Source organism: Haliotis cracherodii, unplaced genomic scaffold (assembly GCF_022045235.1).
Source record: "Haliotis cracherodii isolate W230 unplaced genomic scaffold, xgHalCrac1.p SCAF_14, whole genome shotgun sequence".
Taxonomy (NCBI): Eukaryota; Metazoa; Mollusca; class Gastropoda; order Lepetellida; family Haliotidae; genus Haliotis; species Haliotis cracherodii.
Window position 1 is genome coordinate 27,667,928 of NW_027266269.1, and position 117,602 is coordinate 27,785,529.

Sequence of the window (117,602 nt, forward strand, 5' to 3'; positions counted from 1 at the left end):
TCTTATCAAACCGTCACCAGTTATTGGAGTTGTCACGACTGCCTATAAATAATCCTTAAAATAGGGCACAAAATGCTCTTCATAGGGTAAATAATTTGTTTCGTAAGGTAAATTATGCCGTTCGTAGAAGGGACGTCATTGTTTATCGTGATATGGATGTACAGTAAACTACGTTTATAACGAACACGCTTATAACGAACCTACTTTTTTGTCCCGACTATTTGCTGTCGTTATGCTGTATATATGCTTATAACGAACTACAGTTATAACGAACTAAAATTAGTGGTCCCTTTGAGTTCGTTATAACCGTAGTTTACTGTATCAATGATTTGTCAGTAATGATAACACTGTATGTATACAAATGTATGAATATCGATACTAAATAAATTGTTCACTGTTTGAGAAATGTTTACATTTGTTGAGATGTCCATGAGGAAGACAATTTATAGATTTATTTATAGATGTCAACTTCTTTATTATGAGGGGCGGTCGGGTAGCCTGGTGGTTAAAGCGTTCGCTCGTCACACCGAAGACCCGGGTTCGATTCCCGACATGGGTACAATGTGTGAAGCCCATTTGTGGTGTCCCCCGCCGTGATATTGCTGGAATATTGCTAAAAGCGGCGTAAAACCATACTCACTCACTCTTTATTATGAGGAGCTACGATTAACATGGTTATGGTGGACAATGAGAAGGTAGAAAAATCAAATCTTAACATTTGATGGATCAGTCTTGTTCATATGTATCATAAACTTGATTAATTGCAAGTCTACAGAATAAGTTTATTAATACAAATCCAAAATAATTAATGTTATTATTAAGTGATATATCAATATACAGTGAACTACGGTTATAACGAACTCAAATGGACTACTAATTTTAGTTCGTTATAACCGTAGTTCGTTATAAGTACATATACAGCATAACCACAGCAAGTAGTCGGGACCAAAACGTAAGTTCGTTATATCCGTCAGTTAGTTATAAGCGTGTTCGTTATAACCGTAGTTTACTGTACAGTGACTCGATATATGCGTGACCCGTGAAGATCCAGGGTAGAATAGGTCTTCAGAAACACATGCTCGCCGTAAAAGGTGACTATGCTTGTCGTAAAAGGCGACAAACGGGATTGGGTGGTCAGGCTCGCCGACTTAGTGATGCATGTCATCGTATCCCAATTGAGTGGATCGATGCTCATGATGTTAATCGCTGGATTGTGTGGTCCAGACTCGATTATGTACAGACCGCTGTCATATAGGTGGAATATTGCTGAGTGCAGCGTTAAACAACAAACAAACAAACGATATATGGGTACAAAAATTCCAATTAATGGAACCTCTACTTAATAGGGTAATCGATGTAATTAATGGGGTACATAATGCTCTTCACGGAATAAATGATGTCTCCGATAGGGTAAATATCCATCGTAAAGAATAAATAATGCATGACTTACGGTAAATAATGACAGATATATGGTAAATAATGCTCTTCAAAGAAGCGTTATTGGCCTTCACAAGTTTAACTATAGCCTTCACAGAATCGTTAATAACTTTCAAAAGCTAAATGATGGCCGGCACAGAATCAATAAAGGCCTTCACAAGCTCAATAATAGCCTTCACAGAGTCAATAATGGCCGTCACAAGCTTAATAATGGCCGTCACAAGCTTAATAATGGCCTTCACCGAGTCAATAATGGCCTTCATAGAATCAATAAAGATAATCTAGTCACGTGTTTTCAACCTCTGACCTGGGCGTGCACAAGTCCTTTTCACATCCTGGTCTTTCTTGCTGCACGTAATGCACGTAGTTTTTCCCTGTTGTCGGCCATTGTCGCTGTGTTTCAGCTTGGTTCTCTAGATCTCGCTTTGAGGGCCCCAGTTTCAGTCGGGGCACCTGCTGGGATAAGGGAGGTTCTGTTGGAGGTAATTATGTCAACGTTGATCCGTTCCACACGGAATTAGTTCCATCCTCACCAATTTCTGCTAGTGTTAATGTATCGCGGACAAAATAATCCTTGTAAAAAATTCCATAGGAAAACTCCCCCAAGAGAAATATATATTACAAAAGGAAAAAATTTGCTGACAGGGGCAGGTGCTTTTTGACATTTAATTGTCAAAGAGTGTCTGCATCTGTATACTGTATACCGGGCTGGTCTCTTACTTACCTCACTCACTCACTCACTCACTCACTCATGCACCCACCCACTCACTCACTCACTCACTCATGCACCCACCCACTCACTCACTCACTCACTCACTCACCCACTCACTCATGCACCCACTCACTCATTCACTCCAGCTATATGACGGCGGTCTGTAAATAATCGAGTCTGGACCAGACAATCCAGTGATTAATATCATGAGCATCGATCCACGCAATTGGGATACGATAACATGCATCAACCAAGTCAGCGAGCCTGACCACCCAATCCCGTTAGTCGCAGGGATGACAAGCATGGTCATCTTTTACGGCAAGCATGGGTTGCTGAAGACCTATTCTACCCCGCTCTCTCACAACCTATCCATACTGAAAATGGGTGTCAGGCTCCTGGCTCGGTGACTTGGTTGTTTGTGTGTCTACATACTGCAACGGCGTTGGTCGCTGTTAATAACATCAATTACTGGTTTGTGTGGTCCAGGGGCGGTCGGGTAGCCTAGTGGTTAAAGCGTTCGATCGTCAAGCCAAAGACCCGGGTTCGACCCCCCACAATGTGTGAAGCCCATTTCTGATGTCCCCCGCTGTGATATTGCTGGAATATTGCTAAAAGCGGAGTAAAACCATACTCACTCACTCACTCATTGTGTGGTCCAGCCGCCGCTGGAATATTGCTGAGTTGATGAGGCGACCTTTTCCATTCTTCACGTAACCAAGATAACAATTCGTTCGTGAGTGTTGATTAACACCGCACTGGATGGGTACGTACGTACGTGCGTGCTTGCGTGCGTTCGTGAATTAGCTAATTTCAAGCCGTTTTGAACATTGTTTTGAATATTCCAGTTATATCACGGCGTGTCAGCTTAATGTGGGGGGAAAGCCCGAAGTGATGCAGGTTTCAGAGTCTACCACATTGATGAAACCATAAAAGGCGCAACCCTCGTGCGCGACAAACTGTGAAATCTAGACAGTATCTCAATTCATCAGTGAAAAATAAAGGAGCCCGGTCCTGGTGTGTCCAATTGATATATTCATCCCAATCCGAGCGTGCATGCCTGTGATCTCGGTCATAGGGATGCGAATGCATGTCCTCTGTGATCGGAGATGAGCCGGTTACGCACTGCCTGAGTAAAAACGTTAACGCCACTGGCGTTCCGCATGCCATTTCTGAGTGTGGTGGCAGTCACGAAGTGATGACGTCTTGCTGCATTCAAGTGAAACCTGTCTTCCTGTTGGGTAGCGGATCCAAACGTCTGGTATCAATTCCATGCCCTGCTGACAACTTTGGCTGACAACAAATAAGTTTAACCCAGTTTCAAGCATTGCTTATTCTTCTTTGACGATGAGTGGGCATAAGTGCATTCAGTTGTTGCAATTCTCAAATGCAAATGTAGTTGTGCTCTCTGATAATGACGTGCAAAGATTCTGGCACTGTACATCCAAACACAGGTTTCTAACAGGTGTCGACGTGCACATGACTGCATGCCACTGTCCGTTTATCATGAAATTGGCTTTGGGGGGTTACCCCAGCATTGTTGACAGGTATATTTGAATCTTTATTTGTTGGATGATGTTTTTATATCATTAAAACTTGATCCTTAGCAAACTTTGGGTAATGTATACAATACTTACTGACGAGATTGTTCGTTTTTGGACCGCCTCCGTGGTCTAGTGGTAGAGCGTCCGCCCGGAGAGCGGAAGGTCCGGGGTTCGATCCCAGGCCGCGTCATACCAAAAGACGTTAAAAGATGGTACTTGTTGTTACCCTGTCTGGCGCTAGGCATTAGGGGCTAAAACAAGGACTGGTCGGCTCGGAGTCAGTATACTGTGTCTGAGTGGGGCATTCATGTTAAACTGCAGCATGGTATCTCAGTGTGCTAGCACTATATATCGGCATCAGTCCGGACTAGTACAAGCAGCCACACACACATGTGCATGCACGTCGCTATATAAGTGCAATAATCTTGGACGCGACGTTAAACCCAATTTCACTTCACTTCACTTGTTCGTTTTTGTGGAGCAATCTAATTAAAATCAGATCTTGGTTCTACCTTCCACTAAACAAGGGACGGTCGGGTAGCCTAGTGGTTAAAGCGTTCTCTCGTCATGCTGAAGACCCGGGTTCGATTCCCGACATGGGTACATTGTTTGAAGGTATTGCTGGAATATTGCTAAAAGCGGCGTAAAACCATACTCACTCACTCACTCACTCCACTAAACGAAGATCTGAGGACTTACCATTAGAGGTCACGTCAATATCCGACCAATCAGAGCATCGCCTGTCAGATCAGGAAAGTAACAGTCGGAAAAGGTTAACACGGGATGTTCCGGACGACAGTTACGGACTGCACGACTGATTCCGTCAAAATAATCGCTTCAGTGGGATTAACATTTAAGACGTAAGAGACTTTCCATAGCCCGTGGGCTGTTGTCCAACAATCTCGACCATCTACAGTAAAGTACGGTTATAACGAACTCAAAAGGACTAATTTTAGTTCGTTATAACCGTAGTTCGTTATTAACATTTATCATCCAAATCTGGCTCCCACAGGTGATATCGCTTGGATTAGATCAAGCGATATCTACACTGTAGATATCGCTGCAATGAAATTACATCACAATGCTTTGCAGGCCATTGTGACGTCACTGGTTACCATGACGTCACAATCAAATGACATCACAAATGGCTCAGCTACTGAAGCTGTTGGCAGTACTTTTTACACTGAAGTCACTGCTAATTACTGTCTACTAATTTAAAAAGTTGGAAGAATGATGTTGGATGATCAATAAAATCTCACCCTCGTGTCTTTTGATATCAAATTTATCGACACTCGTTGATAAAAGTGGCAAAAATCCTCGGCAAGACTCGGAATCTTTCCACTTTTATCAACTCGTGTTGATATATTTGATATCAAAAGACACTCGTGTGAGATTCTCTATATATACAGCATAACTACAGCAAATAGTCGGGACCAAAAAAGTAAGTTCGTTATATCCGTCAGTTCGTTTTAACCGTGTTCGTTATAACCGTAGTTTACTGTATTAGATATTTCAGAATTTTCTTTTGTTCAGTTTTCAAATTTTGAATTTAGAACTATGTGAAAATAATTTTCAAAGCGTAGTCTGGAATGTCAGTTTGAAACTAGTGCCGTTTACCTCGAGAAAGCTGTTTTCTGATTGGCTAATATCGACTTCTTGTCATTCATTAGCGAAAGTTCTGGAAAGGTCGCTCTGGCATGATCTGGAATAGGGTGTCCTCAGATCTTTGTTTAGCCGTAGCGAGAACTAAGATCTGATTTTCAGGACATGGAAAATGAAGAAATGTCCTACTTTTTTTATGAATCTAAAAATGTGTCAGCATGACATTGCATGGATGACCTTATCCATGTCATGTTTACCAAATCCAATCAAAACAAATAACAAGGTGTCAATTTTGCACGTTAAAATGTCCGACAAAGTGTATTGAAAGAATAATCATAATTTACGAGCCGCCGCAATCCGTAATTATCCGAGTTACAAGTTGGTTATTTTTATGTTACCCTTAGTCTTTTTATTTTTAGAAATCATAGAAGAATGTTCAAGTGGAGACATCGATCCGGGGTGGAATAGGTCTTCAGCAACCCATGCTTGCCGTAAAAAGCGACTCTGCTTGTCATAAGAGGCGACGAACGGGATCAGGTGGTCAGACTCGCTGGCTTGGTTGATACATGTCATCGTTAGTATCCCAATTGCATAGATCGATGTTCATGATGTCAATCACTGGATTGTCTGGCCAATACTCGATTATTTACAGACCGCCGTCATACAGCTGGAATATTGCTGAGTGTAACAAACAGTTGGTATTTTATTGGAAAGTCACTTTAATTTTTTCTGTGACGTCATCTAATGAATGACGTCATGTGGCACGCTGTTCATATGACGCCACGTTGCTATGGGCCTCTTCACAACCAATGGCAATAGAGAAGCTACTGAAACGAACAAACCAGCCAGTCAGCATAATGAAGAAAAGTTTCCAAAGTTGAGTAAGAATTACGGAAAATTATTTCATCTACATCCGGGCTCCTCTAATATAAGGATAACGCTATTTTTCAGGGCATTATTATTTGCAACAGCCCGTGGTCTTCCATTAACTGCCCGACGAAGCTAAAATGGATAGAATTTGTTATCAAATAAAAATAAACAACAATATCGGTTTTGAAACATTTACTGCAATCAACACGGATCGAATGCCACTGATCCACCTTTATAAATATGGAAACGTCATAGAGCAAACCAGATGCCGTCACTATTGACGTCACCTAACAGCGGGGGTGATAATGGCTTAATGGTAAAATGACGACATTATCAAGTTATAGTGGCCCACTAATTTCTGATAACATGCGGGCGGTTTAATGATAATTCTATCCATTTTAGCTATAATGAGATATATTTTATTGCATAGAAGATAACATACCCTACATATATAGATATAGATATAGATATAGATAATGCCCTACATACGATATATGACGTACATAGGATATATATAGAGAATCCCACCCGTGTCTTTTGATATCAAATATATCAACACGAGTTGATAAAAGTGGAAAACTCCGAGGCTTCCACTTTCATCAGCGAGTGTTGATACATTTGATATCAAAAGACACGAGGGTGAAATTTTATTTATCATCTAACATTATTCAACATTTTCAGTTTGTAGACAGTAATAAGCAGTGTCTTAAGTGTAAAAAGTACTTCTTACAGCTTCAGTAGCAGAGCCATTAGTGACGTTATTTGATTGTGACGTTATAGTAACAATGACGTCACAATGGTCTGCAATGCATTGTGATGTAATTTCATTGCAGCGAAATCTACAATGTAGCTATTGCTTGTTCTCACCCAAGCAATATCTACTGTGGGGACCAGTTTTGGATGATAATATGCCCTACATAGGATATATCAGGCCCTACATAGGCCATATCACGCCCTACATAGAAGTATCGCACCCTACACAGGAGTTAATTTTCTAGTACCCTACACGAGATGTCGCGACCAACGTGGAATACAGAATGGACGTCGTGGGTCATTTACCTCTCCCACAGGAGGAAACGTGTTGCGTATAGGAGGAAAAATATGAGCTTGGAGACAGAATTGTTTTTCAGTTGCAGCCTCAAGTCGTACGAGTTTTTCTCTGAGAAGAAAAGATAAAAAGTAAAATTTATTTCAGGAAGCGAGCATGCTTAGCCAACAATTATGTTGGGGTAACACCTTGAATAAATTATTTTTTACATAATGCCTTAAAATGATATGTCATACGTGGCTTTTTTGCGTTTCGTTGGAAGGGGAGTACCAGTGTCACTAATCGGGGATGCCGTGAAGATCCGGGGTAGAATAGGTCTTCATCAACCCATGCTTGCCATAAAAGGCAACTATGTTTGTCGTGAGAGGCGACCAACAGGATCGGGTGGTCAGGCTCGCTGACGCGGTTGGTGCATGTCATCGTTTCCCAAATGCGAAGATCGATGCTCATGATATTAATCACTGGATTGTCTGGTCCAGACACGTTTATTTACAGACCGCCATCATATAGCTGGAATATTGCTGGGTTCGGCGTTAAACAAGAAAACAAACAAACTAGAGGATGCCCGCGCTCTTCACCTCGATACAACGCAGCCATTGAGTGGCCCCCATTTTGTCGCGAATATCGCTGCCCGAGCGCTCTACCGCAGTTACACTGCATGCACAACGACTGCGCTACCGAAATACAGCTGCAACACAGCTACCGACGGGCACTCTACCGCTACATCGTTACAGGTCTGAACAGACAGCGCCCGAGTGAGTGAGCGAGCCTAGCCAGTCAGCCCTCGAAAACTCTCAGCGCTCAGGAGAGATCGACGTCACAGCAAGACCGCCTCGAAGGCACGGTACAATGAAGGAGTTTTTCAAACGGGATAGTTGTGCCTAGTTCATGATATGGAGGGCCCGTACGCTCACCTGACGCTGTTCTTAACTCTGATGGTCAGCTGGTCAGTCGGTAAGTAGCACGCGCGCGTTCATGTGCAGCTCTTTCCAGCACACATCTCGCTGACCCCAATGAGGTAACGGACCAATATGGCGTAAGCTGGTAGGAATTTGGGTCAAATCTTTTTCAAGAAACGACGAGCATTTTTCGTCTTGTGTTTTTGTACTCGAATTTAAATATGCTAGAACATGATGTGGATGGTTTAAGGCGGCGAGGGGAGTGAGACTGGCTGGCACATTGGCGTTTCAGCTGTGGCGTAACACATTTATGTTGAGAAAAGTCTTGTTGTTTTTTGATTCGTTGGGCTCACCTTCAACTTGAGTGTGTTGGGATTCACAACGAATGCGAACCTTCTCACTGCCCGCGCTGTGCACTGTACACATTCAGGCGGGATATATCCCCGTTATACCCACCTGGACATAATTAATTCTGTCTTCGTTGTTTATGTTTTGTTTACCAATACCCGGTTTAGACAAGTGTATCGCAATCAACAATAACAAGGGTATTGTGATGATGAATAGTTATGTTTTTAGCTCTATGCATGTTTGACGTGTGGGTGCGGGTACAGTAGGGGGCGGGTACAGTGGGGAGTGTCGAGGGGTGTCGCTGCATCCTGTAACAACACATGATGCATCCACGCCAGTCTCGCACAGCCATGGTGCAGTCGCACACTGCACGGACCTGCCTCCATGCTCAGGCTCTGTTTACACTGCACATCCTCCACTGTGTCTCCTCAACTCGCGTCTGTTTATCTCCCTCTTCCTGTCTCTGGGAGCCGTGTCTCGCCTGTTTCGGGAGCCGTTTCTCTCCTGTCTCTGGGAGCCGTGTCTGGCCTGTTTCAGGAGCCGTGTCTCGCCTGTTTCGGGAGCCGTTTCTCGCCTGTTTCGGGAGCCGTGTCTCGCCTGTTTCGGGAGCCGTGTCTCGCCTGTTTCGGGAGCCGTGTCTCGCCTGTTTCGGGAGCCGTTTCTCTCCTGTTTCGGGAGCCGTGTCTGGCCTGTTTCGGGAGCCGTGTCTGGCCTGATTAGGGAGCCGTGTCTGGCCTGTTTCGGGATCCGTTTCTCGCCTGTTTCGGGAGCCGTGTCTGGCCTGTTTCGGGATCCGTTTCTCGCCTGTTTCGGGAGCCGTGTCTCGCCTGTTTCGGGAGCCGTTTCTCTCCTGTTTCGGGAGCCGTGTCTGGCCTGTTTTGGAGGCCGTTTCTCACCTCCCGATTCTGGAGCCGTGTCTCTCCTGTCTCTGAAGACCTTTATATTATTCTAGATAAAATTGATAAATAATTGCAAAACTATAATTTTCTTGAAATGGTCACAAACAAGTATAGTCGGTTGGGTAAACAATATACACATTCACCGTAACAGAGGGGGCACGGGTGGCCCAGTCGTCTAAGGCGCCGCGATTCGCTGTGGAGAGTCGCGTCCCTTAGGCAAGCCAGAAACCTATGATTGTGGGTTCGAATCCCGGTTCGCCCCGATTATGTTTCTAGGTTTGTCAGCACCATACCCGTGCTCGTGGGTTTCACCGAAGTGGTAAACGTCTTAGAGCTGCATCATTTCGGGCTTTCCTCCAACATTAAGCTGACACGCCGTGATATAACTGGAAAAATGTTAAAAGCGGCGTTAAACCCAACTCACTCACTCACTCACCGTAACAGGTACTAAAGCGAACAATTCCCAAACAAGGTTAACCGTTATTAATTATATATATCTTGTATACTATTTACAATACGGGTCTCATGCTGTTCCTGTGCCCGGGACTCTATTACTTTTGGTTTTAGTGAAATACATAAACAGGCATTAAAACTGACCTTTATATTTGTATGGTATTCCCTTAAACCATATAAACAAAACAAATTCCTGAAACGGTTTGTCCCTCCTGCCTAAGATTCCTCCATACAATGTCCCATATGTCTGTATATCTCACAAATCCTGTCTCTGAATACCTTCCAGTACTAGGGCACGGGTGGCCCAGCCGTCTGAGGCCTGCATCACTTCGGGCTTTCCACCCACATTAAGCTTGCACGCTGCGATGTAACTGGAATACTATTAAAAGCAGCGTTAAACCCAACTCACTCACACTCCATCTCCCAGTACTGTTGTCTTAGTCCTGTGTCCTTTAACTGCCCTTTAAGTGCCCTTCTCGCTACCGACCAGGAGATGTATTAAATGTCCCAAAATCGCCTGGCGCAAAATGTCTTGTTTAAATTTTCATATTCGGTATTCAGGTCTCCGTATGTTAATTGATGTCGTAAATGTACTTCATGACAGGCCCTCTCCACCTTAATCCTGGTCCCATCGTCTTGCTTTTTATCCTGCACAACATCAAACAATAAAATCGCAAATGAAAAAAAATTAAGACACCAACAAAACAACCATGGCCCACAACACCGGCCAAAGACGCTGTTTCATCTTTAACCGTCCTCCCACAACTTATCTGGCCGTGTATCCGTAGTATACTGGTATTGATCCTGTCGGTGTAGTGTGTGTTGTTGAGGATGTTGCAACACTACCATCATTACATAGCTCCCCTTGTTAGACTAACATCTGGTCTCTGTAATGATAACTTACAGAAAAATCAGTTGTTAAATTATCTTAATAAAAATAGAATAAATAGGAGCCCCGAGGCTCTCTTCAGACTTGCGGGGGCGATCGGGTAGCCTAGTGGTTAAAGCGTTCGATCGTCACGCCGAGGACCTGGGTTCGATTCCCGACATGGGTACATTGTGTGAAGCCCATTTCTGGTGTCCCCCTCCGTGATATTGCTGGAATATTGCTAAAAGCGGCGTAAAACCAAACTCACTCACTCAGTCTTCAGACTTGCCAGAGATTATAGACTTGCCAGAGATTATAGACTTGCATGGTCTGTGTTGGATATATTTGTATCAGGGTCTGTATGACTACTTCCCTTGCCCACATCATCCTGTAACTAAGGCTAGCGGAGGGAGAAGTCTGACAGTCGTTTGTTGTTGTTTAACGCCACACTCAGCAATATTCCAGCTATATGACGGCCCGCTGTTAATATCCGAGTCAGGACCAGACAATCCAGTGGTTGACATGAGCATCGATCCACGCAATTGGGATACAATGACATGCATCAACCACGTCAGCTCGCCGGATCACCCGATCCCGTTAGTCGCCTCTTCCGACAAGCATAGTCGCCTTTTATGACAAGCATGGGTTGCTGAAGACCTATTCTACCCCGGATCTTAAGCGCCCCAATTTGATGTGCCGAGGGAGATATTATATTATGCCATCGGAGTAACGTTGAAACCGGTAGATATGAAAATATTAAGGAGATGGGATATTGTGAATACATATATACATCGAATGATACTTCCTCCACACCTGATTGAGTAGAGGTGAGGTGAGACTGGGTTTAACGTGTCCAAGATTATTGCACTTATATAGCGACATGCATGCACGTGTATGCGCGTGTATGTGTGTATGTGTGTGGCTGCTTGTTCTAGTACGGACTGATGCCGACTTACAGTGCTAGCCCACTGAGATACCCTGTCGCAGTTTAACAGGCATACCCCACACAGTAACAGTATACTTCGAGCGGATGAGTCCTTGTCTTAGCCTTTTCATGCCGAGCGCCAGACAGAGTAACAACAAGTACCATCTTTTAACGTCTTTTGGTATGACGCGGCCTGGGATCGAACCCCGGACCTTCCGAACTCCGAGCGGAAGCTCTACCACTAGACCACGGAGTCGGTCCTCGCTCCTCGCTCCTGGGTGCGATACCAGTGTACTTGTCAGGAGTGTTACTTTCGACGATTTATGTACGACTATTTCAGTAAAAAAAGAAACGAAAATTTGTCGTTGCTGATGACGATGTTGTTATTGGCAAAATGGCGGGAATACAAAGCAGCCTATATGTTTGTACAAAAGTTTTCGACACGTGAAATCCGGGTAGAAAATTGATCTCCAGAGACCCATGACGTAAGAGGCGACTAACGGGTTTTGGTGGTCAGGCTCGCTGACTTGGTTCATGCATGTGATCGTATCCCAATTGCGATCGATGCTCATGTCAATCAATGGATTGTCTGGTCCAGGTTTGATTATTTACAGACCGCTGCCAGACAGCTTGAATACTGCTGAGTGCGTCTTTAAAAAAACAAACAAACAAACAAACAAACAAACAAACCACAAATGATTTCGAAAGATGGGGACAAGAAGCCTCTCTTTAGAAAGAAAAGTGTCCCATATTATGAAAAGATATATCATCTGGTTTGAAGCTCGTGAAGCGCTAGCATTACAGGCAATAAAACCACTAGTGCCTCCATGTTCAGTCAAGACGCGAGATGAGTTCAAAGAGCGGCATACGACTCTTGCGCAAAAGTTGTTTGATCAAGGTTACAGCATTCAAGTCCTCGGTATAGCTTTCACCATGTTTTATGGTAGACATGTGGAGGCCATTTCCAAATGTGACACATGCTAAGGATACAGTCAGAATCATACAATCGGCTGTGCTTGTAGCAGAGATTTCTTACGAATAAGGAAATGGACGGTCATGTGACACTTGTGCGTACAAGTTGAATGCTGTATACAAAACGAAACATGGATGCTGAGCTTGTAACATTCATGCTTGTGAGAGACGGGATCGGGTGGTCAGGCTCGCTGACTTGGTTGATGCATGTCTTCGTATCCCAATTGTGTGGATCGATGCTCGTGATATTAATCACTAGATTGTCTGATCCAGACTCGATTATTTAGGGACCGCCTTCATATAGCTGGAGTATTGCTGAGTGCGGCGTTAAACAACAAACCTACCAAACCAACCAACGATGCTAGTAATGTCAATCACTGGATTGTCTGGTTGAGACTTGATTATTTACAGACCGCAGTCTTATAGCTGGAATATTGCTGAGTGCGGCGTTAAGCAAGACACCAACCACACCAACCAACGATGCTAGTAATGTCAATCACTGGATTGTCTGGTTGAGACTCGAATATTTACAGACCGCCGTCATATAGCTGGAGTATTGCTGAGTGCGGCGTTAAACAACAAACAAACAAACAAATGAAACATTCTATACAGGTTGTGCAATTCGGAGTGTATCATGAGCATGTGTTTAGGAAACACCACAGGCAAGTCATTTATTCACCTGAAAAAACACGTGAAGATATAGTACAAGTGACAATGGAATTGTATCTGACATATCGGTAGCCTAGTGGTTAAAGCTTTCGCTCGTCATGCCGAAGATCCGATTTCGATTCCCCACATGGGTACAATGTGTAAAACGCATTTCTGGTGCCCCCCGCCGTGATATTGCTGTAATATTGCTAAAAGCGGCGTAAAACCATACTCACCGAAGGCGTGTGGTTTGCTTGCTGACACCAGTGCAAATAAGCGAAGATACATACGAACCGTATACACTAGTATAACACGTATGACTTCTTTATTTATGAGAAGTAAGTTTTCTATGCTGGTTCATGAGTTATATGGATACAGAAACAACGCTGGTAATTACAAACTACAAAACCCTTTCCATATTCACGAGAAATCTCTGCTAAACGGATTCGATTGTACGATTCTGATAACATTTTCTTTTATATATATATTTCTGGGTTCGAAATTCCTGCAATGACAAGATTAAATTAAGTTCCTGGTGCTCGAGGGGGCACGGGTGGCCCAGTCATCTGAAGTCGCGTAATTCGCTATGCAAAGTTATAAGTCTGAGTGGGGTATTCATGTTAAACTGCGGCATGGTAACTCAGTGAGCTAGCACTGTAAATCGGCATCAGTCCGGACTAGTACAAGTAGCCACACAAACACACACACGTACATGCACGTCGCTATATAAGTGCAATAATCTTGGACGCCACGTTAAACCCCATTTCACCTCATCTTTGCGATAAATGGGTACGAGAAGTCAATCTTTAGAAATGAAGCAGCGAAACGTGTCCCTGTGTGATAGGCAAATTAAGGTGCCCCTTGCACATACGAGGGCTTTCAAATGTCATCTCGTCTTACTGGTCAAAAGCTTTTGAAGATAACCTGTGAACTTCCAGGTTAGAATAGGTCTTCAGCAACCCATGCTTGTCGCAAAAGGCATTTCACGGGATCGGGTGCTGGGTTGATGCATGTCATCGTATCCCAATTGCTTGGATTGATGCCCATGGTATCAATCAATGGATTGTCTGGTCCAGACGAATGTATCAGTTTGTAAAAACGCAAGTATTTACATGTTTGTAGACCCGTGAAGATCCGGGGTAGAATAGGTCTTCGGCAACCCATGCTTGCCGTAAAAGGTGACTATGCTTGTCGTAAAAGGAGACTAACGGGACAGGCTCGCTGACTTGGTTGATGCATGACATCGATCCAAATTGCGTGGATCGATGTTCATGATGTCAATCACTGGATTGTCTGGTCCGGATTCGATTATTTAGAGACCGCCGTCATATAGCTGGAATATTGCTGAGTGCGGCGTTAAACAACAAACCAACCAACCAACATGTTTGTAATGAACACAAGTATATCAGTTTGTAAATACACACGAATGTATCAGTTTGTAGTAAACACAAGTATATATTAGTTTGTAATGACCACAAGTATATATAAATATATATATATAATGTTATAAACACGCATATTTCAGTATGTAATAAACACCAGTAAATATCGGTAATAAACATGCATATATATCAGTATCTTATAAACATGAGTATATATCAGTATTAAAAAAAACATGCGTATATATCAGTATGTAATAAACATGCGTAAAAATCAGTATGTAATAAACACCAGTATATATCAGTATGTAATAACACCAGTATATATCAGTATGTAATAAACACCAGTATATATCAGTATGTAATAACACCAGTATATATCAGTATGTAATAAACACCAGTATGTATCAGTATGTAATAAACATGCGTATATATCAGTTTGTAATAGACATGCGTATATATCAGTTTGGAAATAAACATGCGTATCTATCAGTTTGTAATAAACAAGTATATTTGCACTTCGTGGTCTCAACCATGTGATTTCTAGGAAATCAACATGACATCTCCCATTTTAGGGGTGACAGGTTGTAAAAATATTGACAGAAATGCTGAACGAATTAATTTCTCCAACAAACTTTATTAAATTGCAGGATTCTAAGTATTTTGAAGTTGTACTTGGCAGTCGGTTTGAAATAACTACCCAACAGTAGTACATATTACAAATGACACACACACACACACACACACACACTACCCCACTTCGTCCTGGCTTCGAGAGAGGCTGATCATTTTTGTAATCGATGATTATTTGGTCGACATGGTGGTTAGTGTGTGTTTACCTGTGTTGTGTGTGTTCTGAAATAGACTACATCATGTTTGATAAGCTTTTGTGTTGATATTGAACGTATACAAATTTAATGGGTTATCAGGGGCCTTTGTCATATGCATAGATACGTAGGATGTCGATAGATCGATGTTTTCGAACGCATGGTTTGTGTTCAAAGGCTTTATTAAAAAGAGGTATCAGTACGAAAAAAGATACCCCTTTTTAACATATCAGAATCAAGCATTCTTCAATGTCATGGTAGAATTTGGCTTGGCTACAAGTACATATCATTTGCAGGTGAACATTATTTTCTTCTTGTTTACCCACAACCTGCGGGACCGCCTCCGTGGTTTAGTGGTAGGGCGTCCGCCCGGAGAGCGGAAGGTCCGGTGTTCGATCCCCGGTCGCGTCATACCAAAAGACGTTCAATATTGTAACTTGTTGTGACCCTGTCTGGCGCTCGGCATTCAAGGGCTAATATAAGGACTGGTCGGCTCGGAGTCAGTATACTTTGTCTGAGTGGGGTAGTCATGTTAAACTGCGGCATGGTATCTCAGTGGGCTAGCACTATAAATCGGCATCACTCCTGACCAGTACAAGCACACACACACACACACACACACACACACACACACACACACACACACACACACACGCATGCATTCACATCGTTATATAAGAACAATAATCTTGGACACGACGTTAAACCCCATTTCACCTCACCTCACATACTCCGGATACAAGCATAATAACATTTCCTTAACACACATATATATGTACGTATGCCGTGATATTTCCTGAACAGATATATATGTACGTATGCCGTGATAATATTTCCTTAACAGATATATATGTACGTATTCCGTGATAACATTTCCTTAACACACATATATATGTACGTATGCCGTGATATTTCCTGAACAGATATATATGTACGTATGCCGTGATATTTCCTGAACAGATATATATGTACGCATGCCGTGATAATATTTCCTGAACAGATATATATGTACGTATGCCGTGATATTCCCTGAACAGATATATATGTACGTATGCCGTGATATTCCCTGAACAGATATATATGTACGTATGCCGTGATATTCCCTGAACAGATATATATGTACGTATGCCGTGATATTTCCTGAACAGATATATATGTACGTATGCCGTGATAATATTTCCTTAACAGATATATATGTACGTATGTCGTGATAATATTTCCCTAACAGATATATATGTACGTATGCCGTGATAATATCTCCTTAACACACATATATATGTACGTATGCCGTGATATTTCCTGAACAGATATATATGTACGTATGCCGTGATAATATTTCCTTAACAGATATATATGTACGTATGCCGTGATAATATTTCCTTAACAGATATATATGTACGTATGCCGTGATAATATTTCCTTAACAGATATATATATGTACGTAAGCCGTGATTTTATTTCCTTAACACATATAAATGTACATATTCCGTGATAATAACATTTCCTTGACACATAGACATTTACATTTACGGGACACCTTGCCTGTATGAAAATAGCAAGCAAACTATCGTTCATTTCCCGATCAACGTCAGTGTGATGCGTGATTACGTTGTCAATCGGGCGGAGAGACACGGCACTACTTCAGTCATTGTCTGAAACTAATGTCAAATAGGAACGGTTCAGTCATACGACAATTTCTTTTAGAATTGTGCACTCCTCTACGCATGCAAGAAGCGTCCGTTCGAGTCACACAGAAAATGCTCAATTTACTTAAAGAAATCACCGAGATCCAGGCTGTACAAGTCGTGTATTGCATCGGGAAATCCAACAACGCCACCTTGGGCGGTATTCCCCGTCATCATCAGCTCATCTAGACTCAATATGACTCAAACACACGCTCAAAGTTCACAGAACGTTCATATTTATACATTTTCAGCATCAACTGTCTGGATTTTTTCTTTTTAATTCAAACTTAACTGGGTGCAACTTCTGTAAGTTCAGGTGAATGACATTGCCGTAGGCATATTTTCGTGACTTTTTAAAGACCAAGGGACGCAATTCCGAATGGAATTTTTGGACGGATTACGTCACGACAACAGCAGCTCTCCGGGTTAATATAGTTTTATTTAATCAATGTTTGTGTTGAAATTGTCCTAAAACCAAAATCATAAGTCAAACTCAAGGGTTATTTCGGCTTTTTAGATCTGAAATAATTGATCATAGGATGTTTTTACAGACCAATAGAATTTGGGTATTTTCTCAAATGTTGCGATGGTCATGTTGGAATCTTGATAAGCAGTCGAGAGGCAACTAGGTAAGAAGAGAGTGAGTGAGTGAGTTGGGTTTAACGCGGCGTGTCAGCTTAATGTGGGAGGAAAACCCGAAGTGATGCAGGTGTCAGACCTTTACCACTTCGGTGAAACCCACGAGCACGGGTATGGTGCTGACAAACCTAGAAACATAATCGGGGCGAACCGGGATTCGAACCCACAATCATTCTGGCGTTCTCAATGGACGCAACTCTCCACAGCGAATCGCGGCGCCTTAGGCGAGTGGGCCCCCCCCCCCCCCTTCCGGGTAAGAAGAGAAGTTGTATGGGAGGGATAGTACATCCTAGTTTCAACAAGACTAGTGTGATAAGTTTACCTGAGCGCGTATTTATTGATAAGATGTGGTTTAAAGCACAAAGCACAAAGTTTCCCTTGGATAATAAATAGGACTCTTTCTTTACCCAATATTTTGTCATGTCTCATTTCCACGGACTAACATTGAACGCAACAAGAAAGGCGTCAGTTGTAGAAGTATTATGCGTTTACTGTGTACTCGAAGTGAGAAAGTAACCGGCAATTATTTGACTTCAATATGAACTGTGTGCACTGCCAGAGGCGCTTCGCGTCGCCTTCAGCAGGGAAGACCTGACAAACATTGCATTCTTTAAACTAGACATAAAACGGAAGAATAGTGTTTATAGTTAAGTTTGTGTATAGTTAAATCCCATTTAAGATTTTAGCAGATTTATTTGATCCAGGGAAAAAGTGTCATCTTTTGAATGAGACTTGATGGCCTACATTTGTGTTGGCAGTCCGCTCTAGGCGGTAACTGACGCCTTGAAGATTGCCTGCCGTTCATTGTAGAGTGTCTGATAGGGCAGAGAATACAACACCCGGCGGGGGTTAACAAATGTATATCATTGGTTAAAGATCGATAAAAAAATAGCACTGCTGGGTAATATATAAGGATGAAAAGGATTTCTTCTACCCATGCTTGAACAGCAGGATGGTAGGCTAGTAATAAAATGTGACTGCCTTGATTATCATCGTACCGCGACGGCTTGGATCGATGCACAAGCCACACCCCTTTAGTGTTGCTGGCCTCGACTCAATTATTTACAGGTCTGTCATGCTATTACCGGAATAGCATTCACGGTCGGCAATATCTTCTCCTGAAGTATTACCGATGCAGTACAATAAACATGTTCGTCCATTGCTTGTTATTTACGTCGCAAGAAGCCATATTCCAGCCATTTCATTGCATATAAACAATTGAGTCTGGACTGGACAATCCAGTGATTGATATTAAGAACAACGATCCGCGCAATACGTTGACGCACTATCAACTATCAACCACGTTACTGCGCCTCATCATTGATCACTTGACCCCGTTCCACCGAGCCGTCGTAGCGTAACGCTATCGTAACTACCGTACTTTAACAAAGACTTGTGACAGGTGTAACGCTGAGGTGATCGTAACTCCTGTATTTTGACATCGACTTAGGACAGTCGTAGCTCTAAAGTGATCGTAACACTTATACTTTAACATAGACTTACCACAAATGTAGCGCTAAGGTGATCGTAACACTTATACTTTAACATAGACTTACCACAAGTGTAGCGCTAAGGTGATCGTAACTAAGGTGATCGTACTTTCACTTACAACTGTTGTAGCGCTAAGGTGATCGTAACTCCCGTACTTTCACTTACGACTGTTGTAGCGCTAAGGTGATCGTAACACCCGTACTTTCACTTACGATTGTTGTAGCGCTAAGGTGATCGTAACTCCCGTACTTTCACTTACGACTGTTGTAGCGCTAAGGTGATCGTAACTCCCGTACTTTCACTTACGACTGTTGTAGCGCTAAGGTGATCGTAACTCCCGTACTTTCACTTACGACTGTTGTAGCGCTAAGGTGATCGTAACTCCCGTACTTTCACTTACGACTGTTGTAGCGCTAAGGTGATCGTAACACCCATAGTTTCACTTACAACTGTTGTAGCGCTAAGGTGATCGTAACTCCCGTACTTTCACTTACGACTGTTGTAGCGCTAAGGTGATCGTAACTCCCGTACTTTCACTTACGACTGTTGTAGCGCTAAGGTGATCGTAACACCCATAGTTTCACTTACAACTGTTGTAGCGCTAAGGTGATCGTAACTCCCATACTTTCACTTACGACTGTTGTAGCGCTAAGGTGATCGTAACACCCATACTTTCACTTACAACTGTTGTAGCGCTAAGGTGATCGTAACTCCCGTACTTTACTTACGACTGTTGTAGCGCTAAGGTGATCGTAACACCCATAGTTTCACTTACAACTGTTGTAGCGCTAAGGTGATCGTAACTCCCATACTTTCACTTACGACTGTTGTAGCGCTAAGGTGATCGTAACTCCCGTACTTTCACTTACGACTGTTGTAGCGCTAAGGTGATCGTAATTTCCCGTATTTTAACATAGATTTAGATTTAGCGCTACGATCGCCATGAAGAAACGGTTCCCAGGTACCATGCATAACATGCTTAGGAGAAATGCGCATTCGTGACCGATTCGTGTTATTCGGGGACAAGCCGAATTGCGACTCGTGCCCCTCTCGTGGCCATTTTTGCGACCCGTTTCCGTCAAAGCGCAAACGGTCATAGCTAAAACAACTGTCAACTCGATGGGCAATGATTCACATATATTTCCCCATATATTATTCATATTTCAGATGCAATTTAGAGCACATCGAGACATCGGGAATTATACAGTCTGATTGAACAAGTTGCAAGACATATGTCGTGTTTTTGACATTTGTATCATATTCCTTTGTCTGATGTTCATATTTAGTTTACGCATTTGACTTAAATTGTTGCAATTATGCTCTATTGAACATAGATGTTTCAATAGCGCTATTGCTTGGATACGAAAGATATTTTCTTTCTGCCTCTGAATTCGCATTGTTTGTGTATGCGAGATCCAGTTTTCGCCTATATACACTGTTTGCAGATTCGCGCTGTTTTGTTTAACGCCGCACTCATGCCATGCAGGGTTGCGTCCCTTGGTCGTACATGGATCCCATTTTCTTGGGTTCGAATCCCGGTTCGCCCCGATTTTATTTCTTGTTTTGTCGGTATATACCGTGTTTGTAGGTTTCTCCAAAGTTTGTTTGTTTGTTTGTTGTTTAACGCCGCACTCAGCAATAGTCCAGCTATATAACGGCGGTCTCTAAATACTCGAATCCGGACCAGACAATCCAGTGATTGACATCATGAACATCGATCCACGCAATTGACATCGCATCAACCAAGTCAGCGAGCCTGACCACCCGTTAGTCGCCTCCTACGACAAGCATAGTCGCCTTTTACGGCAAGCATGGGTTGCTGAAGACCTATTCTACCCCGGATGTTCACGTTTCGTTTGTATATGTGAGGTCCTGTTTTGCCTACCTGTTTCAAGGTTCGCACTGTTTGTTCATTTTATTATATTTATTCTTTCGTCTTTTTTTTTGCTACAACAAATTTGAATTACATTATTGCGAGATTCGTCGCGTTAGATATACAGTAAACTACGGTGATAACTAACACGCTTATAACGAACTGACGGATATAACGAACTTACTTTTTGGTCCCGACTACTTGCTGTAGTTATGCTGTATATGTACATATAACGAACTAAACATTAGTAGTCCCTTTTAGTTCGTTATAACCGTAGTTTACTGTAGTTGAAATTAATTGCTGTAGAATGTGTTGTCCTTTAAAATGTTCTTCTTGAAATATGTCGCTTCCAGGCTGCACTATAAGATTTTATTCAGAGCCTCATTTAATGTCAACATTCATTGGCTGTTCGTTTACATTAAATTGGCAAACATGCTCCAGTCAAAACGCCGCGAGTTAAAAAGGCACATTTGTATTTTTCCGATTGCCTGGTCCATACTCGGATTATTTACAGACCGCCGTCATATAGCTGGAATATTGCTGAGTGCGGCGTAAAACAAGAAACAAACAAAACACGTATATATTGACCTAATGTGTGGGTGGGGGGTGGGGGGTGGGGGGGGGGGGATATCCTTTTATTATATACTTTTGTGTGTTGAAATTTACATTATTCCATTACAAATGTAAAACATTGAAACGTAATTTCTCCTTACCTAACACCCAGGGACGCTACTTCTTGTATTTGCGACTTAAAAAGTAGTTTCTTAATGATTAAAAACAAAAAATTATAATATTATTGAAGGTCACGAAAATTCTGTATCATACATATTGATTTAATTACATACAAGATCAACTTAAAAAAAGCAAAAGAATACATGCTGGTCAAGTAACAAAAATTGCGCTTTGGAAACGAACAGACTCAATTGACAAGGTAAATGAAATTTACAGTTTATAAGGAAACATTTTCAAGAGAATAACAAACGGCATGAAGCGATATTAACTCCATAAATGACCACCTGTCATTATTTTGCCTTGTCAATGTGGCAAACAAACGTAAAAAGGTCATCAACAGAGACAATTTGAGGGGACGTAACTCTTGTAAGAAAATAGTTCCGTTGCAGTGTTATGTTTTCAGCAGTGAAATATCAAGTGTCATGTTCACTGCAGTGAAAATATCCCTTTTCTCAATTTCGGAAAAATCAGCCCTTCACTCTGAAATATGTAATAAATTATAAGAAGAAGTGGGCCTCAGTAATGATTTCTGGACGTTAAGATCGTTAACAGTGATCGACCTGGATCAAGCTGTGATTGTTGCTACTTCGATTCGTCTCGACACTGAAAATAAAACGGATGGTGTTGAGCTATCTGATGGACTTCTCTAGTCGAGGTCTGGTTCTCGTCATTGATGCCTTGTATGGAACTTTGTGTTTGTCTAATTAGACCGCCCCCGTGGTCTAGTGGATAGAGCGTCTGTCCGGAGAGCGAAAGGTCGGTGGCTCGCTCTCCGGCTGCGTCATGACTGCGACTCGTGCCCATCTCGTGGCCATTTTTGTGACCGGGTTCCGTCTTAGCGCAAACGGGCATACCTAAAACAATTGTCAATTCGTTGCGTAATGGTTCACATATATTTCCCCATATATTATATATATTTTAGATGCAATTTAAAGCACATCGGGACATGCGGAATTATACATAATGATTGAACACATTTAACTGTGTCTTGGGTATATTTTTAGATGCAAGACATATGTAAAATCAAAAATTATTTCTGAGGGATTCTTTGACGAAGAACTTGAAATCATACGCACATTCTGATTGGTTTGTCGTATTTTCGCACATAACATTCATCGGTAGGGGGACAAGTCTTCTTGCAGGTTACGGAAAGGGGCGAGTGGTGACGAATGACCAAACAACGTCAAGTGATGATATTTTGTTTTCTAGCCTTGCGCTCGGCAGTAAGGGGATAAACAAGGACTGGTCGGCACTGAGTCAGTATATTGTGTGGGGTGTCCATGATAAACTGCGGCATATATTTATTTCTACAAGCGGCGTGAAACCCTTGTGAATTTCTATGTCGAAATTGCCATTGGTATTTATCCTAATAGAATGGCCGCGGTGGTGCAGCCTCGTGGTTAAAACGTTTGCTCGTCACGCCGAAGCCCCGGGTTCTATTCCCTACGTGGGTAGAATGTGTGAAGCACATTTTGGGTGCCCCCCGGACCCGTGAAGATCCGGGGTAGAACAGGTCTTTAGCAAACCATTCTTGCCGTAAATGACGACTGTGCTTGTCGTAAAAGGCGACTAACGGGATCGGATGGTCAGACTCGCTGACTTGGTTGATGCATGTCATCTTACCCCAATTGCGTGGACCGATGCACATGATATCAATCACTGGATTGTCTGGTCCAGACTCGGCGTTAAACAACAAACAATAAAACTGGTTCCCCCGACGTGCTGTTGCTTGAATCTTGCTAAAAGCAGCGTAAAACCATACTCGCTCCCTCATAATAGAATGGCGATGAAGCACTGGATAAAAGAGGATGCGTTACAGCCTTCATCTTGCACGTGACGTGGAACTTCCGGTATGTGACAGGTGCCCACTGGCACTGATACGCGCCCTCTGCCTTGAAATAGATTTTGCTTAAAAGTGATAAGTTCGTTCGGGTTTTTTTTTAAAAAAAAGAACGCAAAGGTTTTGCTTTCCTTGGTTTAAGATGAAGGGTGGCAGCTGTGATGTTGACCCCGCCACGATAGAAAAGAAACTAACAAGCGACAGCACCGACTACGGCTGATGGAAGGGTCGGCCGATTTTTTCATAACATTATAAGATTGCAGTTGTAGAAAGAAGGCTACAGATAGGTTCAAAAGGAGTGTGAGAATAATTCGGAAGCTGTTATCACGTCCCACGTCTAGTTTTTGACGTCATAGTGTGCCGAAATTAATACCTCTGATGATTTTACCGTATCTGTCCTGCTATAAATATTTACGGCATACCGTAAAGCTTCTGGTTTTGTACCTCCAGCATGGCTGCCAAACGTTTACCGTAAAAATTACCGTAAATTTCTGCAGTGTAGATGTTGCTCTTGTGAGAGAGTTTGGACGTCGTTTTGAAGACTATTTCACTGAATCAGGGTATATCACCTCAGGGTACGACGGCCCATAGTGTTTTGTTTGTTTTAGTGGTTTGTTGTTTAACGCCGCACTCACATAATGAATATCCATAGGATATTACGTTCAATATTTTACTCTTGTTAATATTGTTATTATATATGATAATGATAATATTTGCTTGAAGCCTAAACATGCTTTTGGCACAGAAATTTCAAGCATTTTCCGACCCCCTCCCCTCCCCTCCCGTCGAATAGGAAACGGTCGGACCCTGAGTCTATGAGGAGCCGGAGGGGAGGGGCGGGGGTGGTTGGGGCCAACCCTTTTAACCCTATTAACCCTTTAACCCGAATAGAAGCATAGTTGTTTACAACGCTATTAACCTGGCGACATTGTCCCCGTGAATAACAGCACACGCATTTTGATATGTATGACACAGGGAAAAACCACCCGAGGGGAGACGTTTGAATATTTTTACGTAGCACGCTAGTTCTACCCTCTGCCTTTGTTTCTTTATCCTGAATGCCACGGTTTGAAATAGTCACGTGACTTGCGATGGTTCGTTCGTTTTGGCTTGAAGACATGGGTTATATAAGCGGTGGCATACGATCATATCGCCCTGTCTTAGTCCATTGTGTAGAAATATATAATATGTCCCTGTAAATGTGACCACAAAGAGACGGCTGGCATGTTTTCGTCTTCGGTTTATGTTGAACGACCGGTGCGTAAAATACAGGTGTTTTTGTAATTTGATTATACTTTTTTACTGCCTCGTAGTGAAAATCTACAGCAGCATTGTGATGCACTGCTGGTACTCAGACCACACTGCGACGTTGTTATTTTTTTTAAAATATAGTCAATTGTCTTTACGCTCTCTAAACATGAAGAATGCATGATTATCATTTCCATCTAGTCGTGGCAGAACTGCTTCAGAGTTTTATGATTAAGTTATATGTTGACAAGGTGAACATGATACGCCCTATTACACTCGTTTGGTGGTCTCAAATTGGAAGGGGGCACGGGTGGCCCAGTCGTCTAAGGCGCCGCGATTCGCTGTGCACAGTTGCGTCCCTTGGGCACGCCAGAAACCTATGATTGTGGGTTCGAATCCCGGTTCGCCCCGATTATATTTCTAGGTTTGTCAGCGCCATACCCGTGGGTTTCACCGAAGTGGTAATCGTCTGAGACCTGCATCACTTCGGGCTTTCCTCCCACATTAAGCTGACCCGCCGCGATATAACTGAAATACTGTTAAAAGCGACGTTAAACCCAACTCACTCACTCACTCAAATTGGAGCACTGGTGGCCCAGTCGTCTGAGGCGCCAAACTTTGCCGTGCAGGGTTACGTCCCTTGGTCGTGCAAGGATCCCATTTCCTTGGGTTCAAATCCCGGTTCGCCCCGATTTTATTTCTTGACATGTCAGCACTATATCGTGTTTTTGAATAGGGTAGAATAGGTCTTCAACAGCCCATGCTTGAATTTAATGGCGGCCGTTCTTGTCGTAAGAGGCGACTTACGGGATCGGTTGTCAGGCTCGCTGACTTGGTTGATGCATGTCATCGTATCCCAATTTTATGGATCGATGCTCGTGATGTCAATCAGTGGATTGTTTGGTCCAGACTCGATTATTTACAGACCGCCGTCATATGGCTGGAATATTGCCGAGTGCGACGTTAAACAAACAAACAAACAATAATATAATATAACACTGAAAGACTGCTTAAAGAGGCGATAAATCCTACTCACTAACTCACTCAAGAAATATGCTGGGCAAACAGTCCGTTGGTTTCAGCTGATGTGTAATTGAGCCATGTTTGCAAGCCACAATCAACAGCAGGGAATCGTAACGAGCCACGTAACAATCAATAATTTCAAGTGAAAGGCTTGAAAGAAAGACAAGTATTCTTTTGATGGATGTACATGCCCACACGCTCAACTGATTATCGACTGGTCACGCCTTGCCTGCGTCTGTTTTCATTATCTTGAGTAGCCCACCCGTCACACCTCCACACTACTCGATAACGACAAGCGAGATAAGATCGGACGCTGTGTACACGACAGCATACAACGGGCTTACGCCATATATGAAATTTGGGTTTAACGTCCTTGATTATTACTCTTATAGAGCGACGTGCATGCACGTGTGTGTGTGTGTGTGCGTGTGTGTGTGTTGCGTAGCTGCTTGTAATAGTCCAGACTAATCCCGATTTTATAATGCTAGCCTACTGAGATACCATATCGCATTTTTTTAACATGACTACCCCACTCATTCCCCACTCAAACCCAATCTCATTAAAATTGGATCTTAGTTCTCGCTACCGCTAAACAAAGATCTGAGGACATACCAATACGGGTCACGTCAGAACGACCTTGTGCGAACTTTGACCGACCAATGAAATGACTGACAAGAAATCGACATTAGCCAATGAGAAGGCAGCTTTCTCGAGCTTTACGAGTTTCAAACTGGCGACTACGCTTCCAAACATTTTGGCGTATTATCGATTAAAAATTTAAAACTGATAAAAAGAACATTCTGAAATGACTTATAGATGGCCTAGATTGTATGGATATAATCATAAAACCCGTAACTGTCATTCGCAATACCTTCTGTTAAATAGTTCGAGGTTGCGTGATTAGAAAACACATTCCGACTGTCACTTTCATGGTCTGGTAAGCGACGTTCTGATTGGTTGGATGAAAGGTCATTCTGACGTGACCCGTAATGTGATGTCCTCAGATCTTTGTTTAGATATGATTTTAATGAGATTGCACTCAGACACAGTATACTGACCCTGAGCAAACCAGTCCTTATTTTAGTCGGGGATCGAACCCCCTACCTTCCCCTCTCCGGGCAGACGCTCTACACAAGACCACGGAGGCGGTCCTATATATTGTAGACAGCTTGTATCCCACGATATACAATAAGGTGAGGTGAAATGGGGTTTAACGTCACGTCCAAGATTATTGCACTTATATTGTGCATGTACGTGTGTGTATGTGGCTGCTTGTACTAGTCCGGACTGATGCCGATTTATAGTGCTAGCTCACTGAGACACCATGCCGCAGTTGAACATGAATACCCCACTCAGACACAGTATACTGACTCCGAGCCGACCAGTCCTTGTTTTAGCCCCTTAATGCCGAACGCCAGACAGGGTAACAACAAGTATCCTCTTTTAGCGTCTTTTGGTATGACGCGGCTGGGGATCGAACCCCGGACCTTCCGCTCTCCGGGCGGACGCTCTACCACGAGACCACGGAGGCGGTCTTATACAATAAGGCATAAACTATGTACATATATATGGTATACTTGATACAAGATTATCTTATTATCCTCTCGTTCATCTTTACAGTCATTGAAATGCATACTCGAGGATCAAGGTCGACCCGTCCGGAAAGTGTGCCAATGTGCGCTGTATGATTTATAGTGCACTTCAAAGCAATCATAAAATATGAACGTCGATATTTCAACCGACTGAAGAAACGCTTAATGCTGGAAGTACTTGAGACCGCTTCAGTGATACGATGGTTTTCAGAGCCAGATCAACTGCTCGATAAATAGAACATTTGTACTTTCTGGTGAAATAAGACCGCCTCCCTGGTCTAGTAGTAGAGCGTCCGCCCGGAAAGAGGAAAGTTCCGGGATCGATCTACGGCCGCGTCATACCAAAAGACGTTAAAAGGTGGTACTTGTTGTTGCCCTGTCTGGCGCTCGGCATTAAGGGGCTAAAACAAGGACTGGTCGGCTCGGAGTCAGTATACTGTGCCTGAGTGGGGTATTCGTGTTAACTGAGGCATGGTATCTCAGTGTTCCAGCTTTATAAAATCGGCATCAGTCCGGACTAGTAAAAGCAGCCACACACACACACGCACGCACGCGCGTCGCTATATAAGTACAAAGGCGTTAAACCCCATTTCACCTCACTTCTGATGAAATAACACGTGATTAATCCACCAGGTAACCTGCAGTTTCACCCGAAGAGACAAATATCTTCTATTTGTTACATATCCCAACCTATTCCTTAATCACTCGTTCTAAATACTAATACTATATATGAGGGGCGGTCGGGTAGCCTAGTGGTTAAAGCGTTCGCTCGTCTCGCCGAAGACCCGGGTTCGATTCCCGACATGGGTACAATGTGTGAAGCCCATTTGTGGTGTCCCCCGCCGTGATATTGCTGGAATATTGCTAAAAGCGGCGTAAAACAATACTCACTCACTCACTAATACTATATATGGCTTTAATTGTGACGATAATGAAATTTAAATAGAGATTACAAATCGAAACATCCATCGATTCGTTTGTTTGTTGTTTAACCGCGCACGCAATATTTAAGCTATATGACGGCGGTCTGTAAATAATCGAGTCTGGACCAGACAATCCAGTGATTGACATCATGAGCAATTGATATACACATTTGGGATACGATGACATGCATCAACCAAGTCAGGGAGCCTGTTTCACCGAAGTGGTAAACGTCTGAGACCTGCATCACTTCGGGTTTTCCTCCCATATTAAGCTGACACGCCGTGATATAACTGGAATCCTCACTCACTCACTCTTTCGACGAATTAGGGGACAGTGAATACGTAGTTCGGTGATAAAGGCATCTTCCCGAGGCAAGGGAGTTAACTGACTATGAAAGTCCACCTGAAACTGGACTATTACAGTCAGTTAACTCCCTTGTCTCGGGAGGATGTGATAAAGGTGATCATGTGGTACTTTGAGTTTTTAAACATGTTATGATTTTAGCCAGTTTCCTTTTTTCTAACGGGTCGATCCGTAGCCGCTGTAGGGAGGCATAGAACAGCTGAAAAATAACGAAAAACGATGAACGGACCCTAGGATATGGGGAACGGACGTTGGGACTTGGGTATATGGGGAACGGACCCTAGGATATGGGGAACGGACGTTGGGACTTGGGTATATGGGGAACGGACCTGGATATATGGGAACGGACGTTGGGACCTGGGTATATGGGAAACGGACCTGGATATATGGGAACGGACGTTGGGACCTGGGGATATGGGGAACGGACTGGATATATGGGAACGGACGTTGGGACCTGGGGATATGGGGAACGGGCGTGGGTAAATGGGAACGGACGTCTGGACCTGGGTATATGGGGAACGGACCTGGATATATGGGAACGGACGTTGGGACCCGGGGATATTGGGAACGGACCTGGGGATATGGGGGTCCTGGGGATATAGGGAACGGGCGTGGGTAAATGGGAACGGACGTTGGGACATGGGGATATGGGGAACGGACCTGGGGATATGGGGAGCGGGCGTAGGTATATGGAAAACGGACCTGGGGATATGGAGAACGGACCTGGGGATATGGGGAACGGACCTGGGTATATGGGAAGCGGACGTAGGTATATGGAAAACGGACCTGGGGATATGGAGAACGGACGTAGGTATATGGAAAACGGACCTGGGGATATGGAAAACGGACCTAGGGGTGTGGAGAACGGACATGGGGAAGGTTGTTAATCAACAATAAAACAATAAATACAAGAAATGGATCTAAACTCTACACATGATTATGCTCAATGATAATCTCTAAGAAATGTATGTCATCAGATGAGTCACCCTCGAGTATCCAGGAAGTTATCTTCATGCCATTATCATATATATCCTACACAATATATATACACATATATATCCTATTTATCATGATGGAAAGGAGCTCTGACAGGTTGGATAATGCAGGATTTGAACATTGAAAACTAGGTGCTGTTGACAACTAATATGTAACTATATACAATCTCGTCAACATCGAAATGTTATTCATTGGTACCTTCATGTTGCCGGCGATTACTGTGTCTGAGGTTTCAAATGACTCGATAAATATTAACCGATTAATTTCAGATCTATTTGTGCTGCTGCATATCATGTGTATCAAGCGCGTTCCTGGAACAGATCAGCTGGCCCTGATTGGCTGAATGCGATGCGTTGAGTCAATAATTGTGTCGTTTGTGCAGGTTGAAATCGAAGTGAGATCCAGCCAATCATTGCTGTCGCTGAATCTTTGCTTACAGTGGGAGTATGAGGCGTGCGTGTGTGCTTGAGTGCGTGCGTTGCGTTTGCCTCAACATATATTAACATGCACGTGCACTGTACCAAATTTGGCGCGCTTGCTTTTGATCATTGCCTCGTTATCTCGAATGTCAAGACGTCTCGAAGTTACAACACGGTCCCCCGATGTTCGAGATAACAGGCTTCAGCCTTCGGCTCGTCCAAACCAGTTTCAAACGTAGTTTCCGACCATGATGCACCATAATGCACCATAATGCACCAGGGGCTGGTCACGTGACCCCTTTTGGAAACCATACCATGTGTTATGGATATATGGAAAAGATTTTGGAAATGTGCTCTCGACAGTACCACTAAAATAAATCACAACTGCCCAAATAATGACTTTTTAGCCATTTGCAGTTGAGAATTTTTCGGTGATTTTTAACCGACTATCAGTAGCCCCTCCTAGCCCCATGTCGCAACCCCCTAACAGTATAGCGTCTGCGGAAAGAGCAGACCCTCGGCAGTAATATCAATGCAGACCAGAAAATAAAATGCCGGCCGGTGGGAAGGTACAAAGATTTGAAACAAAGACCCCTCCCCGTGACGCGCATACATTTAACGTGGCCTCCGTGTGCGCTTAACGTTTTCACTAAGCTACACAATGTCATAAATTTGTGAAATCATGAGGGTATTACCTTTGTGCCTGCGTTCTGGATACTAGTAATTTGACCTATTTCAAGGGATCTGGGTAATTCCGACACGACTCCGACACCCACTCCCACTCGGGGGTTATTTAACGCCGCACTCATTTTCATGAGACGTCATAATTTGCTTGTTTGTTTGTTTGTTTGTTTGTTGTTTAATGTCGCACTCAGCAATATTCCAGCTATATGACGGTGGTCTGTAAATATTCGAGTCTGGACCAGACAATCCAGTGATTAATATCACGAGCATCGGTCCACGCAATTGGGATCGATGAAATGCATCAACCAGGTCAGCGAGCCTGACCACCCGATCCCGTTAGTCGCCTTTTGCGACAAGCATGGGTTGTTGAAGACCTATTGTAACCCGGATCTTCACGGGTCGTCTGAGGAGGAGATGGGTAGATGGAATTTTAAACAAAGAGAGGTTCGGGTTTGGGGTAACAAGATGATTCCAAATTTGGATTCTGTACTTTAAGTAATATAACGCACGCGTAATACTGGACATTCCTTACAAATAAAGACACATGTACTTGCATTGCCGATTTGCCGTCTCGAACACTGTTTGTAACGAACTTTAGCGTTATCCCCAACTAATCGCGCCAACGATAAATACAGACGTACAAAACCTGCTAGGTTATGACTCCTATATGCTTGATTCACTCCGTTGTTTTGTTCGAGTTTCAATCAACGGCGACGTACATCGTCAACGATGCCGCCGAGAGTCTGCAACGTAAAGAGAACCTTACATCGTGTTGTCATGGAAACGTAGTTGAGTGGGTGGGTAAGATATTTTAGAATCGGAAAAATCATACGACTTTATTTCTACATCTTGAAATTGGTGTGACTGATATATGGGTTTAAGCTGTGCCCGTGTCTGTATGGTAAGGCGCGTACACCAAAGAGACAGATTGTTGCCTTGCTGATTGATCCAACACGTCAGTGTATTTAATCATATTTTCGACTTTTAAGGACGAGGATTTGACATTTATGTTATAAAACGGCAGGTGTTACTGACGTCGTCTGCCCTGATGCATATACTGAAACTGATCCCGGCAACAATGTAACTGCATAACTTAATCGAAACCACGTGTTATTCAAGTTATTATGTGGTAAATGTTGGGATTGTTAATGTTAAATCCTCCATTGATTGCTAGTTTGGAATCACGCTATAAATCCACGTGAGATGTTACGGTTATTACCTTCCTGGTTAAATAGACGTCATCCAAAATAACATGTCTTTCAATTTGCAATTACATGAAAAAGACCTCGGCATGCAATGTATTTTTATTTTGCCCCTCGGTTTATGATGCATTCGCACATATGTTTCTCGCATGTTTCATTTCTTAAAAGAACTGTGAACATTCGGAGTAGAATAGGTCATCAGCAACCCATGCTTGCCGTAAGGCGACTATGCTTGCCGTAAGAGGCGACTAACGGGATCGGGTGGTCAGGCTCGCTGTGAATTGGTTGATTGTATCCCAATTGCGTGGATCGATGCTCATGATGTCAATCATTGAATTGTCTGGTCCAGACTCGATTATTTACAGACCGCCGTCATAACGCTGTGTGGCACTAAGCAACAAACAAACAAACAAACATACAACAATCATTTTTAAAAAGTCAATACATTTAGATAAGTGCAAGTGGTTTAATTAGCAGTCCTTGAGAAAATATCGTAAAACGTAAAATCTATTTCTATTTGACCGGGGCGTTCGGGTCTTGATGTTAAAGCGTTCGCTCGTCACGCCAAAGACCCGGGTTCTATTCCCGACATGAGTACAATGTGTGAAGCCCATTTCTGGTGTTCCCCGCCGTGATATTGCTGGAATATTGCTAAAAGCGGCATAAAACCATACTCACTCACTCACTCCATTTGACCATTTACAGTGGCTGTACGGCCCGCTTGCTGGCAGTCGTAGTAGCGTATTTTTATAATTATCCAAAACAATATGTCAGTTGCACTGAAAGGCTGCCATTAGTCCGGGCTGCTCTGGTTTCAGAATAAACGCGTTTATTTGCAAACAAGAGAAAAGTCCGGTCACGTGATATGCAAATGAGCTTGTGGCAGAGGTGTACTGCCAGGTCACAACCGCCGAGGTGTGAAAACATACAAAAGTATTCAGGTCGGCATGTACAGCTATCATGACGTCATAATGTTAAACACCTCATTTGCTTGTTACGTCACAATTAACTCTTTCGCGCTTCGAGTTGACATACAGTGGTTGTTATGACGGCGGTCTGTAAATAATCGTGTCTGCATCTGGTGATTTAGTGATTGACATCATGAGCATCGATCTAGGCAATTGGGAAACAATAACATGCATCAACCAAGTCAACGTGCCTGACCACCCGATCCCATAAGTAGCCTCTAACGACAAACATAGTCGCCTTTTTACACCAAACATGGGTTGCTGAAGACCAATTCTTACCCAGATCTCCACGGGTAGCCAAGTAAATGAGTTAGAGTTGAAGGTCCCTCTACTTCAGTTACATGGAGACTTGTCGGTCGATTCTGGGCGAATGTTGTCTCATAAAAAAAATACCTGAATGATATTTGCCTGTTAATCCACTATCCAGAATATATTAATTTGATACATGTCACTCCAATATTTGAATATAATCCAGTATATTTCGCCCGCGTTAGACGGACTTCTATCAACTGGTAGCAGATAGACCCTATATCGTACGCCAACACAGTTAGGAGTCTATTATCTGCCTGAGGTGATTCGAAACTCTATCTCGGCTGGTGTCGGGGCCCATCGTCGCACACTAGAGCAGGTTTGCCCGCTCGCCTACCGCTGTAACGCAGAACAAAACAGTCAAATCAGGTCACTGGAACAGCCAGCTCGCGCCGCCAGACCTCACGTGACCTCACGACCCCATGCGCCGCCAATGTTACGTGAGCGCTTGTCCCGCGGTGAACCCTGATCCTATCAATTGGCGGCCGCTAGGGGGCGTCGTAGTTTGACCCCGTCGAGAGGTTAAGTGCAAGAGGCTTTCAATTATTACTGCGAGAAGACGCTATTAGTCGGGAATAATGATAGCAAAGATGGCGGGTGACAGGATGGTGAGATAAGAAAGATCCCGGGGACGGAGGGGAGGGAAAGTAGCGCTAGGAACAAAAAGACAGAGCAGAAATTATCGTCGTCTGCTGATCCAACATGGCGGAGGGAGGAGGGATATTGCATTCTCGCTGTTTGTTGGAGGGCGGGTTAAAATATTATATGTGTCACGCTGGAGAAAACCCAATACGGTTGAGAATTTAAGATGTACTGGGAATGTGGGTTGTGAATGATAAGACTCTGATTTCCATTGATGAAATACTAAAAGTACACCAGACACAAGATGTTTTTACGTTTAACTCCTTACAGCAAAGCGGAGATAATTTGAAGAATAACAACTTCTTTATTTACTTAAAGGCGACGTTTCGGTATAGATCCTTATACCGTTGTCAAGAAAGGCTGGATGATGATGTTGTTGCTTTAAGTAGTTCAGGAGGTCGCCTTCAGCCTCAGCAATTTGGGCTAAAGCTGGATGATGAGTGAGTGAGTGAGGTTTTACGCCGCTTTTAGCAATATTCCAGCAATATCACAGCGGGGGACACCAGAAATGGGGAATCGAACCCAGGTCTTCGGCGTGACGAGCGAACGCTTTAACCACAAGGCTAACCCGGGTTCGATTCCCGACATGAGTACAATGTGTGAAGCCCATTTCTGGTGTCCTCCGCGGGGATATTGCTGGAATATTTGCTAAAAGCGGCGTAAGACAATACTCACTCCCAATTGAACAGGATTAAGTGAACACAGGTGGGGTGATTATCGCTTAATGAGTTCATAGTAGGCGGATTGGATGAAATAGCCTTGATCCCATCTACCACCTATCAACATCATAAACAGCCTCCCCCGACTATCAACACCATAAACAGCCTCACCCGACTATCAACACCATAAATAGCCTGTACCGACTATCAACACCATAAACAGCCTCACCCGACTATCAACACCATAAACAGCCTCACCCGACTATCAACACCATAAACAGCCTGTACCGACTATCAACACCATAAACAGCCTCACCCGACTATCAAAACTATAAACAGACTCACACGACGTTATCAAACACCTCAACCCCAGACAGGTGTGAAAATACACCTAGCCACGCGAGTTGTCTGAAAATACTTCTCCAGACAGACAGGCCGATGGTCTCAGATCTCACCTTATGCACAGCATTATGATAAACAGTTTTATATATATATATATATATATATATATATATATACCTTGTAGAATTATGGAGGCTATAATATACAGTATACACAATATATGTCTTCATATGAAGTAAAAATATCTATTTTTATTGTATAGTTCATTTCGAAAGACTAAGTTTTCTGAAGTTCAAAAAAAGTGATATTTTCATTATAGCGAACATAAAATTTGATATTTCACTGCTGTGAACTTAACGCTTTAACGGAATTATTGTCATTCAAGATTTACCTGCCCGCAAATTGTCTCCCGTTATCGCAAGTGGCCCGTACACGTTATTTCCACATGGACAAGGCAAAATCTTGACAGAGGGTCATTTATGGAGTTGACATTGCTTCATGCCGTTTGTTATTGTCTTGAAAATATTTCGTAATAAACTGTACATTTATCATTTAAACTTTACAACTCGTCAATCGAGACTCTTCGTTTCGCAAAGCGCCATTTTTATTACTTCACAAGCGTGTATTCCTTCGTTTCGGACAGCGGTCTCGTAGCTTTCGAGAATATTTTTTGTCGAAGTTGATTTTAGATATTATCACGTTCAAGCGTATGATAAAGAAGTTGCAACCTGGCGATTCTTCATATTATCCATCGTCTCTTTTTCTTAAAATAAAATAAAATAAAATTGGCTTCAAGAACTGAAATGGAGACGTAAGCTTAGTTGCTTTATTGTGAACCCGTGAAGTTCTAGGGAAGAGTTGAATTTCAGCAACCCATGCTTGTCTTAAGAGTCGTTTAACGGGATCAGGTGGTCAGGTTCGCTTACTTGGTTGATGAATGTCATCGATCCCAATTGCGCGGATCGATGCTCATGATGTCAATCACTGGATTGTCTGGTCCAGATTTGATTATGTACATATCGCCATCATATAGCTGGAATATTGCTGAGTGCGACATTAAACAACAAACAAACAAACTAATTTTATGACGTCTCATGAAATCTTCAGTCCATAAACAATTAATACAGTTACCCTTCAGTTGTTTGCGACAATGCGTTCATAGGGTCTACCCCATTTTGCAGACAGGTACATCCGATGGGACCAACAGATTTACCTCACAGTGCAATATAGATTTTCTTACAGTGTAGAGGAATGAGACTTGTGCAATGTATGCAAGGATCAAAGGTTAGGTGAGGTGAAATTGGGTTCAACGTCGCGTCCAAGATTATTGCACTTAAATAGCGACGTGCATGCACGTGTATGTGTGTGCTTGTACTAGTCCAGACTGATGCCGATTTATAGTGCTAGCTCACTGAGATACCATGTCGCAGTTGAACATGAATACCCCACTCAGACACAGCATACTGACTCCGAGACGACCAGTCCTTGTTTTAGCCTCTTAATGCCGAGCGCCAGACAGGGTAACAACAAGTACAATCTTTTAACGTCTTTTTGTATGACGCGCCCCGGGATCGAACCCCGGACCTTCCGCTCTCCGGGCGGACGCTCTACCACTAGACCACGGAGGCGGTCCAAGGATCAAAGGGATTATTATCTGTTCTAAATGAAAGATACACACACACCTCAAACCTGTTTCTTGGATAGGCATTTAGAAGTTGGAGTGCTAAGTAAGGATAAGAGTTTATGCATAACCAACCTCTTTATTACACTATTATTGTTAAAGTTATAACGAAGTTGTTCATCCATAAATTCTTATCCTTTCTCATCCTTACTTAAACTGCCTCGCTTGACAAGGGTATCAGGATCCTTCCCGTCGCCTTTACAGTAAGTAAAGAAGTTGTTATCTATAAAATGTCTCTACTTTGTCAGGAATGCCTATTAACATGCTCTTTATAACAATACCGAACTGACATCAAAGGGATGATTTAAATAAACTTTTTTTAATAATGAGAATACACTGTAGTAATAACTGACCAAAATTGAATAAACTCCTTTTCATTAGGACGAGGTGATATTACAAAGTTTGCTGTGTAATGATAGGGTCCAATCTTTGAGCTTGTATGATTAAATCCCATTATGCTTTACATTCTAAAGACTTTCTTAGGTAATATTAATCTGATGACTATGATGCCAACGCCCTATATAATAATTATGATTTCTTCCTATTCATGGGGCGGTCCGGTAGCCTAGTGGTTAAAGCGTTCGCTCGTCACGCCGAAGACACGGGTTCGATTCCCGACATGGGTACAATGTGTGAAACCCATTTCTGGTGTCACCTGCAGTGATATTGCTGGAATATTGCTAAACGCGGCGTAAAACCATACTCACTCACTCACTCTTCCTATTCCTATACAGCTCTACAATATGTAACAAATGGGATAACACCTTTTTCGTAAAGAACAGATTCTGGTACTTTGTTTTTATTGAATCCCATTCGGGATTCGAACCAACCGTCTCAGATTCAGGCACCTTATCGCCAGCACACATAGTTATCCTAAATATAACATTTGTTACATTTGACTACTTCCTAAATGGCATTGTGTATTCTTCTCTATAATATACTTACAATCATAATATCAATCTTTCTACTAGCTTTACACACATATTTATATCTATTACATTATAATCTATATTATATCCATCTTCCCATATATTTATGATTGTACATTACTCCCCAAGACTATTGTCATAGCGACTGATTTACAACACCCATTGTCTGAAGAACATTTAATTGCAAAGGCTCATTACCCTGGAGCCATGACATCTATATGCCTTGAAACATTTAATTGCTGTTATTGCTGACCTGGCACATGGTGTCTTTTGTATGTATATGTCTACATGTATAGAGTAAAACTGTATATACTGCAACCATCGTCTCCGACTTGTCACTTCCTACTGAGAACCATACGTCGCCTCTTGCATATACGAGTATGGAAATTATTCATTAATCAACGTCAGAGCGTCACATGTAGATATATACATACAAAAAACACCATGTGCCAGGTCAGCACATAGTGGTAGTGGTTGTTGTCTTGGTGCCCCGGAGCACCCAGCCTAACCCTAGCTAGGCTAAGGGTAAGACCTGTCTTTTCTCCTCCTCTCCTCTCTGGACCAAGGCTTATATGGCCATGGTCACCTGACATTTAGTAAGTAATAAATATAAATATAAACAGTAATTCATCAGCAGGATGGCAGACAGTCGATGTACACAAAGATGGGGATTAACAATTAGGATTAGCATCTTATAAATAACAGCAATTAAGTGTTTCAAGGCATATAGATGTCATGGCTCCAGGGTAATGAGCCTTTGTAATTAAATGTTCTTCAGACAATGGGTGTTGTAGATCAGTCGCTATGACACTATCATCAAGACTCTAGACAGTAAAAAGATCATAAAATATAATAAAAAGGAGCCCAGAGGAGACTACACAGAGCTCCAGATAAGCTGCGTATCTGCGTAAAATACGCATCAGAAATACGCAGTAAAATAAAATCCAAGCGTATCAAATACGCAACGAACATTACAGATACGCTACAAAAATAAAACTTGTGCGTATCATCAAAATATTGTGAAGTAACCCTGCGTATTCGATAACAAATCAGCAACTTATTTTGAAATTATAAACGGACATTCCGTCAACCTTGCCAAACTCCACGATGACAGTTACATCATGATCATTTGCCATCACACTTTCTTGTGGAAGTATCGTGGTATTTTTGAGTCCTAAAAAGCTCTCGAACCCACACGACACCAGTTTGCAGGGACTAGATGAATAGTGTTTTTAAATGTTTAACTTAAATACCCACAGGTGTAAAAACTAGTAGGTAACAGAAATTTGAATACCCAGATAGAATTAATGATACCCAATGATTTTAAAATGCCTGCGTAAAATACCCACAGCACCAAAAGCTTATCTGGAGCTTTGACTACAGAAGTAATATAGACTTGCCAAATATAATAGGCTTGCATTATCTGGTTTTCATGTCTTTGTTTCAGTGTCTGTTACTCCCCTCCATTATTTTCGGGGAACGAATTATGTTGAGGATAGCTCGGAATTAACTATACCGTTACAGATAATTAACAGTGGAAACAATGGAGTGACGTCATAGCTGTATTTATTTTTTCAACGCAATCCCACCCTCCACTTTACCCAGAAAATGAAATATTTGGCCTATCTTTTGATCTTTTCATTTTTCTAGTTCATCAAAGATCCAGCTCCCGGGCAAATAGAAACAATTTTTGCGGATATATGTAATTTTTTTTATTGTTTATTGAGACCCTGGGGCTCCGTAGACGTAATTTACACGCATGCGTCAACACCTTGTTGACGATCAATAACGCTCCCACAAAACTCTCATCAATCATTAACAGATTGCGTTTGAGTCAACCACATAGATTTAAGCAAAGTGGTTGGGGGAATGTGACGGTTGACTGGGCCCTGTACATGTATTTGGTGCTTTGGGCAATAGTAACCTCACTATCAGGGGGGTTCGAATCTCGGTTCGCCCCGATTGTCTTTCTAGGTTTGTCAGCACCATACCCGTGCTCGTGGGTTTCACCGAAGTGGTAAGCCTCTGAGACCTGCATCACTTCGGGTTTTCCTCCCACATTAAGCTGACACGCCGCGATATAACTGGAGTACGTTCAAAGCGGCGTCAACCTCAACAAACCCACTCGTGCGACGGGGCCACGGGGACTGTGCTTGTCGTCAGAGGCGACTAAAATCCAGACTTGATTATTTACAGACCGCCGGCATATAGCTGGAATATTGCTGAGTGCGACGATAAACAACAAACAAATAAAACAAATCGAGCAAGAATCGTATGACGAGCTTTAAAATTTTCGAAGAAAGAAATGCTCGATTGTACCAAAGGCTGGTGCTGCGGAATATTGCTCGACATATAGGGAAAGTTGACTATTGGAAATCCCTCTTGTCATCCAGTCTTGTGGAGAGTGTGTCACCACTCTGAATCTTTACGCATAGATCTAAATATGAAGGGGGCACGGGTGGCCGAGTCGTCTGACTGGCCGCGATTCGCTGTGCAGAGTTGCGTCCCTTGGACACGCCAGAAACCTATGATTGTGGTTTCGAATTCCGGTTCGCCCCGATTATGTTTCTAGGTTTGTCAGCACCATACCCGTGCTCGTTATGTTTCACCGATGTGGTAAACGTCTGAGACCCGCATCACTTCGGGCTTTCCTCCCACATTAAGCTGACACGCCATGATACATCTGTAGTACATTCAAGGCGGCGTCAAACTCAACAAACTCACTCGCGCGACAGCTTGGCCGCTTCGGACGCCCCACCATCTGCTGCAGGCGACGTAACACGACACATCTCGTATTGTCACCGAGGACGTAAAACACACAGGTACATGAGATGTTGATGCTGGCTGATAACGTCGGTACTCCCTCATTCGAGGTAATTTGGGTGACATCGAGGGTTCATCTATTTGTGATATGGTATTACATTTAATCGCCAACCCCACGTTATGTACACGTGCGCTGCTCCACTTGAAAGATTACGCCGTCACGTGATATAATCGGGACCTCTTAACTCGTGGAATACTGCAATTAAACCGCAACGTATACAAGGTAAATGCAACGTGGGACGGGATTTATTACCCAATACACTCCATTACAAAGGCCTTCATATTTTCTGAAGCCGACGCCATGAAATGGTAACTTTGAGGTCATAGGATAGGGTCGAACGTCACGACCTTAGTTTAGCAAGTATTGGTGACGCTATGCCGAGGCTAAGTGGCGGTTTATGACTGTCGGCGTGATATAATACTAGTGTTCCAGATCAAATGCAAACAAAGGAGGTGTTTTTGCTACAGAGTTAAAAAAGAAGTTTAAGTGCTTCGCCTTGGGATAACAACTGGTTTCTTCAGTAGCCGGGTATAAGCGTCATTACCTAACCTCTTAAAAGTGAAGCACGTTAATATATGTGAAGAGTTGAATGATACACGAGTCGTGCCCCAGTGGACTCGCGTCACGTTATCAGATTGAATGTCACTATTGTGTGACGGGTGTCTGTTTCATACAACGAATTTAAGACTAGTAGGTTCTCGGGTCATTCCCCGCTATCCGGAGATGCCGGAACAACGTTAATGATACAAAGCAGTATTTGTGGCTGGTGTGTTGTGGAGGTGTTGCTTGTAGTTGGTGTACTTGACGTTGTTGGTGAAGCTGACGTTACTGGTGTAGTTAGTGGAGTTGACGTTGTTGGTGTAGCTGGCGTTGCTGGTGTAGTTGGTGTACTTGACGTTGCTGGTGTAGTTACTGAAGTTGACGTTGTTGGTGTAGCTGGCGTTGCTGGTGGAAGTTAGTGGAGTTGACGTTGTTGGTGTAGCTGACGTTGCTGGTGTAGTTGGTGTACGTGACGTGGCTGGTGTAGTTAGTGGAGTTGACGCTGTTGGTGTAGCTGACGTTGCTGGTGTAGTTGGTGTACGTGACGTTGCTGGTGTAGTTAGTGGAGTTGACGTTGTTGGTGTAGCTGACGTTGCTGGTGTAGTTGGTGTACTTGACGTTGCTGGTGTAGTTAGTGGAGTTGACGTTGTTGGTGTAGTTGGTGTAACTGACGTTGTTGTAGTTGACGTTGCTTGCCGAGCTGACGTTGTTGGTGTAGTTGACGTTGTCGTAGCTGACGTTGTTGGTGTAGTTGGTGTAGTTGGCGCATGCAACGTCAAGCTGGGCGTTCCTCCTGCGTTTAAGTAGCGGTGATATGATCTGACCCCCAGCATGTTTCGTTTACCCATCAAACATGTAAAACCGTGCCCTGTTCAAATGTCATTAACCGGAATGTCCTTCTGCATATGTGTTAACAAATATCAGGAACGACATTTACGTCATAGACTTTCTCCATGTCTGCACTGGCGTAAAAATAACACGTGACACTGGAACCCTCCTCTTTGTATTGACATGTCTCGTTAAACAACAACACGGGAAATGAGGCACAACGATATCATTGGGCCTCTTTCTGATTTCGTCTTTCAATGAGATCCTTACAGTTTGAAATACAAAACCGTTAAGACTTGTGCAAGTCTATTTCACTCTGAGGAGTTAATGGCATGTTGTATATTTTCCAAACGCTGCGTGGAGTTTGAGCGATAAGCCAGTGCCCTTTATCATGGCGTCGACTGAACGGCGAGTCATGTCGTGTTTGCTCATTGTCAGAGTTCAGCGTTTTCCTAACCGCCTTTTTATCAGGGGAGTCCCATGGGCCTCGATTTGAGGTTATACGACGTCAGCTTATAATGAACCCGGATGTTTGTGTTAGATCTCGAGGTGAAGGTCGTATGTTATCAAATCACAGTGTAATCATGGGTTTCACATACCGTAACCATGAAGTGAAGGGAAGCGAACCCCAGTTTTAGTTTTTGTATGAACGCTTTATCCATTAGGCTACCATCTCCGCCCTAAGGTGATCAGCTGTGTACAGGACGCTTGAGGAACTGTAACCGAGTCAAGACATTGGCTGTATTCTCTTTGAAAGAGGGGCGGTCGGGTAGCCTTGTGGTTAAAGCGTTTGCTCGTCACGCCGGAAACCCGGGTTCGATTCCCGACATGGGTACAATGTGTGAAGCCCATTTTGGTGATATTGCTGGAATATTGCTAAAAGCGGCGTAAAACCATACGCACTCACTCTTTGAAAGGAGGATCCTTTTCACGTCCACAGTTTATTGAGGACATTAAGCATGGCACCGAGTATATTTTCCGAAGTAAATATCTTTTTTTTTTAAATATCGCAGGCCCCGCCAAGAATACCAAATGACCAACTCCTTACTCCACTCCAAACTTTAAAGAGACCCGTGAAGATCCGAATCAGAATAGGTACCCATGCTTTCCGTAAGAGGCGACTATGCTTTTCGTAAGAGGCGACTATGCTTTCCGTAAGAGGCGACTATGCTTTTAGTAAAAGGCGACAATGCTTTTCGTAAGTGGCGACTAACGGGATCGGGTGTTCAGGCTCGCTTTTGCGAAGATCGATGCTCATGACATCAATAACTGGATTGTCTGGTCCAGACTCGATTATTTACAGACCGCCGTCATATAGCTGTAGTATTGCTGAGTGCGGCGTTACACAACAATAAAAAAACAGTTCTAACCCGGATCTGTGATGACAGTACAGCTATACTATACATATGAATGAATATACATAGGATATCACGTTCAATATTTTACTCTTGTTAATATTGTTAATAATATTCATTTGAAGCCTAAACATGCTTTTGGCACAATTTTTGTGCAGACAAAAATTTCAAGCATTTTCTATTCCGCCCCTCAGAATAAAAATTAAACCTTATATTTCTGCTGCTGATATTAAACTTGAAAGTATATCTCCTTTCCGTCTGCTTTCTTCTCCTTGGCAATTGGTAAAGCCACAGGTGGATCTTACCTTATCTAAACTTAAGAAATCTGACACTAACCAACAACAATATCAACAAGAATATAATCAGTTAAGAAGCGAATATAACACTTACAAATCAATATTTACAGATGGATCCAAGGATGGAGGTGCTGTTGCCAGCGCAACCATCATTGGACCCAGAACTATATCAACCAGATTACCAGACATCTTCCCGAGGCAAGAGAGTTAACTGACTTTAAAAGTCCAGTTTCCACCTTTGCCGAACTAGGCTGGAATTCCTGGGCTCGATCGTAGCGCCACCAGTGGCTATTACGAATTATGTCCTTTCCATGCCTCTCCTATTGACCAATCAGATTCAACCTCTCGTATCGCTTGCATTTGCTTCAAACAAAACGGTGGCGCCCAGTCAAGACAATCTGATCGATAATCAAGATCTATATTGTAATAAAACGAGTCTTACATCGCGAAGTGCATCAAATCACGTGAGCACCTTGATTAAAAACATGAAAAGATTTGGAAAAGAGTTGACAACGAGTTGGCGGTGCACAAGCTTTGCAAATCCTGCAGTCGACCGACATCTGCATGACACTTTACGAATCGGACTCGTTAGTCCAGCCAAAATGTAACTCCATAATACCAGCCTAGTTCGGCAAGGGTGGAAACTGGACTTTTATAGTCAGTTAACTCACTTGCCTCGGGAAGATGATTACCAGATGACTCTTCAATTTTTACAGCTGAATCAAAGGCCATTTTAACTGCTCTAGAATATATAAATAAACAATCTAAACATAAGTAATTCGTTATTTTTTTCGTACTCTTTATCATGTCTTAAGGCAATAAAAAATACTTCGTGTCAACATCCAGTTTTACTTAACATCATTGAGTTACATAATAATCTTGCTACTGGCCAATACGACATCGTCTTTTGTTGGTCACCCAGTCAGGTCGGAATTGTTGGTTTTACAATGGCTGCTGCTGCAAAAGCAGCACTCAACAAATCTGTGACACCACTTCTTATACCATACAGTGATTATAAGCCTGTCATTAGATGTTACATCAGAGATCTTATGCAGAAGAAGTGGGACACCCAAGTGGGTATAAATAAATTACATGCAATAAAAGCAAATATCGGTTATACCTACTTGGGTTGTCAGTCCAGATTTGAAGAGGTCATTTTAAGGCGATGTCGTATTCGCCATTCTAGATATACTCATGAACATTTATTGAAAGGTGAAGATCCTCCATTCTGCATCCCTTGTGATGAGAGAATCACGGTCAAGCATGTCCTGCTTGACTGTGTTGATTTTTACATCACAAGGGATAAATATTTCAAGGTTAAATCTATGAAGGATCTTTTTAACACTATTAGTTTTCATTTAATTATTGACTTTTTAAAATAAATTGAATTAATTCATATATTTTGATTGTAATGTTTTGTAAATAAATAAATTCATTTTATAATTCAATTTGGCTAAATAAATAAATCACTAAGATTGTTAGTGGCTATATCTTTAAAGGGGGTTAAAGTAGTGTAAAATTATTGTCCCCCTGAGAGGGTATGTAAGACCGCGTCTTTCAAAGTTTGTTTATTTTTGCCACTTTTTTAATCGTAGTATATATGTTCCTTAAATCTGGCTAAAATTGTCATTAATCGCCAACAGCGGAAGGGGTGATGTTAATCCGTCTGGGGTCCATGCAGGTAGCAAAAGTACTGTAAGTCCCCATGGACCCTAGCATGGTGATCTACCTTCAACTGCTTGCGATCTATAGCCCATTTTTATATTGTACCGTTACTTATTTTGATATCTTTTTATGGTTGCATGCTAGTTTTAAAATATAAATCTGTGATACTCTAGTAATTTTACTGTCCATCGATGACAGGTTTATATTTAATTTACATATATGTATTAAAAATGTATAACTTTCCGTCACGATATATTGCCCATGTGACGTAAAGCATTAACTCACTCACTCACTCAAGCATTTTCTTGGACAAACCAACTCCCCTCCCGTCTCGAATATGAAATGGTCGGACCCTGAGTCTATGAGGAACCGGAGGGGGAGGGGCGGGGGTGGTTGGGGCCAACCCTTTTAACCCTATTAACCCTTTAACCCGAAGAGAAGCATAGTTGTTTACAACGCTATTAACCTGGCGACATTGTCCCCGTGAATAACAGCACACAAGTTTTAATATGTATGACACAGGGAAAAACCACCCGAGGGGAGACGTTTGAATATTTTTACGTAGCACGCTAGTTCTACACTTTGCCTTTGTTTCTTTATCCTGAATGCCACGGTTTGAAATAGTCACGTGACTTGCGATGGTTCGTTCGTTTTGGCTTGAAGACATGGGTTCTATAAGCGGTGGCATACGATCATATCGCCCTGTCTTAGTCCATTGTGTAGCGTGAGTCGTCAAACAACACACAAACAAAGAAACTAATCTAAACTTTGAAGAAGCCTCCTCAATTACGTCGCTATAGTCTGCACTTGATACCAGTTACTATGTCACTGTGTGGACGGTGGTGTCGCAGTGACGTCGCGATGCTCACCACGTTGGTTAGTTGTTGTTTAACGCCGCACTCAGCAATATTCCAGCTATATGAGGGCGGTCTGTAAATAATCAAGTCTGGACCAGACAATCCAGTGTTTGACATTATGAGCATCGATCAATGCAATTGGGATACAAAGACATGCATCAACCAAGTCAGCGAGTCTGACCACCCGATCCCGTTAGTCTCCTCTTACGACAAGCATAGTCGCCTTTTACGACAAGCAAGGGTTGCTGAAGACCTATTCTACCCCGGATCTTCACGGGTCGCGGGTGTGGAAACGGGTGGACCCATGTATCGAGTTTCGTACCTCGGGCTCAAGCAGTTTCCGTGGTCTAGTGGGAGAGCGTCTGCCAAGAGAGCGGAAAGTCAGTGGTTCGACCCCCGGTCGCGTCACACAAAAAGACGTTTCTAGATGGTACTTGTTGTTACCCTGTCTGGCACTCGGCATTAAATGGGTTAAACAAGGACTGGTCGGTACCTCAGTGTGTTAGCGCTGTAAAATCGGAATACGTCCGGACTATACGTTGCTATATTAGTGTTATAGTATTGAACTCGACGTTAAAGCTCATTTCACCTCACCTCCTATTGGTTCGAATCCAAGAATCGCCGTGGTCATGGGTGCTGGCCTATCAACACCACCACCCTGCTCGTGGCGAACTTTACTTCGGTCTTTCCACGGAGTTAAACGGAGTTAAACCCAACTCACTCACTCACTCATACTGTTCCCACTATATACTTGACAGTGATCTAATTGTGATGTACGCATGCGTGTAGTCGGCATGTAGTTGGTTGCTAGGTTAATTTGTTGTTTATTTGTTGTTTAACGCCACACTCAGCAATATTCCAGCTATATGACGGCGGTCTGTAAATAATCGAGTCCGGACCAGACAATCCAGTGATTGATATGATGAGCATGGATCCACACACATTGGATCGATGACATGCATCAACCAAGTCAGCGAGCCTGACCACCCGATCCCGTTAGTCGCCTTCTTACACCAAGCATAGTCGCCTCTTACGGCAAGCGTAGTCGCCTCTTACGGCAAGCATGGGTTGCTGAAGACCTATTCTACCCCGGATCTTCACGGGTGTCGGCATACAGACATGAGGACATGTTCGCCATAATGCCATGGTCACCTCTTGGCCACGTGATAAGCATTTAAATCTATTGGTCACTATTGGAAAACCCGTGGAGGATGCTGTTTGAACACCATCTTTTAGGTGATGCTGCTCTCAGTGTACCGATCGATGTTCTTCCTGTTCGCAATCTACCTCATGTGTCATGATCTGAGAATAGTTGTCGGCAAACTGCTCATGTCGCCTGTATCCTGGCCAGTGAATAACGATTCTGTTCTCTTCATTAGCTTCAGGACCGCCTCCGTGGTCTAATGGTAGAGCGTCCGCCAGGAGAGCGGAAGGTCCGGGGTTCGATCCCCAGCCGCGTCAAAAGACGTTAAAAGATGGTACTTGTTGTTACCCTGTCTGGCGCTCGGCATTAAGAGGCCAAAACAAGGACTAGTCGGCTCGGAGTCAGTATACTGTGTCTGAGTGGGGTATTCATGTTAAACTGCGGCATGGTATCTCAGTGAGCTAGCACTATAAATCGGCATCAGTCCGGACTAGTACAAGCAGCCACACAAACACACATACACACATACGCTATATAAGTGCAATAATCTTGGATGCGACGTTAAATCCAATTTCACCTCATCAGCTTCAGCTGAGCCTTTTGTTCTTTCACAAATAAGTATTTGTTTGTTTAACGCCACACCCAGCAATATTCAAGCTATATGCCGCTGGTCTATAAATAATCGAGTCTGGACCAGACAATCCAGTGATTGACGCCATGAACATCGATCTACGCAATTGGGATACGATGACATTCATCAGCCAAGTCAGCGAGCCTGACCACCCTGTTCCGTTAGTCGCCCCTCATGACAAGCATGGGTTCCTGAAGACCTACCTTTTCTCACCCGCAACTTCACAGGGAGACAAGCATGGCTTGCTGAAGACCTAGCCCGGGTAATCCTGGGCCTATTTATCAATCGATCCTCACCAATACCACATTTATCTTAATCTGATCTCACAAAATTAAAGCTTATTTTTGTGTATCTTTCCAACACATGAGTATGTGACCTTTGAAGTCTACAATGTCACAAAAGTACGGGGCAACAGTACGTTGGTTGGTTGGTTGGTTGTTTTACGCCGCACTCAGCAATATTCCAGGCGACTAACGGGATCGGGTGGTCAGGCTCGCTGACTTGGTTGGTGCATGTCATCGATCCCAATCGCGTGGATCGATCACTGGATTGTCTGGTCCAGACTCGATTATTTAGAGACCGCCGTCATATAGCTGGAATATTGCTGAGTGCGGCGTAACACAACAAACCAAACAATCGTGCTTCTCCCACCTGCAGTCGTATATCAGGGTGTGTTTTATGAAACACCGCAGGTGCAATAACAGGGTAATGTGCTTTAATGGCACTTTTAAAAGAAAAGTGTGAATAAAACCACAGTTTTTCACAACGTGAGTCATTAACACAGATGTCGTCGCAAATCAAAAAACATTTCCCATTTGTCATAATTTACTTTCATGTCCGTAAAACAGTTTAGTGTTTCTCTGCTTTGTTAAATTGTTTAGAATGTACGATTTCTTTCACATATTAAAAATAGTTTTTTGTCAGCATTCAAAATAGGATCCGGGCGGTAACGGGCGGTGGGGTAGCCTAGTGGTTAAAGCGGTCGCTTGTCACGCCGAAGGCCCGGGTTCAGTTCCCGTCATTGGTAAATGAGTGAAGCCCATTTCTGGTGTCCCCCGCCGTGATATTGTTGGAATATTGCTAGAAACAGTGTGAAACTACATTAACAAACTCAAATCATCAGTCATGCATTCAGAAAATCTGAAAATAATCGGCGGCGGATGCATGCCGCCTGTTAAGCCTCACTGGGTAGAATGTCGAGCTTGGAGACAGGGTTTATTTCATTCTGAAAAAGATATTGCTTCGAGTTGGACAAAGAAGAATGACTATCTGGCGGGAATGCATAGGTGTCCGGACAACAAATGTGTTGTGAAATAAGATAAATGTTTTTCTTAAAGCTGTGGCTGAACAATATTTTTTTCTTACAAAAAATCCCAGACTCGGCCCCGTAATAATGGTATTGGCGCCGACAAACCAATGGTAATTATCATGTCTGAGCTAGGATTCGACCCCACATTCGCCGTGTCCACGCAGCATATCTGCCCATTAGGATCATATAAGGTATTGTATTTTAGCGAGCGATCCGTTGGTCGACACTCGGAAAATACATCATTACCATGCAGAACGCTCTCAGCCCAGCGGTACAAACAACAAGTGCGGCCACGTCCGTGTCTTTAGCTCCACTGCGTAAACACTCGTCTTGACCACGGCTGTTTGTGGATTCAGGTCAAGTGGTCAACGCTTCTCCCACAGACGAAGTGTATTGGGGTCACTCCGTCTGGCCGCTATAAGGTCGCGACGACCTCAGTATGCAAGGTGAAGGTCGTCGGCTGAGAGTTCATGACCCCTACGGCCATTTGCGTGCGTTGAGGCATCCGTGATGATTTACGCTACGAGTCGCGTGCGAGGGGCGGGGAGAGTTGAAGGACTTTTATGGAAGGATTAAAAAAATACTTTGTAATGGTTGGATCAGTGTAAAACTACGTTGCGTCAAACCATCACCGAAGTTTCAGCATTGTCCTTTTTGGGATGGAAATAACACTGCAGATATCATTGGACCAATTGAAAATATATTAAGCCCGTTGGATGGCCACTTTTTCCCAACGACTGTTTTTTTATCAACAACTTTTCACCACCCACCATGGGCCAACATGTACATGTATGTGAAGAAAAAATTAGAATCAATATAGAATTATGTCTAGACACTCAGAAAGACTCTCCTACGGGGCTGTAAAATAAATTTGAAATTTTAGATCAATCCCCTGTATAGTGTCTGGTGCGACCATTTTAATTGAAGTTTTCTTTCAAAGTCTTAATATTGGAACTAATAAGACTTGAAATTGTACTCCGTATATTTACTTTGGGAACTTGATTTGAAGAGAAAATAATTAAATTGATTACGGATACCTCGACTGTAGCAATTATGGTGTCTAAGATTTTCATGACAAGTCCTGGATCAGCGTCAGCAATAATACTCATATTCAGTCTACGTTGTAGATAGCTGCATAAGATATCCGTATCCCTTCTTTTAATATCCCTTTTTTAATGTCGCTATTTGGGGATACGGGTCGTCACGGAAAGGTCCACTTATGTACGCTGTATGATTTACGGCGCACTTCTACTTCTCCGATTGGTTACAAATCATGCTTTAAACATCTCAATGCCAGTCTCCCCCCAAGGCACTTACCGTACCTCCAAATACGTATACTTTATTTAATCGAATGCGAATTTTGACTAGGAATCCATTCGGTGAAATACATTATAAGTATTTAGGAGTAAGTGTCAGAGAAGGTTTGGTTTGTTTCTTGTTTAACGACGCACTCAGCAATATTACAGCTGAATGACAGGTCTGTAAATAATCGAGACTGGACCAGACAATCCAGTGATTGACATAATGATTTTTCGGTTTGTTTGTTGTTAAACGCCGCACTCAGCAATGTCACAGGTATATGGTTACGGTCTGTAAATAATCCAGTCTGGACCAAACAGTCCAGTGATTGACATCATGAGCATTGGGATACGATGACATGCATCAAGCAAGTCAGCGAGCCTGACCACCCGATCCCGTTAGTCGCCTCTTACCACGAGCATGGGTTGCTGAAGACCTATTCTACCCCGGATCTTCACGGGTCGGCTGAGGAGGAGAAGGGTAAACGGATGTTTAAAACAAAGATGTAGCGTGGGTGTAAACACAACGAGCTGTTGTCAAAAAGGACGAAACTCAAAAGTGATTATTATCATGGCAAGTTTTGTTGTGGCCGTTTTGAACTTTTCACGTGACCGTTTTGACCTTTTGTTATGTGGCCGTTTTCTCTTGTTCCCATCATAACCTGTTTTTGTTTTCAATCTGTAATCTTCAGTCAACTTATCGATGAACTTATGTGCGATACCGACGATAACGGCTGCATCATAGGGAATTAATTAAATGTATTTGAAATGTCCATGACCAGTCACGTGACCCACACGTACGCCTGATATAATAACCTGTAAAAAAACCTCCAAAGTTATGTGAAATCGTGGTCATTATTCTCCGGTCTCCGTCGGTCACCTGATAAACGCTTAGATGCACTAAATATTGTTATTAGTTCACCAGCTGTATCAAGGCCGAGAAGACATAGAAATAACACTTGATCAAACGAGAAAGAACTTTATCAAATGATACCTTCTTGACAGGAAAATCTAATTGAGGACATCATGTTTGTTGCCACAGTCCGTTAATATTGCTTTAGGACATTATGGTGGACAGAGTGAGTGAGTGAGTGAGTTGGGTTTAACGCTGCTTTTAACAGTATTCCAGTTATATCACGGAGTGTCAGCTTTATGTGGGAGGAAAGCCCGAAGTGATGCAGGTCTCAGACGTTTACCACTTCGGTGAAACCCACGAGCACGGGTATGGTGCTGACAAACCTAAAAACATAATTGGGGCGAACCGGGATTCAAACCCACAATCATAGGTTTCTGGCATGTCCAGCTATGTTACCTTCAAGACTTGCAATTTATCTGATAAGATTATTTTATTTAACCGCCCACACTTCACACACACACGCACGAGCGCGCACTCACACGCATGCACGTATTATATGTTCGAGGTAACTAGAATTGGCCTGAAATGAGGACCTGGGTTATTTTCAAGCTCATCCCCATCTTCCTACGTTAGTATTACGAAGTGCGATACTTACCAGAATAGATATGTCCATGACTGATGTCACTATAAATAGAAATATTGATATACTGCAATTGGTAAGCACTTAAAGTCAATAAACCGATTGTTAAATCATTTTATGATCAGGGGCGGTCGGGTAGCCTAGTGGTTAAAGCGCTCGTCACGCAGACGACCCGGTTTCGATTCCCGACATGGGTACAATGTGTGAAGCCCATTTCTGGGGTCCCCCACTGTGATATTGCTGGAATATTGCTAAAAGCGGCGTAAAACCATACTCACTCACTCACTCATTTTACGATCAAGGGAAAGTTAGGCTCAGCTCAGACCTGGGTACCCACCCACAGTACTACCTGGACCTGTAATTAGTCAGGTGAAATGCTGTCAAAAAAATTACAATGGCTCAGTGTTTATTCGCATTTCTTTCTGATGATGCACACATTCCTTTTGACTTGAAAATGTTTGAGTAAAGACAAAGCTTCAGTCAACTTCAGTGTATGCATAATCTGATTGTTTGATAAATGTATCTAAAACGTTTTTGCCAGGGCTGCCGTAAAACAATTCCCAATCATACATTTTGTACCCATCTCTTGAGACCTGCAGCGGGTACCCGGATAAGGTTGGGTACCCGGATAAGGTTGGGTACCCGGATAAGGTTGGGTACCCGGATAAGGTTGGGTAACCAGGTAGTAAATTTGGACCTGCCCCAGCCCTACAATCTCATCCCATTTTTTCAAACAGATGTGATAACTTGTCATTCAACATCCTACTTCAATTCCTGACTTGATGCTTGGGTAGGTTATTGGCTTGAATACTTTATCATATATTTCAGTCGGGCGGTCAGGTAGCCTAGTGGTTAAAGCGTTCACTCGTCAAACCGAAGACCCGGGTTTGAATCCAGACATGGGTACGATGTGTGAAGCCCATTTCTGGTGTCCCCCGCCGTGATATTGCTGGAATATTGCTAAAAGCAGCGTAAAACCATACTCACTCACTCACCCACTCACTCACTCACTCATATACTTCAGTGTGAAAGACTCTGAGTTTTCTGAAGTTAAGAAAAATGAAATTTTCATTGCAGCGAACATAACACTTGATATTTCACAGTAGTGAACATAACACACGATATTTCACTGCAGTGAATATAACACTTTGATGGAACTATTGTCATTCAAGAGTTATCTCCCCTTAAATTGCCTCCCTTTGTCGTAAGCGTCAAGCTTGTACACAAACTGTTGACGTAGTTTTTACGTTTGAGCCACATTGACAAGGCAATGTAATGACAGATGGTCATTTATGGAGTTAATATCACGTTTGTTATTCTCTCAGAAATGTTTCAATATAAACTGTTAATTTCTCATTTAACTCGTCAATCAAGACTGTTCGTTTCACAAAGCGCCATTTTTGTTACTTGACCAGCGTGTATTCTTTCGCTTTCAGCAGGCGTCTCCTTGTTTTCAAGAATATTTTTTGTTAAAGTTGATTTTGTTTATAATCATATCGAAATGTATGACAAAGAATTTGCTTGACCCTAAATAATTTTTGATTCGTTTGTTTACATTTTTTAAGATTTTGCAAACACTTTTTTACTTTTGAACCGTCCCTGTCTGTAGGTGGGGAGTATTTACTTTTCAAGGTTTTACCTTTGTAATAAACTAATTAAATTTTCGGGAGAAAACTACAAAAAAAAGTATATAATAAATAGGATATTTCTTGTGTCTCGTGATATATCATATTTCTCTCATCTCATCTCTCATATGTATATCTCCTTCCCCTCCCCCCATCACTGGATGTAAGAAACATATTTCTCTTGACACATGAAATATCCTCTATGTATTAACTTCAGAAATAAAGGGAACAATAAAAACGTTTAAAAAAAACCAAAAACCCTTCAGAAATAAATGTGGAAATGCACAACTGCAGTAGTGATGGCGTGTGTAGATAAACAATTCTTTCATTGATATCAGCACTGGTGAACCCAGAATTGGGATTAAGACAAACAGAGTTATCTCCCTTGATTGGTTGTAATCAGTAGCTTGTATGGCAGTATTTAACATGCAAAATCGGCTCCAACATGAGATCACCAAGAAGATCACAACAATGAAATTGCCCCACAATGCCGTACAGTCCATTGCGATGTTATTGGTTACCCCCTTGAAGCTAAAGTTTAGAACTGTTCTTCAGCAAGCCATGCTTGTCGTAAGAGGCGACTGTGCTTGTCGTAAGAGGCGACTAACGGGATCAGGTGGTCAGGCTTGCTGACTTGGTTGATGCATGTCATCGTATCCAGTTGCGTGGATCGATGCTCATGATGTCAATCATTGCATTGTCTGGTCCAGGCTAAATTATTTACAGACCGCTGTCATATAGCTGGATTATTGCTGAGTGGGGCGTTAAACAACGAACAATCAAAACATAGGTTACTGTAACATCACTATCAAATGACATCACTGATCTCTCTGCCACTGAAGCTGGTTAGCTGTACTTTGTACACAAGAAAATGGTTATCACAAACTGAAAAAGTTGGAAGAATTGTTTTGGATGACAAACATAATCTCACCTGATTATCTTTTTAACTAAGCTGTCATACTGTGATATAACTGAACTAAGCTGTCATACTGTGATATAACTGAACTAAGCTGTCATACGGTGATATAACTGAACTAAGCTGTCATACTGTGATATAACTGAACTAAGCTGTCATACTGTGAAATAACTGAACTAAGCTGTCATACTGCGGTATAACTGAACTAAGCTGTCATACTGCGGTATAACTGAACTAAGCTGTCATACGGTGATATAACTGAACTAAGCTGTCATACTGCGGTATAACTGAACTAAGCTGTCATACTGTGATATAACTGAACTAAGCTGTCATACTGCGGTATAACTGAACTAAGCTGTCATACTGTGATATAACTGAACTAAGCTGTCATACTGTGATATAACTGAACTAAGCTGTCACACTTTGATATAATCGCACTGAGCAGTCACGCCGAGATTTAACTGAAATTCCATTCAAAGCGACATTTTAGTCCAGGACAGTCATTCAACATGTTTTTGTTGGTTAATTCCTGATTGAAGCAGCATATAATCTCTGTCAGTGGTGTAAACATTGTATTGATTTCCTCTTGTCTTCAAGATTGGTATGTCTAATATGTCTTGGGTATTTGGGTCTGCCAGATAAATAATTGACAGTTATTAGACTCGAAAGCCAGCAGTGACTGTGTCTGATTCTTATCCCCAGTTAATTTTGCTACAATTATATATGTGCAGACCTAAAAGATCTGATTTTAATGTGACTGGATCAGTATATTGCACTTTACGTAAAGGGACATGGGTGGCCCAGGTGTCTAAGCGCCATGATTCCCTGTGCAGAGTTGAGTCCCTTGGGCACACAAGAAACCTATGATTGTGGGATCGAATCCCGGTTTGCCCCGATTATGTTTCTAGGTTTGTCAGCACCATACCCGTGCTCGTGGGTTTCTGCGAAGCGGTAAACGTCTGAGACCTGCATCACTTCGGGCTTTCCTCCCACATTAAGCTGACACGCCGCGATATAAGTGGAATACTGTTAAAAGCGGCGTTAAACCCAACTCACTCACTCACACAATACATTACACGAGTAGATTAGACGACTAGTACATTAGACCAGAATGTTACCAACCCTCCCACAGATGCGTCCATTAGGCGTGTTGGAAACATCATTGTTGATTTGAATCTCAAATTTGGCCTGATCCTGGGTCTAGTTTTGTCAAGACCATAGCTAATGTTACGGTTTTCATGAAAGTGGCGTAAAACCATACTCGCTCACCCACCAATGAAGCTAACTCTTGTGTTTCCCTTCCAGCCTTTGAACGAACTAGTCGCCCCATCAATGGCTACGACACGCTGGACCGCGGCATCGCAGTAAAGGAATCCCCCGCCACACTGGTGGTTCTCAGGAAGCAGCCACTGACGATCAACTGTTCCGCCCTCGTGGAGAAGAAGTTCTACCCTGTTACTTACCACTGGAAGAAGGATGGAGTGAAGATAAAAAGTCGGGGGGAACACGCTCGTGTCCGCGTCTTTAGGAATGGGACCCTTCACTTCAATCAAATTATTCATCGTGATCGCAAAAACAACATTCGGACGGATGAGGGATTTTACGAGTGTTTTGTTTCTAATTCTGTAGGAACCATCATCGCAAGGCGGGTAAAGATCAGAGTTGCACGTAAGTGACTGTAACTGCCTCCATCAAGGATCTTCTTGGGTCGTGTGTTTGAAATTATTTAGAACCCAACAAGACAGTCAGGCAAGTGACCAAGAAATGTTGTCTACCCATCTTCTAAGTCACCTGCCTGCATTAATCGCATCTTGATTCAGCTGAAATAATGATAACCATTACATGAGAAGCTATGATGAGTTATAATAAAACCGAATACTAGGGCTTGGACGGGTAACTCTGGACGGGTAACTCTGGACGGGTAACTCTGGACGGGTAACTCTGGACGGGTAACTCGGGTTGGGTAACTCGGAACGGGTAACTCGGGATGGGTAACTTGGGTCGGGTAACTCGGGTCGGGTAACTCAGGACGGGTAACTCGGGACGGGTAACTCGGGTCGGGTAACTCGGGACGGGTAACTCGGGTCGGGTAACTCGGGACGGGTAACTCGGGTCGGGTAACTCGGGTCGGGTAACTCGGGTCGGGTAACTCAGGACGGCTAACTCGGGTCGGGTGGGTCCTGAGTAGGACTCGGTTACCCACAGGACTCATCCCAGCACTACTGAATACGTAAGTTAGCTTAACATTATCTGCCAGTCGGGCAGGTAGAGGAAAATTTCATTCAGCCTGACAGAAAAGTTACCAGCCACGGGCAGCTGGGCAAGCAGTTATTTCGGACACTGCTTGGGTCATACAATTGCAGATGCTCAAAAGCCTTAGCTTGTGATAAACTCCGGGGCCAAAGAAAGTATACACTTAAAAAATGGATTTGATGGAAAAAAAGTACAAACGTTATCAACACTTTATTTGGCTGAAAACAGTCACCGAAATGCTGCAAACTGGAGGTAAAAAACACAGCTATGATACCCTTATTAAATACATCACCATCAAATAACCATTTCTTCTTTGTCACTTTTAGCCACCATCAAACATGGGCGTTTGCTTTCTTTCGCCCGTCAGTTTTTATGGGAATTGTAATGTTACATTGACGAAAATCAGCCACTGACACCGAATCTTGAGAATATTCATTATCAGAACAAACGTCAGTTTTATGTAGGGCAACATCCTTAGTTGTTATGGTACTATTGAGTGGCCAACATCTTCCAGAGGCAAGAGAGTTAACTGACTTTAAAAGTCCAGTTTCCACCCTTGCCGAGCTAGGCTGGAATTCCAGGGCTCGATCTTAGCGCCAACACTGGCTATTACAAGTTATGTCCCTTCTATGCCTCTCCTATGAACCAATCAGATTCCACCTCTCGTATCACTTCATTTGCTTCAAACCAAACTGCGGCGCCCAAGTCAAGACAATCTGATCGATAAACAAGATATATATTGTGATAAAATGAGTCTTACATCGCGAAGTGCATCAAATCACGTGAGCACCTTCATTAAAAACATGAAAAGATGTAGAAATATTTTGTTGACAACGAGTTAACGGTGCACATGCTTTGCAAATCCCGCAATCGACCGAAACTGCATGACAGATTATGAACCGGATTTCAATTATGGAGTCCGATTTTGATTGGACTATGCATAGAATCGTTAGTCCAGCCAAAATGTAACTCCATAATACCAGCCTAGTTCGACAAGGATGGAAACTGGACTTTTATAGTCAGTTAACTCACTTGCCTCGGGAAGATGGGTGGCCGACAGAATCCATAGTTTTTGCGTCCTCCAAGGTACACAATGTACCTTATTCCAGCAAACCCATGCAGGAAACAAAACATAGCTGTCGCTCCAGTCACATCCTTGATTGTCTGGGATGTCGGGTCCTGCTGGGGAACCATGCAGGTAGCAAGGGTACTGTAAGTCCCCATGGTCCCCAGTATGGTAGTCTACCTTCAGTTGCTCGCGATCTATAGCCCGTTATTATTTTGTATAGTTATGTATAGTGCTATTCTTTTGTATGATTCCGTACTAATTTTATATCTTTTCCTGTGATAAACTAGTTATTTTACTGTCCTTCGTTGACAGGTTTTTATATCAGTTTCAATATATGTGTAATGTTTAATTATTGATAGTCACGATATGGCTGAAATATTGCCAATGTGACTTAAAATTTTAACTCGCTCACTCACTCACTCACTCACTCACTCACTCACTCACTCACTCACTCACTGGTGTGTCAGGGTTAAAAAAATCCAGTCCTAGACTTGTATTGATGAGTGGCGAGTACATGGAGAGAGCAAATAGAAGAAATGCTCGTCCTACCTCAAATCGTTTAAAATATGCAAAATAATTTCAAACGTAACGTATGTTTTCATCTCTCACACCATCAAAGGAATATAAACATGTCAGTCATATCATATTTAGACGACATACTTGGCAACTGTCTGTTACCGAAATAAACATGAAGTACGTTTGTCAAAGCTTTTAAAAAAAAAAAAAAAAATGTTTCTCTTGTAAGCGATTCGTTACTGACGCTCAAATGTCAAAGCGATAGTGAACAGCTGATTATTTATTTGTGAGAGTAATGGCTGACATATGGAAGTTTTTTATCGGAGTGTTGGGGTTAACGACAAAAAAACATGATTTAATTCACAAACAGGCCGAAAAAAGGAAAATTTCTCAAAAACTGTATGACTGTAAAAAATGACATCAAACTGTGCAAGACACATGGTTGAGAGAGTTTAAATGGGCAGAGATGAACGTAGATGGCGGAGACACCAAATTATTTTGTACTGTCTGCTGTAAATAATAACGGAGAAGATAAAACTTAATGGAATTTAACAGGGCAAGTGAAAAAATTGCAGGACGAGTAAAAACTATCATCTACTTGCCCTGCAGGACAATATGCTTTAAGAAATATTTCGAGCACTGGGAAGGGAGCCCGGGTAGCCTAGTGGTTAAAGCGTTAGACCCGGGTTCGATTCCTGACATGGGTACAATGTGCGAAGCCCATATTGGTGCTGTGATATTGCTGGAATATTGCTAAAAGCGACATAAAACCATACTCGCTCGCTCGCTCGCTCACCCACCCACCCACCCACACACACACACTCACTCACTCACTCACTCACTCACTCACTCACTCACTCACTCACTCACTCACTCACTCACTCTCACTCACTCACTCACTCACTCACTCACTCACTCACTCACTCACTCACTCACTCACTCACTCACTCGAGCCCTGGGTGTGTTATCTCCTTTCTGGTTAGATGGGTAAATACCCTGGACACATCGCCACCACAGCTTCGTTTTGGAAGTAATGTCCATCTTGCTTTTCACAGACTCTATCTGTACACGTTTTCTTCGGTCATGAGCTGGACATCAACGACCAGTAATAATTAATCTTTTAATTGACAGTTCTCATAGATGTAATTTCAAAATTTTGAGCAAGCCCTCAATACAATATGTCGAATCAAAAGACTGTTATCAATGAAACTAATATTCTCCTGGGAAGAATAGGGCCTAGTACCTCATGCCTCTCTCCCTGTGTTGGTTGGTTGGTTTGTTGTTTAACGCCGCACTCAGCAATATTCCAGCTATATGACGGCAGTCTGTAAATAATCAAGTCTGGACCAGACAATCCAGTGATATCATGAGGGTCAATCCACACAATTGTGATCGATGACGTGTATCAACCAAGTCAGCGAGCCAGACCACCCGATCCCGTTAGTTGCCTCTTACGACAAGCATAGCCACCTTTTACGGCAAGCATGGGTTGCTGAAGACCTATTCTACCTCGGATTCTTCACGGGTCTCCCTCCCTGTGGGGATTCCTGAGCAAAGTAGGCCGTCAATACCCCATGCATGTCTACTTATGGGGATTCAAGGGCAGAACATATCCCCAGTACCTCATGCTTGTCTCGCTGTGGAGATTCTAGGGCAGAACATATCCCCAGTACCTCATGCTTGTCTCTGTGGAGATTCTAGGGCAGCACATGTCCCCAGTACCTCATGCTTGTCTCCCTGTGGAGACTCTAGGGCAGAACATATCCCCAGTACTTCATGCTTGTCTCCCTGTGGAGATTCTAGGGCAGAACATATCCCCAGTACTTCATGCTTGTCTCCCTGTGGAGATTCTAGGGCAGCACATGTCCCCAATAACTCATGCTTGTCTCTGTGGAGATTCTAGGGCAGCACACGTCCCCAGTACCTGATGCTTGTCTCCCTGTGGAGATTCTAGGGCAGAACATATCCCCAGTACCTCATGCTTGTCTCCCTGTGGAGATTCAAGGGCAGAACATATCCCCAGTACCCCATGCTTGTCTCCCTGTGGAGATTCTAGGGCAGAACATATCCCCAGTACCTCATGCTTGTCTCCCTGTGGAGATTCTAGGGCAGCACATGTCCCCAGTACCTCATGCTTGTCTAGGGCAGAACGTATCCCAATGATCCGTGTTGGTCTTCATTCATTTGACACAATGATTATATATATCTTCCTTTTGTTTTAGGAATATCCAAAACTTTTACTTTGGAGCCACTCTCCCAGAGCGTCGACGTGAACACGACTGTGGTGTTCAACTGTTCCATACATGCTGTGACTGAGGCCCACTTTGTCTGGGAGCGAAACAGACAACCAATCACAGCCGACAACTCAAAGTAGGTGGCTCAATCGTAAAGAACACACGCGCAAGCAACGGAATCATAAATCACTGGTCAATAACATTGCAGGTATATCAATGGTCAAAAATATTGCAGATACATCACTGTCAATCCTATTGCAGGTATATCACTGTCAATCATATTGCAGGTACATCACTGTCAATCATATTGCAGGTAAATCACTGTCAATCATATTGCAGGTACATCACTGTCAATCATATTGCAGGTATATCACTGTAAATCATACAACAGGTAAATCACTGTTCAATCATATTGCAGGTATATCACTGGTCAATCATATTTAAGGTACATCACTGGTCAATCATATTGCAGGTACATCACTGTCAATCATATTGTAGGTACATCACAGTCAATTATATTGCAGGTACATCACTGTCAATCATATTGCAGGTACATCACTGTCAATCATATTGCAGGTATATCACTGTCAATCATACTACAGGTATATCACTGTCAATCATACTACAGGTATATCACTGTCAATCATACTACAGGTATATCACTGTCAATCATACTACAGGTATATCACTGTCAATCATACTACAGGTATATCACTGTCAATCATACTACAGGTATATCACTGTCAATCATACTACAGGTATATCACTGTCAATCCTATTGCAGGTACATCCTCTACCAGTCAGGGAAGCTTCAAGTCAACCATGCGAAGGCTACTGATGCTGGCAGCTACCGATGTCTCGTGGCTAACAAAGCGTTCTTTGACATTGATGGAGGCGCCACACATTTTCACTGGCGAAACAGCAGAGAGGCCATCTTGACTGTGAACGACGCGCCAAGCGAGGGTAAGTTCACAGAAAGTGTTTTGTGTGAGCCACAATGCCGCACTCAGCAATATTCCAGCTCTCATCTTCCCGAGACAAGGGAGTTAACTGACTTTAAAAGTCCAGTTTCCAGTCTTGCCGAAATTGGCTGGTATTATGGAGTTACATTTTAGCTGGACTAACGAGTCTATGCATAGTCCAATCCAAATCGTGTACAGAAATCGAATTCCGGTTCGCAAATTGTCATGCAGATTTCGATCGATTGCTGGATTTGCAAAGGATGTGCACTGCCAACTCATCAGCAGATATTTTCCAAATCTTTTCATGTTTTTAATCAAGGTGCTGTCATGATTTGATGCATTTAATGATGTAAGACCTGTTTTATCACAATATAGATCTTGATTATCGATCAGATTGTCCTGACTAGACGCCACCATTTTGTGTGAAGCAAACGCAGGTGATACGAGAGGTGGAATCTGATTGGTCCATAGGAGAGGCTTAGAAGAGACATAATTGGTAATAGCCACTGGTGGCGCTACGATCGAGCCCAGAAATTCCAGCCAAATTCGGCAAGGGTGGAAACTGGACTTTTATAGTCAGTTAACTCTCTTGCCTCGGGAAAATGTCCAGCTCTACGACGGCGGTCTGTAAATAATCGAGTCTTGACCAGACAATCCCAGATATCATGAGCATCAATCCATGCAATTGGGATCGATGACATGCATCAACCTAGTCAGCGAGCCTGACCATCCGATTCCGTTAATCACCTCTTCCGACAAGCATGGGTTGCTGAAGACCTATTCTACTCGAGATCTTCATGGGTCTGTTACCACAGAGTGACTTTGTTCTTATCGCGATATGCTGCACATGATTTCCAAACCATACACGCTAATCCTGCACGAGACAAATGGTGCATCTCGAGTCATCGATCTATGACGTATGTAATGCATTCATGAACATTGGTTCACACAACATAGCAGTATGTTCGTTTGTGCATCTAACCAATCTAATATCTCTTGAATATTAATTCTTCATATATAAACCAACATGTATGGTATTCACGTTTCTTTTGTCAGTGGGGGCAGTCGGGTAGCCTAGTGGTTAAAGCGTCCGCTCGTCACGTCGAAGACCTGGGTTCGATTCCCGACATGGGTACAATGTGTGAAGCCCATTTCTGGTGTCCCCCGCCGTGATATTGCTGGAATATTACTAAAAGCAGCGTAAAACCATACTCACTCACTCACTCACTCTTTTGTCAGTGAGTATATATGATTTATTTCTCTTTACATGATAATAATCTGTTTTATTTTCTGATTATATTTTATTTTTGATCCCAGTGACCAAACCGTTCCTCAGGATCCTTGCGGTGCCAGTGAACCAGACCTCTGTCCTTAATGGGGACTCGGCCACGATTGAGTGCATCGCCGATGGCAACCCATTACCAACAATAACATGGACCAGGGATGGTGAGGATGATTAATATGTTTTTAATGATGATTGCTACCTTAAAAGAAGGGTATCAATATGCCACTTTTGCTTTCCACCACTTAGCAATATTCCAGCTATATTCCTACATTGAAACACAGCTTCAAAACGTGTGGCGTCACCCTGGACATGTGACTTAGTTGATATGTGCCTCTGTTCAGCCAGTACCCAATATGTGGGGGTGGAGGTAAAAAACCCTCTAGCCCCCGTAGGCAGCTTGGATTGCATACTCCCAAGGGAGTTGAGAATGTTACCTAGAATGCAAACATTTCCTCTGGTTGGGGTACAAATAAACCGCATTTGAGCAGATACTAGTACCTGGAAACCTGCAGTATATAATAATAATAATAATAATAATAATTATAACAACATGTGGTCTATAAAGAATCAAACCAGGACCAGACAATCCAGTGATTGATATCATGAGCACCAATCTATCAACTGGGATATGATGACATGCATCAACCAAGTCAGCAAGTCTGACCACACGATTCTGTTGCTTTCCTTTTACGACAAGCATTAGTTGCTGAAGACCAATTCAAACCCAGATCTTCAAGTTGCAAGATAGTAAGCCTGGCTGGGCAGTTCAGATTCACTTGTATAAGGATTTCGGGTCTTGTCAGCCTCATAACTGCTTACCCCGTACAGACCCGCATAGAGAAAAGGCATTCAGCAACACATGCTTGCTGAAAGAGGCGACTATGCTTGTCGTAAGAGGCGACTAATGAGATAAGGTGGTCAGGCTCGGTGACTTGGTTGATTCATGTCATCGATCCCAATTGCATGGAACGATGCTCATGATATCAATCACTGGATTGTCTGGCTCAGACTTGAATATTTTCAGACCGCTGTGATATAGCTGGAATATTGCAGTGGTGATAGTGCAGTGTTTAACAACAAGCAATCAATCATCTCTTTGGGATTTCCTCCCACATTAAGCTGACAAGCCGTGATGTAATATAACAATCACTGCATATGTCCGGAGGGGGGTTCAGGGGTGCCCTTTGTCTGGCCTTGTTCTGTGTCTGTGCGGGCTTGCACAGCGTCTAGGCGTCTACTGAGACAGCTGTTTTGTTCCAGGCCAGGAAGTGCTGTTCGATGAGGTCGAGAAATGGTATGGAGGAAGTCTCCACTTCAGGAAAGTCTGGAAGAAGCACGCCGGTGTCTACAAGTGTCACATTACGCAGCCAGGCTCTGATAGAGTCTTTGAATACAACAACACTCTGCGTGTACTTGGTGAGTATCATGTCACGCAGCCAGGCTCTGATAGAGTCTTTGAATACAACAACACTCTACGTGTACTTGGTGAGTATCATGTCACGCAGCCAGGCTCTGATAGAGTCTTTGAATACAACAACACTCTGCGTGTACTTGGTGAGTATCATGTCACGCAGCCAGGCTCTGATAGAGTCTTTGAATACAACAACACTCTACGTGTACTTGGTGAGTATCATGTCACGCAGCCAGGCTCTGATAGAGTCTTTGAATACAACAACACTCTACGTGTACTTGGTGAGTATCATGTCACACAGCCAGGCTCTGATAGAGTCTTTGAATACAACAACACTCTGCGTGTACTTGGTGAGTATCATGTCACGCAGCCAGGCTCTGATAGAGTCTTTGAATACAACAACACTCTACGTGTACTTGGTGAGTATCATGTCACACAGCCAGGCTCTGATAGAGTCTTTGAATACAACAACACTCTACGTGTACTTGGTGAGTATCATGTCACACAGCCAGGCTCTGATAGAGTCTTTGAATACAACAACACTCTACGTGTACTTGGTGAGTATCATGTCACACAGCCAGGCTCTGATAGAGTCTTTGAATACAACAACACTCTACGTGTACTTGGTGAGTATCATGTCACACAGCCAGGCTCTGATAGAGTCTTTGAATACAACAACACTCTACGTGTACTTGGTGAGTATCATGTCACACAGCCAGGCTCTGATAGATTGTACGAGGTGAGGTGAAATGGGGTTTAACGTCGCATCCAAGATTATTGCACTTATAGAGCGACGTGCATGTACCTGTGTGTGTTTGTGTGGCTGCTTGTACTAGTCTGGACTGATGCCGATTTATAGTGCTAGCTCACTGAGATACCATGCCACAGTTTAACATGAATACCCCACTCAGACACAGTATACTGACTCCGAGCCGACCAGTCCTTGTTTTAGCCCCTTAATGCCGAGCGCCAGAAAGGGTAACAACAAGTACCATCTTTTAACGTCTTTTGGTATGACGTGGCCCGGGATCGAACCCCGGACCTTTCGCTCTTCCGGTGGACGCTCTACCACTAGACCACGGAGGCGGTCAATAGATTTACGAATCCCACACAGAAAGAATTGTATTGCACATCAGGATTTGGCTTGCTAGCTTCTTCTTGCTGGCCTCCGACAAACAGCGTTGACCAGGTCTCAGCATGTATGGACATCCATTAGGTACAATCCAGTAGTCGATTTGTAGCAGGAGAAACCTACCAGAAATTTCCAATCAAATGACCAACTTCCAAATGACCAAATACAAACTAAGTCCCTTGGTGCAAGCCCTCCTATGAGACCCTCTTCCCTTCTGGGGGGCACGGGTGGCCCAGTCGTCTAAGGCGCCGCGATTCGCTGTGCAGAGTTGCGTCCCTTGGGCACGCCAGAAACCTATGATTGTGGGTTCGAATCCCGGTTCCGCCCGATTATGTTTCTAGGTTTGTCGTGGGTTTGCTTAAATCTGGACTCATTGCATACCTTTTCCGATTGCTACAACTGAATGTGTGTACTTTTATTGTCTCTCGGGGCCCCTCTCTGTTGTACATGTGCTGTGTTGAACATTGAGGATGTCCATCAGTATTGTGGAAATAGCATTATTATTACTCCTATCCCCCGCATTATTATTACTCTTATCCCCCGCATTATTATTACTCTTATCCCCCGCATTATTATTACTCTTATCCCCCGCATTATTATTACTCTTATCCCCCGCATTATTATTACTTCTATCCACCGCATTATTATTACACTTATCCCCCGCATTATTATTACACTTATCCCCCGCATTATTATTACTCTTATCCCCCGCATTATTATTACTCTTATCCCCCGCATTATTATTACTCTTATCCCCCGCATTATTATTACTTCTATCCACCGCATTATTATTACTCTTATCCCCCGCATTATTATTACACTTATCCCCCGCATTATTATTACTCTTATCCCCCGCATTATTATTACTTCTATCCACCGCATTATTATTACTCTTATCCCCCGCATTATTATTACTCTTATCCCCCGCATTATTATTACTCCTATCCCCCGCATTACTAGGGGAGTGGAGTGTCTCTGTCTGTCCGTCCATCCATCCGCTTATCAATAAGGACAAATTCTCTTCAAAAATATTTAACTCTCTTGATGTCACTGGACCATGTATAGTCCCATGAAAAAATCCCTTTTCAACTGTGAATAAAGATGTCGAACACCAAGAGCGCAAAATCAAAATTATAACCATCATCACCCTAATCATCTCAGCTTTAACCTCGTTTTACTCATATTTAATACAGAGCTACGGATTGCGAAATATGGCGAGATTAGTAAAGTGGTTACCGCGCTTCTCGAACTTTTTCTGCCATGTTTGAACTTCAAACCAATGACGGCAAATTTTCATTATGAACCCATGTCACACACACGTAACTATTTTAGTATCAGACAGCCAATTTGAAAAGGAAATCCGATCAGAATTGTCAGCAAGCTTTACTTTTCCCCATTATACAGTTACTGGTATAAGACAACTGATGTTTACCGTTAGTCTGTAACCGAAGTTATTTTGTTCAAGTATTGCATATTTCTATGGACTGTGTGTCATGGCGATTTAGCACGGCGCTGGAGTTGAAACAGTGAAGATTGTCGTTCTGTGTGTGATACTGATTGATAGATGATATTCAAATATTGCTATGATCGTTAATATTAAGGTGGTATAATGTTTATTTATAGGCAGGAAGTTCATGATGAAAATAACATTGAATGGGCAAGCCCGCTGTTATTAACAGGGCATGTTCGCATTGTAGCTGTGCCACGATTTCTGTGTGAATGAATAACCTTAATTGTCAAGCTCCTCACAGCGTTAGCCCGGTCACGGAGCTCTCTATACTATCGCTGGCACCAGTCAAAACTCCCCACTGTGAATAGGTGGCCACAACCATGCTTGGAGTTGAACTTGCAACCGAATGACCGTTATGTTTACAAACAAGCGACGACTGTCGTGACGCCGAATTCACTTATCGCTGCTAAATTACTTTCTTTGTTTGTCAATTTGAATTTCTGTTTCATTAAAACTATCGTGTTATTGATATAGTAAGAATGTAAGGGAGAAGTTGGTTGATTTTCCGTTAGTCTGCAATCTCGAACCAATCTGATTATTAAAACAACAAAGTAAATTCATCTGGAAAACATGGTCAGTAGTAAACCTTTTCAAAATGAAATATGATGGCATCCCCAAAGACATAAACAAAAGTATCAATGTTACTACGTTTGGGGTTAGAAGGCAAATTTCAAGATTCTTGTTAAAAAATGGAGTTTGTTTTTCAAACATTCTGCAATGGATATGAGATCTCATTAATTTTAGATTACAAATTATTGATGTCGATTGTACTCTCGATTATCGTATGATAATCTATCGCAAAACTTTTGTTTGATGCGTTATCTGTAGTATATGCTATGAGAGTATACGCTTTGTCTTTTACATTCAGTGATTTTACAGTCTGCAATTTATATGGTAAGCTAACATGATCGGTGATTTCCTGCTGCTGTGAACTTGTCGTCTGAATTTGGCTGCAATGATGACATGTACTTTTCATATCTGTTTGAAGGTGTTGTGATATTTCAAAACAATAATAGTTGAGTTAAGGAATGGAAAGTTTTACAGTTAGAAAGCTGACAAAATAGATTAATACTTTAGCCCATCTTCCCGAGGCAAGTGAGTTAACTGACTATAAAAGTCCAGTTTCCACCCTTGCCGAACTAGGCTGGTATTATGGAGTTACATTTTGGCTGGGCTAACGAGTCTATGCATAGTCCAATCAAAATTGCGAAATCGAAATCTGGTTTGTAAAATGTTGTGTAGATTTCGGTCGACTGCAGGATTTGCAAAGCATGTGCACCGCCAACTCGTTGTCAACAGATATTTTCCAAATCTTTTCATGTTTTTAATCAAGGTGCTCACGTGATTTGATGCACTTCGCTATGTAAGACCCGTTTTATCACAATATGGGATCTTGATTATCAATCAGATCGTTTTGACGGAGCGGCACCATTTTGTTTGAAACAAATGCAAGCAATACGAGAGGTGGAATCTGATTGGTCAATAGGAGAGGCTTAGAAGGGACATAACTCCCTTGGTGGCGCTACAGTCGAGCCCAGGAATTCCAGCCTAGTTCAGCAAGGGTGGAAACTGGACTTTTATAGTCAGTTAACTCCCTTGCCTCGGGAAGATGATCTCCCCCTGCATATAATACAACAATGGGTTGTGGGGGGATATGTCATCTCCTGATAACTCTAGGGGAGGTCTGGTAGCCTAGTGGTTAAAGCGTTTGCTCGTCATGCCGAAGACCCAGGTTTGACTCCCAACAGGGGTACAATGTGTGAAGCCCATTTCTGGTGTCCGCCGCCGTGATATTGCTGGAATATTGCTAAAAGTGGTGTTAAGCATACTCACTCACTCACTCCGATTAAGATAACAAATGCAGCAAAGAGGGTTTGGATGATCCTGCTATTATGATGATGATCATCATCATCATGGTGTACCGATTAAAATAAAAAAATGCAGCAAAGAGGATTTGGATGATCCTGTTATTATCGTCCGTCCATCCGTCACGCTTCGTTTCCGGAGCATAACTCATAAACCGTTCAATACTTTTTCATGAAACATTGCAGGTCTGTCAGGTACATGCTGAACTGGTGCCTTTTGCTATTGAGAAATTTTAGAAATTTTTATTTTTTACGTTTCCATGGCAACAAGATGGACTTAGGTTCTGTGAGAGTAGGGTTCGTTTCTGGAGCATAACTCATAAACCGTTCAATATTTTTTCATGAAACTTTGCAGGTGTGTCAGGTACATGCTGAACTGGTGCCTTTTGCTATTGAGAAATTTTAGAAATTTATATTTTTTACGTTTCCATGGCAACAAGATGGACTTAGGTTCCAAACTCATCTTTTTTTTACAATTTCCATGACAAGTTCCACCTTGGTTAAAAAAAATTAGGGTTTGTTTAGATTTAATTATGTCATAAATTCTGCAACAGGGGCGGGGGATATAGCCACGTTAGTGGCAAACTCTTGTTATTATTGTGATGATGATATTTATTATTATTGAGGGTTTGGGTTATCTTCTTGTTGTTGATATAGGAGTGACACAGTCAGACATACAGCACCAAACAATATTCACCCACTGATTATGTGTGCTAACTGTGTTTGTGTTGTTTCAGTGAAGCCTGTCATCGAGATCGGGCCCCAGAGCGCCACCCATCCCGTGGCCAGGAACATCGTGTTGGAGTGCAAGGTGAATGGAGAGCCGCCACCAAAGGTGCACTGGCTGAAGGACGGACAGGAAGTGTTTCCTGGTGGCCGATTTGGAACGGTGAGTCAGATTGGTCTGTCTGTTGCCCTGGTTTGATCATTGGGCTTACATTAATATATCTATCTTTACATTTGGTTAAAAGTAAACTTAGACATTCAGATTTATTTCTGTGACTGACACTTCTCCATCTGTGACACCTGTCTATCTGTGACTTACTGACACCTGTCTACCTGTGACTAACACCTGTCTATCTGTGACTGACACCTGTCTATCTGTGACTAACACCTGTCTATCTGTGACTGACACCTGTCTATCTGTGACTGACTGACACCTGTCTACCTGTGACTGACACCTGTCTATCTGTGACTGACACCTGTCTATCTGTGACTAACACCTGTCTATCTGTGACTGACACCTGTCTATCTGTGACTGACTGACACCTGTCTACCTGTGACTAACACCTATCTATCTGTGACTAACACCTGTCTATCTGTGACTAACACCTGTCTATCTGTGACTAACACCTGTCTATCTGTGACTAACACCTGTCTATCTGTGACTGACACCTGTCTATCTGTGACTGACTGACACCTGTCTACCTGTGACTAACACCTGTCTATCTGTGACTGACACCTGTCTATCTGTGACTAACACCTGTCTATCTGTGACTAACAGCAGTCTGTCTGTGACTGACACCTGTCTACCTGTGACTAACACCTGTCTATCTGTGACTGACACCTGTCTATCTGTGACTGACACCTGTCTCTATGAAACCTGTCAATCTGTGATTGTAACGCCTGTCTATACCTGACAGTGACGTGTACCTGTCTATGCATGTCTGTGACGTGTACCTGACTATACGTGACGATGACGTGTACCTGTCTATCCGTGACAGTGACTGTGACGTGTACCTGTCTATCCGTGACTGTGATGTGTACCTGTCTATCCGTGACTGTGACGTGTACCTGTCTATCCGTGACTGTAACATGTACCTGTCTATCCATGACTGTGACGTGTACCTGTCTATCCGTGACTGTGAAGTGTACCTGTCTATCCGTGACTGTGACATGTACCTGTCTATCCGTGACAGTGACAGTGACGTGCACCTGTCTATCCATGACTGTGACGTGTACCTGTCTCTCTGTGACAGTGACAGTGACGTGCACCTGTCTATCCATGACTGTGACGTGTACCTGTCTGTCCGTGACAGTGACAGTGACGTGCACCTGTCTATCCATGACTGTGACGTGTACCTGTCTATCCGTGACAGTGACGTGTACCTGTCTATCCATGACTGTGACGTGTACCTGTCTATCCGTGACTGTAACATGTACCTGTCTATCCATGACTGTGACGTGTACCTGTCTATCCGTGACTGTGAAGTGTACCTGTCTATCCGTGACTGTGACATGTACCTGTCTATCCGTGACAGTGACAGTGACGTGCACCTGTCTATCCATGACTGTGACGTGTACCTGTCTCTCTGTGACAGTGACAGTGACGTGCACCTGTCTATCCATGACTGTGACGTGTACCTGTCTATCCGTGACTGTAACATGTACCTGTCTATCCATGACTGTGACGTGTACCTGTCTATCCGTGACTGTGAAGTGTACCTGTCTATCCGTGACTGTGACATGTACCTGTCTATCCGTGACAGTGACAGTGACGTGCACCTGTCTATCCATGACTGTGACGTGTACCTGTCTCTCTGTGACAGTGACAGTGACGTGCACCTGTCTATCCATGACTGTGACGTGTACCTGTCTGTCCGTGACAGTGACAGTGACGTGCACCTGTCTATCCATGACTGTGACGTGTACCTGTCTATCCGTGACAGTGACGTGTACCTGTCTATCCATGACTGTGACGTGTACCTGTCTATCCGTGACTGTGACATGTACCTGTCTATCCGTGACTGTGACGTGTACCTGTCTCTTTGTCCCCACAGGGAGCACGGGTGGCCCAGTCGTCTAAGGCGCCGCGATTCGCTGTGCAGAGTTGCGTCCCTTGGGCACGCCAAAAACCTATGATTGTGGGTTCGAATCCCGGTTCGCCCCAATTATGTTTCTAGGTTTGTCAGCACCATACCCGTGCTCGTGGGTTTCACCGAAGTGGTAAACGTCTGAGACGTGCATCACTTCGGGCTTTCCTCCCACATTAAGCTGACACGCCGTGATATAACTGAAATAATGTTAAACGGGCTTTAAACCCAACTCACTCACTCACTCACTCACTCACTCACTTTGTCCCCACAGCTGGTCAAGGAGGACAGGAACCAGCTTCGTATCTACGGTGTGGAAGACGTCCACTCGGCGTACTACCAGTGTCTTGCTGACAACGAGGCAGGAAGTGCTTCTTCCATTGCCAGAATCAAGATACAGCTAATGAGTAAGTCGCTTCCCCCTCATGTGATGATGAACCTCCCTGTGGTACTGTGCATGCTGAATGATGTTTTGTTCTTGGCCAGGATTCGGGGTAGAATAGGACTTCAGCAACCCATGCTTGCCGTAAAAGGAGACTTCGCTTGTTGTAAGAGGCGACTAGCGGGATCGGGTGGTCAGACTCGCTGACTTGGTTGATGCATGTCATGGTATCCTTATTGGGTGGGGTTAAAGCGTTCGCTTGTCACGCCGAAGACCCGGGTTCGATTCCCGACATGGGTACATTGTGTGAAGCCCATTTCTGGTGTCCCCTGCCGTGATATTGCTGGAATATTGCTAAAATCGGCGTAATACCATACTCACTCACTTATTGGGTAGATCGATGCTTATGATGTCAATCACTGGATTGGTCCAGTTTTGATTATTTACAGACCACCATCATAAAGGGGGACTTTTGCTGAGTGTTAAACAACAAACAAACAAATAAATGTTCTTGGTGCTGCTGGACTGAAATACTTCAGACATGTCAATGTCTCAGAGAGGACACCTTCAGATAGTGGATTGGTGCAGCCTCCAGTTTATCATAATGTCTCAAGATTAGCTTATACAGGAAAGTGGGGACACGGTTGGTCCAGTCATCTATGGCACTGTGATTCTCTGTGCAGAGTTGCATCCCTTGGGCATGCCAGGAACCTGTAAGTGTGGGTTCGAATCCTGGTTGGCCCCGATTATGTTTCTTGATACGTGTGTTGGTGGGTTTCACCGAAGTGGTAAATGTCTGAGACCTGCATCACTTGGGGCTTTCCTCCCACATTAAGCTGACACGCCCTGATATAACTGGAATACTGTTCAAATAGAGAATCTCATCTGAGTGTCTTTTGATATCGAATATATGAACACGAGTTGATAAAAATGGAAAAACTCTGAGACTAGCCGAGGAGCTTTTCCATTTTTATCAAAGAGTGTTGGTATATTTGATATCAAAAGACATGAGGGTGAGATTTTATTTATCATCCAACATCGTTCTTCCAAATTTTTCTGTTTGTAGACAATTAAGCAATGTCCTAAGTGTAAGAAGTACTGCTAACAACTTCAGTAGCAAAGCCATTAGTGATAGCATTTGATTGTGACGTCATGGTAACCAATGACGTCATAATGGTCTGCAAAGCATTGTGATGCAATTTCATTGCAGCGATATCTACAGTGTAGATATTGCTTGATCTCACCCAAGCGATAGCTCCTGTGGGAGCCAGTTTGGGATGATAAAGCCGCATCAAACCCATCTCACTTAAACAGGGAAGCAAATGTGTGGTTTTTCGAGCATGCCAGAATGACTGTGATAAATATTACGTTTTTTCATGTTGCAGATGTTTTTAGTGTTTTGTATTGGGATGTTATAAATCTTTTCCGTACCAGATGATGCTCCCAATAGCCCGGCAGATGTGCTCGTCACGGTGCTCTCTAAGGCAGAGGTTGAAGTCTCTTGGACGATCCAGAAGAAGAAGAACGCCTCGAAGCCTGTATTCTCTTATACTGTGCACTACCGAGAGGACAAACGTGAGTTACCTCCCTTATTGTCCAGGCAATACAGATAACCTGAATACATGCTGAACAGTATATTTTGGGGACCATGAATATTTTTATGACATTGTGTTCTCAGTCTCCCGTACAAAAGAGACTGTCTCCGTGGTCCAGTGGTAGAGCTTCCACCCAGAGAGTGGAAGGTTGTGTTCAATCTCCAGTCGCGTCATACCGAAAACGTTTAAAGATGGTACTTGTTGTTACCCTGTCTGGCGCTCGGCATTAAGGGGCTAAAACAAGGACTGGTCAGCTCGGAGTCAGTACACTGTGTCTGAGTGGTGTATTCATGTTAATCTGCGGCAGGTATCTCAGTAGGCTAGCACTATAAAATCGCAATTAGTCCGGACAAGTACAAGCAGCCACACACACACATACATGCACATCGCTTATAAGTGCATTTAACTTGAATGCAGTGTTAAACTCCATTTCGCTTCATGTCACCTTCAGTACAAAAACAGATCCCCCAAAATATTCATGATGCCTAACGTTTTGTTCAGCATGTTGACAAATACGTTTTGTATTCGACTTAATAAGCGCCCAGGGCGCTCTCAAAATTAGGAATAGGGGGCTCTTATTAGAATATTATTTTGGTGTAAAAAACAGAGTTGAAAAATAAATTTTGTGGTTTAAGCTGACAACCTGAAATGTTTATGTACGACAGATATATTTTTCCAGAATTAAATTGCCGATAATTAAGGGTGCATATAACACACGAGTGTGTATCATACGCGAATAACTAAGTCTTGTGTACATTGATCAGTTGGAAGGAGCGCTAATTGGGATTGTTCACTTGCCAATATATTAACAAATATAGCCCTGGGCGCTTATTGGAGCGGGGTGCTTATTACGTCGAATACGGTAATATATAAATTTGTAATAAATATGTAAATATATGTCATAAATAGGTGATAAATGCATAAATAATATAGTTAAAAAAATATTTATTACTATGATACAAGTTGGAGTGAACTGACAAAGATAAGGCACAAATTTGCCTAAATTGTATAAATGACCAGTCTGACCAGTAGCACAGTCTTGTGAGCTGCCCCAACTCACTTTGGAGAGTTGCGCCCCTCTGTCGTGCCAGGAGCCTATGTTTGGGAATTTGAGTCCTGTTATCCTCTGATTACATATCTAGGTTTATCAGCACCATACCAGTGCTTGTGGGTTTCACCAAGAAGGTGCACGTTTAAGATCTGAGAGTTGCATCCCTTTATCGTGCCAGGAACCTGCGTTTGGGAATTTGAATCTTGTTATCCTCTGATTACATATCTAGGGTTATTAGCATCATACCCATCTTCCAGAGGCAAGGGAGTTAACTGACTTTAAAAGTCCAGTTTCCATCCTTGCCGAATTTGGCTGGAATTCCTGGGCTCGATCGTAGCGCCACCAGTGGCTATTACATGTTATGTCCCTTCTGTGCCTCTCCTATGGACCAATCAGATTCCACCTCTCGTATCACTTGCATTTGCTTCAAACAAAACGGTGGCGCCCAGTTAAGACCATCTGATCGATAATCAAGATCTATATTGTGATAAAACAGGTCTAAGATCATAAATCACGTGAGCACCTTGATTAAAAACATGAAAAGATTTTTAAAAAATATCTGTTGACAGTGTGTTGGCGGTGCACATACTTTGCAAATCCTGCAATCGACTGAAATCTGCATGACAGTTTACGAACCGGATTTAGATTTCTTTGCGCAATTTTGATTGGACTATGCATAGACTTGTTAGCCCAGCCAAAATGTAACTCCATAATACCAGCCTAGTTCGGCAAGGGTGGAAACTGGACTTTTATAGTCAGTTAACTCTCTTGCCTTGGGAAGATGCACCATACCAGTGCTTGTGGGTTTCACCAAAGAGGTGCACATTTAAGATCTGAGAGTTGCGTCCCTTTGTTTTGCCAGGAGCCTATGTTTGGGTATTTGAATCCGATTATCCTTGAGTAAGATCTGCATTACTTTGGGCTTTCCCTCCACCTGAAGCTGACATGATGTGAAATTCTATTGATTGAAATACTGTTCAAAGCAGTGATCACTCACGCAAAGATGGCCATTTCACAGACTGCCATAAGATGTATCTGACGCGTTTTTCTGTTGTAGTGACTGGCGAGGAGAAGTTGTTTATATCCCACGAAGCCAAAATGACGTTATACAACCTACATCCAGGAACCAACTATACAGTGTATGTGAAGGCTTACAACTACGCCGGAGCCAGCCCTAGCTCCGAGGTGGTACACTTCACCACACTGGACTCCAGTAAGTCTGCCCACCAGCCCCCTCCCCGCCTTCTCTAGACACTCTTAACCCGCTCTGTGGTGCTGTACTTCACCACACTGGACTCCAGTATCCAGTAAGTCTGCCCACCAACCCCCTCCCCGCCTTCTCTAGACACTCTTAACCCACTCTGTGGTGCTGTACTTCACCACACTGGACTCCAGTAAGTATGCCCACCAACCCCCTCCCCGCCTTCTCTAGACACTTTTAACACACTCTGTGGTGCTGTACTTCACCACACTGGACTCTAGTAAGTCTGCCCACTAACCCCCTCCCCGCCTTCTCTAGACACTCTTAACCCACTCTGTGGTGCTGTACTTCACCACACTGGACTCCAGTAAGTCTGCCCACCAACCCCCTCCCCGCCTTCTCTAGACACTCTTAACCCACTCTGTGGTGCTGTACTTCACCACACTGGACTCCAGTAAGTATGCCCACCAACCCCCTCCCCGCCTTCTCTAGACACTTTTAACACACTCTGTGGTGCTATACTTCACCACACTGGACTCCAGTAAGTCTGCCCACCAACCCCCTCCCCGCCTTCTCTAGACACTTTTAACCCACTCTGTGGTGCTGTACTTCACCACACTGGACTCTAGTATCCAGTAAGTCTTCCCACCAACCCCCTCCCCGCCTTCTCTAGACACTCTTAACACACTCTGTGGTGCTGTACTTCACCACACTGGACTCTAGTAAGTCTTCCCACCAACCCCCTCCCCGCCTTCTCTAGACTCTTAACCCACTCTGTGGTGCTATACTTCACCACACTGGACCAGTAAGTCTGCCCACCAGCCCCCTCCCCGCCTTCTCTAGACACTCTTAACCCACTCTGTGGTGCTATACTTCACCACACTGGACTCCAGTAAGTCTGCCCACCAACCCCCTCCCCGCCTTCTCTAGACTCTTAACCCACTCTGTGGTGCTATACTTCACCACACTGGACTCTAGTAAGTCTGCCCACTAACCCCCTCCCCGCCTTCTCTAGACACTCTTAACCCACTCTGTGGTGCTATACTTCACCACACTGGACTCCAGTAAGTCAGCCCGACAACCCCCTCCCCGCCTTCTCTAGACACTCTTAACCCACTCTGTGGTGCCTCAACCCCTTCCTCCTACTGTAGACACTCTTAATACATCTGGGGGCAAGAGTGGCCCAGTCGTCTAAGGCGCCGCTAATGCTGTACAGAGTTGCGTCCCTTGTGCACGACGGAGACCTATGATTGTCGGTTTAAATCCCGGTTCACCCCGATTATGTTTCTAGGTTTGTCAGCACCATACCCGTGCTCCTGGGTTTCACCGAAGTGGTAATGTCTGAGACCTGCATCACTTCGGGCTTTCCTCCCACATTAAGCTGACACGCCGTGAAATAACTGGAATACTGTTAAAAGTGGCGTTAAACCAAACTCACTCACTCACTCACTCTTAATCCACCCACCAGTAGCGTCATCACAAATCGTATCTCACGATACCAGGCGACACTCAGCTCTACAACTCTGACACAGCTAGATTAGTCCCGTCTGTGGCATTCACAGCATTCACAGCACTCACTCACTCACTCACTCACTCACTCACTCACTCACTCACTCACTCACTCACTCACTCACTCACTCACTCACTCACTCACTCACTCACCAACAGCGGCTATGGGTAACATGTATGTCTCTCCCCCCAGTCCCCAGAGGGTTCCCCACGCCAACACTGGACAGTACAAGCTCCTCTACCGTGCTGGTCAAGTGGCAGCCCATGCCCAAGGAACTGCGAGGTGGCACCATAGTCAAGTACCGCATCTACTATGGCCTGTGTGACACCGATACCATCAGCAATGTAGAAGTCAAAGGGGACACCTACAAGTACCTCATTACTGGTGAGCTAGATCCTTGCTGTGTCCAAACCCATCTTGTAGAGTCTCACACAACAAATGACGGATGGAGTTGAACCCTGCCTAAATGAGGATAATGTAACGACCCGTGACGATTGGGGATAGAATAGGTCTTCAGCAACCCATGCTTGCCATAAAAGGCGACTATGCTTGTCGTAAGAGGCAACTTATGGGATCGGGTGGTATGGCTCGCTGACTTGGTTGATGCATGTCATTGTATCCCAATTGCACTCAGCAATATTCCAGCTATATGACGGTGGTCTCTAAATAATCTAGTCTGGACCAGACAATCCAGTGATTGATATTTGAGCATCGATCCACGCAATTGGGATCAATGGTGCTTTGAACACTCGTATGAAAAATGATTCCAGAAAAACAAAATTTGATCTTAAAATCAAAATAAACACTGCATGCACAATTGGCAAAGAGTAGTTGCCTTTCACAAATTTCAAACTGTCACTCAGTAAAGATCTGATTAGCATTAATAATATTAATTTCTTGGTTATGTTTTTACAGGTTTATAGAAAACATAAAGAAAAACATGATATCATATAAAAATCTGGCTACTGATAAAACCAGTTGGCTCCAAAAGCTTTTCACTTAGGAGCCAAATGGCTCCCTGGGAAAAAGCTGGCCAAGAGGTCTGCTGAGTTGTGTACCTTGGGCATGCCAGAAACCTATGATCGTGGGTTCCACTTCCAATTTGCCAATTATGTTTCTATGATATCCGTGCTCATGATTTTCACCAAAATGGTAAACCTCTCAGACCTGTATCTCTTCGGTCTTTCCCCTGTGGTCTTTCCTAGGACTGGAATACTGTTAATAGTGGTGTTAAACCCAATTCACTCACTCACTTGTGACAGACTAAGTTTGGAATACAAATGCTCTCATCATCTTTCAGATCTGCTTCCTGACTCGGACTATCGTGTTCGACTTGCGGCTTCTACGACCGAGGGATATCGCAACTTTCCCGACAGTGAGTGGCCGTGGGCCAACATCAGGACATTGAAGGAATCGGCCTCCGAGAACCGTGAAGGTAGCTGTCACTGTCCGATGTGGACATCTGTCTGAGATAGGGACATCTGTCTGAGATAGGGACATGTCTGAGATAAGGACATCTGTCTGAGATAGGGACATCTGTCTGAGATAAGGACATCTGTCTGAGATAGGGACATCTGTCTGAGATAGGGACATCTGTCTGAGATAGGGACATGTCTGAGATAAGGACATCTGTCTGAGATAGGGACATGTCTGAGATAAGGACATCTGTCTGAGATAGGGACATCTGTCTGAGATAGGGACATCTGTCTGAGATAGGGACATGTCTGAGATAGGGACATCTGTCTGAGATAGGGACATCTGTCTGAGATAGGGACATCTGTCTGAGATAGGGACATGTCTGAGATAAGGACATCTGTCTGAGATAGGGACAACTGTTTGAGATAGGGACAACTGTTTGAGATAGGGACAACTGTTTGAGATAGGGACATCTGTCTGAGATAGGGACATCTGTCTGAGATAGGGACATCTGTCTGAGATAGGGACATGTCTGAGATAGGGACATCTGTCTGAGATAGGGACATCTGTCTGAGATAGGGACATGTCTGAGATAAGGACATCTGTCTGAGATAGGGACAACTGTTTGAGATAGGGACAACTGTTTGAGATAGGGACAACTGTTTGAGATAGGGACAACTGTCTGAGATAGGGACATGTCTGAGATAAGGACATCTGTCTGAGATAGGGACAACTGTTTGAGATAGGGACAACTGTTTGAGATAGGGACAACTGTTTGAGATAAGGACAACTGTCTGAGATAGGGACATCTGTCTGAGATAAAGACATGTCTGAGATAAGGACATCTGTCTGAGATAGGGACATCTGTCTGAGATAAGGACATGTCTGAGATAAGGACATCTGTCTGAGATAGGGACATCTGTCTGAGATAGGGACAACTGTTTGAGATAGGGACAACTGTTTGAGATAGGGACAACTGTCTGAGATAGGGACATGTCTGAGATAAGGACATCTGTCTGAGATAGGGACAACTGTTTGAGATAGGGACAACTGTTTGAGATAGGGACAACTGTTTGAGATAGGGACAACTGTTTGAGATAGGGACATCTGTTTGAGATAGGGACATCCGTTTGAGATAGGGACATCTGTTTGAGATAGGGACATCCGTTTGAGATAAAGACATGTCTGAGATAGGGACATGTCTGAGATAAGGACATCTGTCTGAGATAGGGACAACTGTTTGAGATAGGGACAACTGTTTGAGATAGGGACAACTGTTTGAGATAGGGACAACTGTTTGAGATAGGGACATCTGTTTGAGATAGGGACAACTGTTTGAGATAGGGACATCTGTCTGAGATAGGGACAACTGTTTGAGATAGGGACAACTGTTTGAGATAGGGACAACTGTTTGAGATAGGGACATCTGTCTGAGATAGGGACAACTGTTTGAGATAGGGACAACTGTTTGAGATAGGGACATCTGTCTGAGATAGGGACAACTGTTTGAGATAGGGACAACTGTTTGAGATAGGGACAACTGTTTGAGATAGGGACATCTGTCTGAGATAGGGACAACTGTTTGAGATAGGGACAACTGTTTGAGATAGGGACAACTGTTTGAGATAGGGACATCTGTTTGAGATAGGGACAACTGTTTGAGATAGGGACATTTGTCTGAGATAGGGACATGTCTGAGATAGGGACATGTCTGAGATAGGGACATCTGTCTGAGATAGGGACAACTGTCTGAGATAGGGACAACTGTTTGAGATAGGGACAACTGTTTGAGATAGGGACAACTGTTTGAGATAGGGACATCTGTCTGAGATAGGGACAACTGTTTGAGATAGGGACAACTGTTTGAGATAGGGACATCTGTCTGAGATAGGGACAACTGTTTGAGATAGGGACAACTGTTTGAGATAGGGACAACTGTTTGAGATAGGGACATCTGTCTGAGATAGGGACAACTGTTTGAGATAGGGACATCTGTCTGAGATAGGGACATGTCTGAGATAAGGACATCTGTCTGAGATAAGGACATCTGTCTGAGATAGGGACAACTGTTTGAGATAGGGACATCTGTCTGAGATAGGGACAACTGTTGGAGATAGGGACATCTGTGTGAGAGAGGGACATCTGTCTGAGATAAGGACATCTGTCTGAGATAGGGACATCTGTCTGAGATAAAGACATCTGTCTGAGATAGGGACATCTGTCTGAGATAAGGACATCTGTCTGAGATAGGGACATCTGTCTGAGACAAGGACATTTGTCTGAGATAAAGACATGTCTGAGATAGGGACATCTGTCTGAGATAGGGACATGTCTGAGATAAGGACATCTGTCTGAGATAGGGACATCTGTCTGAGATAGGGACATGTCTGAGATAAGGACATCTGTCTGAAATAGGGACATCTGTCTGAGTTAGGGACATTTGTCTGAGATAGGGACAACTGTCTGAGATAGGGACATGTCTGAGATAGGGACATCTGTCTGAGATAGGGACAACTGTCTGAGTTAGGGACATTTGTCTGAGATAGGGACATCTGCCTGAGATAGGGACAACTGTTGGAGATAGGGACATCTGCCTGAGATAGGGACATCTGTCTGAGTTAGGGACATTTGTCTGAGATAGGGACAACTGTCTGAGATAAGGACATCTGTCTGAGATAAGGACATCTGTCTGAGATAGGGACAACTGTCTGAGATAGGGACATCTGTCTGAGATAGGGACATGTCTGAGATAAGGACATCTGTCTGAAATAGGGACATCTGTCTGAGTTAGGGACATTTGTCTGAGATAAGGACAACTGTCTGAGATAGGGACATGTCTGAGATAGGGACATCTGTCTGAGATAGGGACAACTGTCTGAGTTAGGGACATTTGTCTGAGATAGGGACATCTGCCTGAGATAGGGACAACTGTTGGAGATAGGGACATCTGCCTGAGATAGGGACATCTGTCTGAGTTAGGGACATTTGTCTGAGATAGGGACAACTGTCTGAGATAAGGACATCTGTCTGAGATAAGGACATCTGTCTGAGATAGGGACAACTGTCTGAGATAAGGACATCTGTCTGAGATAGGGACATGTCTGAGTTAAGGACATCTGCCTGAGATAGGGACATCTGTCTGAGATAGGGACAACTGTCTGAGATAAGGACATCTGTCTGAGATAGGGACAACTGTCTGAGATAAGGACATCTGTCTGAGATAAAGACATGTCTGAGTTAAGGACATCTGCCTGAGATAGGGACATCTGTCTGAGATAGGGACAACTGTTGGAGACAGGGACATCTGTGTGAGATAGGGACATCTGTCTGAGATAAGGACATCTGTCTGAGATAGGGACATCTGTCCGAGATAAAGACAACTGTCTCCGATAAGACGACAGTTTAACATGTGTGCAACTGTTTGAGGTCTACAAGCTGTTGACAATCTCCTAGATTCGACATTTACCTTGACCTAGCAGATAGGTAGTGTTACTTGAAGTGCCTCATTCAAATTTACAAAAGATGCAGAAATGCCTGCCTGGGACCTGGGATAACTAGGGGACCACTATAGGTAAAACTAGTACCCGTGAAGATTCGGGGTAGAATAGGTCTTCAGCAACCCAATCTTTGCTGTAAGAGGTGACTATGCTTGTCGTAAGAGGCGACTAACAGGATCGGATTGTCAGGCTCACTGACTTGGTTGGTGCATATCATCATATCCCAATTGTGTGGATCCATGATCATGGTATTTATCACTGGATTGTCTGGTCCATACTCGATTATTTACAGACCGCTGTCATATAGCTGGAATATTGCTGAGTGCGGCGTTAAACAACAAACCAACAACAACAACAACAAACTGTTTTAACTGATGACCTTGACCTTGACCTGCAGGCCATGTGTACCTGAATGTGACCGTGGATGAGGTCAACATGACGACCACCAAAGTGAGCTGGCTGTATCCACGGAAACTACGCCTGTCTAAACAGGTCATCTTCCTGCGCAACCTGAAGCAGAGTGACGGCATGCAGATGTACAGCCTGGACATCTACCGCAGAGACATCACATTCATGTCCCTAGGTCAGTTGGAACCTCGTCCCTCCTCTGTGATGGGGACCCGTGAAGATTCCAGGGTAGAATAGGTCTTCAGCTATCCATGCTTGCCGTAAATGGTGACTACTCTTGTCGTAAAAGGCGACTGACGGGATCGGGTGGTCAGGCTCGCTGACTTGGTTGATGCATGTCATTGATCCCAATTGCGTGGATCGATGCTAATGATGTCAATCACTGGATTGTCTGGTCCAGACTCGATTATTTACAGACTGCCGTCATATAGCTGTAATATTGCTGAGTGCAGCGTTAAACAACAAATCAACAAATCCATGCTGCTGGTGTATTTTTCAGAGCCTGACACGACGTACCAGTTCTTCGTTCTGGGGGAGCACGAGCATCAGAAGATTGCCTTTGTCACCAGCATCTTCCATACGTTGTCCAATAGAAGCAACCACGATGTTCCAAGTCAGCTGACTGGCAACGCCCTCCTCCCCAACGTCATCTCCATCACGTGGAACTACCTCGGGGACAACAGCAACGACGTCACTCACTACATTGTCCGCTACAAGCCCATCAACTTGGAACATCGATGCTCCAAGGATGAGAAGACCTTTATGACGTGAGTTGTGACGACCACCTCTAAACCACCTCCGTGTCCGTTAGGAGAGCGGAAGGTTCGGAATTATAAACCCCATTTAACCTCACAGCCACCTCTACCATTGTTGGGGGCAGTCGGGTAGCCTAGTGGTTAAAGCGTTCGCTTGTCACACCGAAGACCCGGTTCGATTCCTGACATGGGTACAATGTGTGAAGCCCATTTCTGGTGTCCCACGCCGTGATATTGCTGGAATATTGCTAAAAGCGGCGTAAAACCATACTCACTCGCTCTCTCTACCATTGTTGTCTTGGTTCATTACTAATTTGGAACTGTGGAAACTCTTCTCTGTCCAATATCTTTATCAGTTTACATCATTCATGGCTATGTTGATCGGTCTACTTTGAAAGGACACAATTGATGAAATGAAAATACTTTACTCCTTAAATTATACACATTTAAATCACCATTGAATGATTTTATCGCGTAAATATGACATCAAATTAAGAGGGTTGACAGGAATGCAATTATCCATGTAAATTACAGAGATACCATATTTGACGTAATAAGCCCCCAGGGCTCTCTCAAAATCAGAAATAGGGGGCTCTTATGAGAATATTAATTTGGTGGAAAAAAACAGAGTTGAAAGATTGTAAATTTCGTGGTTTATGCTGACAGCCTGAAATGTTTATATACGACGGATATTTTTCCAGGATTTAATTGCCCATAATTAAGGGTGCTTATAACACGCGAGTGCGTGTAATACACGAATAAATAAATCTTGTGTACATTGATCTTCTGGAAGTGGTGCTAATTGAGATTGTTCACTAGCCAATATATTAGGAAATATCGCCGTTGGCGCTTATTGGAGAGGGGTGCTTATTACATTGATTACGGTATAGGATTTCATTGTTGACATTAAACCTTATAATGGCAGAGTCACAGATGACTCTTCTGAAGCAGCACAATTTGCTGTGCGGATTAAGTTTCTAGGTTTACAATACCCGTTCACTTAGGTTTCACCTTTTACTGATCAAAGCAGTGTTAAACCCAACACACTCACTCACTCACTCACTCTTCATTGTCACAGACATAGCCAGGAGGCATCGCTGTCCAACCTTGAACCCTTTACCTTCTACAACATCTCCGTGTGCGCCGTCTTCGACGACCGCAGATCCCAGTTTAGCGAACCCGTCGTCGTGCGCACACTCGAGGATGGTAAGTGTTGCTATGGTGCTGCTACCATTCTACCATAGATCTCTGTAATGTGGACATTTTATCCTTATAAACGTCAGGCTTCCAGGCCTTTGTTACTTATTAGGAAGGTACATAATGCTGGGGCTGTCGGGTAGCTCGTCACGCCGAAGACCTGGGTTCGATTCCCGACATAGGTACAATGTGTGAAGCCCATTTCTGGTGTCCCCCGCCGTGATATTGCTGGAATATTGCTAAAAGCGGCGTAAAACCATACTCACTCACTCACTCACTGTCGGGTAGCCTCGTGGTTAAAGCGTTGGCTTGTCACGGCGAAGACCCGGGTTCGATTCCCCACATGGGTACAATTGGTGAAGCCCATTTCTGGTGTCCCCTGCTGTGATATTGCTGGAATATTGCTAAAAGTGGCGTAAAACCATACGCTCTCACTCACTCACTCACTCACTCACTCACTCATCTCGTAGTTGTTTAATGTAGGATTGTCTATTTACAAAATAAATGATGAGGCAGTTGTTTGTCGTACAATAAAACACTGCAGGAAGAATAAACAATGAAGGACAGGGCCCCGAGTGTTTTATTGTTCAATAAACAAGGACCATGTGTTGTTTATTTCTTATATGAGGAATCAAAATTATGTACTGCCTCTTTAAGGATGTTGATAAAATGTACAAGCTTTAAAAATATTTACCCAAATTTTAATAATGATGACTCCCTGAATAGAATCCGACCTCGGGAATGTCGGACATGTCCATTTTATGAACATGTGGGTTAAGTTGGGTATTTCCCGCATAATGTCACAATCCTCAAGTTGATTATCTGTTCCTTTTCTCCTTACACCAAATGTCATATCTCTCCCACTTAGGGATGTGATCGTTCAGCCATCGTATTTATCTGCATTACGGAATTACATCTAATGGAGCATCTCACGAGACATTTCCCTCTTAATAACTTGGTCTCTCCTATTGACCAATCAGATTCCACCTCTCGTACCACTTGCATTTGTTTCAAACAAAACGGTGGCGCCTAGTCAAGACAATCTGATCGATAATCAAGATCTATATTGAGATAAAACGAGTCTTACATGGCGAAGTGCATCAAATCACGTGAGCACATTGATTAAAAACATGAAAAGATTTAGAAAATATCTGTTGAAGAGTTGGCGGTGCACGTGCTTTGCAAATCCTGCAGTCGACCGAAATCTGCATGAGTTCGCAATTTTGATTGGACTATGTATAGAGTCGTTAGTCCACTCACTCACTCACTCACTCACTCACTCACTCACTCACTCACTGCTGTTTCAGTGCCCTCTCCCCCGGAGAACGTTGAGGCAGTAGTTATCTCCCCTGGGGAGGTGCAGCTACAGTGGAAACCACCTCACCACCCCAACGGCAACATCAAAGGCCATGTCATCTCCTACAACGTCGAGGTGATTCAGCACCCACCATGGACTGAACTGTACCAGGCTGGTAGGTCACATGTTAAAAGACTTGGTACAAATTCCAGGGAAATACAACCGTTTGAAGGTGTCCTAACAAGCTCCTCACAGCGATAGCCCTTTCGCGGAGCTCTCTATACTATTGCTGCAACCATTCAAAGCTCCCCACTGTGATAGGTGGCCACAACCATGCTTGGAGTTGAACTTGCATGCGCTGAATTATTTTCTTTGTCAATTTGAATTTATTTCATTTCAACTATCATGTAAATGGTATAGTAAGAATGTAAGGGTGATTTTCTGTTAGTCTGCAAGCGCGAACCAATCCGATTAAACAAATAAAAAGGTAAATTCATCTGGGAAATCTGGTCAGTTGTAAACCTTTTCAAAATTCTCAATGATCACATTCCCAAAGACGTGAACAAAAGTATAAATGTTTCCATATTTGGTGTTAGAGGGCAAATTTCAAGATTCTGACTGCAGCGGTGTAACCGAGTGTGTAATGAAGGTGTCATGCGCTGGGAAGGAGCTTGTTTACCAGAATGTCATATTTGTGTATCCTGGTTCCAGGGCTGTCATATTTGTGTATCCATGTTCCAGGGCTGTAAGAGTTGTGTATCCATGTTTCAAGGATGTAAGAGTTGTGTATCCATGTTCCAGGGTAGGAAGAGTTGTGTATCCATGTTCCAGGGTAGGAAGAGTTGTGTATCCATGTTCCAAGGATGTAAGAGTTGTGTATCCATGTTCCAAGGGTACTAAGAGTTGTGAATCCATGTTCCAGGGTAGGAAGAGTTGTGTATTCATGTTCCAAGGATGTAAGATTTGTGTATCCATGTTCCAGGGCTGTGATATTTGTGTATCCATGTTCCAAGGATGTAAGAGTTGTGTATCCATGTTCCAAGGATGTAAGAGTTGTGTATCCATGTTCCAAAGATGTAAGATTTGTGTATCCATGTTCCAGGGATGAAAGAGTTGTGTATCCATGTTCCAGGGATGTAAGATTTGTTTATCCATGTTCCAGGGTAATAAGAGTTGTGTATCCATGTTCCAGGGATGTAAGATTTGTGTATCCATGTTCCAGGGATGAAAGAGTTGTGTATCCATGTTCCAGGGATGTAAGATTTGTTTATCCATGTTCCAGGGTAATAAGAGTTGTGTATCCATGTTCCAGGGATGTAAGATTTGTGTATCCATGTTCCAGGGATGTAAGATTTGTGTATCCATGTTCCATGGTAGTAAGAGTCGTGTGTTCATGTTTCAGGGCAGGACACAGCTGCGGTGGTGCAGAACCTGACTGCCAGGACGTACTACTTCCGTGTACAAGCATGTAATGGGGCAGGAAAGGGGATTCCATCCACCAAGCTCATTGTCCACATGGAGAACTTTTCTACAGCAGGTAGCACAACTGGAGCGGAAGAATTTAATTTCTATCCACAAAACATTTTTCAAAGTCCTTCAGCAGGTCAAGTGAGAAAATTGTGAAAAAGTTGTCAAATCTATATTTTCCAGTAGTTTCAGGAACAAATTATTGTTAACCTAAAAGGTTCTCAGGATAGGAAATCCAAAAACCTTCTGACTGTCAAGCGTCAGAGATCACTAATCTATGGGTTGGGGCGTAGCAAGCATTTGGAGAATATGTTTAAGTATTTTTTAAGTGTGATCATTTTGTATCCATTCCACTACCAATAAGCCAAATAAAACATGACGTGATGTTGACATTGCAGAGCGTCCAGCCCTATCGGACCAGCAGCTTGGAATTCTAGGAGGGGCAGCTATTGGCCTCACCAGCATCATCGTCACCATCATCCTTGTCTTTTGCAAACAGAGGTGACACTGACCTCTAAGTCGGGGAATAACGGGACGGTTTTCAATAGCCAGTATTTAAAGTGGTAGTTTAGATGCTGTAGCATCAATGAAGAAAGCTGACTTCCCTGGTTCAGGCAGATATTGAGTTGATGAGAAGCATTGATAACATGGGGTAGTCTACTGGTTTAAGTGTTTGCTTGTCATGTTGAAGACCCGGGTTTGATTCCCCACATGGGTACAGTGTGTAAAGCCCATTTCTGGTGTCCCCCGCCATGATATTGCTGGAATATTGCTAAAAGTGGCGTAAAACTGTACTTACTCACTCATTGATAGCGTCATTTCTGCCCATAGCTGATCAATTGTTAATGCCTGATTACTAACATTCAAAGCTTACAACTTGTGAAGTGACTATCCTGATTGAGTCTTAGACTGATCCTGATTGAGCCTGTGACTGATCCTGATTGAGTCTGTGACTGATCCTGATTGAGTCTGTGACTGATCCTGATTGAGTCTGTGACTGATCCTGATTGAGTCTGAGACTGATCTTCATTAAGTCTAGAACTGATCCTGATTGCGTCTATGACTGATCCTGATTGAGTCTGAGACTGATCTTAGTGAGTCTGTGACTGATCCTGATTGAGCCTGTGACTGATCCTAATTGAGTCTATGGCTGATCCTGACTGATCCTGATTGAGTCTGAGACTGATCCTGAGTGAGTCTGTGACCGAACCTGAGTGAGTCTGTGACCGATCCTCATTAAGTCTGTGACTGATCCTAACTGATCCTTATTAAGTCTGTGACTGATCCTGAGTGAGTCTGTGACGGATCCTCATTAAGTCTGTGATTGATACTGAGTGAGTCTGTGACTGATCCTGATTGAGTCTGTGACTGACCCTAATTGATCCTGATTGAGTCTGTGACTGACAAATTTGGAATTGATCCCAATTAATGGTTGCTGCTCATTATATCAATCCTTGGTTTGTCCAGTCCAGACTTGATTATTTGCAGGCTGTCATCATATACCTGGAATATTGTCGACAGTGGTGATAAGCAGCACGAAACTTCATTCACTCACTCACTATGGCCTATTCACCAGTCTTTATTTCATGACACTGAGAAGGGCACAGGCCTATGGTATTTACATACAAAATAGACCGCCTCCGTGGTCTTGTGGTAGAGCGTCCGCCCGGAGAGCGGAAGGTCCAGGGTTCGATCCCAGGCCGCGTCATACAAAAAGACGTTAAAAGATTGTACTTGTTGTTACCCTGTCTGGCGCTCGGCATTAAGGGGCTAAAGCAAGGACTGGTCGGCTCGGAGTCAGTATACTGTGTCTGAGTGGGGTATTCATGTTACACTGCGGCATGGTATCTCAGTGAGCTAGCACTATAAATCGGCATCAGTCCGGACTAGTACAAGCAGCCACACACATACACGTGCATGCACGTCGCTATATAAGTGCAATAATCTTGGACGCGACGTTAAACCCAATTTCACCTCACCTCACCACATACAAAGTAGTTGAAGGTCCATATAGGCAATAGAATATACATCAATAACCATAACTGCTCTTAAAATAAGTCAAGTTGTCGAGTAAGTGCATGCTTTGCTTTCTAAGTTTCATAGAATGGAGGGGCGGTCGGGTAGCCTAGTGGTTAAGGCGTTCGCTCGTCAAGCTGAAGGCCCGGTTCGATTCCTGAAATGGGTACAATGTGTGAAGCCCATTTCTGGTGTCCCCCGCCGTGACATTGCTAAAATATACTCACTCACTCATAGAATGGAAAATGACCTCTGATAAATTTGTGACAGTATTTTTAGGCTTCATAAATAAGATATCATTAATTTTGTCCTCGTGAACCAATAATGTACCCTTTGCCTTATCCCACCCCTAACGATGAACTAATGGAGGCGTGGCGTGTGTTTCCCCAGGCAGTTCTACAGACACCATGCCTTGGCGGCAGAGAGTCAGGCTGCACAGACCATAGCTGTCGAGGCTGGATCCCCATCCACACCCACAACTTGTGCCTGCAAGGTAAGTCCCCTCCAACATCATCACCTGCATCATCAGATTGTCTGGTCCAGCCACGATTATTTACAGGTGGAGGTGGAATATTGCTGAGTGCTTCTTTTAACAACAAACAAGGAAATGACATCATTACAAACATCACAAACATAATCGTAAACATCATCACAAATGACATCACCTACATCATCAGATTGTCTGGTCCAGCCTTGATTATTCACAGACTGATGTCATGTAGGTGGAATGTTGCTGAGTGCTGCTTTAAACAACAAACAAACACATAAAGAAATGACATCATTACAAACATCACAAACGTAATTGTAAACATCATCACAAACATCATCATCACAAACATCATCACAAACATGACAGGAAACATCACAAACGTTATCATGACAAAAGTATCTTCACAAGTAACTCAAGCACTCCAATGACATCAGGGGCGGTCGGGTAGCCTAGTGGTTAAAGCGTTCGCTCGTCATGCCGAACACCCGGGTTCGATTCCTGACATGGGTACAATGTGTGAAGCCCATTTCTGGTGTCCCCCGCCGTGATATTGCTGGAATACTGCTAAAAGCGGCGTAAAACCATACTCACTCACTCACTCCAATAACATCAACTCAAAACCTACCATTATGTCAAATTGCCGCCATACTCAATATCAAAGAAACAGTTACTTTTGGTGTATGTACATGTCCTGTACTGGAACGGTTTCCTTATTTTCAGAGAGAAAAAGTTCCGCCCAGAACAGTACCAGAACAAGTACCTGTTGCCAAGGAAACAGAAGATACAAGTAACACAGATCCACACATAGCAAACATTGTTGGGGGTCGTGTATACAGCGACGGGTGTAATACTCAGGTATGTTTCCTAGCAACTGTGTTAGGGGGTTGTGTATACAGCGACAGGTGTAATAATCAGGTTTATTTCCTAGCAACCGTGTTAGGGGGTCGTGTATACAGCGACGGGTGTAATACTCAGGTGTGTTTCCTAGCAACTGTGTTCGGGGGTTGTGTATACAGTGATGGATGTAATACTAAGGTATGTTTCCTAGCAACCGTGTTAGGGGGTTGTGTGTGCCCGATGGCATGGTGTGTACATGCGTGTGTGTCTGATGGCATGGTGTGTACATGTGTGTGTGTCTGATGGCATGGTGTGTACATGTGTGTGTGTCTGATGGCATGGTGTGTACATGTGTGTGTGCCTGATGGCATGGTGTGTACATGTGTGTGTGTCTGATGGCATGGTGTGTACATGTGTGTGTGCCTGATGGCATGGTGTGTACTGTTGTGCCTGATGGCATGGTGTGTACATGTGTGTGTGCCTGATGGCATGGTGTGTACTGTTGTGCCTGATGGCATGGTGTGTACATGTGTGTGTGCCTGATGGCATGGTGTGTACGTGTGTGTGTCTGATGGCATGGTGTGTACATGTGTGTGTGCCTGATGGCATGGTGTGTACTGTTGTGCCTGATGGCATGGTGTGTACATGTGTGTGTGCCTGATGGCATGGTGTGTACATGTATGTGTGCCTGATGGCATGGTGTGTACTGTTGTGCCTGATGGCATGGTGTGTACATCTGTGTGTGCCTGATGGCATGGTGTGTACTGTTGTGCCTGATGGCATGGTGTGTACATCTGTGTGTGCCTGATGGCATGGTGTGTACTGTTGTGCCTGATGGCATGGTGTGTACATGTGTGTGTGCCTGATGGCATGGTGTGTACTGTTGTGCCTGATGGCATGGTGTGTACATCTGTGTGTGCCTGATGGCATGGTGTGTACATCTGTGTGTGCCTGATGGCATGGTGTGTACATGTGTGTGTGCCTGATGGCATGGTGTGTACATCTGTGTGTGCCTGATGGCATGGTGTGTACATGTGTGTGTGCCTGATGGCATGGTGTGTACATGTGTGTGTGCCTGATGGCATGGTGTGTACATGTGTGTGTGCCTGATGGCATGGTGTGTACATGTGTGTGTGCCTGATGGCATGGTGTGTACATGTGTATGTGCCTGATGGCATGGTGTGTACATGTGTATGTGCCTGATGGCATGGTGTGTACATGTGTATGTGCCTGATGGCATGGTGTGTGCCTGATGGCATGGTGTGTACATGTGTGTTTGCCTGATGGCATGGTGTGTACATGTGTGTGTGCCTGATGGCATGGTGTGTACATTTGTGTGTGCCTGATGGCATGGTGTGTACATTCGTGTGATGGCATTTGATGTTGCTCATAGTGTAAAACACACAAATCTTCTGCATTAAACTGATATGCTGTGATTTTACTGTAATGCTGTTTTTAAACTACCCTCGTTTCCGTTCCCCTAGGCTGAAGAGCTTCTGGCCTTGCTGGCACCGCGAGACGGAAGCTACTCCACCGGCAGCGACAGCCGCTCGACATCAACAGATGGCACAAAAGAGATGTCCGACGACACAGCGACGACTGACGACATCACGACACAGCTGACCCACGACACGGCATGTTAAGCTGTGACCTTGACCCCAGCTCCTTGCTACCTCACTGTACAGAGATGACATGACTGAATGGCCAATGTTGCCATCCCCTATCCGGCAGCCGGTTAATTGTCGTCAGTTATTCACTCTGACCACTCAGAGGCATCGTCTAATTAACTATTGCCATAGTGACAAGTGATGACGTCGACGTCTCAATGTCGGTGCCTCAATGTTGTTTAACACAAATATGGCTGAACATCTGCTATCCAAGGGAAACAACTCCTTCATGAATAGATAACTTTGTATCAAATGTGTTAACACCTCTTGGTATCAAGCCATCTTCTCAAATACGAGATTCCTCTTTTAAACCTGTAAGTCTTTTTAAACAAGGGAAGTAACTCTTGTTGAGACTTTGGAATGTGTCATCTGTCCGAGTTCTACCATATCAACAGCAGATTCAGGTACCACAGAAGGAATTTAGCCCGAATATATTTTCAAAGGTCTCATGTCAATTATTACAGATGTTTGAAACTACTGATGATATTAGGAGAGACTAGTCGAGAAGCTGCTGCAACAACATTGAGAGACCGATGTGTATAGTTCTTACCTCACTGCAAGTTTTCTTTATAATCAGGAATTGTAACTGTGTCTTGGGCATGAACACTACATCCCGACCATTGGCGGGAATCTACCTCGAGCGAGACTCCCACACCGACTCACGCGAAATGACTCATGCGGTTTGACTCGTGCATAAACAGGACAGGCAACATTGCAGACCCTAACTGGCTGGACACAATTCCAATGGAGTACGTGAGATTTAAATTAGGATGGAGTTGTATGCCTGTTTGGATCTTGTGAGCTTTCAGGTTGGATTCTGAATCAGAATTGTTTGGCTTCTGTTGGGATTCCGTTGGAATTCTGCGATGGTTCCGATGGATTCCGGAATGATTCCAGTGGAGTAATTGCACATTGTGGGGGATACAGTGAGCTGGTATAAAGTGTTAGGGTGAAGGATATGCTCCCGAATGGAATATGGGTCATAAGAATCTACAGTGTTGGTGCATGAAAGCGGGAACGCTGATTTGTAGTTTTTCTCGTCGAGACTACCGAGCAAGGACAGTGAGTCATTCCCTGTCGAGACATACTGCATACAACCACATCCAGCATCCAGTTGCATCTGTCACCCAGTGAAGAGCTGTCACCACAACCCTGTGAGGAGCTGTCACAACAACGCTGTGAGGAGCTGTTGCTGCTGTCGGCCAATCAGAGAGCATGTTGGTGCAGCTCTCCACGATGTCGTTACCTCGTCTGTATTACAGACACTGTTGCCGTGGTTACCTCTTCTGTGTTGTGGAGACGTTGCCGCATTGTCTCCATAGCTACCTCTAGTGTCCTCAACGGACCAATCAGGATCAAGGAACGTTGTTCCATCTCGGACCTCGGCACAGGAACAGGCATGACGAAACAGTCATCAGATTCCTTGTGTGATTTACCTCTTATCTTGTCCTAGGTGTAGGAGGCGTGCTGTGGGGGTAGGGATAGAGGCGGGGAACAGGGGACAAGGGATGGGCAAGGGGGGGAGGGGACAGTTGGTAAATTTTAGAAAAAAAATATTCACAGTGTAGATCATGAACTATTGCATTTGAATGTCCTGCAAATTGGTGCAGATCCAAGGGAAATCACTCTGGGATTCACCTGCCAAGGGAGACAACTCCTTTGCTATTTACTTTGTTCCATGTACCAGAATTGTTGGCAGGATATTGTATATGCGTCTGGTTGGATTTTTATGCAGGGTGTGATATGCCGGGAACCTGGGCATATCTGACAGAAACGCACAGTGGATATTACATGTGTATGATAAAAGTCATATCGCCCGGGGGAACAAATAACCAATCACAGCTTGTGTAGGATAAAAACTAGACGGTACCACTCATATCTGTTCTTTCTTGTTTCATTATCATCCATATTTCTGCTTTTGAAGGCTCATTTACATATAGATATATATACATCTATATATTATATACATAACCATCATCTCCAAGAATAGTGCATACCAGTGAAACCAAACATATTCAAGTTTGACTGGGTTTTTTCAAAGCAACTGTTTCTGGTTTTTTTCTGGTTTTTTTTTTGTTTGTATTCTGTACTTTACTGCTAGGTATTACAGAGTGAACGACTGCTGATTGTTATCATCTACAGCTAAGTCAACTTTGTCAACAGGTTTATCAGCAAGTAGGGCTGGTAATTCTGGCAGTACTGGGAGGCTCACACACAGTTACTGTACTGTACACAGTACTGTTAGCCAGAATCTCTGTCTGAAGGGTGCTGCTTACAACTCCATTGATATAAATTCAATGTCTCATTTAGTGATATTTTCTATGTTAACTGATGATTTTGACTGATCGATGAAATTGCCACAGAAATGCTTTTATTCAGAGAATAGGATTTTGTCTCTTTTCAATATGTGTTATAGTATGATAAGCCAGAATCTCTGTCTGAAGGGTGCTGGCTACAATTCCATTGATATAAATTCAATGTCTTCGTTTAGTGATAATTTCTATGTGAACTGATGATTTTGACTGATCGATGAAATTGCCACAGAAATGCTTTTATTCAGAGAATAGGATTTTGTCTCTTTTCAATATGTGTTATAGTACGATAAGCCAGAATCTCTGTCTGAAGGGTGCTGGCTACAATTCCATTGATATAAATTCAATGTCTTCGTTTAGTGATAATTTCTATGTGAACTGATGATTTTGACTGATCGATGAAATTACCACAGAAATGCTTTTATTCAGAGAATAGGATTTGGCCTCTTTTCAATATGTGTAAAATACATGCTGCATTCTTGATGCTTGTTCAGTTATAAAACAGTGTATGAATTATCTGAAACCAACAAACAAACCACTTTATTTCTTTACTGGCCCCCACATGAGGCTTGTCTTGGGGCCAGTACTTGAGGCGTGGTGCAAAGTTCTAAGTCTTCGGGGCTGGATCTCCAGGAGAGTCACTGCACAGGCTGACTGCTCTTACAAGGCGTGGGTGGGTGGTCTGGAGGGTGGGTGGTCTGGAGGGTGATTGTTCGGGGAGGACAATGAGAGAATAATTGTTTTGGTCGGGGAAAGACTTGGTGGTTAATTGTTTGGGGTGAGAGGACTAGGTGGTTAATTGTTTAGGGTGAGATGACTTGGTGGTTAATTGTTTAGGGTGAGATGACTTGGTGGTTAATTGTTTAGGGTGAGATGACTTGGTGGTTAATTGTTTAGGGTGAGAGGACTTGGTGGTTAATTGTTTGGGGTTTAGAGGACTAGGTGGTTAATTGAATGGGGTGAGAGGACTAGGTGGTTAATTGTTTGGGGTAAGAGGACTAGATGGTTAATTGTTTGGGGTAAGAGGACTAGGTGGTTAATTGTTTGGGGGTGAGAGGACTAGGTGGTTAATTGTTTGGGTTGAGAGAAGACTAGATGGTTAATTGTTTAGGGTGAGAGGACTAGGTGGTTAATTGTTTGGGGGTGAGAGAGGACTAGGTGGTTAATTGTTTGGGGTGAGAGGACTAGGTGCTTAATTGTTTGGGGGTGAGAGGACTAGGTGGTTAGTTTTTGGGGTGAGAGGTCTAGGTGCTTAATTGTTTGTGGGGACGGAGGACTAGGTGGTTAGTTTTTTGGGGTGAGAGGACTAGATGGTTAATTGTTTTGGGTGAGAGAGGGGTAGGTGTTAATTGTTTGGGGACGGAAGACAAGGGGTTCAAAATTGGTTGGGGGGATGGCAGGACATGGGGTTAGGAGGATGAAATTTCAAGGGTAGGGATGATAGTTTGTTTTTTTAACATAATTTGAATTTTATTGACATTATTTTTTTTACTCAGTACTGGAGAAAATGAAATAAATCGACTTATAGCAGTGCTGATTGGGAATTGCTATGAAAGTCAGTACCAGGGTCAGCCTGTCTGTGCCTCCCTGCAGTAGACCAGCCTAGGGACATTGGACTGTGGAGCAGCTACAATCGGTATCGCGAGTACAAAACACTCTCCCTTCACCATCTTCTGTCAGCACACTCAGGCTCTGATGGCTCTCATTGGGGTGTTGGCGTCACTCCTGCAACTCCATGTTAGGCTTTTAATATTTAGTGTATTGGGTAAACCGGATCAAGCCTAGTTAGTGTGTTTGCTGTCTTGGGAGGAGGAAACATATTTGAAGGAGTAGAGCTGTTTATCACTAATGGCGATTGTACAGAAATTTTGGATAGTTTTGGGGGATCAGAAATAAATATTTTGGGAAAAGGGGAATAAAGCCATGGTTGTGTGTGTTGGAGGTGTGGTACATGGTATTCGGTACAGTACTAATGATATGGGGTCTTTTGGGGTTGTTGATAGATGGTGGCCTAATGGCACCCCTTGGGATGGTAGGCGAAGGTGGTTCCAGATCCGGTATGTGTGTTGGTAGAAGGTTAGAGACCTACCATTTGATGTTCTTGAGGGTCCTGGGATTTTTTCGATGAAATGGGTTTGTCCCCAAAAATTCTTGAATTCCAGCCCATACCCTTCCTCCCTGAAGAATATTAACTGGTTGGTCCCTTACTTAATGGTACCCAAGATCAGGTGTGACTTGGTAGAAGGTTGTGGAAGCGGAACAGATCAGGTGTGTGTTGGTAGAAGGATGGGAAGGTTGTGGAAGTAGAACCAGATCAGGTGTGTGTTGGTAGAAGGATGGGAAGGTTGTGGAAGTAGAACCAGATCAGGTGTGTGTTGGTAGAAGGATGGGAAGGTTGTGGAAGTAGAACCAGATCAGGTGTTTGTTGGTAGAAGGATGGGAAGGTTGTGGAAGCGGAACCAGATCAGGTGTGTTGGTAGAAGGCTGGGAAGGTTGTGGAAGTAGAACCAGATCAGGTGTGTGTTGGAAGAAGGATGGGAAGGTTGTGGAAGCGGAACCAGATCAGGTGTGTGTTGGTAGAAGGATGGGCAGGTTGTGGAAGTAGAACCAGATCAGGTGTGTGTTGGTAGAAGGATGGGAAGGTTGTGGAAGTAGAACCAGATCAGGTGTGTGTTGGAAGAAGGATGGGCAGGTTGTGGAAGTAGAACCAGATCAGAGGTGTGTTGGTAGAAGGATGGGCAGGTTGTGGAAGTAGAACCAGATCAGAGGTGTGTTGGTAGAAGGATGGGCAGGTTGTGGAAGTAGAACCAGATCAGAGGTGTGTTGGTAGAAGGATGGGAAGGTTGTGGAAGTAGAACGAGATCAGGTGTGTGTTGGTAGAAGGATGGGCGGGTTGTGGAAGTAGAACCAGATCAGTTGTGTGTTGGTAGAAGGATGGGAAGGTTGTGGAAGTAGAACCAGATCAGGTGTTTGTTGGTAGAGGGATGGGCAGGTTGTGGAAGCGGAACAGATCAGAGGTGTGTTGGTAGAAGGATGGGAAGGTTGTGGAAGTAGAACCAGATCAGAGGTGTGTTGGTAGAAGGATGGGCAGGTTGTGGAAGCGGAACCAGATCAGGTGTGTGTTGGTAGAAGGATGGGAAGGTTGTGGAAGCAGAACCAGATCAGGTGTGTGTTGGTAGAAGGATGGGAAGGTTGTGGAAGTAGAACCAGATCAGGTGTTTGTTGGTAGAAGGATGGGAAGGTTGTGGAAGCGGAACCAGATCAGGTGTGAATTGGTAGAAGGATGGGAAGGTTTTGGAAGTAGAACCAGATCAGGTGTGTGTTGGTAGAAGGATGGCAAGGTTGTGGAAGGGGAACCAGATCAGTTGTGTGTTGGTAGAAGGATGGGAAGGTTGTGGAAGCAGAACCAGATCAGGTGTGTGTTGGTAGAAGGTGGTGTGAGACACATAGCATTACACATTGTACCTCCAGTTAATCTACCTCAGACGTCCTATACAGCCTTCATCCCACCACTTCAGCAGCAGCATCAGCAGCAGCAACACTCTTTATACAACAATGTGGACATACACCTTTTTAAATCTAAATCCAGTCCCTCATTGTCACACACTTGTGTTCTACTTTGTATCAATTATTGTGCCACTTTGTTGATTCCTCAGACAACTGTGTACAATATGTCATATGGCAACTAGGAAACTAAGGATGCACTTTTTCAATTGTAACAGTGTATAACAATGTTTAACCCCGAAGCAGCTCTCAGTTGTTAGTTCACCACAGAAGTAAGTGACACTTTATTGTACACACTGTTAGGCACAGATCTGATTGTATTGACTTTTGTGCATGTTTCGATTATTCATTTTTTAAGGCTGACCTTGACCTAAGTAAACCTCATTTGACCTTTTGGGTGACCTTTACCTTTTGGGTGACCTTGAGCTGTTATATATGTGTGCTTTGTGCTAAAGTGTATATCTATGTGGTTCACAGACAGTAGGATTTATCTCATAACAATATGATGTCAGTTTGAATGTGTATCATTTAATTGGTCTGTTCTTGTTAGTATGGTTTTGTTGTTCAGGTATTTGGCAATTCAGTGTCTGCGCCCAAGTAATGTTACAATGTATGGAGAGGAATGTAGTTAATCATTGAATCATTTTATAGCTGTGTGCACAGGTAGACTAGGAACGTTTAAATGGGGTGATCCTGGGAGTAGATGCTTTGTGATTCTTGGCCTTCATCCGCTTCAAGCACGATGCGCTTCTGTTGCTACTGTTGCATATGCGCTCCCTGATCTCTCCTGTACCATAGTATGGCAGACAACTAGATTGTACATAGAGTAAAATTGACAGGTCGACCTGTGGTGCTGAGAGACATAAAGTGTAAAGGTCGATCTGTGGTGCTGACAGACATGGCATGAAAAAGTCGACCTTGGTGCTGACACACAAAGAGCAAAGGTCGACCTTGGTGCTGACAGACAAAGATCAAAGGTCGACCTTGATGCTGGCAGACATAGAGTGCAAAGGTCAACCTTTGGCGCTGACAGACAAAGATCAAAGGTCGACCTTGGTGCTGACAGATATAGGGTGCAAAGGTCGACCTTGGTGCTGACAGACATAGAGTGCAAAGGTCGACCTTTGGTGCTGACAGATGTAGAGTGCAAAGATCGAACTTTGGTGCTGATAGATGTAGAGTGCAAAGGTCGACCTTTGATGCTGACAGAGATATCCTTTCCAGGTCTGCCTGTCATACTACATAGCGTGTGCTAGCACCATTTTACTAAATACGCCAGACATATTAAGATGACTGAAATACTAGTGAAAACACTGACCATCCAGAAAATTGGGCGACAGGTGGGCTGGAATACTTGTTTGGCGTGCTGGGGGATTGAGGCTGGGGAGATCAGTTAAGAGCACTTGAAGGCTTAATCTAGAACATATAGGTTGAACACGCTTGTGGGAACTTCTTGTAATTATGGATCATGTAAGTACTTAGTAAAACTTATATTTGACATGAATCTAGATTAAGCCTATCTATCAGTATTGCTTGTAGTGCTTTTAGCTTATAACTGCGCATCTGCTTGTCCGTCCGTTCTGTACCGTCAGCATCGATGAGAGTGTTGGTAGTTATCTCCCCTTAATGGAGACCGATAGCTGTCAGTTTTTGCGAAATTCAATGAGGGTAGCATGAATTACCATCTGCAGAAAAACTTGTTTTGTTAGATTTACATGACCTTGGAAGTATTTACATTCATATGAAGCGAGAGAATGCATTGAGTAGTTTGTGACATCTGTTAGTTTAGGGGGGCGGTCGGGTAGCCTAGCGGTTAAAGCGTTCACTCGTCACGCCGAAGACCCAGGTTCGATTCCCGACATGGGCACAATGTGTGAAGCCCATTTCTGGTGTCCGCCGCCGTGATATTGCTGGAATATTGCTAAAAGCGGCGTAAAATCAAACTCAGTCAGAGGCAGTCAGTTAGTTTAGGCCTGTCTGGCGAAGGGGGTTATAGAACTGACAGATGTCAGGTAAATGTTTTTTTCTGGTTACCATAACAACCATTCAAGGTAAATGCTGGTTACCGTGACAAACATAACCTTTACATCTGACTGCATCTTCTCGTCTTCGATGTGATGATGGTTTAAGAGAATTTGTGTCTCTTATCATTTGGAGGTCGTATTGTACTTAGCTGTTACAAGGTTTTATTGTGAAAACGGAATTTCAACTGGGACTTAAAGGTGGTTTTTGAATGGCTAGAAACTAAGTAGCCTTGACTGCACATATCCTGAGCCTTGTCTCTTTTTAAGAAAGAATCAGAATGTAAACTAACATGTCCAACTTTGTTTCAGCCTTATTAACCTTGTCTTCCAGGTTATGTATAATGTTAAAGAAATAATTTCTTCACTGTCATTAGGATTTAATATAGGTAGGTAGGGCTGGGATTGGTAACTTGGGTACTCGAGTTGGGTGGGTACTGAGTAGGACCCGGGTACCCACAGGACTACCTGGACCTGTGGTTAGTCATGTGATATATTTCTTCAGGACATTAACAATAAAATACCATGGTTACACTTTATAAGTACAAGTCGCTAATGTTGGCATTTCTGAGTGTGCACACAATCCTGATTTTTATATGTTTTAGTAAAGACAAAGATTCAGTCAACTTCTGTATAGGCACGATCAGATCGTTTTATACTATATATAAATACTTTTTGCCAGTAAAAAACTTCCCATTTCAACATTTTGTACCTATCTTGAGACCTAGAGTGGTTCTTCGGGTAAGGGCGGGTAATAGGGGGTCGGATACCCGGGTAGCAAATTTAGACTCGTCCCAGCGTTATTGGTAGGACAAGTATTTTCTTGTGACTTTGTTTTTCATCACACAGCATGTGTTAGTGGTTTTGAATCAGGTTATATCTTGAGCTATATTATACAGCTGTATTAAAAATTACCATATAACACAATTGCTCTACAAAAAAGATGTTAGACATGGAACATTGTGGGAAAAAAATGGTATTGATGCTAAAACTTTTGATAAAATCATCACAAGTATAATTCGTAAAGTAGGATTATGGTCACATAAACTGTTGGCATTAAATGCCAGTTGTTTGCAGTCAGCATTTCACGATCTGACTAGTAGGGAAAATTGGAATATTTGTGTGGCTTCAGATTAGCCGTTCATGTGATACACACGGAACCCGGTGTTTGTGACCTTCACCATGCAAGTTTGGAATATTATGGTCAAGGATAAAGTTGAGGGACTGTATTTGTCCCATGTTTGTTGAAAGGAATGCTTACCATGTTTCTAGACCATCACTTCGATCGTGGTATTTGGCCTTTGACTTTTCAGTTCATCTATCCAACCTGAGTGTAAACCTGTAGTGTGTATGCACTGGGTAAGTTCAATAAACAGATAATCTAGAAAGATGGTATGCATTAATGCTAGTCGGAAGGACTTTAAATTCACCATGTTATTTTATTTTTATTTGCATTAAATGCATTTTTAGTGCTCAGATAGTTAAAGGACTCCAATGTCATTAAATATAGTAGTTAAAGTGTTGCTTGGCAACAGGAATTATATGATAACACTGTTGTGAAGACATCTCAGCTGGTGCCAGCGTTCCTTTGGATGATACCATGGCAACAGAAGCAGCTGACCAGTTTGGACAACGAATCATTGTTGAGTAGTGGGGTACCGAGAGACGATTGGCTGTCTTTGTTGCCATGGACACGTAGAACCTGGCACCGGCTGGTTCAACATTACCATGGAGACGGTCGCTTGTTATGTTCAACAATGTACAAGTATGTATGTAAATATGACATGTATCCTCATCACACATAGTATTGTCTGCAGCAGTAGGGACAACGTTGCTTGGCAACACATCATGCAAATCAGTGGGTGGCTGCTTATCGATGAGGCTACTTCTGCGCCGCTAGCAGCATGGGACGTATGAGTCGAGTGCTTGTTCACAAGGCATCGTCTATGCCATTCTACACTTTAACATAGGATTCACTAGTCGATTGCTTTGTCGAACGATCACTTTCTTCTAGGATGGCAAGTAACACGTCTTTGATGGTACCACTGCTTCGCCATCATCGTGGAAGGTACGCCCTGCCTTGCTGTCTCCTAGTTCATACACATGCTGCTAGCCTTGTCTTGCTTAGCCTGCTTCATGGTCAGAGTTGACCTGCCATCACTTGTACACCTAATGGACAAGTCCGGTTCTTTATTGTTTCATCTGGTGACCTTCTTGCTTTTGATAAGATCTGCCTTTCTATTTCTTGGTCTCCATCAATCATATTAATCGATCAGCAAGTAGCACTTCGCAAGTGTCTTTCATAATTAATCCTGCAGTTGATATTGGATTTAGGTGCCAAAAATATTTGCGCTCTGACTCAATGGTCATTTTGGAAGGAGATAAAACACCAGAGACCATAAAATAGATTTTTATGTTATGGTCTCTGTCCCTATATAACGTCATGGAAAATTTTGGTTTAAATGTTGATAAATGTAACTTTATCGATACGCTTCAATCAAGTTTCATAACATCAGCAAATCTGGTCATAAAATATTTATGGCTACTTGTGCCATTATTGAGGTATGGGTGTTACTGACAAGGACATGTTGCCTCTCTTCTGTGACCTATAAGGCCTCAACGTGTGATTCTACTTTCAGTAACCCATGCTTGCCGTAAAAGGTGACTATGCTTGTCATAAGAGGCGACTTACAGGATCGGGTGGTCAGGCTCGCTGACTTGGTTGATGCATGTCATCATATCCGAATTGTGTAGGTCGATGAGCATGATATGTCACTGGATTGTCTTGTCCAGACTTGATTATTTACAGACCACCGTTATATAGCTGAAATATTGCTGAGTGCGGCGTGTCCAACAATCCAAACCAACCAACAACTTTGTTGAAAGGGCAATGGCTGAAAAACATTAAAAGTTGTCTCCCTTGAGTAATTTTCACGTACTGTAGAGCGACATCTCTGTGGTGTAGTAAACCCTCTTTCTACCTCCATTTCCTGTAATCAGTGTGGAACCGAGGGGAGATAACTTGTGTCTACAAGTGATGACAGGTTACCTGGCAACCAGTGTATGTTATGTGTCTAAGGTGAATGTGTGGCTTTTCTTTTAACTTTAGAAGAATAAAAATTATATTTAATTGTGACAACATGTTTTGTTATATTTCTTGAGATATTTCGTCAAGAATTCCAGTGACATGTATCAGAAACTAGACCTCTTTTCAAATATTATACGTAAGATAAATTCCTGTAGAGGAAGATAGATACACAGTACAGAATAAGTCGAAGGTGCACGTCATCACAATTTCAAGAAATATAAACAGGATTGCAACAGGACTGTGTAAGAAGTATACACCGTGTCTCTCATGTAAGAAGTATACACAGTGTCAAACATGTAAGAAATGTATACAGTGTCAAACATGTAAGAAGTATACACAGTATCACACACGCAAGAAGTATACACACTGTCTCTCATGTAAGAAGTATACCCTGTATAACACACGTAAGAAGTATACACAGTATCACACATGTAAGATGTATACACAGTATCACGCATGTAAGATGTATACACAGTATCACACATGTAAGAAGTATACACAGTATCACACATGTAAGAAGTATACACAGTATCACACATGTAAGAAGTATACACAGTATCGCACATGTAAGAAGTATACACAGTATCACACATGTAAAAAGTATACACAGTATCACACATGTAAGAAGTATACACAGTGTCTCTCATGTAAGAAGTATACCCTGTATCACACACGTAAGAAGTATACACAGTATCACACATGTAAGAAGTATACACAGTATCACACATGTAAAAAGTATACACAGTATCACACATGTAAGAAGTATACACAGTATCACACATGTAAGAAGTATACACAGTATCACACATGTAAGAAGTATACACAGTGTCACACATGTAAGATGTATACACCGTATCACACATGTAAGAAGTATACACAGTATCACACATGTAAGAAGTATACACAGTATCACACATGTAAGAAGTATACACCGTATCACACATGTAAGAAGTATACACAGTATCACACATGTAAGAAGTATACACAGTGTCACACAAGTAAGAAGTATACCCTGTATCACACATGTAAGAAGTATACACAGTGTCACACATGTAAGAAGTATACACAGTATCACACAAGTAAGAAGTATACACAGTATCGCACATGTAAGAAGTATACACAGTGTCACACATGTAAGATGTATACACCGTATCACACATGTAAGAAGTATACACAGTATCACACATGTAAAAAGTATACACAGTATCACACATGTAAGAAGTGTACACAGTGTCACACATGTAAAAAGTATACACAGTATCACACATGTAAGAAGTATACACAGTATCACACATGTAAGAAGTATACACAGTATCACACATGTAAGAAGTGTACACAGTGGCACACATGTAAAAAGTATACACAGTATCACACATGTAAGAAGTATACACAGTGTCACACATGTAAGAAGTATACACAGTATCACACACGTAAGAAGTATACACAGTATCACACATGTAAGAAGTATACACAGTATCACACATGTAAGAAGTGTACACAGTGGCACACATGTAAGAAGTATACACAGTATCACACATGTAAGAAGTATACACAGTGTCACACATGTAAGAAGTATACACAGTATCACACATGTAAGAAGTATACACAGTATCACACATGTAAGAAGTATACACAGTATCACACATGTAAGAAGTGTACACAGTGGCACACATGTAAAAAGTATACACAGTATCACACATGTAAGAAGTATACACAGTATCACACATGTAAGAAGTATACACAGTATCACACATGTAAGATGTATACACTGTATCACACATGTAAGACGTATACACAGTATCACGCATGTAAGAAGTATACTGTGTATCACACATGTAAGAAGTATACACTGTATCACACATGTAAGAAATGTACAGAGATAAGCGAAGAAGCTCCAAACAGCCCATTTTCGTTCCAAATGTTCCACATTTCAGAGATGAACATTGTGCAGTTCTTCTGAAAGCAAACCCATTTCTTTTGGGTGGTAACCTTCACGTTAAAAGTTTGTATGAAATGGGAATTTCATTTTTTTTATATACTTTAGTCTTAAAGATTAAGTTTCCCGAAGTTTAGAAAAGTGATATTTTCATTGCAGTGAACATAACACTTGATATTTTACTGCTGTGAACATAACACTTTGAGGGAACTATTGTCATACAAGAGTTACCTCCCCTTAAATTGTCTCCCTTTATCGTAAGTGTCATGCCCGTACACAAACTGTTCACTTCCTTTTTACGTTAGCTCCACATTGACTATGCTTGTCGTAAAAGGCGACTATGCTTGTCGTAAAAGGCGACTAACGGGATCAGGTGGTCAGGCTCGCTGACTTGGTTGATGCATGTCACCGATCCCAATTGCGTGGATCGATGCTCATGATATCAATCACTGGATTGTCTGGTCCAGACTCAATTATTTACAGACCGCTGTCATATAGCTGGAATATTGCTGAGTGCGGCGTTAAACAACAAACCAACCAACCAACACAGGGAGGGAGGCATGAGGTACTAGGCCCTATTCTTCCCAGGAGAATATTAGTTTCATTGATAACAGTCTTTTGATTAGACATATTGTATTGAGGGCTTGCTCAAAATTTTGAAATTACATCTATGAGAACTCTCAATTAAAAGATTAATTATTACTGGTCGTTGATGTCCAGCTCATGAGCGGAGAAAACGTGTACAGATAGATTCTGTGAAAAGAAAGATGGACATTACTTCCAAAACGAAGCTGTGGTGGCGATGTGTCCAGGGTATTTACCCATCTAACCAGAAAGGTGATAACACACCCAGGGCTCAAGTCAGTAGTTTCTGAGAGAAACTGTCCCCATTGCAGACACTATGCACCAAGTTGAAAAGCACAAAGCAAGGGCCATAACTCTTAATAAAATAATTGACGGCACCAATTGTCAAATTTAGTCTTGACAAGTATCTCTTATATAACTTTCATTCATTTAATTTTAGTGGTTGCTAAGAAAACTTGTCCCCATTTCACTCAGTATGCACTAAGTTGAAAAGCATGGAACAAGGGCCATAACTGTAAAATATGAATGTGCGATACCAATTTTCAAACCCCTTTGAGGTTGTGACCAGTTACATCAGTGCATAAAATTTCATTCCTCTAACTTGAATAGTTTTTGAGAAAATATGTCCCATTGAGAAGCGGATGGACGGACGGACGGATTCCGTTAAAATATATCCCCCGTTCCACTTCGTGACGGGGTATAATAATCAAACCTGGGCCAGACAGAACAGTGATTTATAGTATAAACACCTTTGTCAGGCACAATGACACACTATGAACAAACTCACCAACTCCAACCACATCCTTCTATTGACACTGCCTCTTAGAGTCCGACCATGTGATATTATGGGAGAAGGGGGAGGCTGAGGGTTTTTGGGGGAAAAAAAGTGTCTCAGAAATGTCGTGAATAAAATGATTATGCTTCAGACTGTTAAAGTAAAAAGAAATTGTCTGCCACAAAGATTGCATTGTTGCAAGGCTTTGTTAAAAAGAATATTTAGGCTTATAGTCTCCAAATAAAATGCCACTACCCCTATCAAATGGTCGGTCCCTTACAAACATAGGGACCTGTGAACATCCGGGGTTGAATAGGTCTTCATCAACCCATGCTTGTCCTGAAAGGCAGCTATGCTTGTGTTAGCGGCGACTAACGGGATCGGGTGGTCAGGCTCGCTGACTTGGTTGATGCATGTCATCGTATCCAAATTGTGATATGGCATGATATGTCACTGGATTGTATGGTCCAGACTTGATTATTAACAGACTGCCGTCATATAGGTGGAATATTGCTGAGTGCGGCGTAAAACAACAAACAAACAAACAAACAAAGGTTATCAGGGATTAATTCTACCCAGAATCCAGTAGAGTAGAAAACCTTGACAAATAAGTCCATACAACAGACACTGAAGTAGACATCCTCGACATATAAGTCCACCTGGCAGACACTGGAGTAGACGTCCTTGACACAAGTCCACCCAGCAGACACTGGTGTAGACGTCCTTGACACAAGTCCACCCAGCAGACACTGGTGTAGATCTCCTTGACACATAAGTCCACCCAGCAGACACTGGAGTAGACCTCCTTGACACACAAGTCCACCCAGCAGACACTGGTGTAGATCTCCTTGACACACAAGTCTACCCAGCAGACACTGGAGTAGGCCTCCTTGACACACAAGTCCACCCAGCAGACACTGGAGTAGACCTCCTTGACACCTAAGTCCACCCAGCAGACACTGGAGTAGACCTCCTTGACAAACAAGTCCACCCAGCAGACACTGGAGTAGACCTCCTTGACACACAAGTCCACCCAGCAGACACTGGAGTAGACCTCCTTGACACAAGTCCACCCAGGAGACACTGGAGTAGACCTCCTTGACACATAAGTCCACCCAGCAGACACTGGAGTAGACCTCCTTGACACATAAGTCCACCCAGCAGACACTGGAGTAGATCTCCTTGACACATAAGTCCACCTAGCAGACACTGGAGTAGACCTCCTTGACAAACAAGTCCACCCAGGAGACACTGGAGTAGACCTCCTCGACACAAGTCCACCCAGGAGACACTGGAGTAGACCTCCTTGACACATAAGTCCACACAACAGGAACAAGCACATAGTTTATTGTCCATCAATGTCATGCACACACATGGTCTTCTTAAATCATTCATAACTTAAAGGTCAGGGTCAGGATATTGGTGATATGTGAATGAGTGAGTGAGTATAGTTTTACGCCACTTTTAGCAATATTCCAGCATTATCACGGCGGGGGAAACCAGAAATGGGCTTCACACATTGCACCCATGTCAGGAATCGAACCTGGGTCTTCAGTGTGAGAAGCGGGTGCTTTGACCACTTGGCTACCCGACCGCTCCGATATGTGAATAACAGGTAGACATACAAACCTGTAGTCATAGTTTGAAAACATTCTAACAAATTTAGTCCTGTCTTAAATGTACAACAGCAAATCCATTATATATATTAAAAAATTGACTTCAATATGGTTTTGCATTTAAGGAGGTAGTAACGTAAAAACCAGTGTAAAACATATCGAAGTCAATTCTTTTAAATAAATGTCAACAATAATAAAAGGCTGATTTTGTCATCATCAACACAAACAAATTTAAACGATATGAAATCAGCGACATTGTTCAGGGCAATAGAGCAACACAAGTCCCACCAATTCTATATCAGCTAACAGGAAACTGCTGACCATTAGTGGGCGTGGCCTAATTCTATATCAGCTAACAGGAAACTGCAGACCATTAGCGGGCGTGGCCTAATTCTATATCAGCTAACAGGAAACTGCAGACCATTAGCGGGCGTGGCCTAATTGTTTGGATTTTTTTTTAATATTTCAGCCGATCAAATGCCATGAAGTTACTTGCAATTTATCTATGATATTGTATCTACGTAATTGAATAAAATCGATTAACGTGACACTCTATCTATCCCATGTAGTCGACCTAAACAACACACACAAGTTTCTCCATCCTTGATAATCAACGGTAATACATCACCATTCATTTATCACAAAGCCCGGTACCCGTCAAGATCCGGGGTAGAACAGGTCTTCAGCAACCCATGCTTGCCGTAAAAGGCGACTATACTTGTCGTAAGAGGCGACTAACGGGATCGGATGGTCAGGTTCGCTGACTTGGTTGATGCATGTCAAAATATCCCAATTGCATGGATCGATGCTCATGATTTCAGTCACTGGGTTGTCTGGTGCAGACTCGATTATTTACCGACCGCAGTCACATAGCGGGAATATTGCTGAGTGCAGCTTTAAACAACAAACAAACAAACAGCCTGGACTCATTTGCTACCCTAACTTCATCTTGGAAGTTAAGTTATCATTCATAAGAGCAATTTGATTGGATGGCAATGTATGTTTTTTAGCTATTCAAACTGTTCCGAAATCAAAGCTGTGTTAGCACAAGGCTCCAGGATATTTTTAAGAGTGGGAAGGAGAAATAACACCCTGGATGAACAAGGATGCTGGCATATGCTGGCTCTTCAGTCACAATTCACCTAATTATCTTCAAATATCATATCAATTTTTGCCTCATTTCATTAACCCTGATTCATATGATAACCATCATTTGTCTCCTATCACCTCGATCCTACCCCAGGTCTCAATTGTATCCCACCCCACAACTGGTTTGTCATTCCCACAAAATTGTATCTCAAACCCTACAATCGTATCTCACCCCTACAATCGTATCTCACCCCTACAATTGTATCTCACCCCCTACAATCGTATCTCACCCCTACAACCGTATCTCACCCCTACAATTGTATCTCACCCCCTACAATCATATCTCACCCCCTACAATCGTATCTCACCCCCTACAATCGTATCTCACCCCTACAATTGTATCTCACCCCCTACAATCGTATCTCACACCTACAACTGTATCTCACCCCCTACAATCATATCTCACCCCTACAATCGTATCTTACCCCTACAATCGTATCTCACCCCTACAATCGTATCTCACCCCCTACAGTCGTATCTCACACTTACAACTGTATCTCACCCCCTACAATCGTATCACAGCATTACAATCCCATCTGTCAATTGTATTTCATCTCTCAATCAGTATACCATCTCTCAAGCAAATCCTACCCCACAAATGCATATCATCCCCACAATCGTGTCCCAACACTTAAATCCCATCTCTCAATCATATCCCATTCCACAATTGTATATCATCCGCTGATTAAAAAGTGAGTGAACTGCTCCGTTTATCATGATGTGCCAAATACGTTGCAGACATGTTTCCACACAGTCATCCACACATCTGTCTAAGCTTGGAAAGTCAGTAGTTTATTGAGAACATTATATCAATGCATGGAGGTTAAAAGTAGTTCCTGCTAGGTTGCCTCATTTGCATATTTATCAGATCATGATACCAAGTTTATTAGTTTATCACATCGTTAACACCATCCATTATAGGATAATTTCAAAACTCGATATAAACAACCTGACATTATTCAACATCTGGAGCATACAAAGCACTCCAATACAGAGTATTCTCTCCACACACAGAACACTCTCTCCAACATGCACAACAATCTCTCCAACACACAGCACTCTCTCGTGACACACAACACTCTCTCCAACACACACAGAACTCTCTCCAACTCACACAGGACTCTCCACCACACAGCACTCTCGTGACACACACAGAACTCTCTTCAACACACACAGAACTCTCTTCAACACACACAGAACTCTCTCCACCACACAGCACTCTCGTGACACATAACGCTCTCTCCAACACACACAGAACTCTCTCCAACACACACAGAACTCTCTTCAACACACACAGAACTCTCTCCAACACACACAGCACTCTGTCCAACATGCACAGCACTCTCTCCAACATGCACAACACTCTCTCCACCACACAGCACTCTCTCGTGACACACAGCACTCTCTCCAACACACACAGCACTCTCTCGTGACACACAGCACTCTCCAACACACACAGGACTCTCTCGTGACACACAGCACTCTGTCCAACACACACAGAACTCTCTCGTGACACACAGCACTCTGTCCAACACACACAGAACTCTCTCGTGACACACAGCACTCTCCAACACACACAGCACTCTCTCGTGACACACAACACTCTCTCCACCACACAGCACTCTCTCCAACACACACAGCACTCTCTCCAACACACACAGAACTCTCTCGTGACACACAGCACCCTCTCCAACACACACAGCACTCTCTCCAACACACACAGAACTCTCTCCAACACACACAACGCTCTCTCCAACACACACAGAACTCTCTCCAACACACACAGCACTCTCTCCAACACACAGCACTCTCTCACGACACACAGCAAACTATCCACCACACAGAACTCTCTCGTGACACACAGCACTCTCTCCATCACACACAGAACTCTCTCCAACACACACAGCACTCTCCAACACACAGAACTCTCTCCAACACACACAGCACTCTCTCCAACACACTGAACTCTCTCCAACACACACAGGACTCTCTCACGACACACTGAACTCTCTCCAAAACACACAGCACTCTCTCCAACACACAGCACTCTATCCACCACACAGAAACTCTCTCGTGACACACAGCACTCTCTCCATCACACACAGAACTCTCTCCAACACACACAGCACTCTCTGCAACACACACAGCACTCTCCAACACACAGAACTCTCTCCAACACACACAGCACTCTCTGCAACACACACAGCACTCTCCAACACACAGAACTCTCTCCAACACAGACAGGACTCTCTCACGACACACTGAACTCTCTCCCACACACACTGGACTCTCTCGTGACACACAGCACTCTCTCCAACACACACAACGCTCTCTCCAACACACACAGAACTCTCTCCAACACACACAGCACTCTCTCCAACACACAGCACTCTCTCACGACACACAGCACTCTATCCACCACACAGAACTCTCTTGTGACACACAGCACTCTCTCCATCACACACAGAACTCTCTCCAACACACACAGCACTCTCTGCAACACACACAGCACTCTCCAACACACAGAACTCTCTCCAACACACACAGCACTCTCTGCAACACACACAGCACTCTCCAACACACAGAACTCTCTCCAACACAGACAGGACTCTCTCACGACACACTGAACTCTCTCCCACACACACAGGACTCTCTCGTGACACACAGCACTCTCTCCAACACACACAACGCTCTCTCCAACACACACAGCACTCTCTCCAACACACAGCACTCTCTCCAACACACAGCACTCTCTCACGACACACAGCACTCTATCCACCACACAGAACTCTCTTGTGACACACAGCACTCTCTCCATCACACACAGAACTCTCTCCAACACACACAGCACTCTCTGCAACACACACAGCACTCTCCAACACACAGAACTCTCTCCAACACACACAGGACTCTCTCACGACACACTGAACTCTCTCCCACACACACAGGACTCTCTCGTGACACACAGCACTCTCTCCATCACACACAGAACTCTCTCGTGACACACAGGACTCTCTCCAACAATATAAAACTCTGGGTTATGATGTGATAACAACATGAAACACATGCGTGTACAGATAAATACATAAAATAACATAACATGTAGGAAATATTCTATTTAAATAAGAACTTGAAACCTGGTCCCTAACTATACTGATATCACAGTCACACGTCACACAAAGACATGACTGGATTCAGGTTAGTCTGATATTATTACACTGAACATCCCCCGTCAGGCAGCGTTGCATGGAGAGGCCCAAATGGCCCATCACCGCATGAGAATGGGCTACTACCATACAAGGCAATCATTAGGGCTGGGACGAACAACAAACAAACAAACAAACAAACAAACAAAAACATTGAGAATAGACGGGCTGGGACAGGTAACTCTCGTACTCAGGTCGGGGGGGTCCTGAGGAGGACCCGGGTACCCACAAGACTACCCAGACCCATTGTTAGTCACATGATATATGATTTAATTACAAAAACTCACTACAGCTCAGTGGTCACACTACACGTCGCTAATGTTCGCATTTCTTTCTGATGTTGCTCACATACCTTTTGACTTGTATATGTCTGAGTAAAGATAAAGCTTCAGTCAACTTCAGCATGCACATGATCTGATCGTACGATACGTGTATCTAAATAGTTTTGGCCAGGGCTGCATTAAAACAATTCACAATCAGACATTTTGTTTCCAACTCTTGAGGCATACAGTGGATACCTGGGTAGGGTCGGGTAATAGGGGATCAGGTACCCGAGAAGTAAATTTGGACTCACCCCAGCCCTAATCAATGGCAAGACTGAATAATTGTCAAATTCCATGAAACATGCTTTTTCATAGACAGGATCTCCAAGTTATTTTGCTGATGAATTCAAATGCCTGCTTGATAAAAAAGGACTCTTCTTTGCAAAATAAAGTTACAAATGAGGCTATAATTACTATTTTTCGCATGTCATGAATTTGTATTTTTGCACCAAATGTTTGAAAACTGTAAATTATGCAAATTACCACTCTAAATGAACTGCATATGTAGATTTTGACCACCAACAAAATACCTAAAGCTTCCCCAATATTGTGATATAGAAATGAAACCGGATAGTATTCTATATTATCTATGTCTATATCATATCAGTGGAGCAGAAATCTATAGCTCTGGTACAACATATTCAGTCCGTATCCATCACTTAGTGTCAATATTATTTAGAAACATATGGGAAGTTTTATTGATCATCACTGTTATAACCACACAACAAATAATATTATTTGTGATGTTTCACTGACAATTCTATCTATTTCGTACAATGATATCATGAAATCTGTTTACGCTACACAGAAACAACACAAAAAAGCTATGGGCAACATATTATTAATATTCTTATCATTATTCTCATAGCGCTGTGAGCATGCATCCATTTTGCAATACAGTTGAGTACGTTAAAGATGCAGTTACGCTGGAGTGGAGAAGCCTGTTATCATGGTTATGTACACAGAAGGGCAAAACATGTAACTGCATCTTAAACCTACTCAACTGTATAAACACTCCCTTCAATACTGTATACATATTTGTCAACCATAATCTGTACATCACTTGCTTGATAACGGTGTTAGAACCTGCAGCGAAACATCGCTCCTATTTGAGATAAAGAACTTATTCATCCATACATCTTATTCTCACTCCAACTTCTAAATGCCTCTCAAAGAAGTTACTAAAGCATTAATCATGTCTCATATGCATTAAGTTCACACGGTTAGATTTCTCAAAATAAAATGTAAACATCAAACACGAAAAGATGGGACTGTCGACCATTTAATATTCTTTAGGATTGAGTGAGTTAGCTTTGCTCGCTTTCAGCAATATTCCATCAATATCACGACGGGGGACACCAGTAATGGGCTTCACACGCTGTACCCAGGAAATACTAAAATAAAATAATTTTGCCATTGGACTTACCAGTGTATAAAATCCCCAAAATGGCAGTCAGACAACCTGACTGACAAGTTTGCAAAGTTACCAGACCAGACAAAACGTTTGCCAGTCCAGAACTTTTTAGACTAACGAACATACCTAACAAAAGGATAAACAAAAGAAAGCACGAGGACAGAAACTAGATGTCAACATACGAGGAAGTGACTGAATAATGTGTTTACAGCTAAGTTCTCTTAAGTCCTTTAACATTGAATAAAAACGTGAACGCACAGGAGTGAGTAAGTGAGTTTAACACCACTTTTAACAGTATACCAGTTATATCGCGCTGTGTCAGCTTTATGTGGGAGGAAAGCCAGAAGTGATGCAGGTCTCGGACGTTTACCACTTCGGTGAAACCCACGAGCACAGGTATGGTGCTGACAAACCTAGAAACAATCAACACGAACCGGGATTCGAACCCACAATCATAGGTTTCTGGCGTGCCCAAGGGACGCAACTCTGCACTGCGAATTGCTGCGCCTTAGACGAGTGGGACACCCGTGCCCCGAAAGCACAGAAAATTTAGGGAATACAATAATAGCCAGACCATCCGTCAGCAAATTAGACTGACAGACTGCCAGGCAGGCAGTTTTTTATACACTGGTTTTACAAACACAAATTGTTTGCTGGAAAAAATGTGTTGTGAAATTGTTTGTTGCTCCTTCTTGTTTGTATACTACACTAAACAAGTTCAGGAACACCCACGATTAGAAGGCTGAGTGTTGCCATACCCCCAAGCCATGACAGATTAACTGCAGTCATAAGAAAGAAAATAAAATCGGGTGTTCCTTAACTTCTCTTTATCAGTATATTTACTAGGGCTGCAACGAATACACTTTGAGGGGAATATGATTCATATCATGAATATAGGGTAACGAATACGAATATTGATTCACAGATGCAATAACAAGTCAGCAGCTGATGTATTATTTGTTAGATTCGGTGAAACGATAACAAAATCTATTTGACATTGTTTGTTAACTTTTAATATATTATACATATATACTGCACTTATCCAGGTACTAGAACCTGCTCAAATGCAACAATGACCAGTGATCACAATACTGTCAAATTAAATATTATATGAGTGTTATCTTTGAAGAAATCTATGCATATAATATGTTCTTATGGATATTTTTAGGTACAGATATGTCAATGCACATGATTGCATATTCATAAATATTCGATTCTAGTGGCCACGAATAATGAATTCAATTCATGAATGGATACGGTTCGATTCACTGAATATGCGAGTGAATCGTAACAGCCCTAATATTTACACATATCTTGAAGCAGTGACAGAAAAATAACTCAGTCTCTACAAAATAAAAAAAAAAAACACCCCGTGAGAATATTTAATGGTTAGTCCCCTCTCCTTGAGACCATGACAGCTAACAAAAACATACAATGTACTGCACAGCCTCGTTCATGTAAACAATAGGGGTGAAACAATACAGCAAGGTCACGATACAAAACGTATCATGATACATAGGTTACGATATGATACATATCACGATAATCTTATTTACGTCACATCGCATGAAAACTTACTTAAATATTTCAGAGCAGGGCCCCGTTCCACAAAGTGATCTTGGCGCCAAGTCGATCGTAACTCCCATTCTTTTACACTGACTTACGACAATTGTAGCGCTAAGATCGCTTTGTGGAACAGGGCCCTGGTTCAAAAGGAAAAGCTAGCTGTAGATACATGTTCTGAGCGGCTATTAATAGAAGTGAACTTGAAACGATAATTACAACACATTGTGCGATCCTTGACTGACGAAACAAGGTCATTTAACAAGTTGTACGTAATTTATTTTAGGAAGTGTATTGTCTTGTATCGATACAAAAAAAAAACATTTCGTGTATCGTATCGTATCGTATCTTCAAATGTAAACTCACGATGCACCAGTGTATTGTTTCACCCTTACTAAACAACATGTTCCTCATACAGTTCTATCTTGGTTCGTATCACAAAACACCATCCTTCCCAACAACAAATATACATACAATGTAACATAGGATAAAACAAACATTACCATCTCCGACGCTGACAAATGTTAGCGTTTTACACAGCCACAAATTTGAAACAATTCGGGGAATTTTTCACATCTCTGATTAGTAAATACTGAGGCAATGTCTGCTAATGTTTTTCCACTCGGTCAGAGGTAAAGTCAGACTGACATGTAGACTACATTGACAGACAGTGGACCGGCCTATATGACAAAACAATGTGTTTGTTTGTTTGTTTGTTATTTAACACTGCACTCAGCAATATTCCAGCTATATGACGGCGGTCTCTAAAATAATCAAGTCTGGACCAGACAATCTATTGATTGACATCATGAGCATCGATCCATGCAATTGGGATACAATGACATGCATAACCAAGTCAGCGAGCCTGACCAACTGATCCTTAGTCGCCTCTTACGATAAGGATAGACAAAACATTGTGAGAAACCAAGCATGAAAGACTGGGTCCTTGTCATACCACGAATGCTAACCTTCTATCACCACACAGGCAGCTTGGTTTGCATACTCCCCAGGGAGATGAGAATACAAGTTGAGTGCACTCTGATCCATTCACCAGGGTAAAAATAATCCAGCCTACCTGGAACTCAGTGCTATAAATAGATTATTATTATTATTTCTGTTATTACTATTATTACTGTGGAGACACGATCAAGACATGCACTGTCTCCATGTCATGATAACTGCGTGGATCTATACTAGGGCTTGGACAAGTCCAAATTTACTACCCGGGTACCCACCTCCCTGTTACCCGAACCTACCCAGGTACCCGCTGAAGGTCTCACGAGATAGGTAAAACATGTCTGATTGGGAATAGATTGACCGTACTCCTGTCAAAATAAATTTAGCTACACGTATAAACTGAAGTTTTATCATTATGCAAACATATAAAGTCAGAAGGAATGTGTGCAGTTATCACTTATAGTGTAACCATAGATTTCTTGATAATTTTTGCCATTAAACAATATTATCACGTGACTAACCACGGATCCGGGTAGTTTTGTGGGAACCAGGGTCCTACTCAGCACCCACTCAACCTGGGTACCCAAGTTACCCCTCCCAGCCCTAATTGATGCTCATGATGTCAATCACTGGATTGTCTGGTCCAGACTCAATTATTTACACACCGCCGTCATATAGCTGGAATATTGCTTAGTGCACCGTTAAACAACAAACCAACCAAACAATGTCATTAACAAAGTCAGCTACCATTAGATTGATACACACAACATAATTTGTGTACACAAAATTGTTTTTGACTGACATGAGTGAAAATTTTAATGTTAAAAACATTGGAGGTCCTTCACGATCTTCGCAAAAGTTCAC

General features: G+C 43.0%; 1 protein-coding gene across 1 annotated transcript; it reads left to right on the plus strand.

Annotated features, from left to right (window-relative positions):
* Positions 1 to 8,002: 8,002 nt before the first annotated feature.
* Positions 8,003 to 103,256, plus strand: LOC139461154 (protogenin-like). The gene is made up of 25 exons (XM_071242716.1): positions 8,003 to 8,164; positions 55,759 to 56,121; positions 60,514 to 60,661; positions 61,310 to 61,488; positions 62,805 to 62,933; positions 64,033 to 64,188; positions 69,428 to 69,579; positions 71,778 to 71,910; positions 73,320 to 73,460; positions 75,589 to 75,744; positions 77,435 to 77,626; positions 78,543 to 78,677; positions 82,553 to 82,738; positions 83,063 to 83,330; positions 84,397 to 84,524; positions 85,823 to 85,987; positions 87,215 to 87,349; positions 87,678 to 87,780; positions 89,686 to 89,788; positions 90,506 to 90,640; positions 92,107 to 95,512; positions 95,760 to 95,789; positions 95,882 to 97,021; positions 97,070 to 97,569; positions 97,619 to 103,256. The coding sequence occupies exons 1-21, from the start codon at positions 8,104 to 8,106 to the stop codon at positions 92,263 to 92,265; spliced, it is 3,327 nt and encodes a 1,108-aa protein (XP_071098817.1). The 5' UTR covers positions 8,003 to 8,103; the 3' UTR covers positions 92,266 to 95,512; positions 95,760 to 95,789; positions 95,882 to 97,021; positions 97,070 to 97,569; positions 97,619 to 103,256.
* Positions 103,257 to 117,602: the final 14,346 nt, after the last annotated feature.

Bases quoted from the DNA above. Each gene is read 5' to 3' on its own strand.
- LOC139461154 (XM_071242716.1), top strand. From the start codon at position 8,104: ATGGAGGGCCCGTACGCTCACCTGACGCTGTTCTTAACTCTGATGGTC. The intron at 56,122-60,513 runs GTAAGTGACTGT...CTTTTGTTTTAG, and splicing joins GGTAAAGATCAGAGTTGCAC to GAATATCCAAAACTTTTACT. The intron at 82,739-83,062 runs GTCAGTTGGAAC...TGTATTTTTCAG, and splicing joins CATCACATTCATGTCCCTAG to AGCCTGACACGACGTACCAG.